This window comes from Rhipicephalus sanguineus, chromosome 5, assembly GCF_013339695.2.
Source record: "Rhipicephalus sanguineus isolate Rsan-2018 chromosome 5, BIME_Rsan_1.4, whole genome shotgun sequence".
NCBI lineage: Eukaryota > Metazoa > Arthropoda > Arachnida > Ixodida > Ixodidae > Rhipicephalus > Rhipicephalus sanguineus.
The window spans coordinates 36,065,529-36,209,707 of NC_051180.1; positions in this window are offsets into that span (position 1 = coordinate 36,065,529).

Here is a 144,179-nt window from a genome sequence, read left to right on the forward strand (position 1 = left end):
AAGATACTTTTTCCAATTTTTATTTATCAGTATTGTTACAGTTGCAGTTGATAATACGATTCGTGAGCGTTTATTTGCGACAAATGTACTCTGCACCAGCACGAAACCTTTCGAATGCACGAAACATACTTATCCCGGTTATTCCGGCCCGAGAAAGTGACATATATACCTTTATTGTTTTCAATTTAAAGCCATATAGCGTTTACTCTGACCTTACCCTATTCGTATCGTGCACGAAACTAAGAAATACGCAGAAAAACACAGCGTACAGTTACCGCCAAATCTATAGCCACGCTAAGAAATACGGAGAAAAACACAGCGTACAGTTCACGCCAAATCTATAGCCACGACCTCGAATCAATGCCAAGATAGTGCTGCTAAGCTTTACTGCGGCAGCTTCCTTGCGTCGTTCGCTCAAGGACATCGAAGACACATCTCGATGAAATTCCCTGCGGATGCACTGGTCGTGGAAGCACTGACTGTGCTCCGAGACTAATGCGCAATGTCATTACGCACTGCCCCATTGATCGAAGAGTATCCATAACCAATCGCTAAAGTTGGATGCGAAAAGATGAGTTGCTTCTGGCCCTTTGGTTGTCTTCACGGAAATCAGCACCCTTCGCTATCACTCTTCCCTCTCTGCCTTTTTTATATTTTACTTCATATGATTTGTTATTTTATTATGTTCAGCTACTTCGCTTCCCGGTTTTTGTGTTAGCTTTGTTTCTTAGACAAATTTTTTTATTTTCTTTATAATTCTGTGCTGGTGGAAAAGGATCTCAGCTGCCAGAGATCGCGCCTGCTGGTACGCGCAAAAAGTGGCTGTCATACAAAGACAAACTGGCTACGACGGTAAGTCGAGAGTGAAAGATCAGAAAGAGAACGAGGACGGCTAGAATAGGGGGGGGGGGCTGTCTTGTTGCTTCGGCGCATGTAAGAAGACGGCTGTTGGTTCTGGAACAGAAATGGAGCTGACGTGAAGTTAGAGGGGACGGCGCTATTCGGCGCTTTGTCGTAGATAGCAAAATCAAGAAAGTTGCGAAAGAAACAAAAGATAAAAAAAAATGAAGCGTGCCCCATCGTTCGACGAAGGAAGCAGCTGCCATGTATGCTTTTCATTTTGCACAACCCCGCACAGTTTCCTCGCATGACGTCAGGTACTGTAGCGCGTGCTTCGATCTGCAAATAAAAAAAGAACAAATATTACCAGAAATTGGTTTTCCGTTTTGCTTGTTGAACATTCTTACTTTTCCCTGTTTTTCGACTGTTGTGTGCCGTATATTTCAGAACGACAACGTCTATGAATACATAGTCATGCAGGTCGGCTACTATGGTGACCAGAATGCATTTTGGATTGTCACTGGGATAACTACATCAAGTGCGTTATGAACAGTAGGCGGTTAGTGAATCTTGTTGTCTTCTTTCACACTCAATATCTGCCTTCACACATTCAGCGATAATAGATGTTCTCCGTATCCGGCATAGTATTAAAATTTCAGAATGGACCACTTCTGGCGCTATGTAGCTGAGTTCACAATAAATAACCGTTGATGTGTTAGCGTTCTTATACTTGAGTCTGATTGAGGCCATTTGACTTACAGGAAGAAAAAACATATTTTGAAAGGTAAAAGGTCAATACCTACCCTGGTAACTTAGCGGTTAAGGTTTATCCCTGCTACATTAGAGGGCATCGGTTCGATTTGCCGGGTCATGGTTGCATAATGGGGTGAAATGCAAGAGAATACCTGTGTGCTTCGGTTTCGGGGCACCCTCCATCATAGGAATCGGTATAACACGAAAGTGAAACGCGTCGTCACAAGAGTAGTTGATTGTTTATAGTGCACTTATATATGAGAACTTGTATGATGTATATTGTTGTTTGGCAGATATAGCACCGCTTGATGTGGACGCGCCCATGTTGACGCCCAGTGGCACATCTCCGTACCGACGACTAACGCCCATGATCATGATTCAACCCTTGCAGTAGCTGAAGTTGTTAACATATACCTGGACACCGCATATGGGGGGTGAATCCCGCGCAAAGACGGCATCAACAAGCACACACTAAACACTGATACTCGATATGCACTCCTTCAAGACATCGTGAAGCGCGAAGAGAAACGCGACGCGCGTCGTGTCTACCCTCTAGCCTGGCCGTTAATTCTCACAGGGTGAGCGGGTAACGCGATGTGACAGCAAGGCGAGCGTCGGAGAGGTATTTTTTAGGGGTGTGCGAATATTCGAAAGTTTCGAATATTCGTCGAATATTACATTCGAAATATTCGTATTCGATTCGAAAATCGTGTATTCGAAAAGTTTCGAATATTCAATAACTTCGAATATTCGAAAAATTCGAATATGCGATTCGATTATTAGGCATTATATAACTCGTCTTCCACATTTCTGATGCGTTTGTATAGCTAAAAACGTTGCCGAGAGGAGCGATAAACATCGTAAGTACGCGGAGGCCCGATATCTGCCTGCGACGAGCGCGCCAATACGTATGATTTATTGCTGGTGCATTTCCGACGTGCAGCGCTGTTGGCGATCATGTAACCGTACATTTTCAATATTATGCGGCCGTAACGTGCCGCACTACCCCTCGTTCACTATGCGGGACCACTTCTGGAGAAAGACAGTCACCCATGTGACTGGTGGCGGACTGTAGGCAAAATCAGATACCCCAGTCTGGCAAAGCTTTGCCCCATGTACCTCCCTATACCAGCCACTTCTGTTCCAAGCGAGCGTGCCTTTTCAGTGGCAGAGGGGGGGGGGGGGGTTGTCTCTGTTAGAAGGAAGCGCCTGCTGCCTGATCATGTGGAGCAACTCATATTTCTTCATGATAACATCTAGTCATTACTTTCATTGTGCCGTCATATTTGCTTGTGTTGTGATGTGCATTGTGCTAGCCTGGACATTGTGTTCTGAAGATAGCAGTGTATGTTGTGTTGCCAGTCAGGCTGTTAATGTTCTTTTTTTCAAATAGCTACGTGTTAAATAAAATATTGTTACTGTGGAGGCATTTTTCCTTTGATATTCGATATTCGATTCGATATTCGAAGTTGGATATTCGTATTCGATTCGTATTCGAAAAATTTGATATTCGCACACCCCTAGTATTTTTCAATATAGATAAATGCTATGAGCGTGGCTTGGGCTAAAGCCGCCAACTCGCGGTGTGTTAAAGCTAGAGCTCCGTGTTTTCGGATAGATCCGACAAAAAACCGATAAACGCTCGCCAGTAAAATCTTAGACAATTCGGATTTTTCAGATAAACTCCGATTTTAACGGCCCATATGACCCTGTTCCGTTCTTTGTCGAAAGGACATGTTAGAGCGGTCATTGACACATCGGCCGGTTTGGCCGATGTAAACTTTGCCTCACGTCAACAATATCTCGTAGAGCACCTCTCCTGCACGTTTAACTAAGGGCTTGTCGCGTATAGAGCGAAAGACGTTAGCGTATGTAGGGTCCCGGGAGGGCGAGACGACATCTTGATGTACGGTTCCCTGGCGGCACTGGGCTGCGCCAGACGATATCAAATATACGGCCTCAGTGTTGTAGTAAGCACAAGTGTAGGAGAGAGAGAGTATTCTACCGCAGAGCCACACAGGTGCTTACAAACACATAAACATAGGAGCGATAATACTTGGATATAAAACAAACGTAGCTGTTTTGTATTCAAGTATTTATCCTTGTGTGTTTATGCGTTTGTGCGTTCAAACCCTCCAGACAATTAAAGTGCGCTTCGCGTGTTCTGATGTCTTCGTGTTCAGATATCATTTCATCTAAGATATTGGAGTATTGAGAATAATGCAGAATTAAACACCGAATTTCGGAGAATTGGGGATTTTTTAAAAATCCCCAATTCCGATAAACGCCGAATTTCCGCCAAAAATTAACTCCGAAAAGCACCCTCCGAATTTCACAAAAAATAAACTCCGAAAACACGGATTCCTAGTTAAAGCGCTGACGAAATTACACTTCTCCTATTGGAAGCACGCCGAAACACTGTCGTAGCAACGGCGAGTTGCCGGAACTGATTGCGGAGGCTACACATTACTTCTCTCTACCGCGTCCAGACGGCGGCACCACGCCGCGAACAAGAGCACTATGAGAGGAAAGTGTGAAAGATAAAAGGCGTGTTGGTGAAGCCTCCTCTATGTTTCGGCGGTAGCGCAGTGGTACGGTGGCAGTGGGCCAAATGCCAGCCATCGTTGCGGACCGAGAGGTCATGGGTTTGACTCCTCTCAACGGAGCTTTTTCTTAGTTTTTTTTTGTTGCCATCTGATGGCGTTCATTTTGCTGACGTTTTTTCTTGATGTAAATACTTCATGAAAGTCTTGGTGGACCCCGGCATAAAACACTTTCGTGTCAAAAAATAAAAACCGAGGTGGTCGCAAATTAATCTGGAGACTACGGCTTGCCTCAATATAGTATCGCAGTTCTGGCTCTTGAAACCGCAGAAAAAAAATCTTTAATGGGCCCGAATTTTCTGGAAAAACCGGAAAAAATCAGCACCACTCAACCGCACCTTTAGTTACTCACTGGTCGAACTTAGCCTTCGTAAATGAGTCAATCTTTTTCTGGCGTAGATGCCTTCTCCACGCCATTTCGTGCGCCGGGCCGTCTTGCATAATGTGTGTGACGATGAGACATACAGGCCGCTCTTAGTCGCGGCCGGTGTGACTGCATCTGGGAGAAAGGTCACTGTGTTCGCTGTTGTCAGCGTGCACACCTTGATATTTTGCCTCCGTCCGGCGTCTTGTGTGTGCCATTTTAGCAAAGCTGCTATGGGGGCTAGTTGGTGCGAATACATGGCTTGTTCGCGCTGTCAGGAACTGGACGAATTGACACAGAAAAAGACACTAGCAGGGTGAAGCGCGTACTAACGACTGTTTATTTACATGATGTACATGATCATAGCAAAGTGGAAAGTGTTTTACCTCTGTTTGAGTGCCAGTTCCAAGGTTTAGAGTTTACTTTAGAAAAACTAGTTGAAGGTGTTATCAAATTCCTGGACATTGAAGTTATTTTGAGCAGGCGCCACACCTGTTGGAAATACTTTCTGAGGGGAGAGAAGGATCTTCTTAGGCTTGACTCAAGCCACTCGAAACTTATCAAAAGAGGTGTAGCCTTGCAATGCATCCAGTAAGCCTTAAAAATCGTATAGGCACGCTGTTCAAGATAGCATTGCTAGACAGGTTGCTAGGCTTAAGCAGGCCTGGTATCCTGATAAGCTGATTTGCTCGGTAGCCGACAAGGAACTGCGCAACGTCACTTCCAGGAAGAAGGCGCCCTCTCGCTCAAGCCCGAGTGGCCAAAGGCGAAAGCTAGTGGTCATCCCTTATGTTCATCACTTCTCCCATAGGATTAAGAAAATTGCTGCTAAACACGATGTCGATGTTGTTTTTTCGGTATCCCTGAAATTGAAGGGACTTTGCAAAAACGTTAACGCACCTCAACGTGAAGGGAAGGGAAACATTTGTACTGCCAAACATAGAAACAAGTTTGTGGACTGCACACATGGTGTTGTGTACATCATCCCACTTTCTTGGGACAAGAAATAAATCGGCCGGATGGGCCGGTGTCTTAACTCACAGCTTAAAGGACATAACTACGCATGCTCAATGTTAACACATCCTGGTAACCTGGACGCGCACTGCGCTGCGCGCAAATGCAAGCCATGTTTTTCGGGCACACAGGTGTTAAAGTGGGCATCTGATCAAACGGAAAGAGAAATCATCGAGGCTTTTTTTATTCACACAAGTGAAATTGGCGTTAGTTCACCATCGATCTTTAAATCTCAAAAAGAAATAGTTATTAAAGCAGCTATGATAACTTAGATACGATGCCTTGCAAGTGTTTTCGTGGATGGTGACGTTTCCACTGAAGCACATGTGCTTTTTTGTTTTTCACTATTCGTGTGGCTTACGTTCTTTTATTTTCCTTGGTTATACATAAGGAAGTGTGTGGCACAAAAATAAACAGTTGTTCGTACGCGCTTCACCCTGTGTGTGTCTTCTTCGGTGTCACTTCGCCCAGTTCCTGGCAGCACGAACAAGCCATGTGTGTGCCATTTTGCCATATATGTGCCATTGCTAGCAATTATGACGTGAGGGCAAAGTCCTTTCCCTCCTTTCCCCCAAGGAAACATATGTCGGGCGCGGACGGGTAAAACAGGAGGCAGTGCGTGGGCCGTGGCTCAGAGTTACTGTATATCGCAGGTGGTTTTATCTGTATCTTGATGATATATATGTATCTTGATGATACAATGGACTTCAGAGTTGTGTAACTTAGGCTGCCGTTTGAACTGCGCTTATGTATAAGACACCTAATGTATAAGTGTCTGTGACGCGGAGGGGTTCAAACAATAGAGCGCGCGCCACTACCTCATGGGTTCATCGTGCATCCACGAGTACCACTGTGACCAAGGATCAAGGTGGATGATCGCAGTTTTGTATGCAATGGCATCGTCAGCTGTCGACTTGCATACTTGGTTGATCTGATGTAAGGTCCAACCTAAATAATATGGGAACTAAATGGTGCTAGAGAGAGAGAGAGAGAGAGAGAGAGAGAGCACTTTGATTAACCTGCACTTAATGGAGATGAAAGGATGAAAAATAAGACGTAGCAGTCAGTGATCGCACACCCACGCATGAACGTTTGATTATCTTGCCAGCAACCGCTATAAAAGAACATCATTACACGTAATGCGCTGTTAACGCTGCCGACGGAAGCACTTACCTGACCGTTGGGTCTGTCTGTGTCACTGAGAGAGTGTGAAAAGAGCAAAGTAGTGGAAGCAAAGTCCTCAAAAGAACAATCGGCGATGGTGCGTAATCGTGTAATATTCAATTAGTTGGGACAAGTATCCCGCAGTTCACGCTCTGCGCGCAGTTGTACGCTAATAGAATTAGCCTCGCTTTGCCGCTCCGCTAACTCTTCTTGCAGCAAGACCACGCGCATTCCCAGGGCATGCTGCTAGGACCAAGTTTCCGCTTGCTTTATCGGTATTTTTATTTTTTTCTTTGGCTCTTCGCAGTCTCAATTACCGGAAGTGAATCAGAGAGATGGGGTAAATGAAGCAGACAAAAAGATAAGAGAACAGAGAATAGTTGGATGAGCACACTCGGCATTATTCCTCTCAACTTCTTTCAAAGGCCTCAAAAAAAAAAAAAAAAAAAAAAGAAAAGAAAAACAAGCGGGATCGAAACCCGTAGCGGCCGGGTTTCGATTCCGCTACCTTCGGGTCAGCAGCAAAGCACCATAACCTGGACCACTAACTGGACCACCCCGGCAGGTATCGATAGCAACAAACAATACCAACATTAGTTTGAGGCTAGCTGATATTACTGCACAACCCCGCAGCTCTTTGTTGTCGGAGAAAACTAATCCGTACATTGTGGGACGACGGTGCCTTGTTTCTTTGCTCCCAAGAGAGGACAAACAGTGGCTCTCGGCTCGCATGCGGCCCCCCCTGCGGGGCTATTCATCGCGGCGAGCGTACGGATGGGATGCCACAATGGCACCGTCATATTGAAGCCATCGCCCGCTGTCTTCGCGCAGACACTGGAGAACAACGGCCCATTGTCAGCCAACCGCGGCAAAGGCGTTTAGGCCACTCTCGCATAAGAGGAAATGAGACTGGGAGCAATACGAGAGCGGTGCCATCCCCCGGGGCGACTGTTTCTGCGCGCACATTACCCATTTTCTAGGTCGGCCCGTATTTGAGCAAGCTCAATAATCCTTTCATGCGATGTTTTGCGTTATGAAAGCACTGCGGCATATCGACAGTGAGAGCTCCATAGCGGCTTACGGTGAATGTTTATTTCTTGGATACGGAATCTGAAACGCTTCCCACGTATCTGCACCTGCTAAGGACCCGCCACGCTGATCTGCTGACCCAAAGGTCGCGGGATCGAATTCCGACCGTGACGGCCGCATTTCGATGGAGGCAAAATGCTAAGGGCCCGTGTGCTTAGATTCAGGTGCACGTTAAAGAAACCCGGGTCGTCGAAATTTCCGGAGCCCTCCGCTACGGCGTCTCTCATAATCATATCGTGGTTTCGGCACGTAAAACCCCAAGAATTATTATTATCATGCGCCAGCCAAGAAGAGTCGAATGTCGTGAAATGACAGCACCAAACCGACAGGGCTCTGGATTGTTTTCAGGAGCCAGTATACTTGGACCATGTGTGTGTGCGTCGATGGCGTAGAAGGCAACCAAGGCGTTGCTAATGTACCTGAACTCGACAGGTATTTGCGACCTCCTGCAGACTTGACAAGCATCTTCAAGTGTGTACGTCACCATGTCTCTATCTCTGTTTCACTACATCTCTATATTCACCGAGCTATCCTTTCCCCTCAGTGAAGGGTAAAAAATGGGGATTATATATATATATATATATATATATATAAAACATGGGAAAGTAGGCTACCTTAGAGCCGGCTGTGTCATCAACATCATAGTAGTATAGAATGAAATGGGAAGTGCTTCTGGTTAACCTCATTGCTTTTCCTTGCGTCTATCTTTCTTTCTTCCCCTCTCTCTCTGACATGATCAGATGAGAACAATCAGGGGAGATCATGTCATGTGAAAATACGTTTTGTTGCTCGTCACACTCACACATTGGATAGCAGAACAAAGTAACAAACACTATTATCATAATATTCAGAGCGCTGTCACATGGGAGGAGGGTCTCCAGGCAAACCTCTACAAGATTCTGTGAAGACATAAACACCACTTTTAACACCAATCTCACGCAAATTAACGGAATTCTTAGCCGCGTCCGAAATCGTCATAGATGACTTGTTGATTCTCATGAGCGTAGACTACCTTGACTTTGAGAATGTTGCCACTGTCAAGTGTTTCGGGCATTTTCGATGCTAAGCACATAATACAAAATCAAGTGTATCTTTAATTTTTGACCGATGAAGTTGAGAGCAAGCAGTAAAATCGAGGAAAGTCTCATGACGATTAATTCTTCATCCGAGACCAGTCAACGTCGCTATTTTTATCATCGGTCGGACACGACTAGTGAACATAGCGGGAGAAATTGATACAGCAACGCATGCGTGTGTACTGCAAGTACACTTGTTAAGTGCCCACAACGCCCTAATCCTTCCTATTGCGAATCAGCGAAGGGCCCACTACGCGTCCTTAAGGCAACACGCGAACCTACGCGGCTGCTCGCTTTGTTGATGCTTTTGCAGCTGATGGTGATTAAATATGTCTGAGCGCTTTGTAATGGGCGGGCCTTTAAAACACCCACTTGTTGCACAATTCACATATTTTGAGTCCTGGCGAGATTCTACGCTTTTCCCCCGCAATATTAGATGCGTTAAGGAGGCTCTGCTCACTCCATGACATTCATATAGTGCTGCTTTTTTTTCCGAAGTAGTTTCAAGCAATAGCGTAACTTTGTGGTAGAACACCTGCTTGCCACGTTGACGGCCCGGGCTCGATTCTCATTTGAACCAAGGATTTTTCTTATTAATTTTCATTTGCATGTTTCTCGATTTTTCGGTCACGGACACGATGATCATTTTTCTCGCGCATCCAACGACGCCGACACCGCCGCCGACGCATACACCAACGCCGACTTCGGACTTTCTGCGAAACGAAAGTAGGATGGAAAGCTGGTCGAGTTGGTGTAGATTCACTGCAGCTAATAGCGCGAAACACGTAGACGAGGAAGCAAGAAGTGGATAACGAAGCTAACATGTTAGATTGTGGATAAGTATCGTTGTTACCCCGTGTCGTTTTTTTGGTTACGCCTTTTTGTAGACGTCTCCTTTATTTTGCTTAAATGCGCAGTGTGCTTTTTTGAGTCATTTGATTATAGATTGCCAAGGCCGAGTTAGCCACGTGTTGTTCTCTTTTCGATGTATAGATGCGCAGTGTGCTTTTTGAGTCATTTGATTATAGACTGCCAACACTGGGTTAGTCACGTGTTGTTCTCGTTTCGATGTATATATGTTTTCTTGTTCTTCAATAAAAATTCAGTTGAAAGTCAGCGCTGTGCCGTGTCCACTTCTTGCTTCCTCGTCTACGTGTTTCGTGCTTTTAGCTGCAACGAACTCTTCAACGCTATCGCGTTAATACAAGAACAATGAATAGAATACAACAACAATAAGAGCGAGAACATTTATCGGGAACATAGAGAAGATATTAAAAATATGGGTGTGTTCTCCTTTTCAGAAAGAACAAACAACATGACGGCTGATATAGCGGAGAGCCTTGACATCTAATATTCGTTCATAGGGAGCACTGTCTGGGCACATGTCCCACTTCTTTCTTTCTGTTAATCCATTCAATACTGTCCCCCGGTGTAGGGTAGCAAATCAGACGCGCGTCTGGTTGACCTCCCTGCCTTTCATTCCTTTCCTTCCTCGTCCTCCTTCTTAGGGAGCACTACTAAGACCCTGGAGCTTCTTGTGGAAAAAGAAATATTAGACATAATTAACCTTCCTGAACCGCAATCGGCTTTTTATTTATTTTTTTCCTGTGCTGCCCTTTGCCGTTTTGGTAGGAGGGCGGAGCTTCGCATGCTGATCCGGGACAACCGGGGTCGCAAGAAGAAAGGCCTCCGAGATCGAGAGGCGTGCAAAGACCAAACCAAAATGTTTCGCACTTTTCCCGCTAGAATAAGGGCGCACGCGCCGTGGCACCGTGAAAACAGTGAATTAAACAAGTCATGCTCGTACCTATAGTGGATGTTATGTCATCGCCTAAATCAACTCTTCTGTAAGGCGTGGACGTTTCGTGTGTGTGATCATTTACGATGTGTGAACATTGCTGATGTCTGGACAATTAAGTTGTAGTACTAGGATTAGGAATGTGAATGTTTATTCGTGTGTTAATTTTGTTCTGTTTTATGATTATTGACAATTTCACGATGAAAACTGTTATGTAAGAGGAGTAGCCGGGGCCACACCTAGGCACATCTTCTCCTTAAACACATTTTTTTAGCATTATTTAATTTTAGCTTAGCGTTATGCCCATTCGGCTTGCTTCTGTTGCTGTTGCGGCTGTTAAGTGCACATGTTGTAAGGAAGGTAATGTTTACGGATTCGCATGGTATTAAATACAATGCATATATAAATACACTCACGTACTTTGTATTTACCATTTCACATTCCCCCATGCACGTGCTGTCTTCTCTTTCCCTGTTGCACTTGCACTTCTTCCTCGTGTTTTCACCTGTACGTGCTTAGTCGCAGTATGTTTGAGTATAGGTCACTGTTATACTGCGATATAGATCTATGAGTGCCAATGCGCGAGACGTACTTATGCGTCGTTATCGCGCGCGCCACACCTGTCGGTTGCTGTGAAGCGCTCGCACAACGGCCTCAAAACTCTGCACCCTACCCCTGTACTGGGAAAAACGTCACAACTAGGCCACAGGTTGACCCGGCATTCTGCTAAAGTGAAGGCTGCTTTGCCTTCGCGGTGGGTTAGCCCGCTATTTGAGTTGTAAGAAACGAAGGCGTTGGCGAGTTGGTAAGGATCTATTGAGATGGTATTAACAGCGCATAGACGACTAGGAAAAGGGACAGGATAAGTAGAGGCAAAGAGTACTCAAGTTACAAACTTTTTTTATGCCACGGACTGACGGATTTTTCGGACCGAACCATCACGAAACGCTATGCATTAACATTAGGATGGTGACTATCTGAAACATTCAAAATACTGAAATATCTCCGGCTAGCATGAAGTGTCGAGGTTACAACTCAGGAAAGGACAAACGAAGGTGAGAACAAGTAAGGATATATTTCCTTTAATTATTTGTACAGCAATAAGTACAAGAGGAATTTCACTGTGGGGTTAAACAACTCAGGGAGTCACAGTTAGTTATGAACGATGCCACAGTGATCGTTTGCATATTAGGCCAGATTATCCGAGGATATTTGCGGGCAGACAAAACATTGTGCGCTAACCATAGTGGAGTACTGCTGCCATCCAAATTCAGCCGCCGATTACGGAAACGGAACCCTCGAGCTTCTGCACAGCAGCGAAATTACATAGCCGCTTAGCTACCAAGCAACAGCAGACAAATAAAAGAACACGCATGAATGTGAACAGAAATAAATACCCGGCAGAAGGTATAGAACAGGAGTCTCTCCTGTCATGCAGCCATAGAATTTTGGCGTCTCACTTGCGCTGAAAAGGCCATCTCCAACATTCCGGCGTCGCAAAGCAGCTGTATTCCTAAACAGCGGTGCCTCTTTCGCAACGCAGACAAACGTTTGCCTGAGTGCCCAGAGAAGGCAGGGAAAGTAAAAGAAAGAATAAGGAGGTCGACAGCGGCTCGAAGATTGCCTGCAGATGCGGACCACTGGTCAGACCACCACCACCCTAAACGACGACCACAAAAGCGAGCCGAAATAAGAAAGTGAAGCGCCTTTTTTTCCGTGTGTTGTTTTTCATTGCTTGTTTTTCTCTTCTACGCTCGGTGCCACGGCCATTCGTGAAAGAACAGAGCGATAATGGAGGACCAAACACCGATTCTGGCTCGCAGAGAACGCTTTTAGCCTGCCCACCGCCTTTTGAAAACGCCGCAGGACCTTTCTCTCTCTCTCTATCTTTCTCTCCCTACCTCGGATGCTTCTCGAGTAACGATGAGAGAGCGGAAGTAGAGAGGCAGGAAGGTTAACCGGATGTAAGAACCCGGTTCGCTACCCTACATTGTGGTGGGCATAAAGGCACACTATAGTGTAACAATGAATCAGTGTAGACTGACAATCTATACTGTGAAAACTCTGCTATCGTCAATTTCCCCATCATAGGTTCATTAATAGATGAGAAAATCAAGGTCAAAGTTTCATTTTGAAATTTCGTGCCGACATTTTTTCGTACTTTGGCGACATTGGCTCAACGATATTTCCCGAAACTTGGTACGTTAGGTCTCTGGCATTCTCAGAAGACAATGGATTTCATTTTAGGGGCGAAGCTCCTTAGGGTGTGGGTCGTTCTCTCCTCTGTAGTTGTAGTAGTAGTAGTAGTAGTAGTAGTAGTAGTAGTAGTAGTATGTAGCAGTAGTAGTAGTAGTAGTAGTTAGTAGTAAGTAGTAGTAGCAGTAGTAGTGTGTAGGCAACGGGCGAGCGCCGATCGGCAACGGCGCGAGGACCCTGCCGTACGAGTGCGCGAGCGCGAGGCGGCACGAGAACGGCGGCAAGAGGTATATGTACACGGTGTTTCTCACTCTTTATATGGTGATTCATGGGGCGATACACGGAAGATTCACGGTTTTACCTGATGATTCCCTCCGGAGCTTCGCCCCACTCATCATCATTCACCCCGTGGATATGCTGTGAATTTTTTTTTATCGATTAGGAACTACGTCGGCCCTAGTAGACATCGTTGAAATCTACGGCGTCACGGCTAGTTGGCGAGACAACTTCACGGTGGCGTCACCACTCGCATTTTCCTTTTGCGCGTTTTCTCGCTTGTTCCGCCACGGTGGTCTAGCGGTTATGGCGCTCGACTGTTGACTCGAAGGTCGCAGGATCGAATCCCGGCCGCGGCGGCTGCACTTTCGATCGAGGCAAAAATGTTTGAGGCCCGTGTACTTAGATTTAGGTGCACGTTAAAGAACCCCAGGCGGTCGAAATTTCCGGAGCCGTCCACTACGGCGTCTCTCATAATGATATCATGGTTTTGGGACATTAAACCCCATATATTATTATTATTTTCTACCTTACCTAGCGCCTACTCGCGGTAAGCTTGGTGAATTTGGAATTGTTAAAAATCAATTTATTCATACAAGAAAAACCGTTTGTCTCTTTAGTGTCCCTTTGAGGTAGGCCGTATAAACTGACTCCCCCTCCCCACTGTTGGGTGTCGTTTCCACATTTGGCTTAATCATATTTCTTTATTACTGAGAAGAAAAGATGTAGACTCGATAATAGCACTTCTCTTACTTAACGACTTCCATGAAATCCTGGATTTGGAAAATTCTGCTCTTAAGAATAAGAAACCTCATCAAATTTCGTCTGGTGGTTGCTGAGAGGGAAGATTTCTTCGTTTCCACGCATTTAGATTGAACGTACCGAATTAATGCTCCCTCTTAAGAGCTTGCTATTGCGTCCGCTCTAAGTGCCAACTCTATGTAATTTGGCCGCACAAACGTTAGTCGTCGGAGAGTCTAAATTAGGATAAGAAAAGCAGCAATCGCGATATATATGGTCGAGGCGTGAAACAACAGCAACAGAAAGCCAGTCCTTCCGCAAACCATTTCCGCGGGTCACACGCACTGCCATATTCTGCATGGGCAAGAATAACTAGAGTAAAGCAAGTAGGGAAGGAGGAAATGCGCAAATGGTTAGGGCGAAGAATCGACAGCAAAACTGAGATGGTGGGAAGCGGGGTATCGATCTCGGACATTTGAAACAACGAACGATAGAGAATAGAAAATGCAAAAAAAAGGGAGTATATCCCCCAGGGATTGGACTCGCACAGAATGTGCCACGACGTTCGATCACAGCAACACAAACCAAAGCTGCCGTCAGTCTGGCAGATATGAAGGGGGGGGGGGACAAAATAAATGTTAAAAATGGGATAAAAATTGGCCGCGTATCTGCGTGCTTCGCTGCAAATGTCGTCTAAAGACGATAGAAGAGGCGCTGCATGAGATATGGACGCCATATGGCAATACGTCGGGAAACATGAGTGCTGTGTTGCGGGCTGGTAGTCCCGGCGCAGCAGCAGGCGAAGACCGGCGGGGACGCCAGCCAGCCCGAACACGCGGTTTGGCGCGAAGCGCTGAAGCAGAAGAAACGTCCGCACTCAACGAGTACTCTCCACACACTCTTTTATTTACACGTCGCCTGGGTAAAACAGGAATGCCAGAGCGGCGCCCCATGGCCTTCGTACAGTGCAATACAGAACCGAAACCGAAACACAACAATGAGCTCGTGCAGAGGGCACGGAGAAGGCAAGTTTCAGCGCAGTCGCATTTTCAGCGCAGCTTAAGAAAGTAGGGTCTTTAGAATTACGTATGTATGCATTTTCTATTAAAGGAACACACCACCTAATACTTACCTAGTGATGTTGCGCCTCAGATGTGCGTAATGTTTGCTTTTTGATCGACAATGTACGCAAGTATGAACCTAGTCAGCCGTTCAAGATGGCTGGCCCTTGGGCAAGTGGTTCAACTTTGGCCAAGTGGCTGAATCGAGGGACGTGCCGACAAACAGAAAGACAGACAAACCAACATTTCTCCGTTTAAGTATCCCAAGAAAGACTATCGTCTTTAAAACGCAAACGCAGCTCTCAGCAGTACAGGGTGAAGCCACTGCAGACAGTATAGCAGCTTCACGCTAAAAGTGGCGAATTGCATTGCTGCTCCCGCGCGTTAATTATTCGCGCCGCCTCTCTTTCTCCCGGACGAAGTGGGACGTGCTGGTGCGTGTAAATAGAAGCCACGTGGGAGGAGCCCATCACGGCTAAACGTGCTGTGAGGCGCCGTGTATGCGCACTCCTGCTCTGTGCGAGCTTTCACGCAAATCCTCGCCGCGCTATCAGCGTTAGATCTACCTACGCTTCCAGATTTGTATCGCAAATTCTTGAGCGATAAGTACATAAATACGAACTACAGTACAAATAGCCGCTAAGTTAGCCGGCCGATAGTGAGGCCGATATTAAAGCGCACGACAGCTCAAAATGGAATTTTGATTCAGAGGCTGGATTAGACCTGGACGGACTCGTGGCAACTGGATGATTTTAATAGGGCATAGTTTTAGTAGGGCTTTGTTACAGCGCTTCGATTAGTGCTCCTTCTCTCTCTCTATCTCTGTTCCGTTATATTTATCTTTTCGTCCCTTTTATCTACACCGGTCCAGCTCGCAATAGAATGACCGCGGTTAGATGTTGAACTTATGAAGACTCAATCCCGCATGTTTTTATAATGTTTCTGTGGAGGACAGAGGCCACTATAACAGGAAATACCCCGAAATACTTCGTGCTATTCGCTCACGTAGAATCGCTGTAGGTTTCAAAATGAAGTACGTTAATTGCTTAAGCCAGTTATTGCCCGTTAATTAATGAGAAAAAGAGAGGAAGAAATAGGATTTTCTTTTTCAGTCTGTGCGAGGTCATGTCGAATTCACCGTGGTTGTTAGTCGCTCATGCTACTACATCACATGACAAGCAGCGCAAAAACTGAAAATATGTCAGTAACGTGCATGGCATATATCACGGCCGTTCATGTGGGTGCAGGCCAAGTCAAGCAAATCAGCGTAAGCAACTCGTACGCTGGAAAACCATTACATTACTGAGATCATCGAGGCCTTTATCATCGTCAAGTGCTTCCCTTCATGCGTCAGCATGACGTCCTTATGCATTTGCACAGACAGGGAAATTTCTTACCCACGAAATTAACACCTTCCTCCCCCCACCCCTCTCTTAACAATTTTCTTACTTACTAATACTTGGCTACTAATGTAATCGCGTTGTAGTACGTACGTACTCGTTTTGCTTTCTGATTCACCTTGTTATATTCTTCCTTCAGTTTTTCACCGTTGCTGCGCAACAAGCTTCAGTTGAAAGTGAGCTCCCGCATCGTCTCGTCCATCATACATTGTCCCCTTTTCGGGCTGCTTGCCACATACCCAAAGCGGGGAGAAGAGCTCGCAAAAATCACAGCATATCCACGGAGTGAATGATGATGAGTGGGCGAAGCTGCGGAGGTTCATCGGTAAACCGTGAATCTTCCGTGAATTCTGCCCAGTACATCATCACCGACGTGAGATCGGGCGCGTTTATACTAAAGGTTCGATGAGTTATGACGACTTGCAGCTCACTTTAATTTTACATGTACGCTGCGAATTTTCATTGTTTAGAAAACCATTGCTTTAGAAAACATCTGGCGTCTTTCGTTAAGCAGCTGGCGTCTTTTCATTTTGCTTTAGAAACATCTGGCGTTCTTTCGTTTTGCTTTTACAAAACATCTGGCGTCTTTCGTTGGTTTATTTCATCAATCAACGGCGTTTTGAACAAAATTTTTATTGTTTAATGACGCACAGGAGAAATCTCACCAGGCACTACCTTGGAGGTAAACAATGGCTGCTAATGGGAATGAGAGACAGAAGAAGTCGGCTTTTAGCTAACACTTACACTTCTACTTCTACTAACGTTTCCTACTGGAACATGCCAATGGCTGCTAATGGGGAATGAGAGACAGAAGAATTCGGCTTTTAGTTAACGCGCACGCTGCGAATTTTTTATTGTTCAACAACGCACAGGAAAAATCTCCCACCGGCACCACCTTGGAGGTCAAAGCGTAAGAATGGTTACGCACTACGACTACTACTACGACTACGAGGGACGAACGGGTGCCGCCTTAAGGAGCTTCGCCCCTAAAACGTCGTGCCGTTCGTGTTTTGAGACCACACGGCACGTGTGACAACCACCGTGGCACGAAATATAATATCGTACGACGAAAATATCGAATCAACTTTCAAAGCATACAACCTGAGAATGTACAGACTCCCAAATCATGTCCTTTTTTTTTCGGGCTTCCGGAAGACGAAACCAAAAAACGCGACATTGGCATCACACGTAGCGTTCGCGGTGAGCGGACGTAAGCATGCGCACGGCTGCTCGTTCACAACCTAGTGAAAGAGTGAAGAAGCACGGAGCAGCTACTGAATCTTGCAAAGGCGTTACAATGCGTATAACGCGCGTATCTAACCGTGCTGAATCGAGAATCCAACGGAGCACGCGGGTACGTGCCTCGCATGGCATGGCGGCGATCGGAGAGATAAAAACATGCGATGGCTTAGACGCGTGCCATATCTGTAACGAGCACAAGAAAATAGAAGCACAAAAAAGACGCAGAAAGCAGTCTTTATGTGTCTTCGAGTAGTCGACGCGGGGGCGTTCATGCAAACTCTGTCCGTAGGCAAGGAAGTGACGGGCTTTGCAAGACTGGAAGTTTGAACGTCGTACAAGCTGTGAAAAGTAAAAGGAGGCGCTTAGAGGCAGCAGTGCTCAGTCACAAGGGCACAGATATGATCACATTCACTGCATTCAATACAGGTGTGACATGATTTATAAAAATGCTGGTTTGCCGAAACACCTCATTTGCGTCTCACACGCAGGAAGAAGCAGCAGTATCGTCGTAAGCGCAGAAGAGAATGTAGTGAAAAGTGGAAAAGTTATATGCGCCCTCCTGCGCATGCGCACTGTACAGTCCAGTTCGCTTTCTTCCATCGAACTTGTGGGGTCTGAGCGATATTACCGCCGCCGCTCTCGGGACACACGGAGACAGTTCACGCCGTCCGGGCAACAAACGTGGGGGTTTATTGAAACACTTCTTTACATATGGCGAGCTCGCCGGCCGAATTAGTAAACAAGTAACACGCTAACGCTAAAACTTATACGCTGACAATTAATACGTAACACGCTAACAATGAATACTGGGAAACATATGACACACTTATGACAAATAAAAGACATACAATACAATATAACATAAGATATACATAAGACATAAAATAAGACATACAAAATACAATACAAACGCGAAGGCGGCGCCGCAGGTGCACGACTCACCACGAGGGCCCGAGGGAAGCGAGCCGCGGTACTGTCCCCCACGGACCCCGCGGCCGTCGTCCATCCGCGCGCGCTGCCACACCCCAAAAGAATGTCACTCACTGTTCCTATGCGCCGGCCTAAATTCGCGGCGGCGATGCCGGCGCCACCGCGCTAAACTCGGGTTACAGACAGCGCATCACTGACCTTGGACGAACGCCTCGGCTTACGCCAAGCACGTGCGTTCCAAACACAGCGGCCGCGCCCAAGTTGCGGCAGTCGCCAATACAGGGGTGATATAGCACCCCCACAAACTTCACCCTGTTAAGATTCTAGGACTCCGAATATTAAGGCGAAAGCCTTATATGCCTCACTAAACACGAAATTTGACCATCGGCGTCTCGCGTCCTGTGGCGTCGGGGACCAGTGGTACAAATAATCATCATCACGTGATGACATCACCATACGACGTCATCATGACGTTACAGATCGCGAAAAATTGTGACGTCATGGCATAACAAATTCTGGAGTTACGTCATGTGACGTAACGCGACATAATGCCGTTGTAGCACCCTCTTTTGGTCAGCGAACAAAACCGGAGAGCGCGCGACCTGAAGAGAAGAAAATAAAGACGGCGCTTCGCAGTGCCACGTGAAGCCACGGCTCGTGTTCCCTGCTGGCGTAGATTCTGGGTCAGCAGTCTAATTCCTTCGCTCCTGTTGCATAAGTCTACGCTGTCATCACATGACATCGTAGCTTGGTCAAAGGTGGGCTGACCACAGAGGCAGTGCAAAACCAGATGATGTGCCTCCGATCCAGGAGGCAGTGCAAAACCACGCTAGGTGCACAAAGCTTTCGCAGGGTGGCGGGGCAGGATAAATACATCTAGGGAGCCTGCATGACCTTCGTTCATGTAGACTTCCTAATACACCGACTGAGAAGAAAAAGAAGATGGTTTTCGCCTTCGAGTCGTCTGAGTTGAATGCACAAGGGACCCTGTGATTTTATTTCCTTTACGTGTAAAAGGAAAAACAGTTGATGTCGAGCACCTGGGCTGCGCTTTTCATCTTGAGTATAAAGCGATGCTTCTTTTTTTTTCTTAACTTCTCCTGGTTTTGCTGCCCGTGTCTGCTACTGTTGCTGCTAGGTGTTAGTGTCTAATCGAAAAGGTCAACCTTAAGGAACACTGCGGTAGGTCATATCTAACTTCCGTTGTGTCACCTCTAGTGGTTCCCGTGACTTCCGGGTACGTAATTCCGACCCCGCGTTCACTTCGGATTTCTACTTGCGGAGTACACAATTCACTTCCTGCTATATATCTTACCTAAAAAAAGGCCTCCGAGACAAATGCGGTCAGCAACAATCGGCGACATCGTCGACATTATGAACTCCGCGGACGTACTACGCCGTTACAGAAAGGAAGGAACCCACAAAGACACGTCGCGTTGCACGAAACAGGGCGTGTGAAAAAGCTTGCACTAAGCCGCGCAAGGCTTGAAACAGCGAAACTTTACGATTCTGAAGTCTAATCTGGTTGTTTCGAGGTTGTTACTAGGCTTTAACTAGGTTGGTCACCACACGGATGTCCAAATCCCAGATCCGAGCGTTCGCACCTCTAATAGAACAACCCTTTCTTTATCTGCGCTTTTTCTCTCTCTCTTTCTTTCTCTGCTTCTTTCTCTCTCTTTCTGTGATTCTCTTTCTTTCCCTTTCTCTCTCTTTCTATATCATTTCTATATCATTTATTCCCAATATTTCTCTCAATATTTCTCTCTCTCTTTCTTTCTATAGCTTTTTCTCTCTCCCTCTCTCTTAGTGGACCAGTGGTGAGCAGTGGGATTTGCCCAATTTCTGTCGCACATATCCGTTCATGATGATGATAGCTTTCTGACATGCCGCACAAATTACGGCTTGCTTTAGCGGCTTCGCTGTTAAAAAAAACGCAGGGGCTTCGCTCTGTATACAGGGTGTTTCAAGAAATGTGTCCAGTATTTTTTAAAAATCACAGAATGGAGGTATCTGCGTGCCACCTGCGGCGTTACCTTTACTGTGGCAGATGGCATTTTGAGATGCGTACAAATATTAATTACGGCAGTAATTATAGAAATGAAGAAGATTAACTTTTTAACCAGTGGAAATAAGTGGTCGGGTCAAATGGGCGAATGGAAGCAGTTCCTGAGAATAGCCCATAGCCGCTTTAAAATTTTTGAAAGGCGGCCACTGGTAATCACCGCGGAGCGATGAAATCTGGCTAATTTTGCTGGCGATACCGAAACCTACGCACCAAAAACCGCTTCTGCCATTCACTGCGGAAACGCCCTCAGTGACAACACTGCTTCCCTCGCACGGAGGGGGGAGGAGGATAAGCGAGCGCCGCTATCATCCGTTGATCTAGATACTTCGTTTCATTGCTGAGCGAGTCCCCCCCCCCCCTTCCGCAGTGAATGGCAGAAGCGCTTTTTGGTGCGTAGGTTTCGGTAACGACAGCAAAATTAGCCAATTTGGGCTTAGCGGCTATGGGCTATTCTCAGGAAGGGGTTCCATTCGCCCATTTGACTCGACCACTTATTTCCATTGGTTAAAAAGCTAATTTTCTTAATTTCATTAATTAGCGCCGTAATTATTGTTTCTACGCATCTCAAAATGCCCTCTCCCACAGTAATGGTAACGCCGCAGGTAGCACGCAGATACCTCCTTTCTGTGATTTTTAAAAAATACTGGACACATTTGTTGAAACACCCTGTATGTACATTCGAACAACATGCATTGGATCTAGCGCTTTTCTTTCTTTTTTTGTTTATAGGCTATGTTCTCATTCTAGCGGCTCCAACTTCCGCAAGATTGCACAACTTCGATTGAGCTAGACAGAGAGGCGTGCGTGGGCTCACGCATAGCAAGCTTACGCGCCAGGACGTGCGATCAAACGCAGAGGAATGAAAGCGACGCACGCTCATCTCGCCACCCCTGCTACCCTACACTAGCAGCAGCTGCAGAACAAAGGAGTGCGCCTTGCGTTGCAGTTCGCGAGCTTCTCCCGGTGGTGGCGGCAGCGGCAGCGGCAGCGCTGTATAACGTGCTAGTACGTGCTATGTTTCAGAAAGTCGGCTCGACTGGAATTTGGGAGCTCCGTTTTGTTTATTTAGTTTTATTCAAGCTTTATTACACGCAACGAATCTCCTCCACTAATTTCTTTGGTCTCTCTTTCTCTTTCCATAAAAAATAAAAGTCTGGAAGTCCTCCCTAGAGCTGTTGCAGCTTCCCGTGGGTAGCTCGTTATGTGTGGAATAATGTAGTGGTGAGCGTAATACAATAGTTAATAATGCAGGCAGAACAGGAAGCATATGATGAAAACCAAGTGATAAAGCACGAAAAAAGAAATGAACTAGGAAAGCAAAGGTCAAAACTGGAAGTGCCACCGAAGCAAAAACCTCAATGCCGCCATGGGTACAGGAACGTGTTCCATGTCTTGTCGCTTGCAACGACTTATTTTTCGACGCGTCAGTATGAATTCATTCATTCATTCATTCATTCATTCATTCATTCATTCATTCATTCATTCATTCATTCATTCATTCATTCATTCATTCATTCATTGTGGCGTTATACAGCAACGCAGGTATTATGAGAGACGCCGTATTAAATAGAAGGGTCACAGTTAACTTAATTGAGATTTCGTAGAATCATCTTCAATTTAATTGTATCTTTAATGAAAACGTTCATACCGATATACCACGCGCACCCAAAGCCCGCGACATTGCCGCTATTCCTTCTTTCCGATTGTTACGAATGTCGTAAAAGCATTTATACATGTTCCTCAGTTAACGTTCGCGACTATAGTGACAACAGTGCAGCGCGATTGGCCGATGAGCTTGCTGCGCAGACTTCAATAGTTGAACATTGACAACATCTTCAAAAAACATGGCTGATCCCTCTGTCATAGGAATCGGTATAACACGAAAGTAAAGCGTGTCTTCACAGACGTAATTGAGGGTTTTCTGAGCATTGTTTCGCCCCGAGGGCGAACGAATGACTGCTATAGCAAGAAGTTGTAACGTCACGCGAAGAACGGCAAGCAGCTCGAAACTTGCAACGCGCTGCTCAAGCAGAAAGGACGCACTGAACGAACATACACATGGTGAGCGCGAACTAACAACTGTCACAGCTCGACAGTTAAAGGGACACTAAAGAGAAACTATGAATTGGTTTACATTGATAAAGTGTGCTTGGAGAACTCTTGTGTAGTTTGTTTCGCCACCATAGGTTGATTATTAGAGGAGAAAACCAAGTTCAAAGTTTCATTTTTAAATTTCGCGCCGAACTTTGTCATTCGTGACGTAAAAGGTTTCAAAAAGCATTTACGTATTTTGGCGCCACTGGCTCGACGAAATTTCCACAAACTCGTTATGTCAAGTCTTTGCCCCCCCCCCCCCCCCCAGAGGACAATGTACTTCGATTTAACCGATTAGGAACTACGTAGGCCCAAGCAGGCGCCGTCAAAAATGTGTGACGTCAGGGCAAATGGTGCGGGAATTCCAAGGTGGCGTCGCCACCTGTATTTTCTTTTTGCGCGTTTTCTCGCTTATGAAGCGTCTTCTTGCAGCAAGCGTGATGTTTTTGGTATCGTGGAAGACTACTTTACTAATGGGAGAAAAATCGTTTTGCTCTTTAGTGTCCCTTTAAAGCGCGTTGGTCAAAAACAAAGAAGGACGCACGAAACGAACGCTCAAGTATACACAGGATGAGCGCGAACTGTCACAGTTGTAACTTATTTGTTTGTGAGCAGCGCGCTCCTTTCGTAAAAGCGGCCACTGCAGTGAGCGAAGTGACCATCGTGCAGTGAGCGAGGTGACCTTCGTGCTCTCAACGCAAACTTGTGGTAACCAATACAAACTTGCGCTGAGAGCTCAAGACGTACAAGATAAGCGCGCGCGCAGGAGCGACCACGCCCTGTAAAGGCGCACGCTCATCTCAACGCGTGGGGCGACGACCTTTAAAGCGCGCCCTTCGAGCCCTTCGCGCCATCTCGCCAGTGATAACGAAAGCACACTGATGTACCACCGATCTCCGAGTACCGCCACCGGCAAATGGTGTATATAAATAGCATGCCATTAGTATGACGGAGAACGTACCGTCTGTGGCGGAATCAATTCGCGCTGCGCGCTGGGGATCGAGGGGTCGTAAGTTCGACTCCCTGTGACGGAACGTTTTCTTATAGTTTTTTTCTTTGCCATATGTTAGTCTTTATATTTTACAACGTCATATCCGTCACGGAAATGCGTCAGTGGAGCCGTGGTGGACCCCGGCATAAAACACCTTCGGGTTAAAAAATATCCGATAAAGAAAAAAAACATCTCCCGCTGAAGGGGACCATCAGGCGATGCGAAGCCGGAGCACTTGCACGATCGCGTTCCGTTGGCGTTCGTTGGGCATGCTACCGACCTCGCTTAGTGGAACGCGAAGAGGAACGCTACGCGCGTCGTGTCTTGCCTCCAGCCTGGCCGTTAATTCTCGCAGGGCGAGTGGGGAGGCGGTCGATAGGCGCGCGAGAGGGGTGAGCGTAGGAGAGGAGAGAGAGGGGAAGGGACGCACATGCGCTGGCGCTTATCGCGGCGGTGCGCAGGTGAGAATGAGGCACGCGAGAGGGGGGGAGTGGAGAGGGGGTAACGGAAAGGGGGAAGGGGGAGAGGGAAGTGGGAGAGGGGGAAAGGGAGAGGGGGAGTGGAGGTGTGTGGAGAGGGTTTGCGCATGTGCAGTAAGGGTGGTCACGTCGCACTCCCCCACCGGATTGAACTCCGCAATAACATGCTTCGCATATAAAGAACACGGCTGGTCCTCGGCATAATACGAAAGCGAAACGCGTCTTCATAGACGTAGTTGAGCGTTTGTTGTGCATTCTTTCGCCCCAAGCGCGAAGAATGAATGCTACAGCAACAAATTGTAATGTCACGCGAAGAACCGCAAGCAGCTCGAAACTTGGAACGCGCTGCTCAAGCAGAAAGGACGCACGAAACGAACATACACAGGATGAGCGCGAACTAACTGCCACAGTTGTAACTTATTTCTCTGTGAGCAGTGCGCTGCTTTCGCAAAAGCGGCCGCTGCAGTGAGCGAGGTGACCTTCGTGCTCTCAACGCAAACTTGTGGTGAGAGCACAAGACGTACAAACCACCGCCTTCACGAGATAAGCGCGTGTGCGAACGACGACACCCTGTAGAGGCACGCGCTAATCCGCGTGGGGCGACGACCTCTAAAGCGCGCTCTTCGAGCGCTTCGAGCCATCGCACTAGTGTTAACGAAAACACGCTGACGTACCACCGACCTCTGTGTACCGCCAGCGGGAAATGGTGCATATAGATAGCTCGCCGTTAGCACGGCAAAGAACATGCCGTCTGTGGCCGAATCGTTTAGCGCCGCGCGCTGGGAATCGAGGGGTCGTAAGTTCGACTCCCGTTGACGGAACTTTTCCTTCTAGATTTTTCTTTGCCATATGTTAGTCTTTAGATTTTACAACATCATATACGCGACGGAAATACGTCAGTGGAGCCGTTGTGGACCCCGGCATAAAACACTTTCGTGTTAAAAATAAAGCCAAGCAGTTCGGGCTCCTTCATGTATAGCGCAGCGGATGGCGACAAAGAAATAACAAAATCATCTCGATCGATAATAAAAGAAGCATAAAAATTGAAGCCTCTGTTGTAATCTTAGCTTAATTGCCAGTAACAGAAGAATGCTGGCTTTTGTGAAAAGCATTCTCTTTTTTATGCACAAGGCTTTCAAGCTTTAACGCTATTTCATTGAGATCGTTAATAGTTATAAAAGATTCAATAAAGCGTAAAGAGAATTAATGCCTGCAAGTTATCGTTATGACGAGAACTGAATCAGGAGAATATTAAAATGTGGGATCTCAGGCGTAGTATCTCAGGCGAATACAGAAAATATTGTAACGTGGTTGTGACGCCGACGAAGGCAGTAGTCGGCGTGTTTAGGACGAAACTCGTTATTTGGGTGAGCCTGTGTCCGGTAAATGAAAAGCCAATGTACTTACAAGCAAGATACGCTTTACACTGAGCGCTGCGAACAGAGAGTCAGCCGTCGGTAATCTGATCATCGGGTCTTCTATAAAGCACTCACCGAACCTTCCACGTTATGGCTGGGGCTCGCGTAAGCTCTAGAATAAACTTCACTATTTGCGTCCTGCGCGCAATCTTAACAGAATGATTTCAAATATTCGCAAAGCTTCTCAAGCATTGCGGCGCAGTGTTTTTGTGGCCGAAACCCGAATACATCAAAATAAAGTTTATAAACGCGCGTTGAAATGGCCACCTCTGAAAAAGAATCGTCCCGATGCTTAAAGCAGAACACGGAAATGAAAAAAAAATTGTTAATACATGCAATACGAAAGAACAATAATAAAGTGAGCAAGAACTAGAGTCCTCGGGTTCCTTAACGCGCATAAAGCTGTTTTAGGCGCACCACATGCACGACTTCAGAGCGTGCCCGGCTTCGCTGAGATTTCGTGATGCTGTCGGGGACAACCTTGTAGTCGAGTGCGCCGAGACGTCGAAGTACCCTGTACAGTACGAAGTGTCGTCGCAGAAGCTCCTCGATAAGTCCTCGTCGCCGTATTGGCGTCCAGACCCAAACAAGGTCGCCAGGTTGGTATTCCACGTGGCGTCGTCGAAGATCGTAGTGACGGCTGTCGTTTTTTGCTCGTTCTTGATGCGAGGACGGGCGAGTTATCTGGCTTCGGCGCGCTGAGGGCAGATGGGTTCATCGAGGTTTTCTTCGTCGGTGATGTTGGGTAGCATGGCGTCGAGCGTCGTTGCCGAGTTCCTTCCGTAGACCAACTTGTACAGTGTCATCTGCTTCGTTTCTTGCAGGGCCGTGTTCTATGCGAAAGTTAGTACGGAAGGATGACATCCCACATGTTGTGTTCGACGTCGACGTACATGGCCAGCATGTCGGCGATGGTCCTAATTAGACGCTCGATGAGGCCATTGGTCTGTGGGTGGCAGGTGGCGGCCCGGCAGTGGCTTGTCTGGTTGTATCCCAAGATCGCCTGAGTTAGGTTAGCAGTGAAGGCCGTACCTCTTTGGATGATGAGGACCTCTGGGGCTACATAAAGAAGGACGATGTTCTCGATGAAGAACTTGGCTACCTCAGCGGCACTGCATTTGGGCAGGGCTCTTGTTTCGGCGTAGCTGGTGAGGTAAACAGTAGCTACGATGATCCATTTATTTCCGCAAGTCGACGTACGACCCCAGTATAGCTGGAACGGTCGACTGAAGAAAGCTTGCCGAGGTGGCTCGATCGGTTGAAGAAAGCCTGCTGGTCTTGTTGGCGGTGTCTTGCGTAGCTGACAGTCCCGGCATGTCCTTACGTAGCGACCGACGTCGGCGGCAAGGCGCAGCCAGTAGTACTTTTCCTGTATTCTTGCGGGCGTGCGGGAAACACCGAGGTGCCCTGCCGTCGGGTCGTCGTGCAGGGCCTGGAGGACTTCTGGTCGCAATGCTGAAGGCATGAAGGCACCACGAGAAGGTACTTGGCTCGAAGTGGCGAGAAGTTTATTTGGAGAACGCCGTTTCGCAAGAAAAACGACGCCCGTGCTCGCTTGAATACCTTCGGAACAACGGCGGTCCTGCCCTCGAGGTATTCCACAAGGTCCCTGAGTTCCGGGTCGGCTCGCTGTCGTTCAGCGAAGTCGTCGGCACTTGTGGTTCCCAAGAAACAGTCATCATCCTGGTCAGCCCGCGGCGGTGGGTCGACGGGGACACGAGACAAGAACCGGCGTCGGTGTGTTTGCTTCCGGACTTGTACACTATGGTAATGTCGAATGCTTGAAGTCTCAGGCTCCACCATGCGAGACGACCTGAAGGGTCCTTCAGGTTAGCTAGCCAACACAAGGCGTGGTGGTCGCTCACTATTTTGAAGGGCCTGACATAGAGGCAGGGGCGAAACTTGGATGTAGCCCAGATGATGGCGAAGCACTCCTTTTCTGTTATGGAATAGTTGGCTTCCGCCTTGGATAGTGACCGGCTAGCATAACTGATAACCCTTTCCGGTCTGTCAGTCCTCTGCACAAGGACGGCGCCAAGTACCTATTCTTGCGTCGGTGTGGGTTTCCGTTTAAGCGTATTTGTCAAAATGCGCAAATATCGGAAGCGTCTGCAGGCGTCATTTCAGTTCTTGAAATGCTTCGACTTGCGCCGTTTCCCACTTGAATTCCACGTCGGTCTTCGTGAGGTGTTAGTAGCTCGGCGATCCGAGAATATTTCTTGACGAAGCGTCCGTAATATGCGCACAATCGGCGTACGGCCTTTTGCATCTGGGCAAAGGTCTGGGAGCCTGTGCTCCTGAATGTGTCATGGTTTTGTGCATGCCGAACAAGTTCACCCTTCTTCATATTTCTCACAGAATACTGTGCACACGCAGGCTTTATATACATCTATAGATTAGAAAGTTTGGGGACCACTAAGGCATAAAAGCATGGAAATACTTGTCTTTCTTTCAGATCACTTTTGTTTTCCAGGTCAATGAAAGCAAAATGCAGCTTGCTGTGTAAAGGCGATATGAGCCAACAACTTCTGTATGCCCCGTGATATGTTCTCTGTCCAATGGGAGAGCTTTGTACGAGGCATGAGGTGGTTGTGGGCAAAATCCCACGCAACTATTTAGTGGTCTGCTGTATTTCCCATGAAGATTCATTTAAAGCCTCACAGTGTAAACTTATAATTTAAAAGCTTTTTAGATACCTATAAGGATGCAAATATAATGCCTTTAGTAAAGGTTACGCTTTTGCAGGTTGCAAATTAACGTTTCTAGTAAAGGTTCTTCTGCAACCTATAAACGTACCGTGACCTGTACGTTAGAAGTTACCATTTCAAAAGGTAATGCTTAACCTTTAAGTTAGACAGATACGAATTTCAAAAACGCATACTGTTACTAAAGGCGACGAGGTTGAGAGTGTAGGTTAGCTCTCTACAACGTCGCTAAAACAGGTAAGCACTGTTTCAATGTTCCACGCTGGGCTTGTTAGTATAGGATCCCGCATAAGGTTAGGGTGTAGCGTACCTAACGTAGTACAAAAGAGGGCACACAATAACTAACTTGGCCCAGTAACTGCTTCCACACAATCTGCCCGCAGGACGCAATGGCACACAGCAACTTGGAAACAAATCTGCGGGGTTCTCGCGTTCTCTTATGTCTTTTACGAGCTGGGCTATACCCTAATCCTACAGTCTGCGTGTCTGTCTCTCCCTATTCCTTATACGCATGCAAAAAGAAAGTATAGCGGCCTCGGAAGCAGGGTGAAACTGAAGCTTGTGGCCAGAAAGAAACGTGACGACACAGTGGACGCAGTGCAGCGAACGCGAGAACATTATTTTTCTCGCCTTCGTCGCAGTGTGGCGTCACTTCTGGCGGCGTGTAAAGAACGGCTTTGCGAAGGAACATGCCGCAAGGAAAGCAGCCGCTCAACTGGAAGAGGGCATTCCTGCGGTGGGCTTTGCCACGACCGGGCCACCCGGCTGGTCCCGCGCGAGAGCTTGAGATCGCTGCAAACAGCGTGCATTCCTTCACATGGAGCGCATTTACATTCCGAGAGCAAGACAAGGAGAGGCGACAGCGCCGAGGAATGCTGCGGCGTGGCTGAAGAGAATCTTTGGCATCCGGACAGTGGGCCTCGCGATCGTTTCCTTCTCTCCAGAGCTGCGAGAACTGCGGATGAGGAGAGTGAAAAATGCGTCTCTCCTTCACATTCGAGTGCTGCTTCCAAAGGATAGTCGCGCTATTCTTTCTCGAAAAAAAAAAAAAAAAAACATTGTTTCTTCTTCGATCGAAGCGTACGTACAGAAAAAGCGAGCAAACATTGTTATTTTTCATTCAAGCGATATTGAATCCTATTTGGTGAGACAAAACGCCCAGCACGGGTCGGAACTATTTTAGTCTACTTTATACGAAAAAAGAAAAATATATTTTTTGAGAAACAACTGATTCTTCTTCTGGAGCGAAAACAGAAAATTCATATTGCTGCAAATATTTTTTAAGGAAAGATAAACAATGACGAGATAAACACAAGTATCATAGCCATATACGGAGCACTGTTCGTCACATTTGCAGTTGTCGTTGTTGTTTAAATAACTGGCTACTTGCGATAACAAGTACATCTACTTATTAAAAAAATAATTAATCGTTGCTAAATGCAAAAATATCTCCGCACTTTGACTCAGGTGCACGTTAAAGAAGTCCAAGTACTGAAAAAGTGTGCTGAAGACTTCTACTACGGCATGACGTATAATCACATGATGGTTCTCGCACGTGAAGCTTCACAATTTAATTACGCATAACGCATTTTACGCATAACGTTACGCGTACTGGTGTGGCACCAACAGCCCGAGCAACTTTAGCGACCTGGGTTTCGTAATTCGATGAAAGGGAACAGTAGCGGATGTGACGCTCAAGTGCGAAACACTACTGAGCATTTCTCCTAAAAAGCGGTAGAAATTATTCGCCTCTTACAAGTCAGGTTTGTTCGGTAATGACGATGAACGTTTTCTGGACCCCTGATTACGATAGCTATATATGCCCTATTCGATTTCGGTCTCAGCATTGCGATGAACGCCAATTATTGCCCCTGTCCAAGTAGCACGAACGAGGAGGCAGCTAAGATGGCGCCACCTGCTTTAGCGCGCCAACATTAGCATAAATCAGTGTCCTATCAAAGCTCATGCGAAATGCGAAATTTCGCATGCATACAGGCATGCGTATGCACGATAGATATATGTACACTTAGACAGGCATATAGTCAGATAAGTAAATACAGACAGACAAGACGAAAGAGACAAAAGCAGTTCACCACATCCTTAAACTAAAATGAAATTCTACGGCATCACATGTCAAAACCAGGTTCCAATTACAATCCACTTATGATCCAACAATGATCAGTTTATGAGGATGCCGTTGCAGGAGTCTGTACATTAATTGGCATCATATGAGGTTGTCCCACGTGTACATAAATCTAAGCACGCAATGTTCTGTCTTTATTGTATTCCTCACCTTAAAATGTGGCCTCGATTACTGGTCGTCATTATTATCAGCCTGCTTTATGTCCATTGCAGGACGAAGGCCTCCCCCAGTGATCTCCGATTTGTCCTGCCTCGTGCGAATCGATTCCATTCCATCCTTGCGCACTTCTCGTTTTCGTTACTCAGTATAATTCGCTGCCATCTTCGGTTGCATGTCCCATCCTTTGGTATTCAATCCGTTGCTCTGACTCCCGCTTGTCTTGTCTGATGCATTTCTTCTCATACCTATACTGCCGCATTCTGATCTCTATATATTACGCCTATCAATCCGTTCCATTACACTCTGCGTCGTCCTGAACTCTTTCTCCAGTTTCCTTGTTAGCCTCCAAGTTTCATCCTCATGTTAGAACAGGCGGTATGCAATGGCTGTATGCATTTCGCTTTAGTAATAGCGGCAGATTACATGTCACGCCATTTGGGAATGCCTGCCTTATGTCCTCCAGCCAATTTCCTATTCTTCGGTGTATTTCCTTTACGTGAGATGGCTCCCTGTCTGCAATTGACCTAGGTATCAGACTCTTGCAGAGACTTCGAAAGGTTTGTTGCCCCTCGTGAACTCTTTCACCATCTTTCTCGATCAAACACCTAATCATAACCGCTCGACTCTGCGGAGGAGTCATTACATAACCCTGGTTAGTTCCTGCTGTCACAGCCTAGACACGATTATATGATTAGGTTCCGTCTCATATGATGTTCACTGACACACTACTCATGTGCTCATGTGACGTCCTTCTAGTGTTACAAAATTACCTGTTGCCATAGGACGACCGTGTTGCCACAACAACACAATTTGCGATCGGTAACGACCTTACATGGACCGTCTGCACATGAGGACAAACTCGGCACAGACAACCAGAATCAGCGTGAAAGTGCTTGTAAGCAGAAACTTGCAAGAACAGTTCAAAATGTTCTGAATATGCTAAGGGACTAGACCAGGGGTCTCAAACTCACCTCAGCTAGCGGGCTGCATGCAGTCATGAAATTTAGTCCCACACGGGCCGGGACAGTGAAGATGGTGGGAGAGGGGGGGGGGGGGGAGTTCGAACACAATCTCACCTAACGTTGCTGTTTGAAAAAACGACTTTACCATATCCCATATATGCGTCATTTCTGAAGGTGATTTGACGTCAGACTTCGAAAAAAAAAATATATATATAGACACTGATTTCCACAGTGACTGAAATCTGTACGCCGATTCTGAAATACATGTAGTTTTTGTTCCACTGTGATGGTTTCAACTCAGTGACCGCATGGGGTGCCTTTCGAAAAAAAAATGCTTGAGACCGGTCCCGTCTTTGTAGCTTACCCGAAAAATGCGCTATTAATTGGGATAGGCGAGAAAATAACGCGAGTACTATTTAGCAAAGTCGCAAAGCCTTATTCCTTGTGAAGCCGCGGGCAGCTATAGCGAAAGGTCTGCTGGCCGCGTGTTTGATACCCCTGGACCTCTGTACGTGATACCTGTGATACCTCTGAAGAATATGGCGGTTGAGTCCGTCGAACAGTGCGAGAGTGCGAGGCCGGGAGAGTGAGATTCTTGGCGCCCTGCTTACGGCATGGGACAGCGTAGTGTCAAATCCAGGGGATGGTGCCTAACAGACGCATCTCCCACACCCACTCACTCGGGCGCCTATTCACAGAATGCCCCTTATTCGGCACCTTGGCAAAAGAAGCCTTCAGAGGCACCAGAGGGAGGGCGGGGACGGGCGCATTCGTGAGAGGCCGCCCGCAGGCTCTTCCTGAAAGCCCTTTTATCGCGGGAGGCCAGGGAAGGCAGAATGTACAGCGGCAGCAGGAATCAGCCGGCCTCTGCCTGCTTGCTTTGCTTGCCTGCGTCGAAACAAAGCCAGTCTTGAGGAAAATACGGGCGCGTTGGAAAGAGCGAAAACATGTCGTCCGCTCGGAAACTAGAGACGTGACCGGAGCGCACAAGCCGGCAAGGCCATGCGCGCCCAAAGAGGCTACCCTTTCGCTGTCTGCCGCCGGCGTCGTCGTTATTGGTTAGTGACGGGCCTCCGTTGTCTGCGGTCTTGGGCTTCGCTGAGCAGGCAGAAGATCCGCTGTAAAAGACGGGAGCTCATTACGCCGTCCTGAAAGCAAATGAGCGACTGATCGGTGTGAACATTCTTGGCAGCAAAAAAGGTCGACCAAAATGAAGACGTGTGATGTTTGTTTTTGACGGGATAGAAAACGTGCTTTTAAGAACTGAATTACAAGTTTATTAGTGCAGTCGCAGATAACCTACAAATGGAAGTCGTTGAATACATACCGACCTTTCTTGCCATTAAGCCAAGCTTTCCGCCCAAGCCCATTCATGTGCACGTGATTCATTGTTGTTTCTGAGACACGTAAATGACGGAGACATTTTTAGTAGAAAGTTGCACATTTCCTTTCTGTACATGCGCAAAACATACACACACGCGTGTGTGCGTGTGTGCAGAAGTAGGGACGCAAGAGAAGAGATAGAGATCAAGACAGCAGAAACGCCAGCGTTTGTGTTATGTTGATCTCTACTGCTGAGTCCGTGTTTGCATACCTACATTTTTTTAAGGTGTTGCAAATTTCTCGGCAGCTTTGCGTGTTTGTAATAATAAAAAATAACATTTGTTGGACTTTCGCGTCCCAAAACCACGACTCGATTATGAAAGCCGTACACTCTTAATCATGTCCCGCTTAAAGTGCTAGTTATAGCCAGAAAACCGGATATTATTCGTCTAGTTTCCTGGATATAACCAGCATTTAACTATGACCTGATTAAGAGTGTGTATAATGGAGTACTCCGGCAATTTCAACAACCTTTGGTTCTTTAACGTGCACCTAAATCTATGAAAACGATAAGAGAGTTGACTGTTGGGCTAGTTGGTGTTCAGACATGGGAACCATCGTTAAAGGTGCAACAACACACAACACAAGAGAAGACCAGACGAGCACAGGCGCAAACTAACAACTGATTTATTGAAGGCAGATCTCCAGGCATATATACCAACAGGCTGCGCAGGCGCAACGTCACAACAATCCTCGGAAAACATCAAAAAACATCAAAAATATCGCGAAAGAAAATCAATTTCAGCTTTGTAAAGCGCAATAGAAGTGGAAAGCAGGTGAGGCGTGTGTCAGCGACACTTCTATTGCGCTTTACAAAGCTGAAATAGATTTTCTTTTGCGATATTTTTGATGTTTTTTGATGTTTTCCGAGGATTGTTGTGACGTTGCGCCTGCGCAGCCTGTTGGTATATATGCCTGGAGATCTGCCTTCAATAAATCAGTTCTTAGTTTGCGCCTGTGCTCGTCTGGTCTTCTCTTGTGTTGTGTGGTGTTGCGCCTTTAACGATGGTTCCCATCTATGAAAACGAAGCAAAACGGAAAGGCGAGCTAGTTGGTACTGATTCATAATGGTGTAAGAAGCGCTTGTGGTGTTCACTTTCTTGTCCTCGTCTTTTTTGCGCTACTATTACACCATTATGAAAACGAGCCTCTAGCATTTTGCCTCCATCGAAATGCTGCCGCCGCGGCCGGGGTATGATCCCGCGACCGTCGTGTCAGCAGTCGAGCACCATAATCACTAGACTAGCACGGCGGGTTTGCGTGTTTGTGTTTCTATAGAGTAAACATTCACAGGAGTGTTGTTCTTTTGCTTTAATTTCGAATGAAATGTAACTGGACCTTAATAAATACGCGTTAACAGCTTCGGCTAAACATCAATCAATCAGTAAATAATCAATCAATTTATTTCGTATTCACTATAACGTCAGCGAAAGCGTCAGCAACATAACACTGTAGCAATCTCTAGCGTGATGCAAACCTGTCGCGCCAACTTAAAGGTAAAGTAAGCTTTACCTTTCTTTTGCTTTAATATTGTCTACAGCACAAAGCCAGTCCTATGCGACAAATAATCTACATAGTAGTTAACATAATGGTAACTTCCAGAATTACTTAGCTCGATGCACGGAGGAATAAGCGCCACTGATAAATTTAGTGTTGAAGATTATTCTGCTCGTGAAACGTGTTTAAACGAAATGCTGCAAATATTGCGCAGCCACTGCCATAATTTCCGCCAGAATATGAGGCTTAAACAAGGCGCTTATGGGTGCGCGCCTCTTCGTGTGGCTCCAGGCGATGTAATATATAATCATTTAAGCGTTCTCGTAGCACGAAGTGCACCCTGAAGCGAACGGAATTATGCCTGCGAATGGAGCACTTCGGCATATACGCGCATTAGGTGGATTCTGAATCTTTCAGTGATAACTCAACGCATGCATAGTTCACTCGATACTAAGTTACATGCGACCCTCAAATCTTGTCCTCGTTGTTTATTTTAAGCTCGAATCCGAAACGTGCAAGGCAGCTTAATATGAAAGCGGGTAATGCGCGATGCCGCAGCCGAAAGCAAACCATGCGGCACACGAACGAAACATTGTATATCAGTTGTTTGCGATATGCGTACCTTTCGTGCAAAATATTTATGCATCTTAGAGCAAAATTGTGCATACGGATAAAGTTGAAGTAGGGCGTCTTGAGACACGGATGCAATCTACGCTGTTATCCTCGCAATCGAAATCAGTTGTACGCAAGAAACTGCACGCATCAGCAGTAACTATACAAAGTTCGGTGAGTTGAACATAACGTAATGAACTCTTTACTGAAGCTTCCTAACATATACAGGGTGTTTCAAGAAATGCGACCGAAAGACTTGAAAATGAGGGAAACGGAATAGTGGATTGCCACGAGGCAAATCCATACGTCTTCTCATACGGGTCTCGGAACAAGGACGAATGTTTGGTCAACTAAGAAGCTTTTTGAGTCCGCATGGACAGACTTGGTAGTTTCGTACTACAAACGAGTGTAGGTCAATATCTTTCCTTTTCACAAATGGGTTTGCTCTATTCTACAGACTTATTTTTGTCATAACGCTGTAACCCTGTATTCCACGAATATCGTTCACCGCTCTCTGTATACTAGTGCCTTGCTCACTTTATTCTGCTGCTCCCATATCTCCCTGGTGCCAGAAGGGAGTGGTAAGAAAAGAAAGAGCTGGGCATCGCCTTCTTGAAGAAGGTGCTCAGTGACCTGTATCCTAATCCAGAGGCAGGAGAGAAGCTCGAGACGCCAGCCGATCGGCGTAACCCAATTACGGTGCAGCGGGAACCGACACAATTGCCGAGCCGTTTGCACCGGCGAATGAAAGGCGCTGCTCGAGCGAGGTAGAATATAAAATCGAAGCGTAGCCTCGGAGACCAGCTACTTAACCTCAGCGAATGCATCTACAGGCCACAAGGAGAAGAAGAAGAAAACCTGTAAGGATTGAACGAATGATGGATCCGGTTTCGCGCCTCTTATCGTCATTTCGCAATTTACTTAGGTGCGGGTAAGGTGATTATTCCTTTTTTGCTCCTTCGCAACACCTTCGAGCTTTCCCCCCCGAGTCCTTTTCTGTTCCTTTACCGAGCACTTGCGAGCTTCAGTCTTTGTTTTTTTTTTCTTTTTGTTTTCTTTGCGTGCCTGCGTTGCGCACGTGTGTGCGCTGGATACTTGCTCAGTTTTGACAAATAAACAAACCCATGGTTTCAGTCCCAGTGCGTTTTACTCTGCAAGGAGAAGGCTTTCCAGAAAATACCGCGCTTCATTGTCTTAAATCGTAGTAAAATCAAGAAACAAGGAAATAAACTTCTGAATCAATTTTCGAGGAAAGCGCTGAATAGTTAGTGCAAGGCAAAGATGCTTATTATCTCATGTATTTAGAAAAAAAAATCACCAGGTCAGGGCAGAACACGCAGCACAGTCACAGCGAAAGCTAGAAGAGCGGCCTTTCTAGAGCCCGTTGTAGACTCTCTTGGGGCAACTAATACAAGTGCACACGCAAGGTACTCACTACGTTCTAAGTCATTATAATTTTTAGGTAGTAGGACGACGCCCACTATGCCATCATTCGTCATTCTGTGGAGACGCGTGGTACCTGCTTCACATCTGTGAGGCATTAGGTGCACTTTATTTGCCGTACTCTGATGGCGATGAAGAAATATGTCTGAGCCTTTTGTAATGGGTTGGAAGCATTCAACGACCCACTCATTACACAATTTGCATTGCGTGACGCCTGTTTGTTATTTTACTCCTCTACCACGCTATATTGCACACGTTAACACGATTCCTTGCCCGACATGACACCTGTATAGGATCTTTTTGCGAAGGAGTTTGAAGAACCGGCGTGACTCTGTGGTAGAATACTCGACTGCCACACGAAGGGCCCGGGTTAAAGGAATATCCGATTCTAGAATTTTTTTTCCGGCTTTCAATTTTTTGTTATTTCACACGATAGCGCTCACGGACACCGGCGGCGGCGGTGGACAACTACTGCACCAAAATCGGCGGTTCTTGTGATCTGATAACGGCTTTCGGTGTAAAAAATTTGAACAACTTAAACTAATTTGTACTTAACTAACGCGAGAATCCTAGTGCACTAAACAAAGGAAAAATCACTATCCAAGCAAAGATGGCTAACCAGCGAAGCTGAAACGAGCGGCCCCGGTGTTAATCACTGGTTTATTCCCGACGATTCATTAAGGTCTTCCTCAGTTACTGGTCACGTCTGTCCAGAAATCTTAATTGGTGTTTGTCGCCGGTGTGTTCCCTTCCTCATCATTAGTGGACCGGAGGTGAGAGGCGGGGCTTAGCCCAGTTTCTGCGGCGCATGCGCTTCAGGAGTTTTGGCGCACACAGGACGGACGAATTGTGGTTTCGCCTAGCCATATAAAGCTGCGTTGCAGAAAGCCACTTGAATAAAAATCATATATGTGCAACTTACAATCCGAGCGAGATACTGTTTTGCGGCCGGTCCGAAAATTTCTGTTGCACATGTACAGCTCGTAAATAACGACGCCAAATTGCCTATTTTCAACAAGGCTTAAACGTCAAGGTCAGCACGTGTGCTAGAAGCTTTGCTAATGGTAAATGACCATTACTATATCATTGCGAACAGAGAGGAAGATCAAGTAAGTTTTGGCAAAACTCATGAACAATGATTATAGAAGTATGTCATCTGACGTATCGATGTTCAGCTATCTCTCGTTGGGCCATAAAAAGCGTGAAGTCCAAAGTTTCGATTTGTAGAGGTTCTTTATGAGACTATGTGCTGAAAATACGGTTATGGAGCATTCCGGTTAAGTTATCAAAAAAAAAAAAAAATGAGCGCAGCTGGCACTAAGTCGCGCAAGGCTGGGCCACAGGAGAGCTCTGGTGGGCACCTATAGCTGGTCTTGGCTTGGCTAGGCTTTTACCCCCTCACCTCTTTTTTTCCACACCCCTTGCTGTACTATACTATACATGGCCATCCTTCCCATCCTTCCCATCCTCCTCAACCTCACTTTCCTTTCCCACCCCTTGCTATAGTATACTATACTATAGAAGGCTATGCTGTATGTTGTGCTCTGCTAGCATGTCTGTATAGCCGAGCGGTTACGACGTTCGCTTTTATATCGCGGTGACGCGGGTTCGAATCTCGCCCCGCGAAGAATTGCTTTTCGGCTTGAACTTCCTTCTTTCTATATCTTTCTCCCTCACCACTCGTTCTCTCGCCCATCAGGGTTATTGGATCCCTCCACGGATTAATCGGTGCACGTGATCTTAGAGCGAGGCAGAAGAGGAAGACGAAAGACGAAGAGAGTGCGTGTCGATTAATGATGATGATAATTTTCCATCTACGACACACGGTAAACATAGACCCTAACAGCTCTGCTGTAAAACTGCTAGGTCGTAAGAAATAAACCTGGTCTGGACTGCGCCAAAAATTAAACGCAAGTGAATGACAGCACAACATGAAGCGCCCGATTTCAGCGCCATGCTTATACGTTTGTGTTTGAAATAAGAAACACAAGCTTAGCCTGAGAGGGTACGGAATCGCATTGAGTGGGATTATGAGGATCTTCGCTGCTAAATCAACAGTGACGCTGGCGTGGGAGGAGTGTGAGTGAATAACTTAAGAGATGACTCTTCCCTTTAACTTCATTTTAATTACGATGATATTCCCGGAGCCAGCGTAGCATGGAGAACAAAGGTAATCGCTAGATTAGCCGTATCATTCATTCCGCAAGCCAAGCCTCGCCACGCAAGCAAAGGTGCAAAAAAAAAAGTAAATGCGCAGTAACGACGATGCTAATGCATTCTCGTTATGACGCTCAGACGCCTGCGAAACAGGCCACGCGTGGCGTTCCCACAGCGATTATGCAACGCGCTGTGGTCAGTGCCTGCCGCAAAACCTCTTGTATCCCACGCTTTCGGTAGCACGTCAACTCATGCAGAAAACAGGATGGGGTGTCGCCGACAGACAAGCAAAGCAAGACTGCTCGCGAAAACACGATCTCAAAATCGCAAAAGCAGGCGTTAGTGCCAAGCACCGTGAAAAAAATAAAAGATATCAGCCAGGGGTCTGGAATGTGGCAGTGATGGCCGCTTATTAGAAGGGGGGCGAGGGAGTCGAGAATACCCATTTCACTGCAACGCGGAGATCAAAAGAAGAAAGAAGTCCCGTTCCGCGCGCAGTGAATAAAATAGAACAAAAGGAAGGAGTGAGTGTGGGAAGCAACCTAACCGACGCGTAGAAGGAGCAAGCAAGCATCAGCATCTGAAGTAAAACGACGAAGGCTTTACGGCACGGAAATTTGGAGAGCGTAGATTAAACGGCGAGCCTTACCAGATATGTAATAAGATAGGGGGCCGTCCTCCACAGAGAAGTAGTGTTTGAACACCCCCCCCCCCCCCCCCCACCCCGGTCCCGCTTTCATCCGCTCGCAGACTCTCACCGAACGTCTTCCTACAATCCCTTTCTATTCTCCCATAGTGACTTTCATGTTAGGCATTGTGTTGAAAGTATACCAGGATTCATCAGGAAAGAACGTAAAAGGCGAAACATTGAATATTAGAGAGGAGAGGGTTACAATTAGGACCTCGGCTGCGGACCTCGGCTGCGGACCTCGGCTGGAGCGGACGCGTCGAAGTGGGCGAGGATCGGCGGTGTGGTGAGCAGCGTAATGAGGCGGGAAAAAGCACTGGCTTGGTCAGGACCCCACCAAAATGGCACATCTTTCTTGAGAAGATTAGTGAGGGGGCGGGGAATATCTGCGAAGTTTCTGACCAATCGTCTGAAATATGAGCATAGGCCCACAAAACTTCGAACGTCTTTGGCACAGGTTGGTACGGGGAAATCGAGGACAGCATGAACTTTGTCGGGATCGGGTCGGATGCCAGATGAGTCAACGAGATACCCTAGAATAGCAACTTGGCGATGGCCAAAGTGGCATTTCGATGAATTAAGTTGTAGCCCAGCCGCACGAAGCACTGAAAGAATAGACGAAAGTCTGTCGAGGTGAGACTCAAAGGTGGGTGCAAATACAGTGACGTCGTCCAGGTAATAGAGGCAGATAGACCATTTAAAGCTGCACAAAAGCGTGTCCATCATGCGCTTGAACGGGGCCGACGCATTGCACAAGCCGAACGGCATGACTCTGAATTGGTAGAGACCGTCAGGCGTTACGAAGGCGGTCTTCTCACGGCCGAGGTCGTCTACTGTGATTTGCCAGTAACCAGAGCGTAGGTCTATCGAAGAAAAATAGGTAGCACCATGAAGGCAGTCCAGGGCATCATTGATACGAGGAAGCGGGTAGACATCCTTTTTGGTGATCTTGTTTAAATGCCGATAATACACGCAGAAACGCCAGGTGTTGTCTTTCTTTTTAACTAAGGCCACAGGGGAAGCCCACAGATTCAAAGAAGGCTCAGTAATGCCTTTTGTGGGCATCTTGTCGACCTCCTGTTGAATAACTTGGCGCTGTGATGGTGAAACTCAGTAAGGACGCCTGTGAATTGGAGCTGCATCACCGGCATCTATGCGGTGCTTGACTAGCAGGTTTGACCTGTGGGCCTACCGTCAAAGTCAAATATGTCAGAGTAGGTCATAAGGAGACTACTGAGGGCTTTAACTGGAGAGGGCAAAAGGTCTAAGGCAATCATCTTGGTTATGTTGTTGCGCAGTGTAGAAAAGGTGACTGCGTCGACTCTATGCGGGTTCGGAGAGACGATCGACAGCGGGGCAGTTCAGCAGACACCGATGAGAACTGGCACTCGTGCGACGGTGACAGAGTAGCGAGAGTAGGACTTGAGGGCTTAATCCGAAGTTAAGAAGTGGAAGGGACGTCTTGTTTGCTGTAACAGTTACACCTGTGTACGGAGAGGAGACGTTGCGGGCCAGTAGAACACTGGGAGAGGGAGAGACCACGTAATCCCCATCTGGTACACTGGGATATGGTTCAACAGCGACGCAAGTTAGGGCTTGTGGTGGCAGACGAACAGACTCAGCACACTAAAGTTTGGTCTGAATCACCTCCGACACGTCGGCGGACGCAGGCAAGGCAAGTTGTACAACACCGGCTGAGCAGTCAATGACAGCAGAGTGGTTCGAGTCCGACGATGACATCTTGAGGTCAATGAGCGAGAACATGAAACAGAACGGAAGTCTGGCGGTCGGAGAAACTCACACGTGCCGTGCACATTCCGAGCACAGCCGGAGTTCCTCCACTAGCCACACGTACAAATATGGACTCGGGAGGCGTAAGGACCTTATTTGATCGTGCAGGAAGATCAGAGCTCATAACAGAAATATGTGCGCCGGTGTCAATGAGGGCAGTAAGAGGCAGGCCATCCACTTCCACAGCAAGCAGGTTCTGGTCCGTAGTGAGGGTCAGCAGAAGGTTTTCAGGTCGGGGGTCGAATGCAGCGTTACCTCCGGGAGCTGCATTGCTCAGTTTTCCGAGTGGGCGTCCAGTAGGGTGGGGCGATGAATGGCGACGGGGCTGAGGTGACCGGGAGCGACGATCGTGTGGGGACGGCGAACGGCTGGAGCGTCGGACCGATGTCGCAGGAGCCTCATCGTATGGTCCACTATCACGAGCGGGAAACTGCAGGGGCCGGTGGTTGTCGTCACGTTGATAGCCAGGAAACAAGCGAGATGGAAAGGTGCGTGAACGACAGTAACGAGAAATATGTCCTACACCGTGGCAACGAAAGCAGATCGGCTTGTCGTCCTGCGTTCTCCACAGGGCAGGGCTTTGCCCGCTCCAGTGTACGAAAGCCTGGAAATCTGAGCAGTGCGCTGCGCTTCTATTAATTCGTCGAGTTCATTGTGTGCGCCAAAAGCCTCGAGTCTTGTGGTACTCGTTCTAGAAGGGAGCCCTAAAACCTTTTTGACAGTCCTTCTAATAAGGACTGCTAGGTTAGCCTTTTCAGCAGCGCTCCAGGCGTGCATGGAGGCGACGTAATTGATACGCCTTAAAAGGAAGGCATGGAAGAGCCGGAGGAGGTTGTCCTCCTTGATGCCTCCAATTCTACCTGAGATCCTTTGAATAAGCCGAACGGTGGCAGCGGTGTGCTGCTGCAGCTTGTGTATCGTAGCTGCATTCCTGCCGTTCTCCGAGATGAGCATGCCTAGCACGCGTATGGTGCCTTTGCGGGGAATTACCGCGCCATTATTCTTTGTGAACAAGTGTATGTCGATCTCTGCGGTGGGTACCCACCATTGGGGTCGTCGCCCCATGCGGATGGGTTGGTAGACTAGGAGCTCGGACTTGCTGTCAGATATGACGAGTTTCATAATAGAAAGGTGTTTCTCGACCGTATGTACAGCTTCTTGGAGCGTAGTCTCGGTGTGACCCACCGAGCCACCCCGGGACCAAATGGTAATGTCGTCGGCATAGATGGCGGAGCCGATGCCGCTGTTGTTATCTGGCTCTCTAGCGAGAGCCGTCGTACTGATGTTAAATAGAAGGGGCGAAATCACTGCCCCTTGCGGGGTGCCCGTGTTGCCTAGATGGAACTTGGCTGATTCTATCTCCCCTAACCTGAGGGTAGCGGTTCTGTCTGACAGAAACTGGCCAGACACGAACACCCTGCTTCGGTACGTAATGCGTAACCTCACACTTGAGCACTGGTCCAAACCGGAGCGACGACACCGGCGATTACACAAATGGTACCCCGAAATGAGGTTCTGTGCGCCTCGTAAATTAAAACGACACAACACAAATATGATTCACCGAATTCGTCTTGGTGTGGCCTTTACAAGACGTTATGCACATATCATCGGCTGCAGTGACACCGGTCCCAACTGTGATCACTGTCAAGTGCCAGAAACGAGCACATATTTTGTACCTGCCCAGCATACGCACGCGAACGACAGAAACTGATTTCCTCTACTGAAGGAGTGTATAATAGGCCATTAACTGATGAGGTTGTGTTGGGTCCTTGGCCTGACGCCAACAGCACAACTGTGGTCATAAGAGCGGTCGCAGCTTTCCTACAAGCCACTGGACTGGATGCGCGGCTATAACACTGCGTCACCTAGACGGGACTGTACATACTCACCTCCCGTACTTACCATCCTCATCCATCATTCTTTTTTGTCCCTTTTCTCCACCCCCGGTGTAGAGTAGCAGGCTAGAGCATATTATCGCTCAGGCCGACCTCTCTGCCTTTCTATAAATAAACCCCTCTCTCTGTCTAACGAAGTCAAAGAAACGCCTACCGAGACCAAGCTGAGAGATTGCTTCGAAGATGTGGTCATGAAGTATAGTATCGAACGCCTTTTCGAGATCCAGAGCCAAAATGACTCTGGGATCTCTAGTAGAGGTATCGATGACCTGCGATTTGATGAGAAGCATGGTGTCTTGTGTTGATAGGGTCACGATAGCGGCGAAACATTTCCGGTACACGAGGAGGCTTTATGGAACTGACTCGAGGTTCCGTCAACGAACATGCCGGCTGCAGTCCGACTTTTGCATGCTCCTCCCTCACAACCTGCTGGATCAACGAGATCGTTGGTCGAGGATCATCAGATGGCCGCTTCAGGAAAGATGGTGGCGACGCCGCCTCGATTTCTCGGCGCACGATGCGAACTACGCTCTCGTTGGTAGGCGGTTGACCGCATGGCGGCTGAAGGTCCTCGCAGGATGATGTAGCGGTCGTGTTCGGAAGTCGCACGAAACGCTGGGCAATGCGGCGACTCTTCAGTTCTTCGAACCGGCTGCACTCTTTGATGATATCGTCCATGTTGAGCAGTCTTTAGACACGAGTAAATTAAAAGCATCATCGCAATTCTCTTGAGCAAATGGCTTACTTTGTCATCCTCTGACATGTTGGTGTGGACACGACGGCAAAGGGCCAGGACGTTAAGGATGTAGGAGACGTATGATTCGGTCGAAGTTTGTGCCCGACAGGAGATTTCTTTAGAAGCGGCCCGCTGGCGTATGACGGCTCTACCAAATAGGTCGCGAAGCTTCTGTTTACAGGCATCCCGACTGGTTAAGTCAGCTTCATGAGCCTGAAACCACGCGCCTGCTGTTCCGCAGAGATAGAAGCCAACGTTGGCGAGCATCATTGTAGGGTCCCACCGGTAGAGCGCTGCAAAACGCTCGTGCTTCACAATCCAGTCATCGACGTCAACGTGGTCGGTGCCGCAGAAGTTACCGGGATCGCGCGGTTGGGTCAATACGACCGGCTGTACCGGCTGTACCGAAGTCGCGGTCAAAGCGGCAGCAGCAGAGTTGCTTTGCGCCCACATATTGGGGCTTTCCAGGACACGTCCGCTGTGGAGTTCAGTTTTTCGTCGTATCCCGCACCTTCACCAAAATGTTGCGAATATATTGATAACTTATCTACTATATAGAATAGTCCAGCAGTCAAGATGGCGGCTGTTATTTCTCAGAACACCGACATGTCGTCTGCCTCTTCTTCGCACACCTCACCTTAGTGATAGCTGTAACCCCGCTACAATGTATACACACATATCCTTATCCAGGACATGACGGCAACGGCAGAAACCAGCCGAGAGTGACCATATAATTGCTATCGCAATAAAAAAAATTGATATTAAATAGAAGGCGCTAACTTAAGCGCATGTACCGAGGCTGTGCTTCTTCTGCCTTGCATTATTTGCTTATGAACTGGAACTCAGTTTTTACACACGTGTTCCATTAAGGTTAAAAAAAAAGACTTCTTCCTCGGGACAGAAAAAGGCAAATAAAAGCCTTCCTTCCTTGCTCTGCACTAACTGATGAGTTGGAAAAGCACGCAGTATTCCGCGATTTATTATTTAAAGCAGCCTTGAGGAGGATTTTATCACCTTCAGACGTTCACCGTTATTTTAAAGCGGCACAGCATTGGGTGCGGGGCGGCGTATCGCAAAAGAGCGTTTGATGTATGGGCCTCTTTTCCGCCTGAAAACATTCGAATTGCCGTTATTTCTGTTTGCAGAGAGGCCGGAAGAACAAAAATGAAATTCTCCCTTTGCGCAATACGCGGATTCATCTCCAAGGAGCCCGAACCTATTAGGAAAGTGGACCTTTTGAAGCTGTCATGGGTACGTGGAATGTGTTTAAAAATCGAAAATACGGAGAGACCAGTAATAGAAAAAAAAAAAAACACAACTTGCACACCGACTAGTGCAAAGTAAAGAAAAAAGTGGGACAAGCGTATCCTCCGTAAAGAGACATCAGCTATCTTTCCTAGGTAAGGAACTTGACGATATTTTGTACCTTGTATAATCAAGCGTTTGACGAACACTCGTCTGGCGAAGGAACACTTGTGCAATAAACATACACTCGCCAAGGTTAAAATAAAAACAAAAAGGCATTGACGTTTCGGGGCCCGTGCGGGTCCCTTGATCATCCTTGCGCTAAATATTGGAACTTTATTGCAATACTGTAAAGTACACAAGGGTGAATTGCATGACAAACAGTTTGCCAATTTAGCATGTAGGTTCGAAACCATACGAGCAGAAGTTTCATTTCAATAAATCTAAGCGTGCCAGCACCGTATCGTAAAGAATATCGAGGTTTGCGACCTTTTCAAGTGTTCCGCAAGTTGTTTCCCTCCGCTGAACACGATATTCTAGAAAACAGACCCAGATTCTGGGTGAGAATTCGTTCCTGAACCTCCGCTATGTGGTACTACTCATCTATCTTCGATGTAAAGGATACCCGACACAGAACAAGCACGAAAAATAAAGTGCGCCTGCGAACACCTTACCGCCGTACACAACAAACTTTCACACAGGCATTCGCAAGAAGAAGCAGTACGTTCCTACAAAAATGAGACCACAGTGTATCGGTTTCTGTGTAAACAAAGAATTTTTACGAAACTCCGTAATCATTTCTTATGTTTCAGCGCAAGGAATCACGAGGACGTAAAGAAATACTTGAGGACACAGTGCTGGAATCGGTTTAGTAATTTAAACTTCTTTGTGAAAAATTAACGGCGACTGCACTGCGTTTGACTCCGTGTTGATGTTTATCGCTCAACCCTTATCAACAGCCACTGATAAGGACATTGTTTAGTTAGATTGAAGGAGGTAAGACGACCTAACACACGCACAGGACAACGAAACAAGACAGCGCAAACGCCGCGCTGATCTTCTGAGAGTAACTCAAAGGGAGCGGCTTTGAGGACAACGTTACCTGCTCTTCTGTAAATGTTTTCTTTCTGTCACTCCGATTGCGAAACATTTGTTTGTGCCCATCGCTTCGTGCGCCATCTCAAGCATACTCTGCGCCGATGAGTAAAAAAAAGAAAGAAAAAGAAACCATCAAGCAAATGAAACAAACAAAAAAGTCCGGGCGACGTTTTCCCACTCGACGTTCTGGTTAACTCTGTCCGTCGGAGTGGAATGGTTTGGACCTAGCACGATACAGAAAAAAAGAAACAGACGGTACAAGCATTCGCGTTTAAACTGTTATTACGCGTAGTTTATCAACCGATGGAATCAATATGAAGCACGTGTGGAAAAGCACTGAACGCAATGCACTGATACTTCGCACCTAGCTTTTTCTGTATTGTTGTTGGTTTAAAGCTTTTTTCTGTATAGTTGTTGTTAAAGTGCCTTACCTTTTTTTTACATATTCATACATATACAGATATCTGGAGTGATAGCCAGGGAAGGCTAGTTTCCGTTCCAGTGTTAAAAATAAAACAGACAGGTCATGTGCAAAATTTAACACCGCGGTAGTCTATTACATGCCAAGATTTATAATAAACAAAAGTTTTCATGAAATATACTTAATTAATCAATGTAAGTAAGCTGACGATGCTGGTTCTCAAGGAGGAAGAGTAATAAACGCTTATTGCACGAAAAGGTATCGCGGTGCTAGTCCCGCGTCTACCCTAGGTGGGAGGTCTCCTCATTCCAGGAACCCTCTGGCCTTCGCTGCCTCCTTTGCCCTGGCGACGAGACGTCGTTGTTGGTCCAGGTCCTCTGAGGCGAGCTTGGCCTCCCACGTTTCGAGAAGGTCCTCGTTTTCTTGAGCGGCGTTACAGGCATTCGGCGAAGGCGTTGTGTCTGTCTGTATACTGCACGGGCACGCGAGGATCATGTGGGCCAAGGTGTCAGGTACGCCGCAGACTGGGCAGAGGTAGTCGTGCAACGTTGGGTACACTCTGTGCATGATTATACCGTAGATGTAAGTGTTGCTGGGCAGTCTTCTTAGTATGGTGCTGTCCTTTGTTGAGCTTTCAAGAAAAAAAGTATTTATTACATTGCTTGAAGTTACGTGGGGTCTTCACCTCAAGGGTAAAATATTCCAGATTTTTGTGCCACTGAATTCAATCACTCTTTCAACGTATACATTATAAGACTTTGGTAAGTTCAGGTCGCCTTTTAGAGCATGTCTAATAATGCGCGTTGAAAAAGAAAAGACATTTCGAGGAGTAGGAAAATTAGTGCACATAATGTTATTAACTGAAATTGATAACTTATGATTACCTAGTGCTTTAATCGATAGCACGTGATGTGCTTGGAAAATGTCATGAGATGTATCACTTCTGCTGCTTGGATTACTTATTATTTTCAGGGCCCATTTCGGTTTTTCTGTAAAGGTTGTAAGCGTGCCATGTAATTCACGCCCCATGATTCTAAACAATGAATAATATGTCTACGGTGAAACGCATAGTAAAATGATTTGAGTATTTCTCGAGGGAAATATTTCCTTGCTTTAATTAGTGTACATCTGCGATGACAATCGGAGGTCCTTCAGAGACTTGGATGCACAGGGAGATGCGTGTTTCCAGCTACATGACTTTGAGTGAGTGAGTGAGTGAGTGAGTGAGTGAGTGAGTGAGTGAGTGAGTGAGTGAGTGAGTGAGTGAGTGAGTGAGTGAGTGAGTGAGTGAGTGAGTGAGTGAGTGAGTACACACAGACATACATAGAGGGAATAGGCAGGGAGGTTAACCAGACATATGCCCTCATTGCTACCGTGCGGTGAAAAGGTTGTATGTAGAGAATGCGAAAAACAAGGGGAATGAGAAAACACTATTTTCTGAGAAATGGGAATGAGAAAACACATTTTCACGCCAGCTTGCGAGAAAGTCGTGTATTCTGATATAATTCGGTAATTCAAATACACAGGGCCGGCCTTCATAGTTAAATACTCTTCTCCCGCACCTGTAAAACACATGCGTATCTTATCTGTATTCGAGAAAAATAAAATACTAAGAGATGAAAACGAGGACAAGGACGAAAACAAGGTTAATTCCGCACTTTGTTCACTTCACAGCAATTGACACCCAATCGCATAAGGAACGCTATTTGCAGCGCATGAACTGTATCACGTGGAGGGAGCATATAGTTTGTTGCAAATACTTGCCGCTCGCGCGACACTTTGTACATTAGCGGAAGATCGTACTATCAATTAACTCGCCGTAGAAATTTGCCTTCTGAGAACAAATAGAATGACACGCTGCAGATTCGCACGTCTTATCAATCATTCACGTTTCGTCGGTTCAGTGCTTTTCTGGTCCCACTGAGAGTAATTAGGGAGATGGCTTTTCCCGCCGATGTCGTATCTGCGTTTTCATCTTTTATTACTTCACATTCGCCAGGGGTGGAGTAACGGCTCATCGCCGATTCATAAAGAGGGCGAGCCCGTCGCATCGGACTGCGTGTAGCGGGGGCCGCATGCTGATATGGCATGATGAACGCGCCTGCACACACACGCACGCATGCACATGCCATCTTTCTCCGAACATTTTTTTGCTGTTTTTTTTTCCTTGTTGGCGTAACTTTGCGGCCACTGTTGCTATGAGGCATCCCAAATAGGGCGCCGTGTTTGCCGATTTTCTCTGAGGAATGCTTGGGATGAAAATGTTCGTGACCGTTGGCAACACCTGCATTTAAGTTGATTACGACGCAGCCTAAATTATTCAGTTATTCTGCCGGCTATATAGAGCGCCCAAAATTGGCTTGGCACAGCTTTGAGTGCTGAGGAAAAGCTTATTACAAAAAGAAATTGTCGGAGTACGGCGAAATAGTCTCTTTTCGCCGGAGCTGTTAACGCTTTTCATTAACGCATGCAATTGAACTTCAAGCAAGTTGTCCCTTTGTTGCCGCCGAATGAATGCAGTAAACTTAGCTGAAGCACAAGAATTAAGCTCCACAGAATTGCTGCCCCGCAAAAGTAGTTCCCATTGTTTTGTTTTGTGTCATGGGATACCTCTCTGTATTTATTATTTATTTTTTTATTTATTTATTTTGTTACACTCAATCGCCGAAGCTTTACAGAGGAGAGCGGGTTACAACATGAAAAATACAAACCAACGAAACAAAACGTGCTATTTTATACATGAACAAGACTAAAGCAAATGACATCTCTACTCAATGAAACGCAACAAAAGTGAAACGTAAGAAATAAGGAAATCACAAAAAGCAAATGGTGACTGTGGTAAAACTATACAGTACTAGCAAGAAAATGTAAAAGTAAAGAGAAATGACACACACACACAAAATCAAGAATCTGCTGGAAAACGCCGGCATCTTGACACGTGGAAACAGAAATTCGTGGGGAGGGGGAATAGATCGGATGACTAAGGAGAGCTATCGCGAAGTAGGTGAGCTGATAAAGAATGACGAAAGAGCGAGTGATCAGAGATGGAAACGATGTCACCTGGCAGCTGATTCCAATCGTTTGATGTGACCGGTATGAAGGAGCATGGAAATATGTTTGTGTAGCAGAAAGTGCCTTTCACCTTGTGTTTGTGGTCAATCCGAGAGGAGTGACATGTGGGAGGCGTAATGAGCTCACTACGCAGTGATGGATGATGGTAGGTCTTATGGAAAAGGCAAAGGCCTTTTCGTACTTGCGACGTACTACTTGCGACGTAATGATAAAGGTGGCAGTGACAAATGGGACAAATAGAATACCCGCTATAAAGCCTATATTGTGTAACGAAAGAAAAAAACAAAGCGCTTAAAAGACGGGGACAAGTAAAGAGCGACACACGATGCGCATCCTGTGTCGTTTACACAATATAGTAATAACGAACGATGTTGGGCCTGTTGGTATTGCATAACGAAAGGAAGAAAGAGCGCTTAAAAGACGGGGACAAGTAAAGAGCGACACACGATGCGCATCCTGTGTCGTTCTTTACTTGTCCCCGTCTTTTAAGCGCTCTTTCTTCCTTTCGTTATGCAATACCAACAGGCCCAACATCGTTCACTATTACTATATTGTGTATTGCCTCAGTGAGGAGGAAGAGGTGAAAGAGTAGGCGTACGAAAAGTGTACATCTGCAAAATCAGCTTGTAAAACAAACCAACAACAAAGTAGAAGATTAGGTCGTTGATAACTTGGTGCGCGTGGCGTCAGCTGTTATTCTTAATGCCAGTAGACCATGGTAAGATTGCTTTCTTTAAAAGATGTCAAGGTAGTTGTATGGACGTGCACGGGTCACAAAGCTGTTGTCAAACGAGTTGCTAAAAATGCGGCACATTTATTTCTGGGCGACTTCCATTGAATGGGTAGAGTTCAGTATCAACTATAAATACATAATAATTTATTACGTAAATACATATTATTTATTATACATACAAATACATATTATTTATTATGTAAATACATAAATATTTATTAACACAATTTTATTCATTAGCGAAGTATTGATTACCTTTGAGGCAGTTGTTAGACCTGCTGTGAAAATCAAATGAAGTGTTCGGATTGACAAATGAGCATGCCGGGGGCACCGATTAGATGTACCTTTCATTATCAGCCGGAAAAAAAATGAGCACGCAATTAGTACTTTGTTGAAAACATCGCAGTCAGATGTCATTTGAACACGCCTACATATGCCTCACTGACATTTTGATAATTGCGTGAGCACTTATCGAGTTGTCAGTACAATTGTTACTAATTGATTAAACCTCACTAACGAAAAAATTAGTGGTGGCTAGTCCAGTCTACTAGGAACAATATTTACTTGGTTTTCTTTGCGTAATGCCTTTCTTCTTTTTTAAAATCGTGCTGTGCGATAGTTGGGACGCCCTGTATGTATAAAGGGAACGGAATGGGTTAAGCTAAGGGTTGTATCAATACAGAGTGCACATTAAGGTACGTCATAAATAATTATTGGCGTCTTATAATTAGTAAAATTTAGTATAAACAGCAATTGGTATAAATGATTCGGCAAGCCGGTACGAAATTGATGGTCGTTGTTCAAGTGCAGAGTTGACATATATTTCCAGGCAGAAGCCTTACATGCCTCATCAAACTAGAAAAGTGACCGTCGGCGTTGACGTCAACACGAACTATGCAAAACGTCACGTTATCGAGATTACGACTTGATGACGTCATCGTCTGACGCCATCGTGACGTCAAAGATCGCCAAAATTTGTGACGTCATTCCGACGTCACGTGATACCGTCGTCATACGAAATAATCGCATGGTCGAAGGTGGGCCGATCGCGGAGACAGTGTTGTACCAGGTGAGGTGCACAAAGGCTGCAATGCTCCCGATTCTGGAGGCAGTGCAAAACCACGTTAGGTGCGGTAGGTCTTCGAGGGGCGGAGGGCAAGGATCAATAAATCGACTGAGACTAAAACGAAGATGGCTTACATTTAGTCACAAGTTTACCAAACCAGTCAGTGCGAGGGCCACTTTCAGACCCCTTAGTCTTCCATTAGGGTCACTTTACTATTTTTTCTCCGTATAACATCGTGCTGCTATCGCGAAGAATACTCTTTTGTTTATTTATTTAGATAACGCTGTGCCAGCTCTTTGCTCCAAGCTAATATTAACGTGACGCTCATAAACAAATCAGCAGCCCAGCTATTCAAAGTGGTTCGTCAGCATTCGTGCCGACTGCAGGGCGAGAAGCTTGCTGACATGCCATCGCGGAGTCTGATTGCACGCGAGAACCCTATTCTGCTTCTCCACTCAGCGTCATTGCAGAGAGAGCGGGAGAGAGAGTCGGGGTCGTTTCACGAAAAATTAAATATTCAAAAGCCCACGCACGTGCCGGATGGCCCATGGCCGAGTTCCCGGACTTCACGCACGCCATTGTTGCCGCGCGCAGCGAAACACTCCTCGCTCACCGAAACTATTTTTTCTTCACTACGCTCTGTTTTCTTTTTTCACTTTACACGGCACACTATTTCGATTGTTGTGTACGCGAAAAGAGAATAGACTCGATGCACGCAGCATAGCTGGCCACGTTCTTTCCGGCAGACAGGAAGTGGCGGAACGGCTCAGTCGTTTTCTCGCGGTGAAGTCTCGCTCAGCTCGTCACGCTGATTGCAACAGCCTTTGTACAATTTTGTATTCTCTCCCTTCGAGCTCATTCGAAACAAACAAACAAAAAAACATTCTCATTGATTGCGCTGCAGCGTCCATCAAGCAGCCAGCTCCTTCAAGCCGCAATGCGCTTTTTGTTTCGTGAAGGAAACAAAAAGGTCGTGGGAATGTTTTCGCGCGAGGTGGGCGTGCGATATCCGCGTGGACAACGGAAACGGTAGTGGGCGACTGATGCATTCTATAACTGGAAGAAGGGAATCAACAACGGAAGACCGCGTTGTCGAACGAACTTCGGCCCGCGTCAAATAAGCCTCAGACATTGCCTGCCTTAACCAGGTGTTTCTCGCTTGATTGCCATAGCCGATTGCGCTGGTGAGAATCCTTGAGCGGGGGCGAAAAAAAAAAAAAAAAGAAATAAACTCACAAGGTTCATTCATTCGCCTAAGATGGCGCGAAGGCGAAAAGCATCTTCATTTTCTTCTCAGTCAACGTATTGATTCTCCCGCGCCCCCCTCTGAAAGCTTTCTGCACCTAACGTGGTTTTGCACTGCCTTCAGGATCGGAGGCATTGCAAGCTCTCTGCCGATCACGTGTTTTTGCACTGCCTCCGTGATCCGCCCACCTTTGATCAAGTGACAATGTCATGTGGTAGCGTCATCGTGCGATATCGTGATGACGTCATAGTGACATCCCAAATTTTTGGGATTTGTGACGTTGTCATATGCTGACGTCAGCACGTGATGATGGTTTGCTTTCATTACTAGTGTTGACGCCACCGACGCGGGATGCCGGTAACTTTTCGCGTTCGATGAGGCATCTTAAAACGCTAACGCACTCCACTCCGGCGCGTGCTCTTGTTTGATAGGAGACCGCTAGAGGGCCGCAACTTCGCGCTTCCTCTCTCTTTTGACAGTCGTCAGAGCTACTGCACATGTCTTGCTCCGCGAAGTAGTCCGGTTCGGCGCGCGTTTCGAATTTAGTTTTGATTTGTGAACCTTCCGTATCTCCAGTGACAGCCGTTTGATTACTTGAGTGGCCGTCACAGGCTTAGACAGCCATTTGTTAGTGAAATTTGTCGGAAAGTCCTCTGACGAGTCGTCGGAAGAGCTGGAGGCTGACGAGAGCTCAACCGAAGACGTAGACGTCATTTTGACTGTGAGTTGCACGTAAAAGGTGCGACGTTTTCACACGCACAAAAACGCGAAATGAAACTGCATAAAGTAAAACAAATTCATATCTCCTTGGTGCGTGCTGACCCTCTTTACAAACGGCATCTCGTAGAAAATAATGTTTTTTTTTATTCTCACGCAGAAAGCACGGACGTAATTGTGGAACTATATTCTTCAGCGGTAGCCCACGCGTAGTTCAGCTCTGTAGCCTTCCCTTCATTGCCAAGAAAAGTTGTCCGTAAGTATAGAAGCATTGTGCCAAAAAAAAGGGTAAAAAATCTGTTTTTGGAGTTTGTTTTGCCTTTTTGCGCGTGGCCCCAGTGCTTATCGTGCGGTCAATCCCGACAGTTCACGAGTCTTTATCAATTATTTGAAACGTCTGTCCAGAAATCTCAATTGGTGTTTGTTGTCCGTTTGTTCCCTATACTTCAATTGTAATGGGCCAGTGGGGAGTTGTGGAATTTACCCAGTTTCTTTGGCACATACGCCCTATGAGACTTTGCGTAAATAGGACGGACGAATGTCGGTTTCCCATAGCCATATACACCTTAGATATAAATACTCAACCAAGAAATATTCGTGGTGATGTAACGACCTGCTCAGGTAAGTAACTATATAGTGGAGAAGAACGCAATATGTAGTAATTATAACGGAGCTTCTTTTTATTAATATAATCCAAGAGACGTGGTACAATATGCACCACGTCTCTTGAATATATCACGTCCTAACAAACCATTCCTACTGTTTTAAGATATCTATTTGAAATAGAGAGGGTGTCATCCAACTTCTTGTATACCGTCAGGCCACAGGAAATGCAGGTGGATTTCTCAGAAAGGAAGCTTCCCAGTTTACGAAACACTAGTCTTGGATTTCCTCGTAACTTAGCGCATAACAAGGATAGATCACAGTTTTATGCTTTCTAAAACATTTCTCCACCTTGGTGGCTTGTGCAGAAATTATATGGCAAGGTATTGCCACGTGGTTGTGACGGTAAAGAAAGAAGTCGCAGCCGGAAAAGATGAAACTCTTTACTGGGCGAACTTGTGCCCAGGAAAAGAATGACACTTAAAGTGCGACGATATCGGCCCACACGATCGTCGAATAATCTCGCCAGCAGTAAAGCGCGTCCGCATTTACACGTGTGGCATCGAAGATTCCAGCGTTATAGTTTGCGGCCGGGTTAGTTCCAGAATAAACTACTGTTCGCGTTGAGCGCACAATCTTATGGGAAAATTCTAAAACAATCTGGAAGGTTCCCAGGCATTCGGACGCGGTTTGGGCAAAGTAGTGGTTACAATATGTAAGTGGCCGGTAACATAAAAAATAGAGAAAGAAGCGCGCGTGGCAATCAATATCTGTGTACGCTTTTAGCAACTCAGACCGCATATGGCGTTACTATAGTCAGCTATGCTACTGTGTTCATTACCTTAATTTACGGAGCTTTACTTTAATGGCAGTTCAATCCCGATTGAAAGCAGTTCTCCGTGAATACGCAGACGCGCCATAAATGAGGAAGCGTAGATTGGTAAAATATGCATATTCGGGAGCCTTGCCCCCTTCCGTCTTCAAACTGTTTAATTTCACTCGCCATTCGGGAGGGAATTGTGGTTTTAACCACCCCCCCCTCCTCCCGAAATTTTTTAATTTTGCAAGCGTAGAAATTCACGCACATACAAACACACGCGCGAACATACATAAAGGTTGGTTGGACCCCCTCCAACACCGAAGAAATTCTGGCCACGCCCCTGTCACTCGCCAGTGGGTCGACGAGCCACGTTCTCGCTCGCCAAGCACAGCTGAAACTTTGAGCCATCGGAAGCGCGTCTGGTTGACCTCCCTGCCTTTCCTTCCTTGCCTCCTCCTCCACTTTGAGCCACCAATGTTCTTCAGCGTAGTTTTTTGTCCACGAAATTGAACAGCGCAACTACCGCACAGCGCGGCTGACCCAAATTTCGCGAGCACCACTGCGGCTCTCCCGCAATTGAAGCGGGCCTTTTCCTTGGATGGGATGGGGAGCAAGGAAGACGCCTACACATTGCAGCCAGCCACGGACGCTCGCTGTAACCGGGAGAAGAATGTCACGTCGCAAATTACGTGCACCGCCCTGTGTTTCCTTGGTGGCACTCGTCGACTATTCCGTCGCATCGCCAGCGTGACGCTCATCTCTTACTACGCGCACAATGTCGTTTCTCTGCTGCATTTCCGTTCGTGTCTCCGCAACGCCCCTTGCTCCCATTGAGGCCCCGCTGGCTTGTCCAAGCAATGCCATCGTTGTTTGCGTCCGCGCTGCTCGTTCTTGAGACGCATGCAATGCACGTTGGTGGATCGCTCTTTGCTAAGGAGAATAGCAGTACTGCGAAGAACAAATGGTGTAAGAGTCTCTGTCACGCCAGAAGACGACTATATATGCTTTTACACGGTGCAACTTTCTTTCTGTCTTCAAATTTATTCGCTGTAGACCCTAGACACCAGGGGTGGTGAGCTACATTAGCACATTGTTGTGAAGGTGACAATTTCAGCAACGAGGTCGTGAAACTAAAGATTGAACTCCTTATTGGGCGAACTCGGGCCTAGCAAAGCAAGTAACACTCACGGTACAATTATAGCGGTGAGCACAGTCATCGCTCGTCGAGATCTGATCTATGGATCTAACGCGTCGTTTATTTACGGATGAGACACGGTACATTCAGTAAAATATTTGGTGCTGGTATACGTTCCAAAACGTTGTACCAAAATGCAGATCGCATTCGATCTGATTAGAATAATCGAAAACGTTCTGAAAGACTACGATACACAAAGGGTGGTTTACGCCGAGAAATAACAGGAGCGACAGTTATAGACCGCGGAGCCCGGTCACAGCAAAAAAAAAAAAAAAAGGTCACAGTTTCGCCGCAACGGCTAAGCAATGAATGCGATAGCAACAAAGTGGAATGTAACGCGAAGAACGAAAAGCAGCTCGAAATTGCCAGCGCGTCGCTCAAGTGCAAAGGACGCACGAAAAGAATGCACACAGGACTAGCGCGAACTATCATGCGTCACAGCTCGATACTTGAAGCGCACTGCTGAAACATAAAGCAGGACGCACGAAACAAACGAACACGTACACACAGGACTAGCGCGAACTAAATGTCGCAGTTGTCACTTATTTCTGTTTGAACAGCGCGCTCCTTTCGGAAACGCGGCCGCTGCAGCGAGCGAAGTGATCTTCGTTGCGCTCCTCGCGCCGTTTAGCTGGCAATGAAGAAATGCTTATAAGCGCCTGCCGTCTCTGAGTCCGGCCAGCAGTAAAGGGTGTGTATATAACGCTCGCCGTTAGCTTCCTAAAGGATCGGCGTTTCGTGGCGTAGTGGCGAGCGCCACGGGCTGCGGGGCGAGAGGTCCCTGTTTCGATTCCGCGCTTCGGAAGCATTTTTCTGAATTATCTTTCTTTGGGAATTTATATATATATATATATATATATATATATATATATATATATATATATATATATATATATATATATATATATATATACGGTGAATGACGGCGACGGGGACGGACAAAAACCAGCCGAAACTGTCCATATAATTGCTATCGCAATAAAAGAAAAAAGGAAAGACAGAGAAAGGTAAACAAACACGGGTGGACATATCGACACCGATAAAAAAGCTGTAAGACGCAACATAAAATCGTTCAGGGGTTACATGAACGCGAAAGGTGAACTGAGAAGGACATATAACCGGTATTCAAGACATAGCCGGTGGTTGAGCAAATATCGCAACATAAAATTCCAGCATATCGGAGTTTCCTTCTTTTCCGATTCTGCATTATTCTGAATCTACTGAGTAATTCTGTCTTTTTTTTTCTTTTTGCGTGTGCACTCGCCATAATCGACTCTAATAATAACTGCGTAACGATTCGGTGGTTTAAAGTTTCCCACCCATTACATAGCCATTTTTCTTCTTCATCATCAGCCACAGCATCAACAAAGTGCACATAATGCCTTATAGAGACGTAGTTGGTACCTATATATGTATATGTATTTATATGTATAAAAACACAAATAAAACAATTCAGAAAATAAATTTCCCGAAGCGTGCGACCGGGGATTCAAGCCTGCAACCTCTCGCCCAGCAGCGCGTTGCGTTAGACAATTCACCCACGCAGTATACATACTCCAGCGTACAAACTGCCTGCGTTTTATATACACCAGTTACCGCTGGCGGTATGCAGATCTCGGAGATTCCGCGAAGGGCGCGTTTTAAAGGCCGTAGCCCCGCTAGTAGCTGCATTAGCTAGGCTGCTCTTGTGTTCGGAGGAGCAGTTTGAGGGTTGGATCAAACGCAGGCGGCGTGGGGTCCGACGCACGGGATGCCACACGTGGCGTAATTAAAATTATGCGACCCATGGGCCATGCTGCGTCATTGCCCGCGCTGCGTTTGCGTAGTCTCGATGGAAACCCAAGCGTTTTTTATTTTTTAATCTTGGGACGACGCGAGCGCAAGAGCGCCTTGGGTTTTGCGCATGCGCCCTGGCGGCTCGCAAATTTCTTGGGTCCCCTAGCTCCTGGGGTCCCCAATTATAAAACTCTCTAGTGATTCGCCGGAGTTGAGATGTGCGCCGCAGACTTCTACTTTGACATACAGGGCGTGGTCTTCCGTGCTCGCGCTCTTATCTTTTGACGGGGAGGTTTGTACATCGTGTGCTTTCACCGCAAAAATTGCGTTGAAGCTATATAACGAACGAAGATCACTTCGCTCGCTGCAGCGGCCGCGTTTGCTAAAGGAGTGAGCTGCCAGCTAGAACAGAAGAAGTAGGGGCTAGTTGAATTAACAACTGTGACAGTTAGTTCGCGCTGGTCCTGTGTATACTTGTGCGTTCTTTGCAAGCGTCTTGCTTTGTGTTTCAGCAGCGTCCTGCAAGTGTCAAACTGTGACAGTTGTTAGTTCGCGCTCGCACTGTGTGTGTTCTTTTCGTGTGTCCTTTGTGTTTGAGCAGCGCGCAGCAAGTGTTGAGCTACTTGCCGTTCCTCGTGTGGCATTCCAATTTGTTGCTTTCGCATTCACTGCTTCGCCGTTGCGGCGAAACTGTGACTTTTTTTAACCCTTTTATTTATTTTTCTCCTGTCAAGAAAAACTGGTCAGAAAGTAATGACGCGATATTTTATCGGTCAGTAATACACTGCACAACAGCATTATTACCAGTGTTAAAGGACTCGTTTCATTCAGTGTCATAGCTAAGAATTTCGATTTGGTGTCACAGCTCCTGCGAGTTCCCATTTACCATCATATCTGATTAGGTAGGCCACTGAATGATAATTTACTCCATTGTAAGGGCTCCCCAGCTTTTCTTTGACGTTGCCAGTGCTATCCTATCGGGCTATAGTAGCCATACTTAAAGTACCGAGACATCCATCACTAATAAATCTTCGTTTCTGACATTACCGTTTCTTATACAATCAGTGGAGACAGTGAGCGAGTTATGTTATACGGCCGCCGAAAACCTGAGGGCCCCTTCTCCCCAGGCGCTGTTCGTGATGTCCATTCTTATCGCATCAGATCATCTCAGTTTGTCTTTTCCCCAAGATTGCACAGTCGCGTTATACCAGTCCCCGCTATTTCTTCTTTTGTGTCCTAATATTGTAGCATTTACTTGTCGCATTGTTTATTTTTTACACAATGAGCGCCTCACATATTAGGCAGAGTTGTTAACAAAATGGTAAATACAGTACTTGGTTCTAATAATCTGTATGATTTCACTTCCAGCATGAATCTGTACCCGAGTTCACAAAGTAGCCATACCTTGGCCTGCAATGATAAAATGTACCATGATTTCTATCATTTTATTTATTTTTTGTATTTAATGGAAGTCGTCCAGATGATAGTCGTACCGTATTGTAACCTCTGCGCTAGGAGACTTCCAGCTATTGGACTCTCATACTTTTTGCGCTTCTTTTTACCAAGCAGGTTGATTTACTAGTTCTCTGTTAGGAGCCAGTCAAGAGGACGAAAACCGCAAACGTTGAAATGCCACTTACCTGATAATGCCCTGGCAAACACGCACACCTCGGGGCTCCGTAGAGCTGCTTCAATCACCCTTTAATATGCAAACGGCAACACACATTCACAAGACCTAACTGTAGCTGTAACCTTGCTTCCAGATTTTTTTCTCAAATTTTCATTAATGTCAGTATAAAAGCAGCAGGCCAGCCAGCCACCTTCTAGCAAATTTTGCTACAGCGGCTCCTTCGTTTTCTCTTACGTGTTGAATTGATTGCGCCGACGCCGCTTTCTTGAAGGGTGCTCTTTCAGGCTGATGCTTATCTAAACCGTTCTTGCTATACAGCGTCTCTTTTTGCAACCGCTAACCGTCCCTTCCGTTCATGCCGTTCACGGGCAGACGGACGTTATCGATAAAGGCTAGCACGTCCGTAAACGTAAATTATTGCGCAGTCACTGTCGTTACGATACGTATTGCATATAGTCTTGCCTGGTTCGTGGGCGCTGCTTTTCTTATATGAGCTAATGCTGCGATGGTGGCTTACGTGGATTCCGGTGCGATGTATGAGCCATTAGCTTAGGAAAGCGCTTCCGACAGGCAACATTATTGGTTTATGTCTGCATTCCTGATACCGCCTTTTATACGGCTGCTAGCGCTTAAGTTCTCATATTACGGCGACAGCCAAATAACACTCTTAATCGCATTTCCTTTTCCGTGAAGAGAAGAGAGATAGAAAGGGGCAAGGAAAGGCTAAGAGGTTAACCAGGCGCACGTTAAGTTTGCTACGCTGCAATGGGGGAAGGTGTAAATGGGGATAAAAAGAGAAAGAAGAAAAGAGAGAGATGGACAAAATCACGCGCACGCTTGGGGGAGCACATCAAGCCTTCAGACGGTGGCACATATCTCGTAACTTTAGGCATTTCAGTAGCGCTTTCATTGCCTTCTGTGCCTTCGCGGCACATGTTCATGGTCCTAGAATCTTAGTTGCGGAAAATGGTCTCCAGTTCAGTCATATGTCTACTGCATGTATTTTTTAAATAACTTTCAAGCTATAAAATGACGTTTCTTTAGCTCTCCCTGAATAGTACTTATGTGTTGAAAGAAGCAGAAAGGAACGGATAACGAAACCAACGCGTTTCCGAAGGACCAATATTGGCATTTCGCGCAATAAGCTCAATTAGAATAATCCACCAGGAAGTATGTTTGAGAACTGTTGCGTACTGACTAGACCTCCGAGAGCTTATTATGAGAGAGCCATCTACTCATGCTAGCCATCTACACATGGTAGCCAGCTGGAGACCTGTTCTCGTTATTATCTTTCTATATCATTCATTAATCCCCTTCCCCCAGCGCAGGACAGCAAACCGAACGTGCGTCTAGTTGACATTCCTTCTTTCCCTCCACGTCCCTATTTTTCCTTTCTCCCTCTCCCTTCCTGACGTTCATATTGCCGTTTGACAAAGTCCTTCAACGCCTGTCATTTATCTGCCTGCTATTACTGATGGGAGGACCAGTCACTCGGTCGTTTCTTTTTCCTCAACACACACACACACACACACACACACACACACACACACACACACACACACACACACACACACACACACACACACACACACACACACACACACACACACACACACACACACACACACACACACACACACACACACACACACACACACACACACACACACCACACACACACACACACACACACACACACACACACACACACACACACACACACACACACACACAAATATATTGTTACCAAATGACAGCAAGGCACACACTTTGTCTTCGTCTTGAGGTTGCTAACAGAGACGGAAGAAATAAGAGGCGAATTGGAGTGGGCTGAAAGGTAAGATCGCGTTTCCACCGATCGAACTTCCGTGAAAGAAGCAACAACGCACGAAAAACGTCGTGTTATCGGAGACGTCACTTCAGCGCTTGTCGCTGAGGCAATCTTTCAGACGCGCAAGTCGTGCGCTGACTTGTCCGCCCTCCGACGACTTTCCTAACCACCTTCGTTTGGCTTCCGTTTCCGTTTCCTTGTGCCAGTGTCGTTTTTCATCTCTGCAGTGTTGCCCTATTTCGGCACACGTGCCTCTTAGAAGAGCCTTACGGCATTTAGAAATAAGGGAAGCAAATAAAGCTGTAACTGTTTTGGTTGTTTTTAGATAAACAAACATGGCTGCGTCACGGCATGGTATCCCGGAATCATGAAAGTGGTATTGAATAGCAACTAACGAAGAAAATCAAAAAGAAACAATAGAAAACACTGTACGCCCTCATACGATCGCCAGAGTCCAAAACCTATGTTACTGTCGTGCAATCGCCAATAACACCGTGGATGGAGCACACGGAACACTACCATGAGGTTCTGTAGTGTGTTTGAAACTCCACATCCCAAATAAATAAAAATAGCAGCTGCTTGCAGTGCCTGCATGTGCGTGCATGCGTGCGTGCGTGCGTGCATTCGTTCGCTTGTTCGCTCGTTCGTTCATTCTTGTTTGTTCGTTCACTCATTCTTGTTCATTCATTTCTGTTCGTTCTTTTTCGTTTTTGTTTGTTTTTGTTTTGTGTTTGCGTTTTTTGGTGTTTGTGTTTGTTTGTTGTTTCTTATTGCTTGTGTTTGCTTGTGTTTGTTTACTTGTTTGTTTGTCAAAAGACACTCCGTAGTTGATGACACCTGAATAGTTTTGTCGCTCTGAGGATTTTCTTAATGTGCACATTATTGAGCAGTGCAGTTGCACTCGGGAGCAAAGGCTAGTCAACCTTCCAAATGCAATTTGTCTGCGGGCATGTCCCTAAAAGACAGTGATGTTTCCTCATAGCCCAAAATAATTTCCGTGTGCATAGTAATCTAACAATTTGATTTTATGAGCAGCTTTTATTAACTCTATGCCAATTTTCCGTTAGTACGATTAGGACAAGTTGACGACACAAACAAAGACGCCGCCAAATCACTTTTTATTGGGGTCCTATTTTGTCGGGGCCGCAGCTTTTACGCATGATGGAGTGCCTGCAGTTGTTGCAAGAGAGAACGCTATGTCGAAACGGGGGTTAAGAGGAACATGCTATAACATACCACTGCTTCACAAACTATCTTCAACTGACAGACAGCGTCATATATCGTCCACTTTCCACCGCCTGTATTCGGTTCTACTCAGACCCGGATGCAGCTTCTCCAAAGGCATTCGTCACCCTTGAAAATGTCGCGAGCACAACTCGAGGTGGCTATACGTGATAGTGGTTCCCTCGCGCTATGTTCCATACACAGAGAGCGGCCTGTGTTTTGTTCAGCGAAGTTCTTAAGGCGGCGGCCAAATGGCGGCACGAAGGTGAGAGCCGAGGAGAGGTGTGACGCTGTAGGCGACGCCTCGGTGTCGTCCAAGCGCGAAGGAAGAAAAGTACAGCGACGTGCCGGCTCATGAAGCCAACGACCCGCAGCGACCCGCAGCGAAGCGTCGAAGCGGCTATGTTCTTTCTGGTTGTTGTTTAGTTTAATTCTCTTCTTTTTTTTCATTCCCTCTTTCTTAATTTGCTATTATTTTTTATGCTGCGTTGACGTGATTTTTCTTGTATTCATCTTCGTCCTACTTTGTACTCTTCGCCCTGCTCCAGGTTTTCTCATCTAGTCATTAATTTTTGTTATACCGGAACTTCTATATCTTTCCCATTACTCCTTGTGGTGAAGTGTTCGTTAGTAACGGAGATAACACAAAACAAAAAGAAAGAGAATGAGCAACCGGTAAGAATCAAGCCTTACAGAGCCAGTAGTTTTACCGAAATCTTTTTGCATGCAGGAGACGCTAATAACTGAAACGCACAAGCAAAGATATACTTTTTGTATGAACGTCTAGGATACCGGCAGAGAGGCCGCCTGGTGCCGACCTAAAAAAAGGTTCCTTCTCTCAGCTGATAGTTGACGGTCATTTTTTTGTTTTGTTTGTTCTTTTCTTTAAGAAGTGCCGTTGAAGGGACAGCCACTTCTAACATGAACGCCCGGATGTAATTTCCTCCTTCATGTCAAAAATGAGAGAGAAAGAGATAAAGTTTAACCAGAAAAGTCGAGTTCGCAAGTATGTACGAAAAAAAGCTAATAAAAAAAGAAATTTGACATTGTAGGGAAGGAGAAATGCGAATAGTACAGAAAAACAAGTCGGTTAATAAAACTGAAGCGCGACAAATCATTATCATGGCCTATCGCAGTGAAACTCCTCGCCCCTTACACTCTGCTGGAAACACAGCGTCACCATCGGCGATCACTTCCAAACTTTAGAAACCCTAGAAACGGACGTTTTCACTTACTTCCAACTCCCAGTCTTTCTTTATTCGTTCCAATCTTAAACACGAAGCTTGTTTGTAACTGCACGCGCTTGCTCAGGATCTCGCGTGGATCGCGTGCTCAATGAATTGCTGTTAATGAGGCGCTGCATCCGAACAGCACTTCAATTCACTACAAGTCGACCCCTTCGAACTCCAAGCACAACGGAACTCCACATGCGAAATAGGATCACCCCTTATGGTCGTTGCTCCGAAAATTTGTATTCCTATACGGTTTTGGACCGCCCACTGCGCGCTTGCCCCTGACCACTTGCCCGCTGATGACTTGCCCACTGAGAACTTGCCTACTGAAAACTTGCCCACTGAAAACTTGCCCGCTGATGACTTGCCCACTGAAAACTTGCCCGCCGATGACTTGTCCACTGAAAGCATGCCCACTGAAAAGTTGCCTACTGAAAAGTTGCCCACTGAGAACTTGCCCGCTGGAGACTTGCCTACTGATGACTTGCCCACTGATGACCTGCCCACTGAAAACTTGCCCACTGAAAACTTGCCCACTAAAAACTGTCCACGGGTTTCCTGGAAAGGGAACTCACCATTGACATTTACCCCTCCTACTATTTACTTTTTTCTTCTCATTAAACGTTTTACCCTCCTCCTCCTCCCACTGAGGACTGCTATCAACAATAGCAATATCAACCACAGATGGTGTAACACAGAACGATTTGTGGACACACTATTGTGTCCACGAATCATTCACACTTAACCACAAAAAATAGTGGCAAAGGTCTGGAACTGAGTAAGAACGAGAAATCATGCACCTGATTCCGTGGATAGTACTAGACCGTAGAACTGTATATATTATAGCAAGCTGTTGTTGATTTCAGTCAATCTATTACCAGCATCGCGAGTTCATCTCATTGGTGGATTCGGGATGAGAAAAAGGCTATATTACTTAAGGCTCATTCACACCGGCGACTAGCAATGGTCGCGCGACCGTTTGCGACTGGAAGTCAAAAAGCTACACAAAGCGACCGATGTTCACACCTGCGTGCGACTTACAACCGTCGCCATAAAGAATTCACGTCTGCTCGTATACAGCTTGCATTGCCGTTGCCCCGTAAAATAGGCTGACGTCCTGTTCCCGCGCATCTGATTGGTTCAGAGGTTTGCGACTGCAGTCGCGCGACTGAAAAATCGAGCAGCGAGCGACTGAGCCAAAGCAGTCGCCTTGCGACCAAAACGGCCATTTGCGACCGTTTGCGACCAGTCGCTTTGCGACTAACTTAGTCGCGCGACCGTTGCTAGTCGCCGGTGTGAACGAGCCTTTATACTAATTAGGTGCATTCATATAGACGCCTAGGTTTACTCTAATAGGTTTTCCTCCAAATATTATTTGCTGAAATAAAGCGACCTTGGTTATTTGCCCAATTAAGGCGCGTTTTACTTGCTAGAAGAGTTACCGCGATAAAATAGTACCGTGGTATATTAGCTCTCTTTGCGGTCTCTGTCACTGCTGTGTACACACATCCGGTGAAAAATGGTGAACGAAATAAGGCGTCTGTGTTGCCTATATATTTTTCCCGGCTCTATTTTCGCAGCTGTTTGCTTGCACCATGCGACTATAGTTTCGGAAGCGTAGGCACACATCGCTGTTTTCAGTAAGCGCATAAAAATGATTACACTGATATTGGCTTTCAGATTTATTTATCTATATTGAAATAAATGCGTTTGCTTAAATACTCAGTTTCGCCACCTTGTATTTCCGACCGAAAATATTGTCTCGTGGTTGTGACAGTGAAGCCAAGCAATGAAATTGGCAAAGACTGAGTTATTTACTGGGCGAACTTGTGCCGGGAAAAGGAAGTCCTGAATGCAGTGCGCTTAGCGACAACACATGTAAGAACTTTAACAGTGAAAGCCGTTCACAATAAAAAGAAAAACAAGGACGCTTGTCAGTAAAAACACGTAGTACATAGTGAGCTTCTTACATATCCTAGTGTAACCGGAAGAAAGTATGCTAACACAGTACCTGCGTTCACAAAACTAGTTTCGGAAGTGTGTTCACCTTTCTATAAGAAATATACATAGAAATCGGTGAAAGATAAATGGAAAATAAACAGAGTCCGAAGTGCAGCGGCAGGTTGCACGAAGGAATACGCAGCAGAAGAAGAGTATCTAGCCACATATGTTGGCTCGACGTTATGTACACACCGCAGTGTCCAATATTACATATTTCCCAGAGGACCCTTCCATTCTGCTATTGGTTACACTGTGTTGTATTTACCTTTATAATAAGAGCGAAAGAAATAGTATGGAACAGAGTAACGAATGTCCACTTTTATCACGTTGTGGATAGCAAGGTTCCTCGGTCGAAAAACATTTTTAAGCAAGACGCCGTGTTTGCAGTGAACCACAAGGCACTGTGGTTACCCATCATGGGAACAATGAACATGTAAGTTCTCGCTTCTGCTATAACTTATTCAAACAAATGTTAAGCAATGATTGAAGTTTGGGACACACGGTAAAAAAAACGTGCCGGAAAAACATATTAAAAGACAGAGAAGGGATGTTTCTGCAAAATATTATGTGGGAGGCAATCATTTCACCCATACCTGCCAAGTTTGGAGAAACGGAATCCGGGAGATCTACTCAACGGGGGGGGGGGGGGGGGGGGGGGAGGGGTATAAAGTATGCCGACCCCGGGGGGGAGGGGGGGGGGGTACTGCGATAGCAATTATATGGGCACTGTCAGCGGGATTTTGCGGTCGCCGCTGATCTGTACAGAGTCCAAACCGATAACATCGCTTACGCATCGTCTGTTTCACGTGCGAGTAAAAGCGCGCTAGCGCTACGGACGAACGCGGTTAAAGCGGAAATGAAACGACCCGGCCGTCATCGTCGCGCGAAGGGCACATGCGATAACATCGCTCCGCGTGCGAGGCCTGTCGTCGCTTGCTTACCAGTTATTTCGTCGGGCAAGATTTTGTGTGTACACAAACGCATCATCTACGAAATATTAACGGGTGATATAACCTATAACATATTTAGGATGTGGCCAGACAACTTTGCTCATGTGGCCACACAAAGCATTGGACGCGCGGGGCAAAACTGGATTTCCGGGAGATTTTCCTATGACCCGTACAACCGGGAGAAATGTTCAAAATCCGGGAGTCTCCCGGGTAATCCGGGAGACTTAGCAGGTATGTTTCCCCGCGATTACCGTGAAAAGCATAGTGGTCCGTGCCTGTGTCAATATTCCCGTACCCTTTTCTACGCGGGTAAATATTTGAGCTAGAATACTGGAATGAAGACATAAAATATGCTTCCGAGTAAACCACCTGAATTTCCCTCCATTGCCCCGCTTTTTCTTATTAATCATGTCTTTTCACCTGCTTTTCCGAGATTCGCTCAATCGTAATTTCGGAAGTACCCCCAACATTTCTATTCATTAACTCCCGGAGAGTCATAACACTGCTAGATTTATTTCTGCAGCCTGTCTTCCGACAACGAGAGAATGATAACTTGAAACTTTTTGCAATTAAGAGGAAATGATTAGCGAACGCACGCTGTAGCCTTGTAAAGTTGTTTCAGGGAGAACAATGCAGACTCGAGCCGGTAACATTTCGATCGCCGTACAACAAACTTGGCCGTTAAAACACAGCGTGCCAGTGATAATGTTCAGGCATGCCACAGTCGAGTTAAAAACGCACGATGTTTGGGCGTTTTAAAAAAGAATGAATAAGGCTGCATGTTAAATTGTTAGTGCGGAACCAATTTTCACGTAATCCTATTACTCATTCGCTGGGCATCACAGTTCCTTCTTTTCGCAATCACCAATGCAGCCTTTCTTTTTTTTTTCTTTCCCTGAAAAGTATTACAACCTGAGCGTCGAATACGTGCAACTCTCGAAGCGAACACAGAAATAATGAATTACGGGGCCAGACTGCTAGTCGAAACGGGGAGTAAATGGAAAAGCCCCTGCTGGAGATCAGCCCTGCCGAGCCGACGATGAAACCCAGATGCGCCGTTCGTCTTGCGGACCGATAACTCACTGCAACAACTCAGCCCCCACCACCACGTGTGCCGCTCCCCCCACCCCTTTTACTTGTAATGACCTTACAGAGAAGCATGTGAACAGGGTAAAAGAGCGGAAGCACAAAGGGGATGGAGTGCGTGCTCTGCCGAACACCGTCGCGACTACAATAATCCGATTTGGAGGCTACGCGATCATCGTGTAAATGGGTGTTCCATTATTGTCCCCGGGGATCAACCAGAGCACCCGCCGGGATCGCCTGCAGAAGGGCACGGAGCGGGGCAGGCAGAGCCTGAAATGAGAGTAGACGGAAGACCCTCTCATCGTTACCCCGTGCGCTTCGGGGCAAAGCTGGGGCAAAACTGTAGGCGAAAGAGGCTGCAAATCGATCCGACAGCCAAGCTCGTGATCAATGAACCTTTAGTTCGACTGATACGAAAGGTGTACAGCTGACTCGGTGTTTGTTCGGAGGGATAAAACGTCACATTCTGTTCGTGCGACCTGCTGGAGACTACCTGTTAGTCCTGTTCGGGAAAGCGGATCAAATGGGCCGCATTCGTTATCGGCGAAAGATAACACTGCTTTTAGCCAGCCTAAAAGGTTATAAAGTTGACAAATGAAATAATTATTTGGCGATGATAAGGGCCCAATAAAATTCAGTCCCTAATCTGTTATCTAAATGAGGTGTACATTATGTTACACGCATATTCGGATATTTCGTAGACGACTAATGAACAATGAAATAAACGAAAAGGTGGCGCGATTGCCCGCCCAGATTGCCAGGCTCACACCTCTGGTAGAACGGCCCAAATAATTAATGAAGAAAGCGTTCTCATTAATAAAAGGAGAGGGCCTTTTTGTGAACCGATATTTCAAAGAAGGCTTACTGTCTATACCATCGCGCGGGCAACTCCATTACTGCCCCGGTCTGCTCATGAAGCTGAATTTGTAGCTATTGTTCTAATCATTCCTGTGAGACTAATTTATCCACGAACTTTGTTACATTATTCTTATTTTTTCGTATTCACTGTAATAGCTTTATCCGCTCGTGAACTGTGCAAAACACGTGCTAATGCACAGCGGAATACAACATGCAGTTCGACTGTTCGCGCAGGTCGTCTGACGTGTCTATGATCTTCCTGACGTGTCTATGATCATAGACACGTCAGACGTAGTGTCTGTGATCTCCCGGTAAAAGCGCCCACTAAAATGCAAACAGCGGGGAAAAGCATTTTCTGCGCTCGCGTCGGCATTATGCGTTCTTCGCCTGTCAGCTCCATCTGAGCACTCTCCAAGAAAACAGGGCCGCATTTTAAAACGTCAACAAGGAAACAAAGTTAGTCGGATGAGTCCCTAGCCTAGTTCTATAGAGCCAGACCTTTTGATCGTTTTTTTTTTGCAAGAGCTCCTCGAAAATTTACGGAGAGAAAAATGTTATCGTGTGCAGCTGAAAGAATGTTCTGAGACTCAGAATAGCAACGAGAAACAGTAATTTTTGCCTACAAAGTTTCATCATAGACTCTACGTATGACCAAGTTCCCTCGGAGAATTCTAATTCGACGTTTGACGGCGAAAGCTGTTATGAAATCACAACAGCAGCCGATGTTGATGGCGTAGTTGTTCGCCGCCGCCGCCGGCGTCCGTAACCGCTATCGCGGCAAAGGGAAAAAAGGTATCCAGGATCGAGCGGGATTTGAGCCCAGACCCGCTCCATGGCAGTCGAGTATTCTGCCGCAGAGCTACGTCGATGCTTGAAACTCCTTCGCAAAAAAAAAAAAAAAGGACCTACACAGGTTGCAAGTCGGGCAAGGAATCTCGCTAGCCGATGTAATTTAAGGCGTGGTAGAAGAGTAAAATAGCACCCAGGCGTCACACAATGCGAATTGCGTAACTTGCGGGTGGTTTGAAACTTCCCATCCACTACAAAGGTCTCAGCCATAGTTCTTCATCGTGATCAGCCACAGCATCAGCAAAATGCACATAACGCCTTACAGATGTGTAGCGAGTACCTCGCTTCTCTGCAGAACGATGAATAATCGTAACGTGTTCTTGTTGCGAAATAAAATTTCAATTTCAATTTCAATAATGGCATACTGGATGCTTCCCTACTTTGCAAAAATTATCATGATTTGTGACGTAGTGAGTACCTTGCAACTGTAAATGCCGTAGTCGCCCTAAGAGAGTTTACAGTGGGCTCTGGAAAAGCCGTCCTCCAGCTTTCGCTGTGACTGTGCTGCGTGTTCCGCGGACGCCTGGAGTTTCTTTTTTTTTTTTTCTACAGCGAAAGCTGTTATGAGAACAGAACGGCCGTTTTTGGCGCCGTAGTTGTCCGCCACCGCCAGTGTCCGTAACCGCTATCGCGCGAAAAAGAACACGTTATAAAAAATATTGAGGATGGAACGGGGTTCGAACCTGGGCCCTCTGCGTGGGAAGCCCGGTATTCTACCTGAAACTGCTCTGCAAAAAGACCCTATACAAGCATCATGTCGGGAAGGAACCACATTAACATATATGTAATATAGCATGGTAGAAGAGTAAAATAAATGCCAGGTGTCACACAACACGAATTCTGTAACCTGGCGTCACACAATGCGAATTGCGCAACGCGTGGGTTGTTGAATGCTTCCAACAAAGGGCTATGCCATAATTCTTCATTGTCATCAGGCACAGCATCAACAAAGTGCACATAATGTCTTACAGCTGTTTAGCGGGTGTCACATTTGTCCGCGGAATGACGAAAAATGGCATAGTGGCTGTTTGCCTACTTCACAAAAATTATGATGATTTATAGCGCAGTGGGTTTCTCGCAAGTGCACTTATATTGGTTGCCAAGAAAGCCCATAAGGCCCCCATGATCCAATTTCTCAGGGTACAAATAAAGTTGTTTCCATTTCTCTCTCTTTCTCATGTTAACGTATGTTATACAGCGTGGTGGTATAGTCAAATAACGACCGGGCGTCACACAATGCGAATCACGTAACTAGTGGGTCGTTTGAAGCTTCCAACCCACTACAAAGGGCTCAGCCATAATTCTCCATCATCATCAGCCGTCGCATCAACAAAATGCACATAATGCCTTACAAATGTGTAGCTGGTACCTCACTTCTCCGCAGAATGACGAATAATGGCGTAGTGGTTGCTTCCCAAGTTCACAAAAATTATGAGTTATGGCGTAGTGGGTACCTTACATGTGTACTTGTATTAGCAGCCTCAAGAGAGTTAACAAAGGGCTCTAGAAATGCCGCTCTTCCAGCTTTCGCTGTGACTGTGCTGCGCTATCCGCGCAGGCCTGGCGTTTTTTGTAGCGTTAGCTACACTCGCCTAGCCGAGCCAGTTTCGCGTGGATCCTCAAGAGCCGTGCTGCGCATGCGCGAGCATCAGTGATGTCACGCACCGGAGCCGGCACCTCCCGCGCACTCCGGCGCTGCCACGCGCGACTCCCTGCCGCCGGTCTGCTCTTTCCAAAGGAGTGACCTCGTAGCCGAGGTAGACGTACTGGCGCCGGCGAGCGCGCAGCTATTCGCCTTCGCTGTGCAGTCACCGTCTGAAACTGCGCTGGTGCCGCTTGATAGCACCTCTGACTGGCGTTTGCCAGTGTGGTATAGCCATGGAGAAGGAGAGCGCAAATGCTGCTCAACGGCGCAGAAGAGCGGAGAAGCTTAACTCATCGGATCCCGAAGTAGTTGCCTGGCAAAATAAATATACATGTGCCACATAATACGCATACCGTGTCTGTGTCATTGGAGCAGCAATAGGCATGATAATCAAGCTAATCCTAGACAACCAGGAAAGCTAAGAATAATTAGCTGAACCTTTGCTAACGGTACGTCATCCTGGCATAGCCGAGCTAAGCCATTGCAACATTTATTTATCGCTGAAATGAGCGGAAGAGAAAAAGTAAATAGATTGTGCAAAAACGGACAAGGAAGAAGCATACACGTGAATGTGAATATGCCATGATATATACAAGGCTAGACAAAAAAACAATGGGACTAGTTCGCAGACAAAAGTACATAAGTGAACTTTACCGGTCATGCAAACATCCTGGACTGCAAGTAGTTTGATACTCACGGGATCACGAAACACGCGTTTTGCGCGTTCTCGCACTATGCTCGGCAAAGACTAAAGGCCGAACCATATAGAGCGTTTGGCTGGCGTTTTCTGACGTTGCGTCCCTCGGCGTCGTCGCATCAACGCCGTCAGAGATGGCGGCAAACCATATGAGGAGCGTTAACTCAGCGTCGCACAGTGTGACCAGAGGGAATGAACCTGACACCTCGTAAAGCAGTGTACAGTTACCGTCAATGGACCAACAAGATATATTCCTGATTATAGCTTTTATGCCTCATCTGCAGTTCTGTGGTGCAAAAAACGAGTCGCATTGCCGCCGAAAAGTCTATTTTTTTTTCATTTGACTTGTAGCGCCAGCTATTGGCATTAAGAAGAGCCACAAACTTGTAATATATAGCCTCTGAGTTTGAAGCTGCCGCACATCTTTGAGGCCATGTATTCGGCCAATACACTCATTCCTGCTAAGCCTACCGATGAATTTGAGTACGGCTCTCGGAAAGAGTTCAAAGATATCACGAGCGCTTTGCTGTCGAAGCTTCTAGGGAACAAAGTAAGTCAAATACAAGCATCCGTTGAGAACTTAAGAGCCACACAGCGCACGGCGACGACTTATTAGATTCGAGGCGGGTGGCAGCCATTTTGGCAGCAGCGACGACGCCGTTACGTAGCGGAAGTCGCTGCCAGCCGCACGATGATTGGTGCGTCCATCGAACTGCTTCCGGCGTTGACGCTGCCGCCCGTGATGTCTGGACCGTCCAGAGGTGGACGTTTCGGCCACCGTCACCGGTAGCGTCGACGTCGAGGGACGCCGGCGTACGAAACGCCGGGAAAACGCCGGCAAAAACGCTCTATATGATTCGGCCTTAATATCTTGGTCCAGCGCCGCCCTTGAACCCAGCAAGGATACGCTCTGACGGAGCACTTGTCGAAAATTTATCCATCAACCTCGATCTGAAAGGGCTCTAGTTTGACGCTAGCCGTACCCTTGTCTGTGTGATATTCTTAAGGCTCTCATAAATTCTTGCACATAATTCGTGCGTGTTTGAAACGTTGTAGTGCCCTCCGGGGTTGAGCTTTAGGCTACTCATCACTGTTTTCATCCTCATAATTAACGCCTCCCTTTTCTCCTTTTACACCCATCCCACCTTCAGAGTACCCGGTCACAGATTTGATTCAAACCGACCTGTCTGCCTTGTTACAGTTATAAATTCCTCCTCTCTCTCTCTCTCAATTTCTTTCTCTGTGTGTCATCGAAATGCACCAAAAGATTGAATTTTCTATCAGTGGCGACTTCAATAACACCCCACGTTCTTCTAGAATACTGTGGGGGAAAAAGTTTCTCTCTAATGGGAACGTTCTTGTGTAATCAGTAAGAAAGAAACAAGCCGATGAGATTGACATAAAACACTAACATTTTTTTTACTTCCTTTACGAGTTTAAAAAGACCATTAAAGGCTACGTAAAGCCGAGTGACCTCATGAATCTTCGCCTCTATTCTCGAAGATTCTGTCAATAAGTTTAAATGAGTTCGGAAAACTTTTTTTTCTCCGTTTTCATTCTTTTCGGTATATTCTCTTATTGCCTTGGAACAAAGGAAATTTCTTGCATAAAGAGGCCCTTCGAGCGTGAACTTGAGGCAGCGTATATTAGAAAGAAATAGCAACATGACGTAAACTAATTAGCTTGCTTGTCTCGACGTGGTGCATTTGAGACACGATAAAAAGTGATCGAGTGACAATAGACTGTGAGGCATCACAAAAAAAAAAACGAGGTAGCCTGTACCACGTTCAACCAAACATATGGCAAAAGATAGTTCGCCCTAACAAAAAGGAGCCAATATGCAGCAATGAAAAAAAAAGTATTAAGTAACAAAAGCTTCCAAGCGTGTGGTCTTTGTTTCAGAGCATTTCTTATGCATTGCCGCTATACTACGCGATGTAACAAATTTGCGTGCATAAATGTTCTAACTTGTTTCTCACTCTTTCAATATTTGTCCTAGTTTCTGATAAATCGAAATCACGGTGTTTACGAAAGCCTCTTGAAACGGTGGTGTATAAGGCGGGCCACACTCGCTCACCGGATGCGCCTGCACAAGCTGCCTCTAAAGGGCCTTTATCTTCACTCGCGTTCGCAAGCTAATTAATGCGCAGGAAAGCAAGCCGATAAGAGTAATGTGATTCGCCGACGTCGCCACGTTCGCTAATTACATTGAACAAGCTTTTCGCGCCTCGTCAGCTGCTCCAAATTTTCATTTTATTTCTTTAGTCGACGAGTTTTCGTGTTCAGAATTTTACTACGGTGGCAACGTCAACATTTTGTTCATACTTACACGTGCCAATCATTAACACCGACGTCGGCGGGAAGAGATTACTGGTAGGGAACGATGTCTCTTTTGAGTGGGGGCCACGAATAGTGCGCGATAAAAAGCGCCTATGACCAGCGTCTTCATTGTTAACGATATCGATCAACAGTCATCCCGAAAATAACCGATAGCAATGCCTTCCTCATATATGCTCCTTGCACGTTTTAGAACACGGTTAGATATGCTGTGTGCGAGTACCTGATAGTGCGCTTCGTCTGTTGGGTCTTGCTCTTGTTGGGTGCAAGTGTTTTTGCTTCGAATAGTGCGACAAGTTGAGAAGCTTGTGGCAGGGAATCGGCTTATGTTGAGCATCGGCTATGTGTATTATGCACGAATCGAACCACGCTTCACGCTGCGACATTTTAGTTTCCTAATATGGAGCAGTTATGCACGATGTGCGCGAGCACTGCACCCCCCCTCCCCCATTTGTTTTTGCTTTCTACGGCTATTTCCTAATTACTCTTCCATTTTGACTGTGTTCTCTCTCTCTCCTCTCGGCAATCTCTATAGCATTGAAGTTCACCAGCCCATCGCAAGGCAATGTACGTATGTGCATTCTTTCAAAAGCCGCGAAACACGCGAGAAAACACACAAGTGCCCACTTCGATGTGTGGTGTATGTTTTACGCAGTAGGCTAATGGGCTGCACGCTAAGCCCCACCAGCTTTCCCAGCAACAAGTAATTTCTACTAAGGACCGAATGACAATTCCTTCAAAATATTCCTATATGGCCTCCTGTCAAGGGTGTACCACCTCAGGTAGCGTCTTTATGCAAGGAAGACAACTACTCAGGATAACAAAACATGCTGAGAGTCTAAGAGATAGTAATCTCGTAACACTAATAACACTAACATACTCAAAGAAGAAAACAACAAAAATTTATTATTATTATTATTATTATTATTATTATTATTATTATTATTATTATTATTATTATTATTATTATTATTATTATTATTATTATTATAAATATATTCAGAATTCGATTCTCCTATACACTTCCGCCTGTCTTCCCGAATAGTGAATATGCGTCTGTGGTCTAGGAATCGCATTTTAATCTAGCAGTAACATCATTGAGCGGGTTCAGGCCAAAATCGTAAGCATATATAACCATCGCTTCGCTAGTCTCGGGATCTTGTCCTGACCCTGTTGGATTCTTGTCATTCCTTTAACTGCACTGCGGACAAAATAAGTCGCGACTATGATAAGGTAAAATGCCTCCTTGAAATCCATACCACAAAGGCACTATGGTTTCACGGTGCAGGGAGACGCATGTCGACCTTGCAACAAACTGAATAATGAACAAAACTAAATGTTATAACATAGAATTGTTTACGGAAGCAAACGCGGAGAGGTGAAACCTGGAAAGCCTACATCGCACAAGGATCAGGAAGAGAAAAGCTACGAGAGACAGGCATCATGAGAATTTCCAGACGTATGGAGAGAGGTAGAATACCAGAAGGAATAAACGCATCGACTACGCCGGGAAAAGTTTGGTCGCGAAAAACTAGCGAGGCCGATCGGTCTGTTCATCGATCGCATAGGTTCTCGAGGAATCCCGAGCTGATTAGAATTCCGTTCAAGCGTTACCCCGTATTTCCTTTCTGCCACTGATCCCATTGCATCTTCAAAGGATGTAGTGCAATGCGCGTTCTAAGGGAGCGTTGCGAGGAACAAAATAAAGGGCACCTTCCCAAAGCTTTGTTCCTGGTACAGGGTTTACGGAGAGGCCCTTTCTTCCTTTCTAGACTCCCTGTTCACGCATCGCGTGGTGGCACTGGCCTCCGTTCAAGAACGCGTATACGTGACGCGGATTTGCGCTTATTCCGACGATGCGTCGTGCATCGCTTCCCTGATAGCCGCTTTCCGAGCTGGCTGTCGGCGCCGCAAGCAAACTGAGCGGGTCGAGAACGGCGCGAAAGGCTGGACGTCTTGCATGCAGCAGGTCTTCACTCCATTTGCTCTGAGATTACTCACATCCCATCTGCTTGGTCCCATGGCGCGATAAAAAGGTTATACTACATGAGCCTAAACCAGTTAGCATATTGTCTTTAGCGACAAAATGGGGCTTCCTATATGAAATTGGTATTGCTTTTTTCATTCGGTCGTCTACGAATCGCAGTAAGCAAACAAAACAAACATAGCAGAGGACAAATTGTAAGTGATCAGCTCCAGTAACGTTTATCAAACCGTTACCTTTCTCGTATTATGGTCGATGAATGGTTTAGCGAGAAACAGTCAGGTCACTCAGGGACCCTGAAAAGTGCGTAAAAAATTTAACTGATTACTCAGCGTTTCGATATAAGTGTTCTAGATGAAATCGCTCTCAATACAAGATAGCTTCTCGCCTGAAGGAAATAGCGTAGCAGTAAAGACGAGGAATTCATTTTCATAATGCTTAACGTAATAGATCACATGCAACGTAGTGGCTTAATGCCTGAAATAAACGAATAATATACCATGGAACGACTATAAGCATTCTAGGATACTTTGAAACGGCCAATGTTACGCGCACACTCATTCGTTTCCTTACGACACGGTTGAGGGATGCACTGATAACCGAAGCGAGGCTAGCAATTCAGAAGGCGATGCGCACGGGGCCCGATCACGCGGTCGCGTTCTACTCTTGAAGGAGAAGCTCAAGTGTACTCCATGTTTTTAGTACTATTTTTTTTTTCAATTTTCAATGTGATTCATGGACTCGCTGTGCTGCTTTATTGTTATTTAGTTATCGGCCTAAGTGTTTTCACCGTGCTTTGTAACCTGATTACTTCCGCGTCCTTTTTTTATTTGTCTCCGATTTAAGATTTTTTTTTACAGACACCGATATCTTAGCGGAGCGGAAATTACCAGATCTAGCCGCTAACAACAAAAGGAGAATAAGGCCCCACAGCACAACGCGCAAAAACTCCGGATGCGTCTCGGGGAAGTCTTAAAATCAATCTTATTTTTTATCTTTTTTTGTTCTGCCTGTCTAACTGGCTCTCTCGCTCCATATTTTTTTCTTTAGTTAAGCCAAAGTGAGCCTCTGATCTGTCGGGCAAAAAAGTGAAGAAAATAACCAGCCTGTCTCATTCTAAAAAAAAAATAAAAAAAAGGCAGCTCCGCACCACTGTTGCCAAGCCTGAAGGAAGTGTGAAACTGGGCAGCCTTCTTTCTCTTCTGTTTCCTCTTTCTTTCCTCCTCCCTTTCTTACGTTTCCTCCTCTTCGGTTTCTTTCTGTCTTTTTTCTCTTTTCTTAAATTTTTTTCTTCCTCTCTTTTCACCTATTTCTTTCTTCCTATTTGTTCCCTTTCGTTCGCTCTCTTTCTATTTTTCGCTTGATTCCTCTTCTTTTCTATTTCTTGACGTGGTTTTTCCAGGCCCCTGAAGTGCTCCGCGCTTGTCATCATCAAGGCGCTCGAAGAACAAGAGGAAGAAGACTTCTCCTAGGCGCGAGCGCGCGCTTAATATGCTACAGATGGCTATATTAATGAGAACTAACAGACAATAACGCCAAGGAAAGTACAGGGGGTGTTATTTGTAGTATTTAGAATATAAATGTGAAGAAAGTAAAGTGGACGAAAAGATGACTTGCCGCCGGCAGGGACCGAACCTGCGACCTTCGAATAACGCGTCCGATGCTCTACCACTGAGCTACGGCGGCGGTCATCCTCCCGTCCACTTTCTGGTGTATATATGTTGATTTAAACCTAGGAGTGTTAGTCAGCGCCTGACTAACACTCCTAGGTTTAAATCAACATATATACACCAGAAAGTGGACGGGAGGATGACCGCCGCCGTAGCTCAGTGGTAGAGTATCGGACGCGTTATTCGAAGGTCGCAGGTTCGGTCCCTGCCGGCGGCAAGTCATCTTTTCGTCCACTTTACTTTCTTCACATTTATATTCTAAATACTACAAATAACACCCCCTGTACTTTCCTTGGCGTTATTGTCTGTTAGTTCTCATTAATATTGTGTCTAACAAAGATAAACGAGCCCTTGAAAAATCATCTGCTTTCCTACAGATGGCTATGCTATTCGTGGTTTTGTCTGCGTTCCGCCAAGATACGACAGAATACGATGACAGCCCGGCCCCCTAAAGTGCTCCGCACCTAAAAAATAAGGCCTGTCTGCGTACGGCTATTTCTGTTTTATCCATTGCTCCTCTAACAGCTCGCGGTATGTTTTCTCTGAAGACACATTATTCTGTTCTAGGACGATGTCAACGCCCTCAGCACGTTCTTAAAAAGTAGTCAACGTTTCCACCGCTTTTCTTAACAGAGCCGTGGCTATCAGGGCCTTTGCCGTTGAAGCTAGTGTTTCAGTGTATAGCTCCCATATGTGGTTCCCTAAGGGAGCAACATCCGAGCTCGCTATAGTTGAGGTCATCCCGCCGAGGCACCTATCTGCTTCCTTGTTTCACGGGACATCAAGTACGCGGAGAACTGAGCAACTATATGACCGTAGACTAGCGTGTTTTAAGCCTGTACATAAGAGAATTCGTTGCTGGGCTAGTTGGTTCATAATGGTAAACTGCTGAGCTCAAATTACGTACGGGACAGCCCTTGTCCTGTGCTGCGTGCAGAGCTGCCGGATTCTAGCGAGCAAACAAGCGAATATTCATGAAAAAGAAGCCCAAAAGAAGTGGAAATATAATTAATTTTTCCATTCTTGAAAATATTTTGAATTATGATAAAAATGTCACTCAAACACGAAGGGGAGTTGAAAGAAAAAAAATCGCTAAGTATTTTGTACTGCGAAAATATGCGCAACAATGAAAGAAAGCACATATTTACTTTTGTCACAAACGAGTGCGTTATGTAAGGCGCGCGCGGCCGCTTTCAGACGAGAGCGGGAAAGCACGGCGCCAGCCGTTCGCTCATCAAGCGCGCTCAACGAAAAAAAAAAAAAAACAAGTATTAAAAGACGCCGGCGCGGCGCCTCCTCCTCACCCACTCGAAACAGTCGCAGACAACCAGATCAAACGCCCAGCAAAGTTTAGAACCATCTCGAAAGAAAACGCGATGCGACGCCGCCGCAGTTGGAACCATCGAGAAGAATCCCGCTCTTTGCCTAGCTTTGGCTGTGCTGCAAGCCAAAGGACACACTACACGCTTCTGGAACCCGGTGGCGAGGGGATATAAGCGTGCACCGATGACCAGCGAGGAGTAGTCGGTCCGGAGATGGTGAAAAAATTATGTTGAGTGTGGTTCCGTCAGCCAAAGAAGACGTGTTTTATGATGTAGTGCGGTCAGTCGATCATCGATTTGGAAGAATCGAGTGATGACGCTGGGTGAGCAGTGAAAAGTTACGGGAGTGTTTCCTGGAAGAGAAACATTCGGAACCGAAGACGGAAGGGAACAACGATGATCAACGCTGGAGTTTGCGTGAGTGTTTCCTGGAAGAGAAGCATTTAGGATAAGTTCCAAGAATTGCGGACTGGATACGTTGGTGAATGTTCAGGACTTTAATGCTCTTGAACAGTTTTTAATGCATGAGATTGCATTTGTAGCGCGCGATCTGTTTGTTTTGTTCCCGTGCGTTTAACCACCACGTAAGTGATAATGTGAGCTGTAACTGGTACCAGCCGAGTGTGCAGGTTTGTGTGATGCTTGTGCTGCCTTAACTGAGAATATATTTTGTTTGTGTTATTAACTCTTGGCTCTGACTCGGTCTTTGGACCACAACCGGCATTCGCTGGCGCGCTAAAAGCACCAACCCTAAATTGTCCGCGCTTTCATGATGTGTTTCGGGGGGACGACACGTCAGACCTTGGAATCTGCCCGGCGATTGCCTCCCTATTAACGGGACAAGTGACAACTTTTGACATTGTCTCCGTGGTAGTATCCATCTGATTGAATGACCGTTTGCCAGAGCTTGATTAACGCCACTTGTTCATTTCCCCAACGTATGTTTGACTTCCACACTCAACTACTCGAAGTCATCGAAAAACGTGCTTTTAGTGAACGACAAACGCGCTATTCATGAACGTGATGTTTACTAAAATAACCACATTTGTTAGAAAAATGCAAATAATCCCTCTCCCCCTCCCCCCCCCCCCCCTCCAAAAAAAAAAACGCAACAAGCGACTGGAAAATTCTACAAGCGACTCGGCGAAACAAAAAGCCCAAATCCACTTATTATCAGCGAAACTGGCAACTCTGGATGCGTGTGTTCGTTGTCCAGTACCTAATTTTCGCTCTGCGGTTTACCATTAAGAGTCTGAACTGTTTTTATAAGGCTACTGAAGATTAATGAAACTCTGTGATGCCTACTTTATCACGCGTTACCCGTCGTGATAGAAGCTAAGGTGTCGCGCTGCTAAGGTCGAGGTCGCGGGCTCGATTGCCGGCCATGGCGGCCACATTTCGATGTGAGCAAAACGCCTGAACATAGATTTAGGCGCACGTTAAAACACTAGATAGTCCAGAATAACCTGCAGTTTCCTACTTCCGCTTGTATCATAACACACATGTGTTTGGCACATGGGTGTTCTGGAACATATAACCACGGAATAATAGCTTATTTATTTGGTGGGTTCTTGTGCATTTTTTTGCTAAACACAAAATTAACTGGGCAATACCATCGGGGAATGAAGAATTAAGAAGTTGAAATACCTCCAGCCACAAATTCTTGGAGGAAACCCGACGTTTCGAGACCGGCTTGGTCTCTCCTTCAGGGGTGACTGTGCTGATCAGGGGGGCTTCGTCGCAGCTTGTTTTTGGCTCCGCCTTTCTTTTTCCCTCACATTCCGGAGGCCGTGCACGTAGATCGGAGGCATTGTTCCGAGGGACCGGTTCACATTCGCAGGTGTGTTCTGGATGTGCCACGACTCGAGTAAGAGCCTCCTTCCCAGATTCCTTTCCGTTTCTATGATGGCAGCGCCCTCGAAGTCAATTTTGTGGTCGTTTCGAGGGCGCTGCCATCATAGAAACGGAAAGGAATCTGGGAAGGAGGCTCTTACTCGAGTCGTGGCACATCCAGAACACATCTGCGAATGTGAACCGGTCCCTCGAAACAATGCCTCCGATCTACGTGCACGGCCTCCGGAATGTGAGGGAAAAAGAAAGGCGGAGCCAAAAACAAGCTGCGACGAAGCCCCCCTGATCAGCACAGTCACCCCTGAAGAAGAGACCAAGCCGGTCTCGAAACGTCGGGTTTCCTCCAAGAATTTGTGGCTGGAGGTTTTCAACTTCTTAATTCTTCTACCCAGCCAGACAGACTTCTGTCGAAATGTTTACATTTAAAACATCGGGGAATGATATTAAATATCGGTTAGCTTTTCTTTTTTATTAATGCTACAAGACATTGGGGCTCTGTGACTGCGTGCCACCTCAGTGATCTGGCCGCGTCGCATACCACATAGAAGCCTTCGCTGTTAAAGGGACACTAAAGGCAAATATTAAGACGACGTTGATTGTTGAAATAGCGGTCCAGAAACCTCGTAGTGCTACTTTTGTGCCAAGGAAGCGCTTATTTTGAAATAAAATCACGTTTTAGTGGTCCGCATCACGTTGGCGCACTTGAAATCACAGGCCCGAAAGCGGTCTTTCTCACGTCAGTGTTGCCGTGGCTAACGTTGCCCGCCTTTATTGCGCGGCGGCGTGCACTGGCGGCGTGCACCATTCGGGTATCCGGCAACATCACATGCATGCGGCATTTTGTCGAACTTTCTGTCAGAGCGACTTTCACGAGCGCGCAAAACACACGCGGCAGTACGCTATTGCCGAAACCGCCACTGAGACGCGACCGCGTGAGCGCGCGGCGCCCTACTTCGGCGAAAACCAAGCCTTTGAACCACGCGCGCCGTTCCCCATGGCTATAGTGAACTAGAACCAATAAGTTGGTTCTAGTTCACTATACCCATGGCAACGCCAAAAAAGGTTCTCTTTTGCATGAATCAAACAGAAATGAACAAACGGCATTTTATTACGTCTCTTGATGCACGGAAGGGTCTTTTTTTATTGCAGCTACTTTGATTATGAGGGATTAATTGCAGTCGGACTCTCTCAGATCATCGGGATCATTTCAAAAATGTCCCGCCCGTGGTGCTCATCGTATGATACATTTAGCTTAATTTCTCGGTAAGTAGGGCACTGCTGTTGATAATATTGTGCGTTTTAGACAGGGGCGTAGCCACGTTAGGGCACACCGGGCCCGTGCCCCCCTCCCCCCCGAATTTTTTTTTGCCATAGCATACAGAGCAGAAAATGACACTCGACCACATCTGCCTGCTCGTCCCCACTACAGATCAAGGAGGTGCCCCCCCCCCCCCCCCCCCCCGAAAAAAATTTCTGCCTACGCCCCTGGTTTTAGACGTTGTCATACATTGAGTTTTCACTCTTACATAAATTGTTATTTGCCTTTAGTGTCCCTTTAAAGACGCATGCCACATGAAAATTCATCCATTAAGTCGCCACGTATGATTGACATGATCAGACAGTCAACGATGTGAAAGTCTATAGAAACAATCTCACTCATCCTCTGCTTCTAAAATTGCTACGCCACAGATGATCGGAGAGTAAACGCTATGTTGTCTAATTAGAATGGCGGAAGCTGCAATGAGAGTCGAATATGCTCGTGAGTAGGTTTGTGAATAGGCCCATGAATAGGTTCGTGAATAGCGGTCAAAGTGCACTGCATGCAAAAGGAGTACTTTTTTTTTCATTTTCGACGAAGAGCGGCCTCACCTCTACGCTATACATAAAACTACGCGACAGACAGCTGCGCATCTGAAGGCGAAAGCCTTCGATGCCTCATCAAAGGCGAAAAGTGACCGTCAGCGTCGGTGTCGGCGGCATGAACACGAGTGATGCAAGAAACCGCTATCACGTGAGGATGTCACACTGTTACGTCGTCATGACGCCACCGTCACCTCCAAGGTCACCATATCACGTCATCGTCGCATATGACGTCACATTATGACGTAATGACATGGCGTAGTCGCTTCGGCAATGGTAGGCCGATCACGGAGGCACTGCAAAACAACGTGAGGTGCGGAAAGCTTCCAATTCCTCCGATCCCGGAGGCAGTGTAAAACCACGTTGGTTTCGGAAAGCTTTGGGGTGAGATCGATACAATCGACTGAGCAGAAAAAGAAGGCGGCTTTCGCCTGCCAGTCGTCTTAGGCAATTGCATAAGGGACCTTTATCCGCGCGCGGTGTATGAGCGGAATATGTAGCATATCGTACTGCGTAATTCACTGTACACTTTAATTGTTATTAGTGCTCCCTCTTACTCCTGTTCGTCTCCCCTCCTCCACCCAACCAAGCCGCCGCAGTCGGTTGTCTTGCTCCAGAAAAACAGCGTAGCTGTTTCGTATTTTGCTAAAGTACTGAAAAACGTGCCTGCGTTTCTACTGAAATTTTAACAAAACGGGGCTTAAGTACTTCATTAGATTGTTCTTCAATGCTTTGCGTCTTGATTAATTACTGTAATGTTTTCTTTCCCAATTACTGAAAATTCTGTAAAGTATAGCTCTCCCCCCCCCTCTTTTTTTCCCCTGTGAAATACATTCAGATTAGATTTGCTAGGAAGTCGTTAGGTTAGAGATCGTGCGGTTATATAGAAAATCTCTATACACGTTGACTCCCAATGGGGGCCGCGAGCGTTGCCATTTATTCAATCGCAGTATTCTTTAAAATTAACACGAAGAAATATGAGCTTTGGCGATTCACTACCGCTTAATAAATATGAAAATTCGACTGCCTCGTGCATGGGCAGACTGTCCGAAATCCACATGATTATCAAATCCATTTTATGCAAATGATGCAGCAGAAGTAGCTGGAAGTAAACCCTATAGCCAAGGAATTCCCAATGTCAAAATCTTAGGCTCATAAATCTGTCAAGCTGGCATATGAATGAAAAATTTTCGCTAAGATATATATAACAAAATTAAAGAAACGTACGTACCCTTTTAAAAAAGGGAGCACATATACAATCTATTATTTCACCTTTTGATTTTCCTCGACTGAGGCATCGATCAGTGCATACCTTTCAGTATGCAAAATACGTGCTTTATTTCATTTCGATTCAAGAATTGTCTGGTACGGCAAAATACGTCGACATAAGAAAGAAGCGCAGAACGAGTGCTACGGAGTATTACAAACTCACCCAAATCTTAGTTCTTGTAAGATTATACTGAGTTTGTGTTTACTAAGCACAAATATGTAGTGCTACATACGCAGTAACTATGCAAGACGAGGTCGCTTAGTGCAGACACTGAAATATCTTCTATAATATAAATTAAAACGAAAGCAATTTCAAGAGATGGAATGTATATCTTTTGCCGCATATGCTGGACAGCGTTACAAGCGAGGATTAGTAGAACAATGAAGTGACGGAAAGAAAAAATTACTCCATATCCCGCTAAAGGGAACCATGTGTGGATGCGAAGCAGCGGGGAGTCAGTGTCAGCGCCAGTGTCAGCGCTGACGTTGACACTGGCGCTGACGCTTGCGCTTTTGCTGGCGCTAACTCTGACACTGGCGGCGGCGTTGCGCAGGAGAGAATGAGGCGCGCGCGCTCCGTCATCTTATACCGCGGAACTACCGTGCCGCCCCCAGCGGAGTATGCAGCTGTCGCACCACCTGTCGTGCGCGCCCCTCCGTAGAGTAGAAGATTCCTAGACGAGAGAGAGGGGGAGCGTAGGAGAAGAGAGAGGGGGGAGGGGACGCGCATGCGCAGTGGGGGGTGGACGCCGCGGGACGCGGGAGAGAGGGAAGGATGAAGTCCCCGCCATAAGCTGCTTCGTATCTAAAAAAAACCTCGTTGAGAAAATGACGATTGTGACGCGTTAATCAATATGAGTTACGCGTGATATAGGGCACTTACAAAAAGAGATTCCAAGAAAGAACTCGAGAAGTAGAGGGTGATTACTGGAGGCGACATGGTATAGCGATATCGTAAAGGCTTTTTAACTGCGCTAAGAAAAGCTTTTACGATGAAGGTCAGCCAACTATCCCGGCTTGGTGCTCTATTTCATGGTACAGAGATGTAACCAATGAAACAAAAGCATTACTCGATACTGAAGTATAGGAACAACCCTAGCCAAGAATAATGGCTTGCATAAGCGGTGCGGAAACATCGAAATCGTCATAACACGTATAATTTGGTCAATGTATGTATAGGTATGCTAGATCATTTCTGGCCATCAAATGAGTAAAATAGTTTGCGGCGTTCAAGAATATAATATATGCAGCTGTAAACGTTCCGAAATGAGGAATCGATTAAACCTTATAAACTTTGATATAGATTAATAGGATTTTATGTGATCAAGATTACTAGTGCAAAGTTCGAATGCATGGAGACAAGGAAGTTATTACGCTTCGCTCTCGAGGTAAAAGCTGAAGTTGACAACAACAACAACAACAACAACAACAACAACAACAACAACAACACAACAACAACAACAACAACAACAACAACAACAACAACAACAACAGAAAATTCGCACATTGAACGGCAAGGCACTAGACCTGAAAGAATAAAAATGAAGAGGGCAGCATATATCCGAGTTCTAGAGAACCGGTGTGGTTGAATCTCAATGCATTGACTATTATTATTATTATTATTATTATTATTATTATTATTATTATTATTATTATTATTATTATTATTATTATTATTATTATTATTAGCTTCTTTGTTGGGGAGATGAAGTAAAACCTATAGATTCGCGCGAAAAAGAAAGCACGCATTCGTTGATAGCACAGATCATTATTGAGCGAGCAGCACGTGATACCTGTAGTGATCAACAATGCTTTCGAGAAAAAAGAAGTCCGAGTGAAAAATCTGGGTCACGAGTCTAAATCGTTATTGCGCGCGCAGTAAAATTGTGTACGAGCATTTTACGATGAAAAAATCGTGAAAAGATTCGATAATTTTAGAATGCGCGTAGGCGGCTATGTTGCAGCCATTCCTTTTCCAATGCTAATGCATTTTCACGCTTTTTGCACTTCGAGAGCGGCAAGAGTCACTGACCAGCCACGCGTTCAACGAGATCGGTGGCCGTGTGTGATAAAAGGGGCATGAAATCGACCGAAAGGCATCACTACAAAGGAGGCGTTTATGTTCGCCTTGCATCGAGCGACAAATCGATAGCAGTGACAATCAGATGAAAAACGGCCACCATCAAAAATTATAATTGTTGGCTTTTAACGTCCGAAAACCACGATATGATTATGAGGGACGCCGTAATGGAGGGCTCCGGGAATTTTAGACCGCCTGGGTTCTTTAACGTGCACTTAAATCAAAGTACACAGGCCTCAAGCATTTTCGCCTCACCATCAAAAATGTAGATGTTATATGAATAATAATAACATTGCATAGGGTGCTCTTCGGTAGGCGATTGCTTTCGTTGTGCGTATATCATCTGTTACAGGCACAACAGTCTTTTATAGGGGTTGCACAAGTACCCCTGTATGCACAGTGCAGTCCGCGCTCGAACACAGGCTCTCTAGGTTCCTATATATCCCTTTCTTTCTATTTATTATTTTTCATTCCGCAAGCAGGATAGCCAACCAGAAGCTTTTCTGGTTAGCATTCCTGTATTATTGTTTTCTTTCTCGCTCTCTCTTTCCTTTTGCAGTTTAAGAGCGATCTTTTGCAAATACTCTCTACTTTCTAACCTATATATGTCTAGTTCTATATTTAATGTTATACATTGGTAATTCTGAACCCTTATTTTCTGAAAATAATTTTCAATTTCTCTTGAGTACCAGTATTCGAATTTCGCACGCAGTTGTCGAAACAAATAGATAAGAAAATTGCAGAAAGAAAACTGCACTCGATCCTGCATGCACTACGTGTGCGTGTGGGTGGGAAGAGGTCAAAGTTTTTCTTACAGATGCAATTACCTGTACTACCATCTAGTTTGCGATCTAAACGGTTGCTCACGAAATGGTATCGAATGCACAAAAAAGTGTAAGGATATTTTGTAATGTACTTTGGTTACACGTTAAACGACAGTAGGTTGCTTTTCTCTCATTTGTTTTTTTTTTTTATTTAGATAGGAAGACACGGAAAGGTAGGCTGCGTTATAGCCTGCTCTCTCAACATCATGAAATTAATGCTTAGTGATTTTTGAGTTCACGAAAATCTAAGATGTGGTTGTTCCTGTATAATGAGGAGCATGTTAGAATATTATATTTAATAAGCGCTCTCTTGCTTTAGGACCTCAAACGCATTTATAAATCATTAATTCAATTGTGTGGTGACAGCATCGACAGCATCTACTTCTTGAAGCCCAGCAACGGCGAGCTATTGCCGATGGCGATGCCGCTGAGGCCACTCTTCTTCACTACAAGCTTTATCTTTGGAGTCACTTACAGATGAGAAATAGCATTTCGTATATAGAATTTTAGAGAAGAGAGAGAGATGAAGAGGAAGGCCGGGAAGTTAACCAGGTATTAGCATTAGGATTCCTGCCCAGCACTGGGGTGGAAAAATAGGGGTCGGAAAAAGGGTGTGGAGAGGGGGAGAGAGAGCGAAAGGAAAAAAAAAATGCACGCAGACACAAGATAAAAAAAAAGAGCAACACACACAGGAATTTTAGAATTCGTGCGCTTCGGTTATGTTTTCATAGCTAGCTCGCTTTCTGTCGAGGTCGAATTTGATTTAGAGGGCGTTTCTCTAGCAAGTTATTAGGCAGTCAAATCTGGTCTGTTTGACTTGCGGGCTGCAGCTCGTCTAAATTGTTCGGTGCTGACTCTTGCACACAAAATTTTGGAGCTCTACTTCTAGAACAGTCCTCATTGTTACGCAAGACTGCGGTAGTTGCAAAGGGGGCCTGTTGGTAGGTCATTAGAGCGCTTGGTTGCAGCGCGAACTCGACACAAGGACAAAAGAATTAAGACACGAAGAAGTGCTGCGTGTGTGTCTTCTTCTTCGCGCCTTAATTCTTTTGTCCTTGTGTGGAGTACGCGCTGGAACCAAGTGCAAGACTATACGGTATTATCTCGACACGATGGTTGCCACATTGGACGTAAACGAATTCATATCATAACGCAGTCTCTTCTGTTTGTATTCCCATGACGCTAATTACTTATGCGATTATTTATTGCCGTGACTTGGGCCACAATTTGGATTTGATGACAAACGCCTGATTACGAAAGCTTTTGCTGAAGAAACTTTATACTTAAGCAATTCAATTTGCGCTCCATTTTCGTGCCTTACGGCTTCTTGTAGATGCACGGAAGGATGACAGTTTGTTCATTCTTCGCGTTTGCACTCTTCTTGCACTTTTTGTGCGTCACACCTTTGAATGCACCTCGACTTTGGACTAGCGCGACAGCTTTCATAAGAGAGAGAAGAAATATTAGAGAAGGAATGGCAGGGAGGTTAACCAGTTTAGGAAAACCGGTCTGCTACCCTACACATGGAAACAGGGTGGGGCAGGTTTAAAGATGGACAGGAAAGAGAGAGAGAAAGACAGCACATAACACAGCTTTCATAAACTATTCTTTAAACTTTGCATTCCAACTTTTTTACGGGGTTATTTCGTTGAAATAAGAAAACTGTTTTTTATTTCACATCCAGATCTGCTATTTTAATAGACAGAGAATCCGTAATATCAAAAAGAATGATAAAAGAAGTCGAAGTGCGAAAAGATTCTTAATACTTTCGCAACGTCTTTGTGTTACCCTCTTGTCTCGTGGATAAATGGCAATGCATATTAGTATGCTCTTCAGTGTGTTCACTGTTGTCATATATTATTCAAAGGGCTCACTGTAGCGGTGCCTTCGCATATTGTCTATATGTGAGATTTACTTTTGGCTATGACAAATGGTTGTCATGTTGATTTTATGGGATCCCATTTCACGGTCTATATTCGAAACTCTTACAGACCGATTATGATGCGTGAAAGAAGGAGTGACTCGATAAGGTTTAGAGGCCCAGGGAGTAAAGTCATGGAACCTAACCGATGCGAAACTACCAATCTGGCGAGTTCGTTTTTGGAGAACGATTTGGAAAAGAGATGATCTTAGATAAAAAAAAGAAAGACAAAGGATCTGGCAGAAACTGTCTAGAATGGTTGTCTAAGTTAAACCAGATCCATTTTGGCAGCACACGTACATAACGGTCAACCGAGTGGATGGCTCCATTTCTCTAATAGACGAACGAACTGCGTATCTTGGAAAACCCTCTAATACTCAACGTGCGAGAGTTGCGTATGATAAAACCCAAGCGGGCTAAAAGATTCCTGCACAATTTTTTTTTTGCGTAGAATGCAGTGTCGAGGGTAACTGCCAAAAATTTTCTCGTTAACTTTATGTTACCACATCTTGCTATGCGGTAAATTTCAAATAGCTGAATAATACTATCCATTGTAAGAGAACACATTAAATCTTAGTTGTTCAGTGAATCTTTCGTAATAAAATAGCCTTGTTGCCGCAATACTGGATTTGTAACTGTGAGTATCACCCGGGCTTTACTTAGGCATGTTCTTTTGAATTATTGTTAATTAAGGCAAGTGTTAAGATGGCCCCGCCACGGTGATCCAGTGATTATGGCGCTCGACTGCTGACCCGAAGGTCGCAGGATCGAATGCCGGCCGCGGCGGCTGCATTTTCGATGGAGGCGAAAATGTTTGTGGCCCGTGTACCTAGATTCAGGTGCACGTTAAAGAACCCCAGGTGGTCGAAATTTCCGGAGCCTTCCACTACGGCGTCTCTCATAATCATATCGTGGTTTTGGGACGTTAAACCCCAGATATTATTATTATTAAATGTTGAGATCCTGAAATAGACGTCATTGCCTCCTCAAGTAATCACTTACCTGGTGCAAGTTTCATGAATACGGTAGTTTTAGGTCCATCATTTTTCTTCGCCAGTAAGGCATTCTGTATCGCATCATACCTCTTGGCGCAGAAATATACATTGAAAGAAAATGTATTGACCATGACATCAGTAAGGAAACCTTTTTTTTTGCGAATATAGTGTAGGAAGACTCCCTTGTGAAGATGTTGCATGACTGTGAATTAAAAACTACAAAAAACTACGAATCATGACGCTGTCAAGAACTGACGACATGACACGAGAACGAAGCTATATGCACTAACTTTCATTATCCATCGCGCTCTCTCCTCGCATTTCCGAGCCATGCTTGGTCTCAGTTTGGGCCCGCACACTGTTTAAAATTCTGACTCCTTGCCCTTTATAGTACCTGTTCATTCAGAACGTGCATTTCTTGGTTGCTTGTGTCGGCAAGCACTCAGCATCGCGACTCGCGTTCTCTTGCGCAACTCGACTTTGGGATTCGCTAAATTGAATGAACGCCATTCGTCTATTGACCAATATTAATATTCTCTTCTTTTATTGAAAAAAAAAAAGGTAAGAACATCGCCCGCCATTTCCGCGCTCTCAATCGCAGCCCACTTCGCTGATGTTGTAATGTCTTTGCCTCCTGCCAGGCAGGCCCACTGAAAGTGATGGAGGCAAAGTTGTCGGTGACATGACTGAACAATGCACGCTTATTGGCGTTCATTTCTGCCGCCTCGAAGCGGTTCTCGTATCACAACAACTGGGGCTACGAACAAAGACAGGCTGTGCCGGCTTAGTGGTACGCAGCTCTGTTTTTGACAGCGTTTCGCCGTGTCAGAGCCAAGTTATGCAAGAGAGCAATGGAGGTTGAGTTAATCACAACTTGTATGATTGACTATATAGACAGAGATTATATAACAAAGTTTTTAAACAAAAGAAATCACGATGACCAGGTGGGTTCTGAAACAAAGTCGTCACTGAGCGTTGCGCAAAAAAAATAGCGATTAAGGTAATTGATATGCACAAAAGGTGTTTCCTTGAAACCCAGCAAGCAGACGAAACTTTTTTCACCGACGAAAGACCACGCACGAAGTGCATGTCGACAAGACAGATAGCAATCTCTTGCCTACAAATCCATGCATTCGCATTCTATACGAATAGATCATCCTGGGTATGGTCCGCGAAGACATGCATGCACAAATTGCAAGAAATACATGAACAGCATTTCATAACCCTGACGTGTTTTATGGCTATTCGAGATCTTCGTAACTGTGTGCATTAACATATGATAAATATTCTTGCGCGAAGAAACTACCGAAGGGATTGCTGCGTGTCTTTTACGCTTGAAACGTTTTGCAACTTCGTTGGAAAGCCTTGGCGTGCATGTTAAAGGGACGCTAATGAGAAAAGCGATTTTTTCGCGTATACGTAAATTAGAATTTTACAATGCCGAAAACACCACACTTACCGCGAGTAAACGCTTGGTAAGCGAGAAAACTCGCAAAATTAAGAAATTCGGCAGATCCCACGTACCGTGGGAATCGATGTTATGCGAAGCATGTGCAGGGGTGACGTGTGTCGAAATTTTTCACATTGCGCAAAACGTTACGGAAGGATACTAGAGAAGTGTACAAATGGTGTACGCACACACATATTTTGAAGAGTCGCACAGGATATTGTAGGAAGCATGTTATATAAACAGTTTGCAGTTACTTAACGATGTCAACAGCAATATAGGTGTTACCAACACCAGACGCAGTAAGCTGATATGTAGTGCTTATATTCTTCAACACTGGATAGCGCGAATTCGAGTGGGACAATGAAGGAACACATATGCACAAGACAGGCGCTACTCGCAACTAAGCTTTATTCAGAAAATTTTCCTTAGATATATACACAGCGGACTGGCACGCGCAGGCGCACTGCATGTACGTTACAGTCACAGTTGCAGTGGTTGGAGTTGCATTACAGTTGTTATGCTAATACTTATTCGTTATGACGGAGAACACACGCACGCTTCACAAACCTGTGTGCCTTTGTGGAAGAGGTTATTGGCAGTTCTTGAATAAGGTCATCATCACCGTGATCAGTGAGCACCAGCAGCTCGACAGGACTTGTTATTGGATCCGTTCGTTATCGCGGCTACGAACGCCCTAAGTGTAGTGAAGTGCGAGGTATAGTAGAGCTGGTGGAAACTGCGGATGGCTTTTATTAAGAAATGATCTATGATGCCTCCTGTCCTGGACGTGCACCGAAGTCTTGTGATGCCCTGGCCACATCGAAGCCTTCTTTCATGCCGTCTAAGAACCAGGCGTGGTTGCGTTTTGATCAATCAATGCTGAAGTCACCGGTAATCATGAAGAACATGGTCCTCTCGGCAGAGTTATTGTAAAAAGCATTGACCCTGGTTTTGCTTATTTCACGTGGTCGACGTTGCGGACCACGTGGAGGTGTGGATGGTAGCCCAGCGTCTTCCAGGGGTGCTCTTTCGTCAGCTCGCTAACTTTCCTTGCGTCGGCCGCTGTGGTGTAGTGGTTACGGTGCTCGGCTGCTGACCCGAAGGTCGCGGGTTCGATCACAGCCGCAGCGGTCGCATTTAGATGGAGGCAGAATGCTATAGAGGCCCAGCAATTACTATTATCACTTTCCTTCCGTGTGAATGTGTCTGTTCGCGGTTACTGGGTTGATTGAGACTCTGCTATCACCTGTGGCACATACCCGCGTAACATGAACTCTGGTATGCGGGTATGTGCCACACGTGACTGAGGGAAAGGGTTTCATGACGTACGTGTCAGGTATTTTGGGTTATTCATGTCGTCACCAGTGAATCGTGTTCGTCATACGCTCATCCTATGCTATGCAAATTTTGGTGTATTACAACCTATGGATATGACCGGGAGAGCGCCCAGACGTAGGCGGATAGATAGATAGATAGATAGATAGATAGATAGATAGATAGATAGATAGATAGATAGATAGATAGATAGAGGGTCATTCCATGCCAACTGTCCCAGTCGGGGCGCTCGACAAAAATCAGTTCCTGTGAAAACATCTGAGAAAATTACACACATATAGGCATTACTTCTACAGCATTTTCCCAAAATATTTTGAGCGGCAAAATTTTTTCGGGCACGTGAGCGCCATTTGAACTTCAAGATATGGTCGAAAACCGGGTACGAAAGAAAAATTCGCTATAAATTGACCGTTTCACGCATTCATTCGAAACGTGCTTTTTTATGTTTTTAGAGCATTACGCTTTCATATAGGACAGTTTCTTAGAGTAGCTTTATATTTTTCACTCCTTGGCGCATAGGTAAAATTGAGTAAATTGCAGCGTTTTCGGGTTTTTTTTACAAAAGGTGATTGTAGGACAAATACATCAATTATTTTTATTGAACTCTCCATAAAACGTACTATCTCCTAAACTTTTTATTTTGCCTGTGTGCTGCGCAGAGGCTCTAAAATAAAAGCCTGAAATCGGAAAAAAACGCTACATTGGCCTATGTTCAGACGTCTCTAGCACTCTAAGGTGGTCCAAGAAAAAATAAGCAGAAAATCGCATACGGTTGAGAATCATACCACCTTTGTCCACAGAAGGTTTAATCGAAGTTGTTTTTGTTTTAGTCAATAAAAAGTTTTTTGAAGTTTAGTCCCACCATTGCATTATTTTGCTATGGGGGCAGTACAAACCGACTGTATTTACTGCATAAAAAAAAGAGGTAATGTATTCGTAGCACATGGTTCTCAGCCCCTTTTGTTAGTGCTTTATAATGTATATTACATATCAATGACATGATAAATAGAGCTAAAAATGTAACAGTACCATTGGCCTAGATGCCGAAATTCCCCAATAATGAACGGCGTTACTTATTGCATTATTTACGCGCACCGGATATGGTGGCGGCGGCGCCGGACAACTACGCGACAAAAATAGACTGTTGTGATCTCATAACAGCTGTAAAACAATGCATATGTTACCAGACAGACAAATTCTACTTTATCCAAAATCTCCTGCTTGCAACCATCCAAATAAGGATGTAAAAATAGCTTGGCATATCCCGTCCATAGTGTCGCGGACGACGGACGGAATGCGTGAATACGCGGCGCGTTGTCACATCATGTGCCGTTCGTTGCAGAATACTTAGATGAACTCCGTTTGGATCCGCTGTAGATGACCACGCTCACGCCTCCTTTCTCCGGTTTACATGAACTTTGAGACAACTTATTTTGACGCTAATTGATTCTCGGAGCCGCATTCAATGAGTTACGCGATTCATTATTGGGGAATTTCGGCATCTAAGGCAATGGTATTGTTATTTTTACCTCTATTTATCATGTCATTGACATGTAATATACATTATAAAGCACTAACAAAAGGAGCTGAAAACCATGTGCTATAGAATACACTACCTCTTTTTTTATGCAGTAAATTCAGTCGGTTTGTACTGCCCCCATAGCAGAATAATGCAATGGAGGGACTAAACTTCAAAAAACTTTTTCTTGACTAAAACAAAAACTACTTCGATTAAACCTTCTGTGGACAAAGGTGGTATGATTCTCAATCGTATGCGATTTTCTGCTTATTTTTTCTTGGACCACCTTAGGGTGCTAGAGACGTCTGAACATAGGCCAATGTAGCATTTTTTCCAATTTCAGGCTTTTATTTTAGAGCCTCTGCGCAGCACACAGGCAAAATAAAAAATATAGGAGATAGTACGTTTTATGGAGAGTTTTAAAAAAATAATTGATGTACTTGGTCTACAATCGCTTTTTTGTAAAAAAATTCCCGAAAACGCTGCAATTTACTCAAATTTACCTACGCGCCAAGGAGTGAAAAATATAAAGCTACTCTAGGCAAATGTCCCATAATGAAAGCGCGATGCTCTAAAACCCAAAAAAGCAAGTTTCGAATGAATGCGTGAAACGGTCCATTTATAGTGAATTTTTCTTTCGTACCTGGTGTTCCACAATATTGAGAATTTCATATGGCGCTCACGTGCCCGAAAAATTTTTGCCGCTCAAAATATTTTGGGAAAATGCTGTAGAAGTAATGTCTATATGTGTGTAGTTTTTTCAGATTTTTTCAGAGAAATTGATTTTTGTCGAGCGCCCCGACTGGGACAGTTGGCATGGAATGACCCTAGATAGATAGAAACGTCCAAAGTGCCTGGGGTTCGCTAAGAAATGCTTCGCATTTAAAATGCGGGTAGCGAAGCCACCTTCAAATTACCACACCAATCGCCATGACGTCATACATTTCGACGGCTTTTGCAAGGTCGTACGTAGCTCTTAATTGGTAAAAACGAAGTGCATTGTCCTCTGAGGGGGCCATAGATTTAACATACCAAGTTTCAGGGGATTTAATTGAGCCAATGTCGTGAAAATACGAAAAGTACACTTTCAAATCTGTGACGTCACATGCGGAGATTTCAGCGCAAGATTTAGGATTGCAACTTTCACCTTGATACTCTCCTTTATTAATAAACACAAGATGGGGAAATAACGATTATAGAGGTATTCTCGGTGTACAATTTATTATTAGTCCAAGCCCATTATTGTTTCACTTTAGTGTCCGTTTGAGTTGGCCACGAACAACGCATGGTATGTTTTTTGCCCTTTTTTATTTTTTGAAAAAGCTCTAAATATCCTTCACGTAACAGTTTCAGTTGTAAGTACATTGACTATCACAGCGCCTTCTGCTAGAGCTCCTTGCGCTGGTATACCTATATTGTACTACAGGAAAGCCAAGCGTTGGTAATCATAATGGTTAGGAGTTTATTACCTGTCTAGTGTCAAAAGAAAAAAAAAAGGGAGGTTCGCACTGCCATTACTTAATGCTACGACGCGCTCTTACTCCTTCACTTGGACATTATAAGCGCACAATTCGGAGGTTGTCTTAATTTGGACGTCAACAGTAATCATCTGTCAAAAACATGTCAGTGTGTCGCTATTTTGACTTCGGCAAAAAAAGAAGGAGCATTGTAAGGGGGCTTCCAAGGAGTGCGAACGCTGCAAGATATGATGCGGCTGTATCTATTGAGGCGCATAAGCTGAAATCCCCATTGCCGCAATATTAAACGCTTTGCAGAGTGTCATAAAATTAGAACCCGCAAAATATTAAGTTTGTTCGGCTCGAAAACATGGATACACTAAGGCATCCCTTTGTGTTAGAAGCCCCGTTTCAACTTTTTATATCTGGTCTACAAAGCTCACACGTGGAAGTGAAATAATATGTGAATGATTACGGATGTTCTTAGCTCTCATACACGTATTTCTCGCTTCAGTTCGAATGCATTTGTTTAGGCATACAGAGTTGCAAAAAAGGAAGCCACGCTACTGGACTTTAACGAAACAAAAAACAATAAAAATAGGTCCATTTTTTTGAGCGCTTTGTCCAAGTTTGACAATGCTGGTCATCATGCTGCGCTGATGCATTATGCAGGATTCGATTACATAATTGCAGAATGACGCACGACTGCAGTTGAACCCGAACTGATTGCGCCCCAGCACGCGGTCGGTGCTGGCAAGCTTTCCTTCGGAGGGGCACGCATTGGAACTAATTTCATTCGCGTGTTTCACGGATCATTATCAGGAGCACAGGTTGCAAGCATCCGTTCGTCGGGCGTGGAGTGCATCACGAGACAGGTAGAGCTGGCGATAACAAAAGCTTATTTCATTAGCGCTTGTTTCATTCGCTTGCTACGTCAACTGTAAAAGTCTCTGATGAGTTTCGCAGGACGATTACGGCAACGACAACGTGTTGCCTCGTTAATGAAAGTCTACGTGAACACGTGGAGCTGTTAAGAAAAATTGGTAGTTATAATTTCCAGGCTAGGCTGCGTTAAAAGAGTCTTACTTCCAAAATTTACTGCATTTATATTTTTGTTTATATTTCAAGACAACGCGAGGTTATAATTTGGCCCAGACAGGAGAGGCTACAATGACGAGTAATAAGGCAAATGACATAATAATGAAATTCATTTGAAGTCAAAGAATAAGGCACCTACATTTGCTAGTAAAAACAGGCAGCTTGTTACTGTGTAATTAAAGCATAAGGTTCTGTTTACCATTAAATTGCCTGCAATCTCGGTGGGGGCAAGATATTTTTTGAAGAGAGGTTGCACGACTGCATTATTTTGAAGGTAAGCTGGGGGGCGTGATAGATTGCCAATGCAGGAATAATAACTCGTATGTCTATTGTAACCGTAAATTGTGATTAAAGCAAAAAAAAAAAACAGATCGTGTTGTTCAACATGCTAGCATATCTGCTTGATTGATCTAGGTTAGCCTTGGCTACCTTCCTGATTTGTAGCGGGCATTCTGTTTATCGCAAGTTGTCTTATCGATACTTCAGTTGGCGAGAATTTTCTGTTTCAGCTTACTGCAGACCCAGTGTCCTTTTGCACACTGTAACAGGCGTATTTATACACTTTTGTTACTTGGTAATATATCAAAAACAAGCTTTAAAGTACGCAGTGTTCAAAAACGTGCAAATCCTATACGCAGTAAATTTTAGCAGCGGGGACAGCAAGTGGCCAGGCGTTACTGCTTTACAACTCACTGGACGTCATAAATGCTGCGTTCCTGCTGTCTTGAAACCATGTTTCCTGCCACGAGTGTTCGTCGATGTTTGATCTTATTGCTCCCAAAGATGTGATTTCTGTATACTGTGACCGTATGATTTCTATTCAGTGTAGACAAATAGTACCCAAGGGCATACGTGTGCGTGAATAATATATACAGAAAATTTAAGGACGATGAACTTCCCATGTAGCACGAGGCTTCCACTGTTTGGCGACAGAAGAAACTTATTGTAGTGACGGCGTTAAATGACGTCGTGATGACGTCATTTAAAGCAAGGAGCGAAAGAGGGCAAAACGAGAACGCCTAAATGTCGTACGCCCGCAAGGCTTCAAGCCAATCAGGTGAATTAGTAAGCCGTAGTTTGTACTGAGTTTGGCGAGTGAAGACATGGAACAAATGAAACAGCGTTTGATATGTCTGGCGACAGTGCTTCGATTACCTCTTGCCTACAGCTAGAAGAGCTACTGCCGTGAGTGCCGTTTTCCAGGCTGTTAGGTCTGCTCTTGTGGGCAGGCGATCCTTGTTCTCCTTATGCTGATTGATCGAAGCAGCCGTTAGCGCTCCATCGGTGGGGTGTTTCTCTAGTGCTTTCTTGTGATGCCTTTCATCCAAGTTTTCATTTCATTTTTCCCGCCATCTTTTTTTTATTTCCAGCTTTCTTCAACACGTGTAAAGCTATTGTTGTCTCCTGCAGATAGTACCACACTCTCATCTTTACTATAAGGACTAATGTGGCACTGATTTGACTTGTCCGTACAACGCTTCGCGGGCGACTTGAACAGCGTTGCAGAAGTCTACGTCCTATGAGCTCTTTTAAGGTTCTGCTTGATTCCTATTGAAATTCACGTCTTTGTTTCTCTTAGTTCGCCTAGTCAGCGTTTTTATTCCTCCTTGAAAGCCGCATGCTCCACAGAGTTTTCGTCTAAAGTTGTTGCACTTTGGTCGTTCAGCTGTCATGAGAATTGCGGGCTGTGCGCAGAAATTTGTCTAGCATTCGCTCCTGTGAATTCAGGCGGTTTTTATGGCTTTATTCAATGTACTTTACTTTCGTAATTTTCAAGCAATATTATATATTCCTAAACGCACGAAGAGAATAAAAGCCAGCTTGCCCACATAATTAACAAAGTGCTCGCATGCTTAGTGGACCGTACGCACAGCTAAATTATCTGATAGGGAATTGACGGATGTAAACCAGCAGGACAAGCGAAAATTCACAGTCGAGTGCACAGTGATATTGACTACCATGAAGTGGCGCATGCGACGCCATTCTTTCAAATAACCAACTTACCGCATATGTATCGAGAAATCATCTTGGATCCGACACCCCTCAAGTTAGTACGCCTCGGGATGATGTCACCGCCTCAGTGACCGTGTGTTGCGTATTAGGAGCGAACGCGTTTTTATTACGCCAGGCGCAATAAAAGAAACCATAACTGGCTCTTGAAGAAAGTTAAAGCCAACATTGACTGAAACTCAGTTAAGGTTTAGTATTCAATTAATACCGTGCTCCCAAAAATTGCTTTGTACGCGGACCATTCTGCCCGTGATGTTTCACCTTTCCTCAGCCACAATGTCGATATTGAATTGATACAGGTGGCCGTATTGCAAAAGGTTACATTCACATTCGTGTTTTGCTTGTCTGTCTGCGCTTTCGCATTGGATTCCGGTAAGCGAAAGTGAAGAGTCCTTTCTTATTTTTATCCGCTTTGAGAAAACTCTTCCTAAACCACGAAAGTGCATCGCTTTCTCGAATGCCGAGATGCTCGAAATGGAAGCTCTATTGTCTTTTTACTAAAACAAAAGCTGTAACGTTGACTCAGGAGACGGACCAGGCAGCACTGCGAGTTCCGGAATAGTCTTTGCAATCCTTGTAAAAAAATTGCGTCCCAACCGTGTCGTCTGGTAGCCACAACATACTTACACACTCCTTTGGTTCTTCAGTGTTCGTCCTTCCTTCATATTCTTCTATTCCTTCGGAACATAAACCCCATCAGCTTGCCTCGCTTTGATGCCTACTTCGACCTCATGCGATGAATACTCTAGCTGGAAGGACTGTATTCGTCTTTTCAAGCACTCACCTTCGCGCAATCCTGCCATCATTTCTGAAGATTCTTTACCGGCACTCACAACCGTGCCTCGCTGTTATTAGGTTCCTATACTTACCGCATTGCATTTTCTGTTTTCTCAACCGCTGCGGGCACCGCAAGGAACCATTTTGAGGTCTGCCACGGCGTTTTTCAGGGAGTACGCCTCAAGCCCTGCTCTCCGGAAAATTGGATCTGCCTAGTCCTGGATGCACTCTTCCCGAGCGTACGTCCCGGTTGCACGTGTTTACCTTCGGATCCAAAGGCGATTGCGTCCTGGCATCCCGCGGGTCTAAAGCAGCTTAAGTTCGGCAGTGTTTCCGGGGCGTAGGTCTTGTTCCCGTAAGCCGGAAGCAGAAAGCTGTCGTTCTTTTCTTTGGCGCGCGTAAGAGGCAAACATCGGCTGGGAGATTTAAACACTGAGCATGAACTCAAAAAGGCTTTTAGTTTTAAAGATTACCCAGTGAAAGAAAAAAGAAGAAGAAATATTTGCATACCTTTAACGAAAAAACTCAGTAAGAGAGGTAAGGACTGTTATTTTCAGCTGCTGTTTTATTCATTCGTCCTGAAGTTGCTCGCATTCATGAATCAAAATATCGTAGTTGACTGTGGTATTCTAGAAAAAACTCCTCGAAAAGCATCTAAGCATCTCTATTCTTGTGTCGCGCAGCATAAAATTCGGGTTCTAGTGAAATGGTGCCGAGATTACCTCATGGAAGATGAACTGAAAATTTCTTGCATTAAGATGAGACATGGAAAGTGTAATAGGAAAAAAAAAAGAAAATAAGCGCATTCAAGGGATGTTAATAGACACATATGTTATTCTTGGGTTCTTGGGTTCTAATCCCCTCGTTTTTACTGTGAAGGTAAAACACAATAAATACGTTGCTACAAGAGTTGCTCATAGTGACTGGAATAAGTAATGCAGTGAATCAGTAATGCTGTTATGTCTTGTGCTCAGTCAAATAAGGGCTTTTCCTTTTAATCCTCCATTCGTGCTAGTAAATGGAGGGCCTTTCCACTAATGGTTAAGTTTATCTGCATCTGGTTCTTTCCCTTGTCACTGTACTTTGTATAGCGGCGAGGACAGTATTTAGGTATTATCCGGCTCAGTGAATGTGTTGTTCTTCAGCGCAGCACAAGTTGAAGGTTTCATCTCCGGCCATTACGGCTACTTTTAAATGGAAGGTAAATAAAAAAAATATAAATCTAGAGCGTAAAGTTAATTAAGAGCCTCCCGATAGGACATTTCTCAAAGCCTCAATATAGCTTTGGGACGTTAAAAGTGCTACAACGCATCGCACTCAGTAGAATTTCTGTGGAACGTTTTTATTCCACATCTGCACGAATCCAGGCAAATCGGTCTTACGTCACGTGGTGTACAAGCTTGAACAACAGCATTTTTAGAGGATGATGTCACGGCTACTATGTCTGAAGGAGCAACCTATGCTTCCTAGTTATACGACAAATATACATAAAATAAGAACCACTTTAAACAACACAGCTAAGACAATGTTGCACATTTCATATCTGGACCCGTACCCACACCTTAATGTTGCATAGTTTTCCGCTTAAGTTTATCCAGCTACCGAGCCACAAACATTGCTCAGGAAATCGTTCTTGGCCAGGAGGGACATAGATTTACTCTAATGATTGTGCGCTAGTTGCAAAACAGCATTTGGACCTAAGTTTATCGATTAACTTATACAGTTGTATACTTACTGGGCACCCACTTGTTTTGCTGTAATCGCAGTCTATGCGTTTACTTTAGCACTGCTGCCGGAATACAAGGCAAGTTGTTTCGTCAAAAATAGACGATAAATGCACGCCTTCACAACGCAGCACATGTGAGACATCCTAACAACAATACAGCGGCACGGTAGGAGCAGCGCGCGGGCCGCAAGACATAGCGCATGAGTTGAAGCAGACGAAATCGAAGGCGGCGCCGCAAGCAGCGCCACCGGGCGCTGCTTGCTTTTAGGACGCGGGAGAAAAAAAAACAAAAAAATTGCTCTCTGACGCAACCAAAAGCTACCTCAAGTGCGTAAAGTACAATTTCAAGTTATACATGTTTGTTTTAAAGCAAAATGAGTCGAGTCTGCCTCCGAGGATTTTATGTCTTACCGGTAGATTGAACCACATCGCTGTTGGGTGGCACTATAGCGGTCATTCTTTCACAGTTTTCAGCATCAAATTAAAGATATAAATATTTTTTTTAGGACAACAGCATGCTCGTTGCCGCCGATGTGACGAACGATCTTCTCATTTTCACCACAATCAGAAAAATTTTTCCGAGCGGTAGACAGTCCCTTTAACAGACATCGCGTGCTCTCTCTGGCCCTCTCATCGAAACACCGACCAGTTTGTCCTGTGTAAACTTTATCGCAGCTGAGGGGGATTATATATACGACGTTGGTATCACATTCGGTGAAAGTAGTGCCATGTTTCTTGTCACATTTCTTGCTCTTTCTTTTTGACGTCATGGAGCATACCTCCGAGTGCTTGCATGGAGCCGTGAACACGACATTGACATTGTACTTTGAGAGAGGACGGGATAGCGCCAGTCCCGTCCTCTTTGTCTGTCCGTGTGTTGCTTTGCGCTACAATTTTTTCCTTCAGAAGTTCGACATAGGTTCGCCATTTCGAAGTTTGCATATTTATACAACCTTCCTGCCCCGTTAATCAATTGGCATATCCTCAAAGGCATGTCTTTGATTGTGGCTTTTCTCAGCAGTCATTTCTTAGATGCCTCATCAAACGCGATAACTGACTGTCGGCGTCGACCGTCGCCCCGCGGCGTCGGCGTCAGCACGAAGGATGAAAAAAAAAACATCGTCATGGGATGACGCCACCATATGACGTCATCATGACGCCACAGTTAGCTAAAGTTTCTGACGTCACCATGATCTCATTATGACGTCAGATGATGACGTCATCACATGTCATCGTCGCTTGGTCAAGACTGGGCCGATCACGGACAGAGAGAGAGAAAGGCAGAGGAAAGACAGGGGGGTTAACCAGGAAGAACTCCGGTTGGCTATCATGTTCTTGGGAAAGGGTATGCGAAAGAGTGAAAGAGGAGAAAAGAGTCTGTAATGACACTACAAAGTCATGACAATAGCACTGTCTAAAAACAATACACCAACATGTCTGAGACCAGTCATAACCCGATCGGCGGAGGCAGTGCAAAATCACGTTCGGTGCATATAGCTTTCGGAGGGGGGCGGAGGAGGACCAACGCATCGACTGAGAAGAAAAAGAAGGTGGCTTTGGCCTTCGAGTCGTTTTAGACGAAAGCATAAGGGACTCTGTGAGTTTTTGGCCTACCATCTTCCATCAACCTGCTATGACTACTGACGTCATGTCACCCGTCTTCGAAGTTCAGTTATTCTTCGGCCAGGCGAGAGCTCCCTCCCTGATAGTTCCCTGCATATCTCGGCCGCCTCGTATAGTCACTGCCAGTAAACATGGCAGCCGATTTTTCTTTCCCTGCCTTCGTCCGTGCAGACAGATCTCTGAGAACTATTCTTCCGCAGTTGGTACAATTTTCGTATAGGTGGATGACGTGAACAAGATAAAATGCTTCTTTTCCGGGCTCCGCTTTTGAATGGTAATATTATGTTTTTGGACCGGGTTTCCTTATTCGTGTGGGCGAGCATTCTCCCATCCCCCAACTGGGCCTTCGCATCCAATCCACGTGTTCTGCGAACAGTCTTTTACCTGAATGCCGTGGCTTGGCATATAGCTCTGGCTCGGTGGCTCTGGCCATCAACGCGGCTTATAATGATGCATTCCCCGGGGAAATCAGATTCCGTATTCCTCGTGCCTGCTTCTCGCTAGTTCACTGCTTATTCTAGCAGCCGTCATTTGTCCTCTATTTCGCCTTCCTGCTTTTCTTTGCCTCCTTTTGTGTTGCGACTGCCGTTGCTCTGCATTACGATCCTCTTTCCATCCTCTATTTTGTTTTCTAGTTTTTTCTTCACCCTGATGTCTCATCTACACTTCCTGAGAAAGCACACACCTCCGGGTAGTGGTGAGTTCAGATGAGTGCTATTTTTTCACGATGCCATGATCTATGCTGCTTCCTCTCTCGGAGCATGTTCTTATACACGTTACGAACAACCGAATGTACACGTGAGATCGGAGAGCTTATTTTTGAGCTCGACGCCTCCTTTTTGATGTCAGTTTACTTACTTTATTTATTTTCAAATACTGCAGCCCAATACAGGGCTATTACAGGAGTGGCTAACATAAAATTGGAAAAAATAACGGTAACTTCACAACGAGTTCTTCAAAAGAAGAAATATCGTCACCCACTAAGCACAACCGGGTACAAAAATGAGAAAAAAAGATAGGACATTAATGCCATTCAAGATTCGAGTTCCTCCAAAAAATCTGATATATTCATTTCACGAACCGAACCAGGTAGATTGTTCCAGTAAAGAATAATTTTCGAAAAAAATAACTCTATTTAAACATATTAGTACGTGCGAAAAATGGCCTTAAGATTGCGACCACGTCTAGTTGGCAGAGCATTAGCATACACGATGTAATTATCATTAGATAGCCGGCATGACGAGTGAACATAAGAGGGCAAAAGTTTCAAAGAGTTGATATCACGCCTAGTGCACAATGGAGATAACGTCAAAGATTTCATTGCAGATGAGGGCGAAAAATCATGGTCATAGCGATGAAAAATGAAGCGAACAGATTTCCTTTGGAAAGATTCAATTTTATTCACGTCGCACACTTTGTATGGATTCCACACACACGAAGCGTACAATAATATAGGGCGGATCAGTGTTTTGTACATTAGTAATTTGGTAGGTTTTGGAAATGTAGATGACGTACGTCTTAAGAAACCTAATTTTTTTTAATGCTTTAGATGTAATGTAATCTATGTGATGCGACCATTGCATGTTGCGTATGAACATAACGCCAATGTATTTGTATGTCTGTGCTCGGGGAACTGCGATGTTGCTGAAGAAGTATGCATATTGCGATGAGTAATGGCTGTTCGTGAAAGACAAAACTACGTTTTTTGGAAGCTTATGCGCATCTGCCGACCCAAGCAGCGAGAACAAAACTGCGAGAAAGAATCCTGAAGTATGACGTGATCATTAGGAGAAATAATTACCTGGTAAAGTACACAGTCGTCGGTGTAGAGGCGAACTTGGGACATAATATAGCGGGGAAAGACATTTATAAAAATCAGAAATAACAGGGGACCCTGAAAGGAGCCCCGCGGGACACCAGATGTAACTTTTACTGCTGAGGACGATTTGGAATTGACTGAGACGAATTGAGAGCGCGAGTTTAGAAAGCTTGCTAACCAGTCAATCAATTGGGGATTATTTAATATTACCTTTAGTTCGCCTAGAAGCTTGCTGTGCATAGCGGTGTCGAAAGCCTTCGAGAGATCTATAAATAATGCATCAATTTGATTACCAATGTCTAAATTACTAATAATGTCATGCGAAAATACCACCAGTTGCGTTATTGTGCTGAAGCCGCGACGAAATGAATGTTGTGCGCTGGACAGAACATTATTCGATTCAAGAAACTCAGTTATGTGTTTGTGAATGATGTCTTCGAGCAGCTTTCCGGAATTGGAAGTAAGCGATATGGGTCTGTAGTTGGAGAGGAGTTGCCTGTTTCCTGATTTACGCAGAGGCAGGACCTTGGCTAGCTTCCAGGACTCCGGTACTGTACTTGACGACAAAGATTTGTTAAAAATGATGGTCAAATAACGTGAACACCAAAGAGCGTATGGCACCAGAAAGCTATTTGGAATATTATCGGGGCCAGTGCACTTCTTCGTATCTAACTTGACAATCAAGTTTAGGATACCATCTGTGCTAATTACCAGATCGTCGACGGACAGCTATGGATTAGAACTTCTGAGCGAAGGGAGAGCAGTATTGTCGTGCATAAACACTGACTGAAAATAGATATTGAACTCATTAGCAATCTTAATGGGGTCTGAAACTGCCGTGCTATCTAATATAAAGGAAACTGTATCGGTTCTAGCGGGGTTAATAGAAGACCAGAATTTGTGAGGGTTAGATTTTAATAATACTGGAAGTTCACTTTGGAAATAAAAGCTCCTAGCACCTTCCATTTTCTTACGCAGATCTATCACAGCAGTGTTAAAGCGACTGATAACGTCTGGATTACCTGTCGTTTTCAAACGGCGCAGACGACGAACGCGACGTGAAGTTTAGGCAAGTGAAGTGATAGGCAGGCAACTCGAGAGTGAGCCTAGTGTTGCGAATTGTCTGCGCGCTGAAGGGTTATGTGACAACTCAGGGTAACGCGGTTTACAAAACGAGCAATGTTGGATCTAACCAGGCCGTAAAAGGTTCTTGGGTTAACGAATACAGAAAAAAAATACTGCTGACGTACGGACACAAGCGCTAGCCCGTGTCCGTATGTCACTTCATATTTTGCCCTCGTCTCTACCTCCGCTATGCAACAGGCCAATTTACGATGAACTAAGACCCTTGTCAAGCGGACAAGTTAAGTGTAGTTAAGGGGAGTACACTTCGGTTAAAGTGCGCTTTACCGCATCTAAACGACGCAAGCGAAGTGTCACTTGCAGAAGAGTATACTCCGGTCGTAGTGCGTTACGTGAACGCACGTGGCTGAGTCTCGGCCGCATGCGTGTCATGCGGTATAGACTTACAACGCTCGTAAAAAAACGTGGTCGGTGAGAAAAAAAACTATGAACTTTGTTTTTACTTATAATTCAACGTAAAGAAATCATAATTCTGATTTTTTTTCCATCTACATCTTCGAAAAACGCGCTCGCAGTCTGTTGAAATTTTTTTTTGTGACAAGTGCACTCTGTTTTCTCGTTTAGCACCGCGTACCCTAAAGTGTCACTCACGGTTCCGAAACGGACTCCCCGTGTGTGCGCTTAACTTGGTCGCTTGTCACGGGTATTACAAGCCCAACTCGGTACCCCCCCCCCCTCCCTCCCTTCGACGTGTTTTATAATGATGTCGTGGCTTTGGCACGTAAAACTTGAGCATTTATTAAACCTTGGTGAGCTCTTTTGTTTACTGTATAACGACGTCCTTTATATAGAACCTTTTCTTCATAAACGACTTCCCTCAAGTCACTAATAAATAAGTTAATTAACATTTATTGTTAATCAGTCTTTTTAAGGCAACCTTAGCAGCTGCAAGGTGTTTCTGCCTCGACATAGAGATCGCGTGCGATGCCGACAGGTGCTTTACTGTCACATTTTTATAAAAGAGGTGGTATTTTGTATAAAAAACGCCCTGTATATTGGACACGACTGGTCAACATACTTGTGTCTCTTATAGAATTGTTCCTGCATCCACTATCCCGTTCGTATCGCTCTTTCGAGCAGACACTCCGAGAGAGTGAAGGAACGTACTCGAAAAGCAGCGAGAAAAAATAAAAAAAAGGAAATAAAAAGAAGCAAGTTCGCAGAGCTTGAACCATATTGCAGAAGCTTGATGGGATGGCAAAGTAGAGTAGAGTGCCGCGTGGCTGGACGCCCACTCTTGGTCACGAAGCATCAGGCGCTCCTCGAATGTGAAGATGGACCCACGTCATTGCCGCTTCTCTTGGCACAAAGAAAGTCGGACTATAAACAACCAAGCAAATCTCACATGGTGACTTCATCGTCCATCTCCGTAAACCAAGCGTGGTCAGCGAAAATGAGCTGTCTTCAGCCATATATAGCACAGCTCGCCTCGGGGCGTATTTGTATCACCGACGAAGCCCATGAAGGAAGTGCGTTGGGAAAAGCAACTTGCGAGATGGGATAACATCCCGTCAAAAGTGGAGCGATGTTTTCCTCTCGAGAGCGACGGTGTCGAATGGTGATGAAAATAACTCGTTCTATTACAAATGTTTGTGTGTTTGTTTTATGTCGGACTGCCGGCCTGTTTGCAACGAAGCGAAATAGATTCCAGGACCGACAGAACGTGGGCAGTGTACATAGAGTGCTATGTCCACTGATTTTCAGGTGCCACAGCGTTATCGACAGAAATTTGAGCCATTTGGTATGAATTAGGTATAAAAGAAGGTGGGTGTGAATAAATCTGAACAACAAAAACGCCGGCGTTTGTGTTGTTCTAATCTCTTGTGTCCCTGTGTGCAATCCTCTGATCCTGATTACAGCATTATCGCATTATGCCTGCCTCACTCAGCTTCACATTTCTCGGATCTTGTAAGCGAAGCCTTTGTCCTTGCTTTTTAACAGCGAAGATGCTCTAGCTCGGCGTAAAATGTGTGGTCATGCCTGAAAACTATCGTCATCATGAACGGGTATGTGCCACAGTATTTGGGCAAATTCCACTACTCACCGCTACGGCATGGCCTGTAATAACCCGGATGAATGAAAGAACAAGTTCAGAGAGAGAGAGAGAGGGGAAAAAAAGAAGAGCAAAAAGATATAAAGAAAGAGAAATAGAGAAAATTCGTGCCAAAAAATTCTTCACGAGGCGGGATTCGAGCCCACGTACCCTCGATCCGAGGGCGAGCGTCTTAACCACTCGGCTATCCAGGCACGTTAGCAGAGCAGAGCCTTGTGTAGTATAGATTAGCAAGGGGATGGGAAAGGGAAGTGAGCGTGAGGAGATGTGATGATGAGGAGGACGGAAAGGAGGAGGGGAGAGAGTGAAGCGTAGCACAGAAAGAATGAGAAATAGACATGCAGAAAGAAAAAAAGAGACAAAGAAAACATCAACGAAAGAGAGAGAGAGAGAGAAAGAAAAGTACAGAGAAAGAGGAAGCAAGCATCGCGTCGTCTAGCGACCAGATACCGCACCACCTGGCCAAGTCGCGCATGCGCCGTAGCTAAGGCACGCTTACCGACGAAGGCATCGCACGCAACCTCCAATCCACAATGCATAGCCGGGCTGCACCAGATCGTGCCCAGAGTCACGGCGCGTCCTAAGAAAATGCGTACTCCGGAGGAGGAAGCCGCGCATCTCGATGCTATAGACGTGTCGGTCGACGGGGAGTACGAGCGGAGACGGGCCCGTGCTTCACTGTGCCAAGCTGTGCGCGACTTAATGCAAGCTGCCCGAATTTCTTGTGTTTTTCGCTGCAGTCATATTTTATAAACCGACGTAAACCGTTAGCTCGACGTATGTTCCTCGATTTTGAAACAAATATTGGGAGACATCGGAAATAGATGAATATTTCCTATCTGACCAGAAGTTTTAGGCTTACAATAGAAGCTACGGCTACATAAATTAAGTAGAAATAAGTATAAAATAGTAATATAAAATAAAAAAACCCATAGTAGTATGCAAAAGTTGGGAAATATTGTAACTTATTACCACAAATACAAAAAAGAGCAGCACAGAGGCAGGTTAAGAGCGGTAAGTTATGGCCGCTTTGTGGGACAGCGTTCAATTTGTATAGACAGTTAGTCGGTTCCTCTTGTTAGAAATGGCGTTCGAATAAGCCTTTATCGATTACCTGCCACCAGCAGTAGTGATGGATGAGTATTAAATTGGGATATTATAGGCGTTTATTTCTCCGATAAGAAGGAGATGATAATCTGCAGCGCTTGGAGTGAGTAGCGTTCAAGTATGATATTGAACTTTCTCAAGTCGGAATATCTACGTTATCTTCGTTTGCGTTGATGGATGAAAGCTTATAACACGAATGTTATCTTACCTTTGGTGTGGAATAGACAATATCGAATGGTGAGCACTCAGAGTATTCGAGAATACGAGAAAAAAAAAAGAAATGCCTGTGCGCTGTTGTTATGCTATGCTGTGCATTGCTATCTATTGAAGAAACAGATACTGCGTTCAATACTTTGGGAAGTACATTGCCTCGAAAGTGTGTTGAGAAGTGTTTTGCTGATAGCAAACCAGCGAGTGTTTCAAATATTCGAATGTGAAAAGAACGGACAAAAAACCTGATCCGGCTACTAGTGTTCGACAAAAACTGTTTTACACATATTAGGGGTATCCCAGAAATATATGATATTGCCGCAAGTCTTATATTTCATGAGTTGAAGCTCCACCACCAAAGACTGTGGGCAACGCGCTGCGCAGGCCTCGCCGTGATGTGTAGGAAGCTTCGCGATTGTTTTGGAACAATCCGTTAAGATTGCGCGCCGCACGAGAATGTTCCAGCTTTGTCGAGAGATAACGCCGCCAACAGCGATATCGCTGGAAAGTTCGATAGCACCTGTATAAAAGCCGACGCACTTCGCCGCTTGTCAGTTGATCGACGGACGACGCCCTGTTCGCCGCTATCATTGCACAGCGTGTATTGCTGTAGTTCTAGTTCTCATTTTCCCGGCCACAAGTTCGGCCAAATAAACAGTTTCATTCTGCAAACGCCGACTGCTTTCTTCGCCGACGTCACGACCACGTGACATCTGGTGGAGGTGCTGCTCGTTCATGTTCCGGACGCCCCCGACAAGCCTTGAACCCAGCCCACGTCGCGAAGAAGACACCGACACCATCAGCGGCAGTCGAGCCAGCCGCAGACTGGAAGGACTACCCCCACAATACGGACCCCTACCGGACAAGACCAGGATCACAACGAAGAAGACAACAGCCACAATGACAACCGCTGTGGCGCCTACAACGGTCGTCATGCATCAACCGAGGGAGCCGCCGACATTCCGCGGATCACCATGCGAGGATCCAGAAAGCTGGCTGGAGGCATACGACCGAGTCTCCACGTTCAACAACTGGGACTGCGACGAGAAGCTACGCCATGTCTACTTCGCCCTTCAAGATGGCGCAAGGACCTGGTTCGAGAATCGAGAGTCCACGCTAACATCATGGGACCTCTTCCGCACCGGATTTCTCAACACCTTCACGAGCGTCATCCGGAAAGAAAGGGCTGAAACCCTTCTCGAGACCCGTGTACAGCTCCCCAAGGAAAACGTCGGACTGTACACCGAAGAAATGACTCGACTATTCCGCCATGCCGATCCAGCCATGTCCGAAGAAAAGAAAGTTCGCTTCCTGATGCGGGGAGTGAAGGAAGAACTCTTCGCCGGACTTGTGCGCAACCCGCCGAAGACGGTCTCGGAATTCCTTTCAGAGGCCACCACATTCGAAAAGGCACTAGAAATCCGCACTAGGCAGTACAACCGCCGCATTCCTACGACGACCTACGGGGAGGTTCAGGCGCTGCAGTCTGATGACCTGCGTGACACCATCAGAGCGATTGTGCGGGAAGAGCTGCGCAAACTGTTACCTTCGCCGCAGCATCAAGTGCATTCAATCGCCGACGTTGTCCGCGAGGAAGTCCGGCAATCGCTTGGAATTCCCGAAGCACCGCAGGCTCAGCCGGAAGCCATGAGCTATGCTGCTGCAGCCCGACGCAACGCCCCACCCCCTCGCCCACGTCAAGACGCCGCGTCGCCGCAGCAGTTCCGCCGCCAGGCACCGCCGCCACCACCACCGCCGCCATACCGCCCGCCGACAGGACAACGCTGCGCCCCCCGAAAGACCGACGTTTGGCGTGCCCCTGACAACCGGCCGCTCTGCTATTACTGCGGGGAAGCCGGCCACACATACCGCCGATGCCAGTATCGACAGATGGGGCTACGCGGATTCGCCGTTAACGCGCCGCGCCCGCAGCCAGGCGAACGGCCTCGCGACATCGACGACTACCTCACCGGAACACAGTGGGAAGAACGACGAGCTTCCCGCTCGCCGTCGCCCGGCCGCTACATGTCACCGCACCGCCGGCAGTACACTGGCCCAAACCGGGGCCGGTCGCCTAGCCCGTATCCGGGAAACTAAGGGCAGCAACCGATGGAGGTGCGGTTGCTGTACGACGAAATGCCGAAGATCCTCCGCGGCCGCCGACGACGACAACGCGACGAGACCTTCAGAACACGACGCAAACCGGACGGAGCCCTCACGACGAAACTTCGCGGCCCGAAGAAAACCTGACGACGCAACGTAGAAACAGCGGGACAAATCGACGAAGCCGTGATGCGACGCCACGACCTAACCGCAACGCAAGACGACGAACTAGCGACCTCGATGTCCTTATCGACGGCCACAGCATTACAGCTCTCGTCGACACCGGAGCCGACTATTCCGTCGTCAGTGGGCCATTCGCCACCAAGCTGAAGAAAGTAAAGACCGCTTGGAGTGGACCCGAAATCCGGACAGCTGGAGGCCACCTGATAACACCGATTGGTGTCTGCACGGCGAGAGTCACCATCAATAACCACACTTATCTTGCGAGCTTTGTAATCCTACAAAACTGCTCCAGGGATGTGATACTCGGAATGGACTTCCTAAGTGACCACGGCGCCGTTATCGACCTGAGGTCTGAGTCGATAACACTAACCTCAGACAAAGCGCTCCCGCCCCACCCGACGCCAGGGAACCATGCACTGAATGTGATAGAAGAGCAGGTGACCGTTCCGCCGCGCTCCAGCGTCATTATTTCCGTCGGCACTGAAAAACCTGCAAACCTTGAAGGCGTAATCGATGGCGATCAGCAACTACTCCTGAATCGTCAAATTTGCGTCGCAAGAGGTATCGCCGAGCTGCACGACGGTAAAGCAAAGGTACTGCTGACAAACTTCAGCCACGAATATAGGCACCTCAACATGGGTACGACGGTTGCCTACATCGACGAATGTGTAGCCGCCAGCGATGCTTTCGCCCTCTTCGATGCTGCCGAACCTGCTTCGACGAATAGAGGTCCCGAACCGGATTTTGACGTCAACCCGAGCCTTCCGAAGGTCAAGCAAGACCAGCTCAAAACCCTGCTCCTGCAATACAAGCACTGTTTCTCGTCGTCCTCGCGGGTCCGACAAACGCCCCTTGCTAAGCACCGCATTATAACAGAAGAAAATTCTCGACCACTCCGACAGAGCCCCTACAGAGTTTCGACGCGAGAACGTGAGGCCATAAAGAAACAAGTCGACGAAATGGTACGCGACGATATCATCCAGCCTTCAAAGAGTCCGTGGGCGTCACCCGTGGTATTAGTGAAGAAGAAGGACAGGACACTGCGCTTCTGCGTTGATTATCGGCGCCTGAATAAAATCACGAAGAAGGACGTGTACCCCCTCCCACGGATAGACGACACCCTGGATCGACTTCACAACGCAACGTACTTTTCGTCGATGGACCTCAAGACCGGCTATTGGCAGATCGAAGTAGATGAAAGAGACCGAGAAAAGACCGCTTTTATAACACCCGACGGCCTCTTTGAGTTCAAGGTCATGCCTTTCGGTCTTTGCGCGGCACCTGCGACGTTCCAGCGCGTCATGGACACCGTACTGGCTGGATTGAAGTGGCAGACGTGCCTTGTGTATTTGGACGACGTCGTCGTGTTTTCCTCGACCTTCGACGAGCATCTCCGGCGGCTTGAGGCAGTACTTCAAGCAATCAAGACCTCTGGACTGACCCTGAAGCCAGAAAAGTGCCGATTCGCATACGACGAGCTCCTGTTTCTCGGTCATGTGATCAGCAAGTCTGGAGTGCGCCCAGACCCGCGGAAAACAGCGGCCATCGCCGACTTCGCGCCTCCCTCCGACAAGAAGGCCGTCCGCCGATTTCTCGGCTTATGCGCCTATTACAGACGCTTCGTCAAAAGCTTTTCACGCATCGCCGAACCACTCACGCTTCTCACGAAGACTAACGTGGAATTCAGGTGGGAACCGGAGCAAGTGCAAGCATTTGAGGAACTTAAACGACGCCTGCAGACGCCATCCATACTTGCGCATTTCGACGATTGCGCCGATACTGAAATACACACCGACGCAAGCAGCGTAGGACTCGGTGCCGTCCTTGTGCAAAAGACGGACGGGCTTGAAAGGGTTATCAGTTATGCTAGCCGGTCATTATCCAAGGCAGAAGCCAACTATTCCACAACAGAAAGGGAATGCCTCGCCATCATCTGGGCTACGTCATAGTTTCGCCCCTACCTCTATGGCAGGCCCTTCAAAGTTGTCAGTGACCATCACGCCTTATGTTGGCTAGCTAACTTGAAGGACCCTTCAGGTCGTCTCGCACGATGGAGTCTGAGGCTTCAAGAATTCGACATTACCGTCGTGTACAAGTCCGGACGAAAACACTCTGACGCCGACTGCCTCTCTCGTGCCCCCGTCGACGCGCCGCCGCAAGACGACGACGATGACTGCTTCCTCGGAACTATAAGTGCCGACGACTTCGCCGAAAGGCAACGAGCCGACGCGGAACTGGGGGGCCTTATGGAGTACCTCCAGTGCAAGACCGCCGTTGTTCCGAAGGTATTCAAGCGAGGACTGTCGTCGTTTTTCTTACGGAACGGCGTTCTCCTGAAAAAGAACTTCTCGCCACTTCGAACGGACTATCTTCTTGTCGTGCCCTCATCATTGCGACCAGAAGTCCTCCAGGCCCTACACGACGACCCGACGGCTGGACACCTCGGTGTTTCCCGCACGCTCGCCAGAATACAGGAAAAATACTACTGGCCACGCCTTGCTGCCGACGTCGCCCACTACGTCAAGACTTGCCGAGATTGTCAGCGACGGAAGACACCGCCGACTAGGCCAGCGGGACTTCTGCAGCCAATCGAACCACCTCACCGGCCGTTCCAGCAAATCGGGATGGACCTACTGGGGCCGTTCCCGACGTCGACTTCCGGCAACAAGTGGATCGTCGTAGCAACTGACTATACCTCACCCGCTACGCCGAGACAAAGGCATTGCCCAAAGGCAGTGCCGCGGAGGTAGCCAAGTTCTTCGTGGAGAACATCGTCTTGCGTCATGGCGCCCCAGAGGTCCTCATCACATACAGAGGTACCGCCTTTACAGCGGACCTAACTCAGGCGATCTTAAAATACAGCGAGACGAGCCACCACCGCCTACCACCCGCAGACCAATGGCCTCACCGAGCGTCTAAATAAGACCATCGCCGACATGCTCGCCATGTACGTCGACGTTGAACACGAGACGTGGGACGCCGTCCTTCCGTACGTGACCTTCGCTTACAACACGGCCGTCCAAGAAACGACGCAGATGACGCCGTACAAGTTGGTCTACGGAAGGAGCCCGGCGACGACGCTCGGCGCCATGCTACCCAACGTCACCGTCGAAGAAAATGTCGACGCCGCCGCTTACTTACAACGTGCCGAAGAAGCTCGACAGCTGGCCCGCCTGCGCATCAAGACCCAGCAGCACACCGACAGCCGTCGCTACAATCTTCGACGACGCTTCGTCGAGTACCAGCCCGGCGACCGTGTCTGGGTCTGGACGCCAATACGACGACGCGGACTAAGCGAGAAGCTTCTTCGACGATACTTCGGACCGTACAGGGTACTTCGACGTCTCGGCGCACTCGACTACGAGGTTGTTCCCGACGGCAGCACGGACTCTCAGAGGCGCCGAGCTCGACCCGAGGTCGTGCATGTGGTGCGCCTTAAACCGTACTATGCTCGTTAACGCACCTGAGGACTCTAATGTTTGCTTTCTTTATTAGTTTTCTTTAGTATTGCATGTATTCATGTTCTGTTTTTAAGCATCGGGACGATGCTTTTTCAGAGGGGGGCATTGCCGCAAGTCTTATATTTCATGAGTTGAAGCTTCACCCACAAAGACTGTGGGCAACGCGCTGCGCAGGCCTCGCCGTGATGTGTAGGAAGCTTCGCGATTGCTTTGGAACAATCCGTTAAGATTGCGCGCCGCACGAGAATGTTCCAGCTTTGTCGAGAGATAACGCCGCCAACAGCGATATCGCTGGAAAGTTCGATAGCACCTGTATAAAAGCCGACGCACTTCGCCGCTTGTCAGTTGATCGACGGACGACGCCCTGTTCGCCGCTATCATTGTACAGCGTGTATTGCTGTAGTTCTAGTTCTCATTTTCCCGGCCACAAGTTCGGCCAAATAAACAGTTTCATTCTGCAAACGCCGACTGCTTTCTTCGCCGACGTCACGACCACGTGACAATATAATGTGAAAGTTCCTAGCGAGACATTTTATGAACGAAAACTGTTGTAGCACGTTCAAATCACGTTGGCCATTAGCTGACTTCATGCTTGCATCGCGCTACGTTTCAATCGAACATGGGGACACCCTTTCATTTGATATTCGCATACAGGATTTAGGGAAGCGTGCTTGCCAGCTATAGTTGATTCCAGAAATATATATGTTGAAGCGAAGTTTCACATCAACGGTAGGTTGTAGAAGCGGGATCAACGGTAGGCTGCTTTTCTTTAACTCTGGGATCTCACGTGCCACAACCACGATGTGATTATAAGTGATGCGGGATACTCCGCTATAACTTCGAACACGTGAGGTTCTTTAGCCTACAGCGAATACTAGCTTCATTAAGATGGTAAAATAGGAGAGTTGATGAGCGTTCACTTTGAAAAAAATTCGGCAGGTCCCACGCCTCGTGGGAATCGGTTTCATGCGAAGCATTGGCCGAGTAATTGTCTCTGCTGCATTTTTTTTGGCATCGAGCCATGCTTTAAAGGGTCCCTAAACCACCTCCGATATCCTTTCAAACATTTCAAGTAAACACGCGCATCATGTGCAGAATGCCGTCACCATCAACGATGCCACACGTGGCAGCGCTACAAGCAGCGGCCACGCCATAAATTCCAAGAAACAGTCCCTTCTCCTATACGGGCCTTTCCGGCCGCCCTAGTGACGTGCGTAACATGGACATGTTGAATTTGTGACGCGGTCTGCAGTCGATGCTGCGATTGGTCGAACAAGAAACTACGACTTCCGGTTAGTCTACAAGCAGCTGCCCGCGGTCCTTGCCGTTCTTCGTCTTGTTGCCCGCGTGTGCGCGCTTGAAAATTGGAAACTGCGGCCCGTAACGCAAGTGCCGAATCGGTAGCGTACCAGCACAGTCACACCTAGCGGTCTGATAAGCTGTGCGGTCTGAATCTGAGAGTGTTTCGCGATGGCTTTCACGCATCAGTGTGCGGTGCTTGGCTGCAAAAGCGGCGACTGGAAAAAAAAGTAACAGTTTCGCCGCAACGGCGAAGCAATGAATGCGATAGCAATAAATTGGAATGTAACGCGAAGAACGGAAAGCAGCTCGAAATTGCCAGCCCGTCGCTCGAGCCCAACGGACGCACAAAAAGAACGCACGCAGGACGAGCGCGAACTATCATGCGTCACAGCTCAACACTGGAAGCGCACTGCTCAAACGTAAAGCAGGACGCACGAAACGAACGAACAGGTACACGCATGACGAGAGCGAACTAACTTTCCCAGTTATTTCTGTTTGAACAGCGCGCTCCTTCGCAAACGCGGCCGCTGCAGCGGGCGAAGCGACCTTTGTACGCTCTGTGACTTCAGCGCGGACATCACGGGGAAAGCACAAGACATACAACCCCCCGCCAGCCACCCCCTTTTTTTCTCGAGATAAGCGCACGAAGGCGACCACGCCCTGTAGGGCGAAGAGCAACGGCGTTCGCAGGAACGGGGCGACGATCTTTAAAGCGCGCCACGCGTGCACATCGCGCCATCTAAGCGGTAACTAAGGAAGCATGCTGATGTAAGTGGTGTATATAAATAGCTCGCCGTTAGCGGGCTGAAGGACGATGCTGTTGGTGGCTTAACCATCTAACGCCGCGCGTTAGAAAGCGGGAGGTAGCTCGTTCGATTCCGCGCGTCGGAAAGATTTTCTGAATTATTTTTCTTTGTGGATTTGATATATATATATATTGTTACGTATATATATTGTTATATTGTTTGATATATATGTATGTATTGTTATTGTGTGATATATATATTGTCGTTTAAGAGTGGCGCGCGGCTCCGCCGAAGTGGTGCAGGGGTAGAATGCCCGCTTCCCACTCAAAAGGCCCGGGTTCTAATCGCAGCTGCAGATGGTGGGTTTTTATTCTTAGTGTCACTTGATATAGCTGTATTGGTTTTCCTTTGTTTCTTAAAACTAGCTTCAGTTGCTACGTGTTGCTTCAAAAAGTAACGAAAATGTGAAGTAATATAGAAGAAATTTGGCAGTGAGCATAGTCATTTGCAGCGCCACCACCCGGGATTCACCAAAAACCTAAAGTATGGCCTCCGAGATTTTTGCGAATACGAGACTGGAAACGAGTTTCACATTTTACGTTACTTTTTTGTAGCAATCAGTAGCAACAGAAGCTAGTTTTAAGAAATAAACGAAAACCAATAGAGCTATAAAAGGTGACACTAAGAATAAAAACCCAACATATACAGCTGCGATTCGAACCCGGGCCTCTTGAGTGTGAAGCGGGCATTCTACCCTGCACCACTTTGGCGGAGCCGCGCGCAACTGTTAAACGACGACACATTGCAGACTACCGGTCGCAGCGCCACAAGCGGATTGACCCTTTTTGGGCTTCACTTTCTGTACATTGGTGCTTCGGCTGTTCCGAGCACTCCCCTGTTCTAGCACACTCTAACCAAGTTAAGGAGGCGGTGACGAGAACACCCAGACGTAGGCCACTAGATAGATAGATAAATATGTAAATAGAAACGCTCAAAGCGGCTCGGGTTCGCCAAGAAATGCTTCGCATTTAATAAAGCGCGAGCAAACAAAAACGGCAGAAGAAGCGCTCGTCCTGTCTTTTCCTGCTGTCTTTGCCTGCTCGCACTTCACTCAAAAATGAGCTAAATCAAGGCACACGTGTATTTTTGAATTTCTCCCGCATCAGAATGTCACTGTGGGCGGGAATATATTACGCGTTCTAGAGCTTGACAGCGTAGGTCAAAAGTTTTCAATTGATACATTATTATAATAAAAGAGAAATAACAGAAACACCTAAGCTCTAGTCTAAACATTGGCATATATGTTTCACCCCCATTCGTGGGACGAGAATAATTGTGTTGTGGCACGGTCGTGGATGACAGCAACTACTGCACGGGGAGACACGAACGGATCGTGTTGATATCCTCCCAAAACAGCTCGCTGTCGCCCATTTAAACTTGGACATCCTACGCTACGAACGACAAGCACCCCGCACCTCATCTAGTTATCAGCTTTTCGGGACAACGACACACCGCGTAGTGGTCTTCGTTGCGTGCTACCTTCGACGCTAACCGCTGTTCCCGGGCTTGCTCGCGACCACACCATGCCAGTACAGCCACTGGCATTCGGTTACATTCGCTAACGAGTTTTGTGAAACACTGAGAGATACGTAATGGAGGCGCGCTGGAGATGCGGATGTGCCGTACCCGGTACGTTCTCGAATTACTCATCTCTGCCACCAGGATGCCGAACATTCGCTCTCTAGTTATTCGCATTGCTTACGCAAGGGTCATTAGGAGCACTGAATCGGCGCCTACGCGTTGCCAGCAGTGCTAGGTGCTCTACCTCCGGGTCAGGTACTTCAGACCGAAACAAAGCTGAATACAAGGAATAAGGCAACATGCGTCAGACAGGTTCCAGCTATCGGGTTCCAGCTATCGGGGAAAGATTTATTAACGCCATAGCGTTAAAGAGCTCGTTTCGCAGAAATTCCTGTGTCGGCGCTGGTGTCGGTGTCGGTGACGGCGTCGTTGGCTGTGAGCGAAAAATCATCGTCTTTTCCGTGACCGAAAACTCGAGAAAGATGCAAATAAAATAAATAATAAAAATCTTCGGGTTCGAGTGAGAATCGAACCCGGGCCGCCTGCGTGGCAAGCAGGTATTCCACCACAGAGCGACACCATTCCTTGGAGCTATTTCTGAGAAAAAAAAAAACACTATATGAATATCACGTAGTGGAAGGAGTCTCCTTAACGCATGTTATATTGCGTGGCAGAAGCGTAGAATCGCGCCAGGCGTCAAAACATGTGAATTGCGCAACCAGTGGGTGTATTAAAGGCCTACCCATTACAGAGCGCTCAGACCTACTTAATCAGCGGCAAAGGCTTCAACAAAAAAGTCACAGTTTCGCCGCAACGGCGAAGCAATGAATGCGATAGCAACAAATTGGAATGTAACGAGAAGAACGGAAAGCAGCTCGAAATTGTCAGCGCGTCGCTCGAGTCCAAAGGACGCACGAAAAGAACGCACACTGGACGAGCGCGAACTATCATGCGTCACAGCTCGATACTTGAAGCGCACTGCTGAAACATAAAGCAGGACGCACGAAACGAACGAACAGGTAAACACACAGGACGAGCGCGAACTAAACCTCGCAGTTGTTACTTATTTCTGTTTGAACAGCGCGCTCCTTTCGCAAACGCGGCCGCTGGAGCGCGCGAAGTGACCGTCGTACGCTCTGTGACTTCAGCGCGGCCATCGTGGGGAAAGCACAAGACATACAACCCCCCGCTCTACCCCGCGACCTCCCCCCTTCTTTCCTTGACATAAGCGCACGAAGGCGACCACGCCCTGTAGGGCAAAGAGCATCGGCGTGCTCCTCGCCCAGCGCGCCCCTCGCGCCATCTCGCTGGTAATGAAGAAACGCTTATAGGCGCCTGCCGTCTCTGAGTACGTCCAGCGGTAAAGGGTGTGTATATAACGCTCGCCGTTAGCTACGTGGACGATCTGCGTTTTGTGGCGTAGTGGCTAGCGCTACGCGCTGCCGAGCGTGAAGTCCCTGTTTCGATTCCTGAATTATTTTTCTTTGGGGTGTTTATATATTATATATATATATATATATATATATATATATATATATATATATATATATATATATATATATATACGGTGCATGACGACGGCGACGGGGACGGACAAAAACCAGCCGAGACTGTCCATATAATTGCTATCGCAATAAAAGCAGCTGCTTAGGTTCGCGTGTTGCCTTACGGGCGCGTGGTGGGCCCTTCGCTGATTTTCAAAAGGAATAATAACAACTGTGCTTGTAGTAGGCATTCTAGGATACTTTGAAGCGCCCAATGTTACACGCACAGACGTTCGTTTCCTTGCGGCACAGTTGAAGCATGCACCGAGAACCGAAGCTAGGCTAGCACTTGAGAAGGCGATGCGCACGGGGCCCGATTAAGCTATCGCGTTCTACTCTTCAAGGCGAAGCTCAAGCGTGTTCCTAATTTTTACAGCGACAGCTGTTATCAGATCACAACGGCAGTGGGGCAGTTGTCCGCCGCCAATGGCGTCCATAACCACTATCGCACAAAATAAGAAAGAATGGAGTGAGAAAAAAAAATATCCAGGATCTGATGAGATCTGAACCCGGGCCCTCTGCGGACCATCATGGAAACAAGTTTATTCGCGCATTAGCCCTAAAGGCTTATGATTGAAGGAGTTTATAAAGTGTAAAACGAGCCCGTCCCCTCCTCCGCCTCCACTGCCTTGTCGACTTCCACAAAATGTAGCTGCTATGCGGTCACCGCACTTTAAGAGGATGACAGATTCAAACATTGCAGTGCACAGTCGAATAAAACGTTTTCTTTGACAATGTACGTAATGCACGCAGCTATATATATATATTGTGACAAAGAAACAGAGGAACAAGAGACAACGCCCGTTCGTGGGCCGGCTGTTCTTCCTCTGAACCTCGTTCTTCTCTTCTTTTCGCATCCTGCTCTCGCGCCAGAGCCCCGGTGTCGTTCTTCGTCATTACACTCGGCCACGACTGCGAGCGGCCGCAGGTGCCGACAGTGTCTCTGGTGGGCGGCACTGGCTGCATCTAGGTGGCCGATCTCGGCCACTCAGTGACGTGGTTTGATGAGGTGTGAAACGTAGTTCAGGCGGGCGGCATTGACTGTGTCGTGGTGGTCGGTGTTGTATACGCCGCGACTTGTCCTGCCGAGCTGCCGAGCATTCCGGAGGGCGACATTGGCTGTGTCGGGGTGGTCGTTGAAGGCCTTGGCCACGCTGTGACTTAACAGGCTGAGCGGCAGGAAATGACGCTAGTGGATGACCCTTGTTGCGCGACCTTGGGAGAAGGTTCAGCGCTGCCGAGTCATCAGTGTCCATAACCTTAGCGTCGCACAGATGTGACAGATGTGTATGCAAGGAAACGTCTTGCGCTGGCGTCGCGGGAGCGTAACACTTAGATAGCAGAGGCATGTCTTCAATGTCTGCAGCTGTGTTGGTCTCCCTGGCCTCCATGGGCCTCCCGGCCTCCGGGGGGTCTCCCCGGTGCCCACTCGGCGCAAGGTGACCATCTGCTGTCATGGGCTCGTTCGGCTTGTGCACTGCACGCGTGTCAGGCATTAGAGGAGCCGGAGTCTCCACGTTTCCAAGTGATGATGAGCTCGGGGTCCCCGTCATCGGCTTCGGTGGCCCGCAGGTGGTCTTGGTCTGGAGCAAGGTATGTCGTAAGGTGTGTCCAGGCGCGGAGTCTGAGGTCTGGACTGCGATGCCCGCCTTGCGGATTGCGTCAGTGTCTGTGGTGGTGCGTTCCGCAAAGCTTGCTGTGAATGAGGTACAGGACACAGCTGTACCATCGCCGCAGTTCTCTTCAGGAACTCGGTACATGAGAGTGAGCACGTCGGTGCAGGGCGCACCTGCACCGTCGGGATGATGCCCTTCAGGATCAGAAGAAACAGAGAAACAAGAGACAACGCCCGTTCGTGGGCCGGCTGTTCTTCCTCTGAACCTCGTTCTTCTCTTCTTTTCGCATCCTGCTCACGCGCCAGAGCCCCGGTGTCGTTCTTCGTCATTACAATATATATATATATATATATATATATATATATATATACGCGATGGTTTGGTTCTCACGGCGTCCTCTCGCTTAAAACGGATCGTGCGTTTACTTTGTGGGGTTCTGGGCCAGCGCCTGGCCCAGGACCCCTCAGGGACAAGGCTGAGACACCGAGGAACACGCCTTTATCACTCCAACCCTCGGCCGCGACTGGCTGTCAAGCAGCCGCTGAGAGCGAGCCACAAGCGCGCTCGTCTCCATCGTTCTCTTCCACCATCGGCTCGCTCGCAGCCGCCGCTCCCATACTGTCCCCTCCCGACCGGTGAAATTGGGGAGGTGGACGCGGTAGCCATCACCCTTAGTCACGGCGGACCACACGTGGCACACACAACCATGCGCTGGCACAGTCTGTCGACCACTCATAATCCTTCAACTCAATGACAGCAATTCAATGACAGCCGTTAACTCCGCCGCAGTACAGCTGCCCCGCGTGCTCCGGGCGCTGCGCTTGAAGGGCTCATGCGTGGCGGGCACCTTCCAGAATGCGGGGGTCGGCTTGCGGCATCTCCGCTTGGGCGTCACCACTTCCTCGTCTTCATCTCAGTCCTTGGCGGGCCGCTGGTTCCTGCGACCCGTGGTATCCGCCACCTGGCCCCGTGCCGGCCGATCCGCACCCCGCACTCCACGGTCAGCAGCGTCACACTGCTTGCGTGTGCCGTCCCCATATCCGGGCTCGTTCTCGTCGTTGCTGTCACCTCCTTGCATGCTTCCTGTCCTTGCCTTTCGCTGGTTTTACAGACTCGTCCACGTTTGCGTCGTCTCCTTTCCTCTGCTGTGTCTTACGTTTCTTGCGCTCCGGCTCCTATCTCAGCTTCTATCTCCAGCTTCCGGCTTCCTCTTCGGCTTTGATTTTCTCCTCCTTCCTTTCCTTCCCCCCTGCCGGCTGCAGCCTCCCTGATTTCAGCCTCCTCACCTACCTGACCAGCCGCGGTGGCAGCAGAGGCGGGGACTCCGTGCCAGGTGACGCTTTCTGCCCTCAATTTCCAATAAATCTCCTCCAACGCTCACCCGAAGTCGTCATCCTAGCTTTTCCCCTTCTTACCTTTCCTATTTTTCTTCCTCCCCTTCTTTCCAAAGACTGTCCTCTGTAACAGACGAGTGCGTCAATAAGGCGCGCGCGCGGCCGCTTTCAGACGACAGCGGGAAACCACGGCGCGAGCCGTTCGCTCAACAAGCGCGCGCAACGAAGAAAAAAACAAGCATTAAAAGACGCCGGCGCGCCGTCGCTCCTCCTCACCCACTCGAAACAGCCGGAGACGCCCAGCTCAAACGCCTGGCAAAGCCTGGAACCATCTCGAAAGAGAGCACAGTGCGACGCCGAGTGACGCCACCGCGAGCGGAACCGTCGAGAAAATCTCGCCCCTTCCCTTGCTTTGGCTGGCTGTACGCCGAAGAACACTTCTGACGCTTCTGGAACCCGGGAGCAATGGAATATAAGCGTGCACCGACAGAGATTATGAAGTTACGTTGAGTGTTGTTTCGTCCGCCAAAGAAGACGTGTTTACGATGTGGTGCGGTCAGTCAGTCGTCGATCTGGAAGAATCGAGTGATAACGCCGTGTGAACAGAGAAAAGTTCCGTGAGTGTTTCCTGGAAGAGAAACATTCAATTTACGCCCAAGAATTGCGGAGTGGATACGTTGTTGAATATTCAGGACTTTAACTGTTCTTGAGTCGGTAGTAATGCATGAGATTGCATTTGTAGCGCGTGATCTGTTTGTTTAGTTCTAGCTGTGTGAACACCATCTGAGTTAGTGAAGTTGTAACTGGTACCAGCCGAGTGTGCATGTTTGTGTGATGCTTGTACTGCCTTAACTGAGAATATCTTTTGTTTGTGTTATCAACTCTTTACCCTGACTCGGTCTTTGGACCACAACCGGCGTTCGCTGGCGCACTCAAAGGACCAACTCTAAATTGTCCGCGCTTTCGTGGTGCGTTTCGGAGGGCCAATACGCCAGCCCTTCGAATCTGCCCGGCGCTTGCCACCCGATTAACGGGATTAGTGACATCCTCTTCTCCGCGTCAACTGCACCGTCCGTGTCGTCGGCTGCCCCTTCACACACGGCGTCTGCCTCCGCTCCGACCTCGGCGACATCCCGCTCGCCGTTCCAACACTCATCGTCCCCTTCCTCGCCGCCCCGGAACTCCTCGCCCACCTCCGCTCCGACAATCGCCACGGCCACATCAGCATACGGCTCGGCAAACACGTTCGCGACGGCGTGCTCGTACCGGCACAGGTCATCTGCAACCGGTGCCGCCGCGTCGCACGAGCCCGCCGCGTCTTCTGCACCTTCCGCGCCATCCGCGACGGCAGCCGCGGCACGCTGCTCCGTCGCTCCAGGTAGAGAAACCTGGGTGGGAGCGTCGTCGAGGACCATGTCGTCGACGAACGGGATGTTGAGGGCGGTGAGGGAGCGGACGAGGAAGTCATGAAGGAACCGCCGAGCCGCGGGGTCGAGGCTGCTTGGGCGAGGTCCATCCCCGTTGGGCGCCAGATGTGGGGTTCTGGGCCCACCGCTGGCCCAGAACCCCCCAGGCACGAACCGAGACACCGAGGAACACGTATGTATCATTCCAAGCCTCGGCCGCGACTGACTGTCAACAGGCGCTGAGCGCGAGCTGCGAGCGCGCCCGTGTCCATCGTTCTCTACGACAATCGGCGCTCTCGTGGCTGCCGCTCCCATAAATTTCCAGTAACTATGCGCCGTTCCTTATCACAGGACGCTACGCCCGCATGTAGCGTAAGTGATAGCAAAAAAATCAACGCGGTAGATATTATTTTGCTTATTAGAGACATCCTCACAGCTGAAATTCTTGTAAACTCACTCACTCACTCACTCACTCACTCACTCACTCACTCACTCACTCACTCACTCACTCACTCACTCACTCACTCACTCACTCACTCACTCACTCACTCACTCACTCACTCACTCACTCACTCACTCACTCACTCACTCACTCACTCACTCACTCACTCACTCACTCACTCACTCACTCACTCACTCACTCACTCACTCACTCACTCACTCACTCACTCACTCACTCACTCACTCACTCACTCACTCACTCACTAAATCAATCAATCAATCAATCAATCAATCAATCAATCAATCAATCAATCAATCAATCAATCAATCAATCAATCAATCAATCAATCAATCAATCAATCAATCAATCAATCAGTCAATGATATCGAAATGGAATCGCCTTTCGCCATCGAGGGGCATGATATAAGCAGCACCTGTGCGCTACGTGCCACGAAAGCGCTCTTGACTTTCTTGCGGGCCACGAACCAGAACGAAACTTTGTAAACTTGTGTGGCTGTATATGTTATGCATTTATCACTATATGTCATAATCGTCACCCAGCACCTGGAGTAGCATGTCAGGCGAGCAGCCAGGCAAACTTCTCCAGCTTTTCATTAAAATGTTTATCTCTCTCAGTGCCTTCTTGTTGGTAACCAAATGTACAGGATGGGAATATAAATTGAAATAGTTTCTCGTATACAACATTAACATCTCTCTGGGAGGTGAAATGTCGCTCTCAGTAAAACGCTTTACAATCTTTTTTTTTGTACTTTGAAACACAAGACTTCAACAGGATTCGGTTTATGTCGCTGGTTTTGCGGAAGGCAACATATTTGTAGCAGAAGGAAATTGAGAATTAAAAGAAAATATCACGGCCGATAAGCACTCATACGCCGAATGGAAACGGAATGCTTTCCTCGATCCGTAGAAGCGATTTCGTGCCTCCTTGGAGATGAATTCAGCCGAGCCGTAAGCATGACATACCAGAAGGCTATGCGGTCGAAAAGCGTATAAATACAGAGGCAAGACCAATATGATATAATTAAAAATAAATGAAAACATACAATGCCAGCCAGGGGCACGAAGGACATTCCTATTCGAAAACACATTGACACTATTTGCAAAAGTGCGTATCGAATGCAAAAAAAGAAAGAAATCCGAGAAAAAAGACAGAAAACAGACACTAAATGTGCCTTGCATGGTGGCGTACATTGTTGGGGCAACAGACGCCGATGGTCCTTGGGCGAGGGTTGCAATAAGAAAGTAATGATTTTTGACGCTTGCTGGCGCAGCAGCTGCAAGTGATGCACAGTTGGATGGTGGGTGACGGCAAGCTACAAATTTGAAGAATGGCGCTGCACCGAAAATAAGGAACATCATAATCTGTTTTCAAAATGTCCAGACGGTGTGATACTATACTCATTATTGAGAGCAATGTAAGCCTCCACGCAGTTTTCTGATAACATTCGTGCCTCATTCGGAATTGCTAAAGTGCGCCAAGGCTGCAGCACCATCTTGTATACAAACTTATTGCTCATACTTTCGGTGTATATGACCGGAAAACCTTTTCTGTCATGATTTTAACTGCCTCTATCTACGAGGACGATTCACCTAGACAAGACAGAAAAAATGCGGCTGCAAGCGACAGGCGCAAATATTGAATCGCGAGCTTGAAACGTATGACGTGTGAGGCCACTCGGCGCGAGCACTTCAATAATTTCGAGACAGATATTCGGTCCTGAACGCGTTCCAGCTCATGGTATCGAAAAGCGACTAACGAGCATACAGAGGAAAAAGAAAATATATCACCGCGGTGTCACGCCTGAAAAGAAATTTCTTTACAATTTGCGTAATCACGTACCTTGGTACGAGGGGAGGTCGTCAGAACTATACGCTTTGTTTTTCTCAGTTTCGTGCGCCACGCCATCATTAGCGCACAAACGAGGTGGGCCCTTAGGAAGAACTGTCCCCCACGTGAGAAAGGTCGTAAAATGACGGACAAAAACTTCCCGGTTGCCCCGTAACTTGCAGATTAGATTACGTTGCGATGCTTTACGATGAGCCCTCTCTGCGCGACGGTTCGAAATTCGATTCTTCCCTTCTAGCGAAACAATTTTGTCACGTGAATCACGCTCGCTCCGCAGCAGTGCGAACATTCGATTGTCCTCTCGGTATTCGTTGGTCTTGTCGAAAGCGTCAGTGCCGCGAAAAGGAGAAAGTCCTTTTGCGAGTAACAAATCATTTGGCTCTAAAGCTGGTGGTACTTCACGCGCGTGGTACTTCATTTTTCATGCCTTAGTTCTTTGACGTGTTGAGAAGTTCAGGGCTACTAGCGCGTGTTCGTGTTCTGTGTGTGGACGCTAAGTGTTCATTCGTTAGGAAGGCGAAATCCTTAGATGCCTCATCAACCACGAAAAGTGACCTTCGGCGCCAACACGAGTGATGGAAAAAATCAACACGTGACGATGTCACCATATGACGTAGCAGGTCGCCAAAATTTGTGAAGTCATTTAACGTGACGTCACACGATGACGTCATCACATGACATCGCCGCTTGGTCAAAAGTGGGCCGAAAATTGAGGAAATCTGCAAGATTTGTTGACGAACTCTGCTATTAAGGTCAAAGCCTTGGACTCCTTACCAAGCGCGAAAATTGACCGCCGGCGTCGGCGTCTCGCGGCGTCGGAGACAACACGAGTAATGCGAAAAATTATCACGTGTTGACGTAGCCATATGACGCCACGATGACGTCACACATCACCAAAATGCGTGACCTCATTATGACGTCATCGTGACTTAACGCCACATGCTGACGTCATCACATGAAGTCGTAGCTTGGTCAAAGGGAGGCAGTGCAGAACCAGGTGGGGTGCCTTTGATCCTGGAGGCAATGCAAAACCGTGTTAGGTGTAGAAAGCTTTCGGAGGGGGGGGGACAGTATCAATACAACGACTAAGAAGAAAAAGAAGATGCCTTTCGCCTTCGAGCAGTCTTAGGTGAATGCGTAAGGGGCCCTGTGAGTTTTCCGTAGGACCTTTAGAACGGGAAATATATGCGCTGCATTGCAATGAGAAATTATACTCCCAAGAAAACAACATGAAATAGGTCGGTCTTATATACCCATGGTTTCAACGGGAGTTGTGAGAGACTCGATGATGCTTAATACCAACATTGCAGCGAGAGTGTACTATCACTTCTGCGGGGTAAAAAAGAAAGCCTTACCGAAATATTCTTTAACTCGACTGCAAGAACATCATTGCTATAACATTCGAAAACTCGTTTAACCGACAATGCTGCAGGGGTAAATGAACTTCTGTACCACTAACCTTGATTATTTATACTTAAGCAATAGTAGTTTCAACAAACTTTCTTACGTGTGTTCTATCCGTCATCAAGTTGCGGAGATAACTGGGAGAGCCCTGAAAGGGGCCTCATTCGCTCGCTTGACTTAAGAGGCTGAGATTAGGAACGTCTTCGAAAGTCATTTGTCTCTCTCTGCGAAGACCGTTGCTACCATGCCATTCTGGTTGTTCACAGGAAGGAAGCAGGGAACGCGTTGTGTTTCGGAATGTACCGGACGTCCTTATGTGACCGGATAACCCGGCTGAAGGATGGTTGTCGACTAGACAACATACATGCCATTTCTAGTGCTGCGTGTTGGCCTTAGTCGTAGAATTCCCCTTTTTTGTTTAATAGTTGTACGCCAACGAGAAGGTAGGCTACACTAGAGCCGACTATGTCGATATAAAAGTTGCGACTGCCCATTTACACGTTTTACATACGTGAACTTAACTGTGAAATAACACCTTAAGTCTACAATAGACATAAGAGAAGTCACAAAGGGATCAATATTCGCCTGAGTTAATGCTCATGTGAAACAGTAATGAGACACTGCTCTACGCTAAACGAACGAGCGGTTTTTTTTCAAAGAATATTTTATCAAACACGCTGTTAATAAATCGTACTTATGCATCTTAAAAGCGCAAAGCAACAGTCACACAAGGAAGAGGCACCTAAACAGGACTCTTCCTTTTGTGATTGTTCGTTTGAGCTGTTAGGACGTCAAAGTTCAGTTACCAACCACCAACCAGCTCAAATTTCTGCGTTGATTAATAACGTGTACTCATCAAGCCAATTTAATTAAATTATTTTCTGCAAGGAAATCCCGTAAGAAGCTCAAGGTACATCTCTCTTTACGTGGGATAAATAAATTTGGACAAAAGAGTTTTATTTATTGCGACAATACTTGGACCATGGTTGTGCCATAGCACAATGAGACCTAACAAAATTCAAGTGACCCAAGACCTTTTAACGCGATAACGTTAAAGAGCCCGTGTCGCAGAAATTCCGGCATCGGCGTTCCTAGTTGTGAGCGAAAAATAATCATTGTCCGTGACCGAAAAATCGCCATGGATACAATTAATAAACAGTTATGTACACGAGATAAAATTGAACCCAGGCCTCCGCCGTGGCAAGCAGGTGTTCTACAACAGAGCCACGCCAATGCTTGGAAGTGCGCTGAAAGTAACTTTCATGCTTCAACAGCATACGCGTCCTGCTTACAGGTGTCACAGTACGAGATGTCATATCGCAGTAAAACGCGGTAAAACATACGTTGCCATCGGGCGTCACACCATGTGAATTGCATAACGAGTTGGTGGTCTAAAGCCGGCCACCCATTAGAAAAGGCACACACATTTCTGCGGCTATTTCCTTGCGAACACCTAGTGAGTGCACCGCAATCGTGTGCGTAAATTGCTGGATTAAAGCATGCCACCCATTACAAAGGGCACATACATTTGTGCGTGCATTCTCTTGCACACGCCTCACTGCGGTGTGTTCCTCATCTGCGAGTTTTTGTGGGACATCAATGTCAAGTGGCGCACGACAACGAGGGCGGCCACGCAAGACGGAGGCAGAGAAATCAGACACCAAAGCTCGGCGTGCTGCGACTAGGCGAAGAAAGCGGCACGAGGAACTACACTACAACCATCGTTCCCGTCTTTCCCCTTCGCTTTCCCGATAGCCGCATCTGACAAGGAGCGTCGGGAGGGAGTCGCGAAAGCGAATAAATCAACGGCGGCTTCATTATTACGAGACAAGCGGCTTCTCGGGTGCCTACTAATGCTAGCCAGTGAGTGAAATTCATGGCTCCGAAGAACAGATTATTCAAAGTATCTATGGCGCACGACTGCGACGACGCAGGATGATTGAAATTCATTAAGGAACGCAGGGAGCGTCGCGTGAGAACGCTTGCTAGTGCGGAGAAGAATGAATCAATACGCGTTTTGAATAACGCGCGCTTCGTGGAGATTCATTAACGACTCTTGACGGCGAATAATGTCTGGCAGAAACCTCGGTTCTGAACAACACATTGGAACGATGGCCACGTGTCCACTGTAGTAGTGGCATGTCTTCACGCTTGGTGTCCCTCGAGTATATATATATATATATATAATAACTTTTATTGCGGCAGAAATGTTCAGGACATATACACAGTACCAATTTGCAAATCTGTTTTGACGAGGTTTTCAGCCTTGGTATAACTTCACAAGGCTTTCTTCATTTGTTGCATCATCAGGAACAGGTAGAATATAAAGTGCTATGGTGTGAACGTGACTGACAGAAATGTGTATTGATTAGGTTTACGTGTGTCAGACAGAGCATTTCTCTTATTGTATCCATAGACTGCTTCTCTAACTGTTGCAAAAAACAAGAAAACACGATGCATGCGCATATTGTTACATGAAACTCTAAAGCAGTCACTCAGGCTTACACAGCGTTGCGTAGGTTTTCTACACGGAAAGTGTACATACTTTTACTCTTTACCTTTTCTCAAATTTCATTGTTTTGCGTTCATGTAAAATATACGGAAGTAGTTATGGATGTGGAAGTAGTTAACAAGATCCGATGCAGTGACCATAGAATGGTAAGATCTAGAATTCAACTAGACGTGAGGAAGGAACGGCAGAAACTGATACGCAAGAAGCCGATTAATGAACTAGCTCTGCGAGGGAAAGTACAGGAATTCAGAGTTTCACTTCAGAATAGGTACGCGGCTTTAACCGAGGAAACCGACCTTAGCGTTGACGCAATGAATGATAATCTGACTAGTATCATTAAGGAATGTGCAGTGGAAGTCGGGGGTACAGTCGTTAGACAGGACACTGGTAAGCTATCCCAAGAGACGAAAAACCTCATTAAGAAACGTCAAGCTATGAAAGCCTCAAATGCAACAGACAAAATAGAGCTGGCGGAGCTTTCGAAGTTCATCAATATGCGTAAAGTAGCCGACATAAGAAAGTATAATATGGAGAGAATTGAGCATGCTCTAAAGAACGGAAGAAGCCTCAAAGCTACGAAGACAAAACTGTGCATAGGCAAAAATCAGATGTATGCATTAAGGGACAAGGATGGCAAGGTCACAGCCAATATGGATAGAATAGTTGAGGTAGCGGAAGAGTTCTACAGAGATCTGTACAGCAGCCGAGACAGTCAGGATGATAATGTAAGAAGCAGTAATATCCCAGAGGAATCTCACATCCCACCAGTATTAACAGGAGAAGTAAAGAAAGCCCTAAAGGGAATGCAAAGAGGCAAAGCCGCTGGTGAGGATCAGGTAACATCAGACCTGTTGAAAGACGGTGGAGAGATTATGTTAGAGAAACTGGCCACCCTGTATACGAAGTGTCTCTCGACAGGGAGGATACCAGAATCTTGGAAGATTGCCAACATCATCTTGATCCATAAGAAAGGGGACGTCAAGGACCTGAAAAATTACAGGCCCATCAGCTTACTGTCCGTTGTTTACAAGCTATTTACAAAAGTAATTGCTAACAGAATTAATACGACATTAGAGTTTAATCAACCAAGGGACCAGGCAGGATTTCGTACAGGCTTCTCAACAATAGACCATATTCATACTATCAATCAGGTGATAGAGAAATGCGCGGAATACAACCAACCCCTATACATAGCCTTCATAGATTACGAGAAGGCATTTGATTCGGTGGAGACATCAGCGGTCATGCAAGCGCTGCGGAATCAGGGCATCGACGAAGCCTATATAAACATAATGGAAGACATCTACAGCGCATCCACAGCCACTATAGTCCTTCATAAAGAAAGCGACAGAATCCCAATAAAGAAGGGCGTACGACAGGGAGACACGATCTCTCCAATGCTATTCACCGCGTGTTTACAGGAGGTTTTCAGGGCCCTAGATTGGGAAGAATTAGGGATAAGAGTTAATGGAGAGTATCTCAGTAACCTGCGATTCGCTGATGACATTGCACTGATGAGTAACGCGGGAGACTAATTACAGCTCATGATTACTGAACTGGATACGGAAAGTAGAAGAGTAGGTCTGAAAATTAATATGCATAAAACTAAAGTAATGTGGAACAATCTTGGCAGAGAACAGCGCTTTGCGATAGGTGGCGAGACGCTGGAAGTTGTAAAGGAGTACGTCTACTTAGGAGAGGTAGTAACCGCGGAGCCGAACCATGAGAGTGAAATAACTAGAAGAATTAGGATGGGATGGGGCTCATTCGGCAAGCATTATCAAATCATGAATAGTAATCTACCACTATCCCTCACGAGGAAAGTATATAACAGCTGCATCTTACCGGTACTTACCCTACGGAGCAGAAACCTGGAGACTTACAAAGAGGGTTCAACTTAAATGGAGGACGACGCAGCGAGCGATGGAAAGGAAAATGATAGGTGTAACCTTAAGAGACAGGAAGAGAGCAGAGTGGGTCAGGGAACAAACGGGGGTTAAGGATATCATAGTTGAAATTAAGAAGAAGAAATGGATATGGGCCGGCCACGTAGCACGTCGGCAGGATAACCGGTGGTCATTAAGGGTAACTGACTGGATTCCAAGGGATGGCAAACGCGTGAGGGGGAGACAATAAATTAGGTGGGTAGATGAGATTAAGAAGTTTGCAGGTATAACGTGGCAGCAGGAAGCACAGGACCGGGTTGATTGGCGGAACATGGGAGAGGCCTTTGCCCTGCAGTGGGCGTAGACAGGCTGATGATGATGATGATGATGAAAATATATGGAGGTCACAAGCAGCATCCACGGCGGTTCATGAGGCGCATTGCTTGCTTATTATTCTATAAGTCCTTTCTTACCTTCAACTTCCAGTTGGAAAGCAGAAAAAAAGAAGAAAGGAAGCAATTATTGGCGGGAGGCCGTCAGTTTTGCGGAAGACTGTCAAGGGGAGACAGCTTCATGAAAAGGAAGGACTATCATCCGTCCATTTGTAGCATGAAGCTAAAAATAAAATTCATAAGGATTTCGTAGAAAGAAAGCTGCCTACCTGAAGAAAAAATTTGTCCTGGTTTGTGCTACAAGCCGATGGATGATAGATTCTTTCCTTTCATGATTCGCCATTCCCTCGTTCTCCCAGTCTCGATTGCTCCACCTTCCAGTTCCTACCTTGTGGATAACCATCCATATCCCATAGTTCTGCTGGGCAATCAGAGCGGAGGTCACGTTATCGATTCTGCGCCCCAGTGATCCTACTCTAGAAATGATATTTGGGCGATGCTGTTAAATATGATGAGTTGTTCAGTGCGAAACGAACCAGGACAAAGGCAAAGAAGTGACACGAACACCAACACTGTCTCAGAGCTACCTTTATTAGCACAAAAACACATATTTTAAAGCACAACCTATACCACGTGATTATGCCGATGACGTCATCAGAGGATAACCGCAAAGTATTAGAGGGGTCGATGAACCAAGTACAATCTGTACCTACGTGATGTGATCTGTATATGATCTGTATCTGATCTACTCTTCAGCACAGCTGCTCGCAAACCTCACCTTTGTGTTTTTTACTGTTTGTTTCCTTTCTTTCTTTCTCCATCACTCAGCCTGAGTCACGCTAACCCGCCTCAGCGGCTTGTGCTGTAGGAATCCTAGGAACGCTAACCTGGTCGGTACTTTAGCGCTGAGATAACGGTAACGTGCACACACGAACCTGAACATCCGGAGAGTTCAAGCGAGAGAAAATGCAGTTTGACTTTTTAGTGGATGTAGTGGATGTTGAAGTGACGTCACTAGCACTGTTCGAAGATGCTCAACGAACGAAATTCTTCATTTGCTTTTACTCGTCAGGCTGTGTACGTATTTTCTTTCACAGAAAAAAAGTCAGATTCGTCAGTCTGGTGAAGAGAAAGAGAGAAGAGGAAGGCTGGGAGGTTAACCAGATGTTATTATCCGGTATGCTACTCTGCATTCGAGTGTTGAAATATGGTATTAGAAAGAGAGAGAGAGATAAGAAATAAATAAGAACAAAAAACAACCACACACACACGGCAGCGTTGCACTCAGGGTCGTTCAGATCGGCCAGTAAATCGCAGGAAGCCCAGTAGCGCTTGTACGGCCTTCTCCTGTGACGTTAAGTCTAGACGATGACGTGGTATTATTTGCTCTGACAGAGGCTGGTCATCTAACTTCTTGAGAGCATTACAAAGAGAATACTCCGGGCAGTCGCACAGAACATGACGAATCGTTTCTTCATCTCCGCAGTGTACACAGGTGGTGGTGTCGGCCATCCCTATGCGTAAAGCATACGTACGGGTAAACGCGACGCCCAGCCATAGTCTACACAGAATGGTTAGCGTCACCTCGGCGGAGTCTCAATGGAAGTCGAAGGCTTAACGTTGGATCAAGAGAGCGTAATCGTGCATAAGTGAAATGCGGCTCATTCCGAACGTGTGGAGCTTCCTAGCAGCGTCGGTCCTAGAAAGAGGTACCGATAGGCCGTGGTCTTCTGTATGGACTGAACGGGCTGCTTGATAGGGCCGTTCATTACAGATAATTCCACAGTGACTCGGTAGCCATTGAAATATAATGTGGTGTCCCTTCTCGGTTAGGTGGTGTAGCATGTCTGCATTCTCAAATACCAACTACTCGTGCAGAACGCGGCGCAAAGTCGACAGTAGAGACGGCAGTGACGCCTTGGAGTCGCAGAAAATCGTCCACGTTTTTGTCTTTCGAAAATTTCTGAACTGACTGCCGAAATAAATATGTACTGTTGACACAAAAAATGTAAAATCTCATCCTATCCTCCAGTAGTGTATGAGGAATCAACAATATATGAAGAATCAGCTTGAGTGCGGTACAAGCTAGAGGAAAAGAGAAATATTTTGGAATCAGATCGCCCTAGGAATAGAACTGCTGGATGACGAATAATGGTGGAAACGTCATGAAAGGAGCATTACTGTGTCAACAGGAGGCAAGCACGGCTGTCATCCTGCCATATCGCTGTGACGCATATGTACTTGAAGGGAGCTGCTCCGATGACGAGCATGCGGTCCCACTGAAAACACTTGCCATGCAAGCCAAACCCAGAGGGACAAGAGACAGTGATACCGTCCGTAGGAATAACAAATTTCCCGCTTCCCCGTCGACACATGGAGCACCAGCGTTGCTGGTCAGATCGAAGGCCCGCCGCAGGAAGTAGGGCACAACCACTAGACAAGTGAGGGGGGGAAACGCCATCGAGTCGGGGGACGCGCCTAGGGCTGCCAGCGTGTGGCGTCCTCTAGCTGCTGGCCTGAGAGATACGCTAGCCTACACCTTGCCACCGGCTAGTTCTCGGAACATGTGGCATATTTGTGGAAATCCACGTGATGTTTTTTCGGAACTAGAAAGAGCACTGTAATGGGGTGAAACAAAGCTGAGTCGTTCATTTTCTCCTTGGTTATCATGCAAACCGCGACATCTCATGCTTCGTAATTGTTCGCCTAGTTACTGGTAAATTTGCTGAAATGAAAAGCTCACTTTCGCTTTTTCATGTCTCTTCACGCAATTTACATCCACATATTCTTATTTAAAAAGAAAACGAACGAATGAGCGCAGGAGTGGACATAGAGAAGGAAGAATGAATGAATGAATGAAATTGGAAATTCCTCGCGCACGCCTCCGTATGCACGCATACACAAACAAGGTTATAAGTTTTCACCACGATGGAACCAGCGAAACTCATACGTAATTATCACACATCTTCCAATTACTGCTACTTCTGCGAGTTTTAAAACTGTCGCCGCAGTTTGTGTTATATGTTTGAAGACAGCAACTTGTTCAGAAGACTATTTTGTTTGACAGACGAAATTTCCAAAGAAAATAATGAGAGTGTTCCATTCATTATATGTACGGTCATTTAAAATGTCTAATTCATGCAGCCCTTCGTGCACGCAAAATGTCCTGCTCCACGTAAAGTGGTTGAAAATTGTAGAACATGGAATGTCTCTGGAGCCAATGTTTCAGCAAGGGGACTTGTCCCTGATAATCCCCTTCTCCGCTCTACACATGACAATCCCCTATTTGAGACGAGGCCCTTCTTTATATAATATGTAAAATGGTAGACAAGTACGTTTTCCTCTTGAGAGACGGCACGAAAAGCCCATTTAAAGCACATATATGGAAGACTCTTCTGTATATATGTGTGTTTGGGACTGTACGTATTTGTGTGTATGTGTGATCACTGTATATATCATGGTCGTCACCCGACACGGGGAGTAGAAAGCCAGGCGATAAACCATTCTAACAACCCCAGGATTATCATCAAAAGTTGTTATCTATCTATCTATATATGAAAGAAAATTAAGTACGTACGGAAATATAAAGGAAAATCAAGGAAGAGTAGAAAATAAACATAAAAGTTCAGGCCGATTGAACGCACTCGTCGAAATCAATGTTAGAGCAGCTTTTTTGAAACATTTAGGTTTAAATCCCTTCAAAGAGACATATCATGGATGCAAATTATGCTGATTAAGCTCGCACGCTTGTCTCTCTGTCAAGCCAGAGATTAAAGTTGAAGCGAAACGCTTGTGCAATACTTATGTCTATGTACTGAGCAGGTACATAGCTTTTATATGCCACAAGAACTCGAAAAGGTGAATTTTAAGGGCTCGTTTTTCTTTGCTAGATACAACACTCATTAGAACTGACAGACAAGAAAGCGAAGCTTGGTTTTTTGTCTGCTAGTTCTAATTAAGGACTAACTAGGCAAGATGAAACATGCATTCCCGAGCTGAGACTTGACGTTGCCTATACGAACTACTTTATTAATAATAATATCTGGGGTTTTACGTCCCTAAACCCCGATATGATTATTAGAGACGCCGTAGTGGAGGGCTCCGGAAATTTTGACCATCTGGTGTTCTTTAACGTGCGCCTAAATCTAAGTACATGGGCCTCTACCATTTCGCTTCCATCGAAATGCGACCGCCGCGGCCGGGATCGAACCCGCGACCTTCGGGTCAGCAGCCGAGCACCGTATCCGCTATACCACCGCGGCGGACATACGACCTACTTTAAGCACAAGATTAAGCAGTTGGACTCTCCTACGGGCACCACGTGTAACACCCAAGAAGACTTAAAGCATCTCCTGTGTGACTGTTCCCGTTACGACCCAGAACCGCATCCTCTGAAGGCAGCACCTCTTAGAGGTGATATGTGATAGCAAAGTAATATATATATATATATATATATATATATATATATATATATATATATATGTGTGTGTGTGTGTGTGTGTGTGTGTGTGTGTGTGTGTGTGTGTGTGTGTGTGTGTCATAGTAAAGTAAAATGCACTTTTATTGCATGTTCGTACTTTTCGACCGGAGGCCGGCCTTCGTCAAATCTAGTAACAGACTTTACAACTAACAAACCACCATGCCACTATTACGATGCACGTCGCTTGAGAAGTGTTCAGGAAATCTGCCGATGGGCATAAACAATTTCAGCGCTTCTTTTCCTGCTGAGCTCAGCCGGACCACCAATTTGCCACGACCGCTGACCCGGTCCCGCATACGAAAAAATTTTTCTACTTCATTAAATGGTTGGCACAATACGCTTGCCCATTCCATGAAACAGGGCAAATAAATGAAGACTGTTGACTTTGTTACGGTTCTGGCACTGAAAAATTTTTTTTGACGCAGCGTGCAGCGAAAGGAAAACTGCTTGCGCAGCAGCGGAATCACCAAACGAACCGTGGGTTAGTTCTAACTATTAAACCAGCTTGACGAAAGTACCAGAATGAAAAATAATAGTAGAATAGTTACCGCGACAAGTTCTTGTATTCGAGAAATTAAATTGCAAAAGCTTTCTTTTGCGCAATCACAAATGGCAGTTTCTATGTCCTTTGGTGTAATATATAAAAAGTGTGCTGGATTTATACCTCAACGTTTGCTTCGTGGTACAGGACAGCGAATTTAAGATAACTGTGTCACAAAATACGCGAGATGAGTTTCCGAAGCGTGGTAGGAAGTAATGCCCTTATTGGCTGATGCTCCCTATTTATGTACTTGCGTTCGAGTTTGTTCGTCTTGTTTCGACAAAATTTTCTCCTACAACACGTCGTCATGCCCAATATCTAATACCTAATACCCAATACCTAATATATTTTATATTACTAGAAAAACTTGACCCGCCCATATGTCTTAGTGTAATAATCACATTATCACCCCAAAGTGGGGTGTAATTACCACAGTCATCCCGAAGATCGCATTACAGAGCACTATATCTGTTAATTCGCTAGCCATGGCCACGAGGAGCGCTGGCGAACACTCACAAGATTACCCATACACTAGCGATGCAGAACTATCGGTAAATTGACTATCGATAGTATCGATAGTTTTCTTGAAACTATCGATAGTGTAAACAAACAATCTATAGTGCTACTATCGACAAACTATCGATAGTGCAATCGGTAGTACCATCGTTAATATTACTATAGCAATATTACTGCCACGTGTGTTTATTACTTTGTTTTGACGTGTTCGGGTTTTTGCATTTGCTGTCTGATAGTTATTGAACTGTTTTGTTATGCGTTTCCCGATGCGCAGGTTTAGCGTTCTTTGTTTCTTTCATTCCTGCAGGTGTTCATTTAAACTTGTTCAAAGATTTGCAAATAACTATCGACAAATGCAAAAATGACTGTGTAGCAAGATACCTGTGATAACGCGTCGGTGTTGTATGATATACATTTTTTTTGTGTGTGTCCGTTTATTGGTCATAAGGTGTTTACGATTACGCTGTGGAGTATTACTTAGCCATTACCTTTTCTTAAGTTTGTTTCCATTGCTACTGCTAAGCCTTTTGTGCTTTTAATGCCGAAAATGATGATGCGGAGTAATTAGTTGATTTTCGACAAAAAAGGTGATCTGATGGGAAGAGATGGAACGTGTTTTAGCAGCAGTCTCTCTTTATGTAGTATCGAACACCTACTAAATAACATTTAAATATGTTCTACCTCTTCGTCCTTTTGTTCATTATAAGCGGTCATGATATTCAAAGCTACGGTCTGAATTTTTAGCAGAAATTAAAATCAGCTTTTGGGTACCATTTGTCATTTCATTCTGAAGGGTAGGGTCACTGTATTGTCGCGTTATTATGAATAGCACAGAACCTCTGTCTGTCGGAACACCAGGACGTCGAGCTGAACCGATTATTCTTTTCTTGTTCTTGTTCACCTTCAACTGTGGCTCACACCCACTGTGGGGGATTGGCCAAGGATTTGTTGTTTAAAATTTAGAGGAAACCGGAAACACGACTTCATCGTCTTTTTCACTTCCTTGCCCTCTCCCCTGTTTCACAGTGGCAGATACACACAGTGGTATAGCGCAATTTCATCCCATGCTCGTGACAATAGGATTCAAGGACCCAATTACGAAAGCGCTTACATTGAGCCATCGTGGACGATCACCAATCAGAGCAGTGGGCTGTGCCCACTTTTGCCTGGAGCAGTATATTGCCACATGGCTGTCACGGTGAAGAAGGCTCCAGCAGGACTCGGAACACGGAACCCTTTATTTGGGCGAACTTCTGCCCGGAAAGTGAACGGTCAAGTACAAGCAATTCAGGCTGTGCACTGGTAGTGGCGAGAACAGCGTCGGCCGTCGAGTAATCTGATCTGTGGTAAGGCGAGTCGACATTGATACATGTGGCATTGAAGGTTCTATCGTTATCGCTGGTGCTTGCGAAAGCTGTCGAATAAACTTGACTATTGGCGTCCTAGGCGTTTTATTAACAAAATGATCTTAAACAATCGCGAAGCTTCCCAAACACTGCAGCGCGGTCTGCGCCGAGCATCGATAGCAATTTTTATAATAATAATATTAATAATATCTGGTGTTTAACATCCAAAAACCACGATATGATTATGAGGGACGCCGTAGTGGAGAGCTCCGCAAATTTCGACCACCTGGGGTTCTTTAACGTGCACCTAAATCTAAGTACACGGGCCTAAAACATTTTCGCCTCCATCCAAAATGCAGCCGCCGTGGCCCGGGATTCGATCCCGCGACCTTCGGGCAGCAGTCAAGCGCCATAACCGCCAGACCACCGTGGCGGGGCTTGATAACAGCTTTTGAGGGAGAAACCCAAATACACCAAAATCAGAAAATAAACACTCGTAGAAATATATCATTTTTTATTCGCATCTAAGAGCTCAAGCAAGAGATAGTTTTGCGAAAGAGATCGCACGGAAGAGAAATAAGCGTAATTATGTAATTAGTTTTTAACTCCTTATGCCTACTTACAACAGAACAGAACAGATCTTGCTGTAATCACTAATTAACAATCATTGTGAAAGGAGCGACCATTTGGTGCAAGATTTTATTGAAACATCACTGTAGGCTATCAATGATTTCACGGTCAAAATGCAGACACTAAATTACTACATCGAAAAAGTAAACGCAGACTAAGTCCAACGAAGGGCAGCCTCTCGTTGACCTGGTTCTCGAAGCTCATTCGTCTCTCATCGTTTATTTACGCAAATTACTAATCGGGGGAAAAGATTATCATTACGTGCGCACTGTTTAGGATGGCTTCATCTGCTGCCCCTTTTGCCAGCAGCCGCTTGATCACTGGCTCTTTCGCAAATGCCTGCGTTTCATTTGTAGGTCTCTGACTGAAAACTCTATTCATAGAAAATATTTGCTGCGTTTCCTAATATTGTCTCGTCTTTTTTTTTTTTTTTTACCTGGACCAGCGCGCGTGTGGAGTACAAATACGCGGAACAATCGATTGAAAGGACGCTATTTTAAATGCAGAGAGAGTAGGCACTTAAGGGAGCATACAAAAAAAGGGACGCATTTAGGGTGAAGGCCATCGTCGTATAGTAAGAGCAACCACATTTTTACGATTATTCCTGAACGTTATAAGTGTTCCGTGGCTCTTCAGTTACTGAAATGCGTACGCTGTGGTAGTACAGTGGTTATGGTGCTCGACCTGCCCTAGCGGTCACATTTCGATGGAGGCGAAATGCTAGATGCCTGTGTACTCATCATCATCATCATCATCATCATAATAATAATCATCATCATCATCATCATCATCATCATCATCATCAGCCTGTCTACGCCCACTGCAGGGCAAAGGCCTTTCCCATGTTCTGCCAATCAACCCACTCCTGTGCTTTCTGCTGCCACGTTATATTTACAAACTTCTTAATCTCATCTACCCACCTAATTTCCTGTCTTCCCCTCACGCATTTGCCATCTCTTGGAATTCAGTCAGTTACCCTTATTGACCACCGGTTATCCTGCCGACGTGCTACGTGCCCGGCCCATATCCATTTCTTCTCGATTTCAACTATGATATCCTTAATCCCCGTTTCTTCCCTGACCCACTCTGCTCTCTTCCTCTCTGTTAAGGTTACACCTATCATTTTCCTTTCCATCGCTCGCTGCGTCGTCCTCAATTTAAGTTGAACCCTCTTTGTAAGTCTCCAGGTTTCTGCTGTGTAGGTAAGTACCGGTAAGATGCAGCTGTTATATACCTTCTTCTTGAGGGATAGTGGTAGACTACCATTCATGATTTGATAATGCTTGCCGAATGAGCCCCATCCAATCCTTATTCTTCTAGTTATTTCCCTCTCATGGTTCGACTCAGCGGTTACTACCCGCCCTAAGTAGACGTACTCCTTTACAACTGTCCAGTGTCTCTCCACCTATCGCAAAGCGCTGTTCTCTGCCAAGATTGTTCCACATTACTTTAGTTTTATGCATATTAATTTTCAGACCCACTCTTCTTCTTTCCGTATCCAGTTCAGTAATCATGAGCTGTAATTCGTCTCCCGCGTTACTCATCAATGCAATGTCCTCAGCGAATCGCAGGTTACTGAGATACTCTCCATTAACTCTTATCCCTAATTCTTCCCAATCTAGGGCCCTGAAAACTTCCTGTAAACACGCGGCGAATAGCATTGGAGAGATCGTGTCTCCCTGCCGTACGCCCTTCGTTATTGGGATTCTGTCGCTTTCTTTATGGAGGACTATAGTGGCTGTGGATCCGCTGTAGATTTCTTCCATTATGTTTATATAGGCTTCCTCGATGCCCCGATTCCTCAGTGCCTGCATGACTGCTGATGTCTCCACCGAGTCAAATGCAGTGCACTTTAAATAACACCAGACGGTCAAAATTTCCGGGGCCCTGCACTGCGGCATGCCTCATAATCATATCAAGGATTTGGCACGTAAAACCCCTTGCATATAGTATTACTATTACCAACTTCGCACACTGAACTTCGCCGAGACAGGCAGAGCGTCCCAGATCTCGTACGAAGAATGCACAAAATGACATCGTTTACGAAGGGAAAATGATCGCTGTGGCGTTTCGATTATACAGAATTCTGAAAATTTCTTCGTGGCACATGCAGGTCTGTGATTCAGATTGTAGCTTGACATTGTGATAGCGCAAATAAATAAATATGAGCTTTTGACGAGAAGCTTTGAAAATAAATCATTAGGAGCTATAAATGAGTTAACAAACTTACGCTTCTTGTTGTCTTAATTCAAAGTGTCTAAGGCATATGCTTAAGTTGTTTTAAGGTTATGGGTTCCGGCCCATGGCCAGAAGGCGTGCTTTTCGCCCACGTTAATTCGTTTCAGTTGTGTGTTAATTACAAAAATGCAGTTAAAAACAATAAATAATGCCTCCTATGCTTTCCTTGGCTTAATTTTGTCTGTTGGTCGCATTTGGTTGTGTTTAACAAACAAGCAAGCCCCTCGAACCATACCACCTTTTTTTTTTGTTTTCAAGTTGTAGGGGTGGTGCTTTTCACTTCTAAAAACTGCTTTTTGTAAAGGCTCAGGTAAAGGCGCCAGTTGAGCATCTACTCAGATTACCTGCCTCGTTTTTACTACCTACAGACTAAATGAAACTGGCCCCGGTAGTCTCCTCACTGCTCTAATAATGTGCAGGGTCTGGTAGGCGTAGATATCGTTTAGGTTGCCGAAATTAACACATCACCCATCTGCCAGGAGCCACCGCGAAATTAAGCTGGTGAACCATAACTTTACGGCAAAGAGTGCATCAGTGCATCTAATTTGAATGTATATTTTACAAACAAGTTGTGAAAAACTGTTTAGAAGAGCCTTGCTAACTACGCATTTTTAATAAACGATATTTCTTGCGCAAGAAAACATGGACAAAACAAAACTGGATAGAGAGCAGACAAATCGCTTTCTAGTCTCTTTTGTCCGTGTGTTCTTGAACCGTTTTTCGGGTCTTGCATGCATCGAGAACTCGCCCAAAGCACTACTCTGCTATGTTACATTTCTTACGCGGCTTACGCCCCCCCCCCCTTTTTTTGTATGGCACAAGTACAATCTGACGCTGTGATACTACCCGGAACGCACGACTTTTTAATCGTAGTTCTTTATGGCTTAAATAAAAGACCATGAAAGAACACTCAAGTATGCACTTCTGAAAAAGTCGCCTTGTTGTGTGAAAGTACTGTTCTCTATGTCTGGTCATATATATATTTTAACAGCTTTCGATGTAATCGGTAAGAGATGTGTAGCCTCTTAACTAGCACTAATGGCTCGAACGTGGCGAGCCTCACGATCGCATGGGCGTCTTTACTAATGATGCTTCCTGAGCGAAGCACCTCGCTTGCTGCCCGGTCTCGGTGCGCTCGCAAATTTCTCTTTAATGGCCTGGAGAAGGCATCAACGACAAGTGCGCGCGACTCTGGGCCGGATTACTGCGTACCTTAAGGTGTGCTAGGCAGCCAAGCGTTGCAAGCGCCCATTAAAGCGTAACCGCTCACTCGCTCCCTCGCTCGCAAGAAAGCCGTGGTAAATGTGCCAAGACATTCAAAAGTCGAAGCAGCCAAGCAAAATAGCGCGCCCATGCTGGAAAGAATTACGTATCGAAGGAGAAGGCGCATCAGGTTCTCGTTACTAGTGCTTCTACCCTATGTATCGCTAGGCCTAGCTCGCTCGACCTT